At 30.9% G+C, this 111,102-nt stretch overlaps 3 protein-coding genes and 2 long non-coding RNA genes across 9 annotated transcripts; 3 read left to right on the plus strand and 2 right to left on the minus strand.

Moving 5' to 3' along the window:
* The first annotated feature begins 487 nt into the window (after window positions 1-487).
* LOC145321649 (uncharacterized) lies at window positions 488-6,912 on the plus strand. Of its 5 annotated transcripts, none has more exons than XR_013880360.1 (10): window positions 488-615; window positions 2,547-2,608; window positions 3,366-3,495; window positions 3,991-4,040; window positions 4,679-4,778; window positions 5,086-5,162; window positions 5,478-5,522; window positions 6,023-6,225; window positions 6,382-6,443; window positions 6,553-6,912. XR_013880360.1 is itself a non-coding variant. In XM_080163139.1 (8 exons), the coding sequence occupies exons 1-8, from the start codon at window positions 525-527 to the stop codon at window positions 6,170-6,172; spliced, it is 699 nt and encodes a 232-aa protein (XP_080019265.1). In that variant the 5' UTR covers window positions 488-524; the 3' UTR covers window positions 6,173-6,241. The 5 variants fall into 5 exon arrangements, 1 of the variants encoding a protein (XP_080019265.1); XR_013880359.1 differs by having other exon boundaries at window positions 6,382-6,438; XR_013880358.1 differs by having other exon boundaries at window positions 6,023-6,443.
* Window positions 6,913-20,441: 13,529 nt separating this feature from the next.
* On the plus strand, window positions 20,442-99,011 carry LOC145321651 (potassium voltage-gated channel protein eag-like). Its single transcript, XM_080163140.1, has 35 exons — window positions 20,442-20,514; window positions 23,801-23,908; window positions 26,511-26,574; window positions 29,096-29,155; window positions 33,767-33,826; window positions 34,266-34,346; window positions 34,976-35,046; window positions 38,588-38,605; window positions 46,059-46,131; window positions 47,146-47,229; window positions 48,746-48,822; window positions 52,075-52,242; window positions 53,225-53,339; window positions 54,178-54,208; window positions 54,868-54,913; window positions 55,349-55,444; window positions 59,580-59,694; window positions 62,916-63,029; window positions 63,531-63,658; window positions 64,023-64,144; window positions 66,463-66,499; window positions 67,425-67,535; window positions 68,997-69,057; window positions 72,113-72,181; window positions 73,209-73,327; window positions 74,047-74,095; window positions 82,608-82,679; window positions 86,918-86,959; window positions 88,986-89,025; window positions 90,154-90,247; window positions 90,559-90,601; window positions 95,025-95,087; window positions 95,758-95,823; window positions 96,499-96,602; window positions 97,000-99,011. Exons 1-35 carry the CDS (start codon window positions 20,453-20,455, stop codon window positions 97,049-97,051), a joined length of 2,715 nt encoding a protein of 904 aa, XP_080019266.1. The 5' UTR covers window positions 20,442-20,452; the 3' UTR covers window positions 97,052-99,011.
* Window positions 79,066-80,256, plus strand: LOC145321646 (uncharacterized). Its single transcript, XR_013880353.1, has 2 exons — window positions 79,066-79,177; window positions 79,736-80,256. It is a non-coding gene; the product is annotated as an uncharacterized LOC145321646 (long non-coding RNA).
* A 2,028-nt stretch (window positions 99,012-101,039) lies between the features above and the next one.
* Window positions 101,040-104,348, minus strand: LOC145323236 (uncharacterized). The gene is made up of 2 exons (XR_013880889.1): window positions 104,242-104,348; window positions 101,040-103,619 (listed from the first exon to the last, which is right to left on the minus strand). It is a non-coding gene; the product is annotated as an uncharacterized LOC145323236 (long non-coding RNA).
* A 1,140-nt stretch (window positions 104,349-105,488) lies between these two features.
* On the minus strand, window positions 105,489-110,387 carry LOC145321647 (uncharacterized). The gene is made up of 4 exons (XM_080163136.1): window positions 110,232-110,387; window positions 106,471-106,613; window positions 105,961-106,018; window positions 105,489-105,638 (listed from the first exon to the last, which is right to left on the minus strand). The coding sequence occupies exons 1-4, from the start codon at window positions 110,250-110,252 to the stop codon at window positions 105,546-105,548; spliced, it is 315 nt and encodes a 104-aa protein (XP_080019262.1). The 5' UTR covers window positions 110,253-110,387; the 3' UTR covers window positions 105,489-105,545.
* Between the last annotated feature and the right edge of the window lie 715 nt (window positions 110,388-111,102).

The following is a 111,102-nucleotide window of genomic DNA, read 5'->3' on the forward strand; positions in this document are numbered from 1 at the left end:
TCTACCTTCATTAAATGACCTTTATCTCCCTGTTTCTTTCAAATGACAGAAAAAAACATAAAAGCAAATTTGTTCGTTGTTAAATTGCCTACAAAAAAGTATAAAATGAAATTTTTGTGGGATGAATTTTAAGGGTACTAAATAATTAAATCCCCTTTTTGATTGATTTGCCCCAATGTGCAATGTAAAAAAACAAACAAGAAAAAAAAGCGCAAAGTGACGAAGAAATAATAATAAGGCGATGTTGCCAATTACGATAAACAAAATTTGCCCCTATTTTATATTATAATTATTATTGCTGAAAAAGTTTGAACACTCCTCAGTTGTATTTTTTACTAAGACTTGACGAATGTTATTAGCCAACGAATTAGAGAGGCTGTTTATATATATCTTTTGAGATTAGAATAATTTATAATCCATTGTATAATCCATCCCTACATGTCTGCTTGCGAACATTTTTCTTAATTCCTTAATCCTTTTTAGACGCCAAAATCGCTTTGACACATTTTTTCAGACAACAAAAAATGGGTCATTGGTTCGAGACTAAGCACGAGAATAGCCAAGTTACAAGAATATCCAACCTGAATGACACTCCTACAAAAACTAAACCCGGAGGTAACTTTTCGTTGTAACACTTACTTTTCAAGAATGTCCTGTCAGTATGTTTGTTCTGCCTTATGGCTTTTAAACCGATAAATATCCACCGGATTAGAACCAGTTCTGAGCTAAAATGAAAAATCATGTACTGTATCGTATTATTAACACTTTTTTACGAATAACAAAAAACAAATCATAAAATTAATACTAGTTTTGTTAGCCTGGACCTTCGGCCCCTAAAGGCCAACAAAATTGGAATTAATCTTAAAACTTTTAATTTTACTATCCGCGTATAGATATAATACGATGCAATACATGTCTCATTATTTATTCACTAATTGAATCATACCAAACATTGATTCAAAACTTAATTTAATTATATTAATGGGACTAATTCTTTGCTTCATTTAATGTGTTTTCATTCTTATCATAAAAAAATTTCAAAATTGCTGAGTTTATTGTGTTACATTGTTGTTAAGTTTCATAATTATATTATTTGACATTTTCTCAATTAAGCTCCTATTATATTTAATGTTAGCAACACATCTACTCTATAACTGAAATATGTTCGTATGTCGGCACGTTTCAGTACTTTGAGTCCCCCTGTTAAGGATCTTTTTCGTCTGCTAGCAAACTGTTTTTTGTAGCGCATTGGCTGTACTAATATTCACGAAGCTTTTTGTTGTTTTTTAAAGACCCAATGGAAAGTCGGCACAGGGTCCTTGGGAAGGGGACATACAGTAATTTAAACCCTTCCCCCTCTATTGTTTTACTCTAATGATTTAATGACAGGGGAAAAATTGTCGCCACTTTAGGTTGCTAACAAGGAACTCATTTATTGGTCTGTTTGTTAATCCAGTAGGAGGGGGGTGTCGTTATTTTAGCTCACTGCTAGTTTCACTTTATTAGAGAACATGAAAATCTGGTGTAACATCCAACTAATAGTATATCTATTCTATATTTATCCAAGAGGACAATTGATTTTCTTCTTTATAACAATCTAATATTTTAATCGATATATTATTACTTGGATGTTGCATCAGATTTGCGTGTACTGTAAAAAGTGATGCTCGCAGAATCTAAAACAGATAGCCCTTCCCCCTCCCCTCATACTGGATTAACGAACTGTCCAATAAATGAGGTCAATGTTAGCAACCTAAATTGACAAAAGTTTTCACCTTTTCAATATATGCACTTAAATTGTATATCAATTACTACTTTTTAATTTAGAATATTAGTTACTAGTTGTTGCTGTGCTACTTTAGAACTTAATTGTCCTTGTTATATAATATAAAAAAAAAGAATTTTGTTAATTAATTTTTGTCAATAATCCCTTTTTGTTAGTTGGAAGTTGTTTGATTAGTTTGCTAGGCTTGTGGCTTACTCTATACGAGCTTCACGAATTTGAGGGATGCAAATTTCTATAAAAGTAAAAAAGATTTGCTGATAATTTCCCTCATAGTGCTTGTCAATCACACAGGAACACCACTCCCCTCTTATTTTGAAATAAATTGAAAATATGGAGGGAAGTAATTTTTGTTTTGTTTATTACTTTAGTCCAGGTTAGTTTAGGTAATACTGGGTACTGTATAGCCCCTCAGGGTTAGGGGTCAGTGACATAGAAAAAACACTTCATACTTATTTTCAAACTATGTTCAAAATAAGGGGGTGGTGTTTCAATGCTCGATAAGAACTTTAAAGGAAAACACCAATTTTTTCTAATAACATAAAAAAAAATTGTTTTAAAAGTTTTTTTTGAATATTAATGTGCACATTTCAAAATTTAAAACCATTAATTTTTGACATTTTCATAGTTTATGGAAATTTTTTGACACAAGGAATCCTTATTTTCCAGTAAGGATGGTAATAATGAAGAGGGAAAAAATATCATATTCTTTTCAAATAACTTTTGCTGCTATTGGATATGATTTTGTCTGTATTTATTTTAGAAAGAACCCCGTCTACAACATTCCAGCGGCTTAACAACCTCACCAACTCTTTCAGAGCTAAGGTAAATACATGAAGGGACATTGGACTGTAAATTACACTGGTACCCAATGTTTGGTTGGCTTTTAGGTACTATTATTTAATCTTGACTGTTTGGTACAGGCTAGAAGGGTTCAAATATTTCCACCGATTATTTTTATCTACACAAGAGGTAATTTTGTCTATAATAATTAAGGTGCAAATTAATTTATTGTTCAGGGATCGTGATATGACACCTAACTTTATATTAACCTACATGAAACTTAATAAATTTTCTCAATACACCAATAATGTGAAATAGTTGGAGTACATACTATAATAGTTAAGATATTTTACACAAAAAGAATTTGTTCAAATATTACAAGGAGAGGTAATATTTCAAGACTTGCATTTTGTTTACAAGTAGCAATAAATGTAATCTTAAAGCTTAGCAACTCTATGACTTACTAGAAACTCGATATAGTTTTTATTAACATGTTGATATTTTAGCTATCTATAATCCTATTATATAAAGTCGCAATTTTTTTTTGCTTGTAGCTTGAGATTTTGATAACTACTGAACCGATTGAGTTTTACATTTTACATGGAAGCTTCAAATATGTCCCGGGATGGTTTTAAACTATTTTATTTTCAGATTAATGGTTTAAGGCTATTTCCATACTAATACAAAGCCCCTAGATGCTAGGGGCGCCTCCGCTAGTATCTTAAAATATTAGTTCAATGAACTGTAAATATGTATATATATTTTTATGAATCAAATAATATATATAATCTATTTATAGCATAATTTGAATGGTGACCATTGTGGTGTCCTTGATCTTGGTAGTGATCCTGTCACAAACAAAATATCTGTACAGCACAACAATGTGAATAATAGTCCTCATAATTCCATGCATACAAGACATGAGTCAGGTTAGGATTCATGGTGCCATCACATAATATGCTTGTTGAGCATTGAGAACCCTCCCACCTCCATAACATTTAAGATAAGGGGAAGGGTAGTTATTTTTACTATGTCTATATATGTCTGCGGTAGCCCTTACCTTATACATGTTGTATTCTAACCCTTCAGGGCTACCCTGTACAAAATATAATCTAACCTAACCTGACCTAAAAACTACCCTCTCATTATCAATTTAAATCACAGTGAATTGCTCAACAAGGTACTTTGAGTGAAAGCGCTGGATACATTTTTACATCTATAATTTCATAGCTGCCCTTTAATTATTTTTTCCCCCTCACTTATTCATCAATTGAATGGAGAAATATCTGCTTCATAGAAGCATATAAAAATCTACTATGTTAAGTGTATTATACAATTCCCAAAAAGTCCTGATTTTCTGAAAAACAAATGTCACCAAAGATTTCAACAATAATTAATTCTGTTATTTATATATCAAAATTAAGATTTAGGACTGGATGTTTTACGGAAATTATCACCATTCAAAACTAAGAAGGTAAAAATTGCAATATTTATTTGAATATTAGTTGGATGTCCCTCTGTCTTTCTTTCTTATGAGTTATCAACCTGCTATTTTATCTTTAGCTTAAGGTTTCGTAAACTACGAAACCAATTGAATTTTTCACTTTGGGGAAGGTTCATGTAGGTAACAGGATGATTTTATGTTATTTCATTTTAAGATTAATCATGGGATGGTTTTAGGCTATTTTCTGCCCTTTTCTACAAATTGGATTATATAGCCCCCAGATGCTAGGGGTACAAATGCTAGTCTGTAATACTAAGTATAGTGGTGTCTGTCCGTCAGTTTGTCCTTTCTGGCCATAGCTAACCGACGAATCAATCAGGTTGTGGTTTACAGGGAATATAACTAATGTTGGGTGGTGGTGGTTTTAAACTATTTCTCTTTTTTGGAGGGGGGGGGGGGGGGCTCCTTTATATAAAAACAATTGCCAACCCCCATTTTAAATCGTTTTTATTGTAAGATGTTTTTTTTCTCAGACAAATTTTTTTTATTCTCTAACCACACACAAAATAGCTACAAACCTATCCTGGACTAGCTTTCTTATAAATTATAAATTGCTAGATTAAATTAAACTGGAATGCTTAAAGTATATAATGATATTCCAATTTTAGAGAAAGTTGTTTGCTGATGAAGAAAAATTGTTTTGTCCAGAGGTGAAAGTGAGAGTTATTGATACCACCGTCTGCCAAGATACAGATCTTTTTCATAAAGGTACTGCTTGGAGTATTATGAAACTGTAGGAATGAAATTTCCCTATACATAAAAGGACTCTAAGCAGAACTTTTAGAGGCGTATTAAATTTATAAGCACAGAAACTTGCATCCCCTTATTTTTTTTAAAATTAGAAGAGGGGTATTTCTTTATTTTTTCATAATTTTGTTCAGTTTGGTTAGGTTATATTGGATACTGGGTAGCCCTTCTGGGTCTCACAACTATCCAGATGTTAAAAAGTTCATCACTTACGTGCGTACGTACCTACATACAGCAGTGCTATCACTTTAATATCTTTGTTTTTTAGTTATGGATGCTACAATGTTAATTGGCTGGGGTCATAACAATTCAAACAGAATCCACAGAAAACAATTGATATATGAGGTAAATAGATATTTTTTAAAATGTTATTTTAGTGTCTAATATTGCACTTTGTATTTTTAGTCAATAAACAAAACAAAATTATTAGTAATACTTTTACATGCGCAGCCACTTAAAAATTTGTGAGTAAAATGAAGTTCTATGTAAAAAAATAATACCATTACCATATTTGTTAAATCAAGGACGTCCAACCTTTTTTATTTGGGAGGGTGGGTAAAAAATTGTTAAAAAAAATTTTATCCCCCCCCCCCTTCTTGGTTGTTCCTGTGTTAAAGTGTTAATTTTTGCTATTTTTGTTGCACTGTTTTTATTTGTCAGGACAAGAAGTGTGAAAAAGTTGATCTCGAATTTGGAGTTGATCTAAGGGAAAATGGTTTATACTATTGCTAGTAGCGAATCTACTTTACAATTCAACTGTGTCTTTTGGTCTTGATCATTCCCCAAAGTTTTATAATGATTTTTTCTTATTCGTTGGCTTAACAGTTTCGTGGACTTTTATTGAAAGTTAATTGTTAGTTCATAAAGCTAATTGTCTACACGTTTCAACCACTTGTTGTAATATACAATTTTGTGTATTTTAGGGATGGTCTTCAATTTATCGGCCATTGTCTTATCCCATTAGATCCCTGATTCCTCTCCCCTTTAAAACTTTTTTAAAATGTTATCATTTTTTTAAGAGTCTTAACAAAAATTGACAGTAAATTAATACTTTTTTTCAATTATTGAAGAAACACTCGATCCTAGCAGAAGTAGAAGGTTCTAACCCTGCGGGGATCTCCTAACCCTAAATTAACATAGCCTAATTTTTTTTTCTGAGTTTGTTTTCTCTTTGTTAGCAAAAGATAAACCATTTGTTTCTCAACAGAGACCTGGAAGAAAGCTGTGAACCGGAATGGATACAAACATCAGTTTTCAGCAGAGATCACGAGGAGTTGTCAACATTTTCAGATGGAGTTACATCCTTCAATAGCTCTTTCACATCTTCATCAAGTTTAGGCAGTCTTGTCCTATAAAAATAAAACCTGAAAAAAAGGGAATAGTAGCTTTCACAATATTGTGTAAAGTTGTGAGTAAGATTCCAGTCAAATGCGCTTATTAGGTCAAACTGTTATCAAATATACGTTGAATTATACCATGCATTTGGTCAACATTAAGAACAGTTAGACTTAATAAGCGTATTTGACTGGAAGCTTCCTCACAATTTTACGCAATATTGCGAAAGCTACTATTCTCTTATATTTAGAACTATATCAAAATAAGATTGTTAAGTTGTAGTAAAGTAAGGTATACTAATGACTGAATTCAACAGAAATATATATTAGAATTCATTTCTTTATATTTTGTGATATATTAAACTTTATCTAACCTTTCCTATTAAAGATATGCCTTATAGCTTTTCAACATAACAATTAAACATAATTGTATTGAAAAAATTTAAATTCAAGCTATTGTACGTTTATTAGATCTTAAATTAAAATGTATTTTTATACATAATCTCAATTACTCGCATGTAAGGGTCCTTGTGCTAAAAAAATAAAATTCGGATTTTAAAATCTAAAAATCAATAGTTATTAATGCATTTTATTGTACATACTCAACTATCTACCAAAGTAATAAAAATGTCCAAGAAGACTTTAAAAAAGATTTTAATCACTATGTACTACCGTATAAAATTAAATTTTGACAAAATGTAAATAATTTTTGTATGTTATTTCAACATGTAATAATAATGTAAATAAAAATTATATTAATATAGATGTTTTCGATCATTTTAACACAAGTTGAAAGTGTTTTTTTTAGTGCTTATATTACTCGATCTATTACATGTGCATAAAGATACTGTTCTCAAAATTTGTTTTAAAATCGATTTTAAACATTGCAAGTCCTTACAAAACATCCTGTATTACACAACAAGTAATCTTCATCTAAAATAATAAAGGCAGATTAAATGTTTGTCAATTACACGTTATATCTTGCCCCACAACGACAGACGAAAATCATGCATAGGTTCCGTGATTTTTTGTCAAATCAATTTCTTTGTTGGTATAAGCTGTATAACACGACTTAATAAAGAAGGAATATAACTTGAAATTCTAGTCAAATTTGGGTATTCTGTTATTCTGTATAAATTATGATTTGGTCTGGAACCAAATAGAAGTTACAAAAAAGGAAGACAACATCTATAAGTAGCGAAGCACAAATATTATGGATGGATATCCGGAAAAAATGAACTTGATTGCAGTTTCATAAAAAAAACGTTAAACTAAAAAATCACGAAACCTTATAAGATTTATAACGTGAAAATCTAGGAATCGATCTAGCACCTCAGCAAATTAGCAAATCTCAATGAAACTTTGTGGGGATATGTAAATTGTGAAATTATTTCATCCTTAAAAGTATCAGCCGTCAATCTCAAATAGGAATAAAAAAATTATGAAAACCTAAAAATCTAGGAATCGAACTACCACCCCCAACCAATAAGCAAATCTCAATAAAACTTGATAAAAGTATGCCAAATATGAAAGTATTTAATCCGTGAAAATTTCAGCCGTCTAGGAGTTGAGAAAATCATGAAAACTTAAAACTGTAGGAATCGATCTAGCTCACCAATCAACGGATCGACGAATCTTAATGTAACTTGGTGAAAATATGAAGACTGTTAACATAATTAATCCCTGAAAATTTCTAGAGGCCTCTAGGGGTACTTGAGAAGAGGAGAGTGGAATTTAATAATTCAATTTCTTATTTTAGATTTTAAAAGAAAAAGTTAAAAAAAAATTTGGGGGGGGGGCGGAAATTTTTTTTTTTTTTTTTGGGGGGGGGTCTCCCCCCTTAATTTTTAATTTTAGTTAAAAAAGTAAAAAAAAAAAATTTTTTTTGGGGGGGGGATTTTTCATTTTTGGGGGGGTTGGGGGTGTCCCACCCTCCAAGAAAATAGTTATAAACCTTCCTAGGACCTATGAGAAGCTACCCTGTTAAGGAGAACCCGATCGGTTCAGTGGTTAGCGAGATCCTTCGGTACAAACACACACACACAAACAACCTGTTACTTTATTATAAGGATAGAAAATCACGTTTCCCTCTTTCTGTCTCAGACGGACGGACAGACATTTCGAATTATAAAGTAGCTTCGCTACTAAAAAAGGAAGAAAATAAGTGTGTCAAAACTTGCATAAGCGCGCGATGGGGCTTTGTTTGGGGGTGTCAACATCCTCCTTAATATTTTAATTTAGTAGGACTGCATCACCCCTTTGTTAACGCTCTCAAGAAAATTAATTCAGGGAAAAATCAAAAAACTTGTACGTGTTAGTCAGCTGTCGTCTGCCCTCCAAATATTATTTATTTCGCTTGTTGGCCATACTCTTTTCCTTGAGGTAATAAGGTACGAATAAATCTTTGAAAAATAGTGTCAAGTAATGCAAACGATAATTTTAAATACACTATTTTTCAGAGAAAATGATAAATATCCGCGTTGCAGGGATCTAGAGGGATAAGACGATGGCCGATAAATTGATGTACAAGTTCAGTATCTCAAAATTAGCCCTTTAGTAAATTACAATTAGTGTTTAAACACTCAACTCAATGAACCAACCAATAGAAATTCAATTAAAGTCCCCAAGCAACGAATAAGACAAAAAACTTTGTGGACTAGTGTAATTAACATCCCTATGCCCCCCCCCCCCCCACCCTGTCAGTGTTGTCAGATAAAAAGATTACTTTCTCTCTTGGATCCGCAACCATGGAGATTCAAAATTGTCTATGCATTGCTTTCTAATATAAAAAAAATCTACTCGGATGTTTATAAAATGTAGTAAATTATTGTACAGTTTTTTTAAAGAAAAATATTATATCTTTAACACGAAAGCGTCTAATAAAAATAGATATATGTAGTTACTGTGACAGGAAAAATTTTGTCGTTAATCTAGGTTGATAATATAGTCCTCATATATTGAAAGGGATGGGGGTAAAGTCAAAAGAGGGGATAGGGGGGTTTCGTTAAATTAGTCAGCTGGGAAAAACATTATATTAGGATATGCGAGAATCTCGCACAGTTTCCAAATGTTCTGTATGAAAATGATTAAAGTCCCTCCATAGATTATGACGTCATACGAAAGAATATCCAATGAGAGGCCAGTATACACTGTAAATAATTGACCAATGGTAAAATTTATGCTGGCCTCTCATTGGTTATTATATCGTGTGACGTCATAATCTGTGGAAGGACTTTAATCTTTTTATATCCATATATATTTTCTTTTAAATTGTAACTTTTAGGCATCAAAAAAATTTTGTAATACTTATAAGAAACTAAAATTTGACTTTGGATTCCTATTATTTATTTACACTTTTTTGAAAAATATGTATGATCCCACACGAAATTATAATGCCTCTTACTCCTACTGCTTCTGTTATTTGTGACCTCTAAATTTGCCTCAAATATAGATTAAGTCATACCCTAACAAAAACGACCATATCATTATCCAAAGCAATTTAAAATTTTTAAATGTCACAGTCCTTGGTTTCAATGGATTTATTATTACTTGGATCTTGCACTAAATTATCATGCTCTTTATTAAAGTGAAACTTGAAGCAGGCTGTTTATTACATTAGTCCCCAAAGTTTTATTCAATGGTTCTACAACTTTGTGGACTTTCATGGAATTTTGATTGGTTGGTTTATAAAGTTGAGTCTTCAAACGTTTCAAACACTAATTTTAATCTACAGAAGTGATAATTTTGTGTATCATCCTTTGGGATATACATTATTTTATCGGCCATTGTCTTATCCTTTAAGATCCATGTTAAAGATGCATCAACTTTATTGTCCTTATTGAAGAATACCTTTTCTTAAAGAAAAATTATTCTCTTGCTAGTCTGAACGAGTAAGTAGTATATTTGTTAGTCTAAACACAAAAAGGTTATATGTAACAAGGATCACAACATCCATAAAGCGAAGCCCTGAAATGTTAGGACAAACGGACATTATCACTTGTATAGTGTCAGAACTGAAAAATCAGAATATAAATGAGTAAGAGTCAAAGCAAAATTGTGAGTAAATTTGTTGAAAAACTGCTTGATACAGGATAATGTTTAAGGACATACTTACATTTTTAGGACTTGATTATAGAGTTGCTTTGCTCATATTATTGTACTTTGGTGTCCTAGGAATCAGTATATCAAAAATCAGAACAATCGGATAATTAGATCACATAAAAATTAGTTGTTAAAAATGTAAAAATAATCATCATGTTCAAAACGGACGTACGGACATTCTGGTAATGATTATAGAGTTGCTACGCTTACTGAATCGTACCTTACTACTACAGGAATCACCATGCAAAGTTTGAAATCAATAGGACAATTCTAACATGCCTAATTTAATGAAAAAAGCTATCTCTTACGGACGGCCGGACGTACGGACGGACGGACGGACCGACCCTAATTATAGAAAAGCTTCGCTTTTAAAAATAATCTCTGGCTAGCCTGAGCGAGTAGGTAGTACAATGGTTAGTCCAAACAGAAAAATTTTATCTATAAAAATTTTGAGACTCTCTACCTTTCTACGATCTTTTTTCTCTCTCTAACTTAACTGACCTTTCCTAACAAGCGTATCTATCGCACGCTCTCTCTCTCTCTCTCTCTCTCTGTTATTGCTCTGACTTGCTCCTCTCGGAGTAGAGGGAGGAGGGGGGGGGGGGGAGGGGTGTCGGATATATTCCACAGTTAAGTGTCAAGTTGTGCTTCTGAACTACATCAAAAAAAATATTGATGCAAAAATTAATTTGGCGGATTTTTCATTTTAGAATAATCCTATTTTTATTATTGTATTGTGTTTTTAAGAATCTATGAAAATACAACTAAAAAATCTAAAGCGTTTACTAATATTGATAGTTTGAAAAACGTTACTATTTTTGTCTGCTTAAAATAATGAATTTTTAAGCGATAAATGTTTTTTTATTATTAACAAAAAAACTATATGATTCCAGAAACATTAAACTATTTAGAGATCTTCAAAAGTAGTATAGATTGATTTTAAAACGATTAGAATGATTTAAATATGTTTGTTTTTTTCAAAAAAAGATTTTAAAAATATTTCATTGTGCCCTTCTCTTCTATTTTTTTCATTGCCTGGGCTATTGACACCCACCTGCAACCCCTCCTGCAAGTGTTGAGCACTAATATATCATATGTTTTGTATAATAGATCATACAACTTTTTCTGAATTAAAGATACTTAGAATACACCAGGAATAAGGTATGGCCTATAAGCGAAATTAATCTAAATATTATTTGAGGGGCATATAAAAAGGTCGCCAATTCTACTAAGTGTTGCCCCCCAACGGCAGCTTAAAATTACGAAACCTAACCGTGTTTTTCAGCTATCGTTGGGGGTCAATACATACAGCAGAATTGGGGTAATGTTTTTTAAAAGCGAAGCTTTTCTATAATTAGGATCGGACCGTCCGTACGTCCGTAACGGATAGCTTTTTTCGTTAGTTTAGGCATGTTAGAATTGTCCTATCGATTTCAAATTTTGCATGGTGATTCCTTTAGTAGTTAGGTACGATTTAGAAAGCGTAGCAACTCTATAATCATTACCAAAATTTCCGTACGTCCATTTTAAACATGTTGATTTTTTACTTTTTTAACAACAAATTTTTATGTGATCTAATCATCCGATTGATCTGATTTTTGGTATATAAATTCCTGGGACAACAAAGTATAATTTTACAAGCGAAGCAACTCTATAATCAAGTCCTAAATATGTAAGTATGTTCATAAACATTATCCTGTATAGAGCAGTTTTTCAACAAATTTACTTTCAATTTTGCTTCGACTCTTATACATTTATATTCTGATTATTCAGTTCTGACACTATATAAGTGTTCTTGTCCGTTTGTCCTACCGTGCTTCGCTTTTATGGATGTTGTCATCCTTGTTTTGTTACAATTTATCTAACTGATTTCTACATTTTGTTGAAGATTTCTATAGGTCCCGTTCAGATTTTCATGTTATTGATTTTAAATCTAAAAAAGATGCTGTTGAAGGCTATTGGCGCAGCTGCTAATAATGTTTAACGTACATCCTTTATAAGTTGATATTGATTAAATAATCCTTACTTGAAATAATGTTGATATCATGAGAGAAAATACTTTTATCCTATTATTAGATAATTAACCAATTACTGCTATGTAAAACAAAACAAATATAAAGCTCAACTTTAAATCTCTCCTCTACAAATCAATGTGGCTGTTTTAAATAGCGCTGATACTTCATATTTTGATTTTATTTTCCAGTATGGCTTCGAAACCGATTAATATCCGCTTGATTAGTACCAGTTCTTAGCTATACGGAAAAATTATGTTAGGCATCGTGTTAGAGACACAAATATTAACCTAAAAATCATAAAATTAATATGTGTTTTGAAAGTCTAATTGTTCGGCCCCTATGGGATACTAAAACTGTAATTAACCATAACATTTTTTTTATTAATATCCGCGGAAATCTGTCTATAATACGAAGCGATTAATAACTATTACCCAACATAAATTTTGTAAAGTCTTCCAATTTGGTAATGTAGTATTACGTTGTGATTCAAATTTGAAAGTTTAAATATATCTTCCTATAAGATAAAGTAGTATGGTTTTTTAACCTGAAGCATAAGATATCAAAAAATACTCGTTCGAATGGAATGTACTCTTAAGGGAAGCTTTAAAAGTGTCTTGTCATTTTTTTGGCTATTTTCCTAACCTCCATCGACTTCCCCAAGCGGTTAGGGGCGAAGTAACTAGTTGTCTAAAAATTACAAAAATGATATTTTTATTCCAATCATCAATGTTGCTATATTTTGGTAAAATTATTTTTATTGCTGCGCTTTTAAATTACAAAATTTACTTTGCAGCCAAACAAAGAGACGTAAAAATAGTCATAGACTAAATTCGCATTGGTCAATCAAATCTTCACTTTTTAGCTGTCAAATTTAATAGACAGACAGCCGAGCGTCTCGATTTATAGAGCATAGAGTTTCGATTTTGAATTTTGATTGGGCTTAGTCGAGGATCATCTTTTATAAACTAATCTAACTGCTAAAATGTATTCGGATGACCTGACGCAGCCAAATTGGAATGAAAATATCACCAAAATTAGAAGAGATACAGTTTAAAACGTTTTATCACATTTAATGTGAGAATGTTGATATTATCATATTCAAAATAAATGCTGTAATAAGCTTTAAAATATTTAAACACTAGTCTCTCATTGGACACAAAATGACGTCCAATAAGAAAAAGGAATAAAAATATTGGAAAGAAAATTATTTTATTTCAAAATTAATTCTTGGCATTTTGGAATACAAAATATAGGGGAAAGAAAATTATCTATTTCAAATTTATTTCTGGTCTTGAAATAATATTCATTATTTTATTTTAATTCGAGTGTCAACCAATAAGAAATAGGCATGCTGTTTTAAAAGTTTGGAATAAAAATTATTATTTTTTGTCAATTCCTTTTTTCAGAGTATAAAATGAGTATAAATTTTCCAACAACATTATTGATTTCTAATTTAACATTTCATACAGTGGGTAATATTTATTTCAACATTTTTTGTCATTCAAAATCAAGTGTCACAAAAATAATAATATTTAACATAAAAAAGAAATTTTTAAAATAATTTTGTTTTCTTTATTTGTTGAAGATTTAAGCCCAAGCTTTTTCTGAGGGGGGAGACCCCCCTCAACCCCCCCTCTCCTGAGGGGGGAAACCCCCCTCAACCCCCCCCTGACGCTCTCTTCTTTAAATCTTTCATTATTTCTGTAATTTATTCTAACTATCTTATAAATTTCAAAACATGAGATAAAAAGGAAATAATTTGCTGTACATTATTAAAAAACTTAAAAATTGTAAAATAAATTCCAACATGATTTTTAATTTTAAATACAAGAATATTTTTTCCTATATGATATGTTAAATTTAAATACAGGAATAATTTTGTACTGTGGAATTGAAGAAATAAATGCTGTACATTAGAGTGGCTTGATTTTCAATGATTTTCTAATTTTAAATGTGCTACATACACTTTCTGTCTGAACATCATATAAGAGACCAAAAAATGAAAAGAAAATATTTTGAATAATGGGGAGGCTCGCTGATGCATGTAAACTTTGAGAAAGACACTTGTGGGGAGAATTTTTTTTTTTTTTTTTGGGGGGGGGCAATTATTTTTCTTTCAAAGTATAGCTTTATGCACCTTCCCAATTTTGTCTTGAAGAGTAGAATAAGAATAAAAAATCTGTTTTTAAAACTATTGATCCTAGCAAGAAAAATCCATAAATAAATTTTAAAACCAAGAGATTTTACATTTAATTTATGATTTTTCATGCTTGGATGAATATTTTTAAAAACCAATTTGATATTCTTATATTAATCAACAAGACAAATTCAAAAAGATGCATAAAGCAATACTTTGAAAGAAAAAAGTTGCACCTCCAGAATAAACTTCTAAAATTTTTAATGCATGGAAACACCTTCCCCCCATTTCCCCTCAAGGACAAAATCAATTTTTTATATTTAGGTTTCTTATATGACGTTTAAACTGTAGATGTTGATTACAAATTCAATGTCCAAAATTGATCCACTCTACTGTACATTGTTATAATTTAATATTTGATGTGGGTATAAACATTAGACATAGATGGTCAATCTGACCCCATTTTTTTCTTAAAAAGAAACCTTTGTTCACTTTTTGTTGTATATGAAATACAGCCCTATAGGCAACATTATTTGCAACTAAATTTTGCAATGATATAATTTTTAGAAAGATAACTTTATTATAAGAAATTAAATCATTTATAACTAACTTATTATATGTTGTGTCATACGCTTCACATTATATGATGGAAGAAATATTTTCTTCAAATATTTCACCCAAGGAAAGCTTTAACCTAACATATTCAACAATTTATAGCTGATACATAATGTAAACAAAATTCCCTTGTGCTGTCTCTAGGTTATCTCTATTGTAGAAATGAACGTACAAAAGAGGAGGAGAGAGAGAAGGAAATAGACAGAAAAGTGAGGGAGGGGGGAGGGGGAAGAAATATAGAGAAAAATAGACAGAGATATTTATTGTTCACCCTTAGATGATGTAAATTTTTTGATAGACTTTTTTGAATTTAAGAAAAAGATTGAGAATGAGACAAAACCAAGTATCGTATTTTATTAATATTGCTTATACAAGAAAGGTCATTCAAAATTATTTCACCAATATTAAGGTCAAGTGACAAAAATTTAAATTTCCACCTACTTCGCCCCCAGAGGGGGCAATAGTAGAAGGAAAATTCAAATTTTGATCACATGACCAAAATTGTTGAAATAATTTTAATATCCTTTCTAGCATTCACAATATTACGAAAATATGATAAATAACTATTTAGTTTTTACACACTAATGCATAAACGCGTACTATAGAGAGTATTTTTGTCTGAAGCATAATATTTCATTAACTACTGAACCAATTGAGTTCTTCATAGATTCAAATAGGTCCCTAGATGGTTTTAGGTTATTTAATTTTTAGATATAAATCTTGGATTGGTTTTAGATTTTTTTCAATCTTTAAATTCAGAGCCCCAAGATGCTAATTCTTAATGCATTGAAAATATTTTAAACCACATATATATTTATTTATTTCATAGAAGATGTTTTTCTGTGCTATAAATAAACATTAAAATTGCATAGATTTATAATTCTCAAAAATACAGATTAAAATTATAAAGTTAAGTGAACGAAAATATATTTAAACTTATGTAATATAATTAATTTTCAATGAAAGTGTCTTTTAATGGCTTCTCTTTCATTCTCACATTTACACACAATCACGTACACAGTTGGGTTAAACTAAATTTAGGTTTTTTTTACATAAACCTAAAATGAATTAATTACCTTTCAAAGTGCAGGAATCTTAAGAGATAATACAATGATGATAGTTGTAATACATTCCCAATAATGTTAAACAAAATTTCCCTTTGTAGATAAAAATAATTGGTTAAGAAGTTTTGACACTATTAGTTCAAAAGTAACCAATCAAACTTTAATTTTTAAAAAAATTTCCAAGTTTTTAAGCCAATGAATAAGATAACGAATTTTTAAACTCTAAGTACAAATGTTATTTACAGTTCATCAATATCTTCTCCCTTCCGGAAAAGTGATAGTATTGGGATATGAAAGATGCTACAGTAAAAATTATGAATGTTTCGTTTTACTTGCAATTAACCTTTAAGTTAAGATTTCTGTTTAAAAAAAAACTAAACTCATGCCTGACAAGCACTGATAATAAGGAATTAAATCAATTTTACCAAAAACATTTATTGAAAAAAAATACATTTTAAATCATTTTTAGGTACTCTGTTAGTAACCTACATATTGTTTAAGCTAACTGTGTAAACACAATCCTACACACAATGAGAAAAAAAATGTTGATTGATATATAAAGGATAATTTCCGAATCTGTTACACAAATACAATTTCCTTTTTGCAATGGTGCAATTCATAAACAGGGCTCGCTTTTAAAAACTAGATACAATGGACTTATATATTAATCACATTTTAGAAATATTAGTAGCCCTAGAATTTATCTTTTTTACTGTATAACACTTAACCTTTGTTGAACGCTTCTTATGAGAAAAAAAAATTTGCTGTTACCAAAGAATAAATTTAAACCCCCACTATCTTTCACAAAATGGTATCCTAGCGGGGCTCTAGAAATTTAGAGGATTCTTACTGAACCTAACCATCATGATTTTCTCAAAAAAGCTAAAACTCCCATTTAACTAACAATGTCTATGAACAACGCGAAAAAATCTCTGTGTTGTAAATTGTAGCTGGAAAAAAAGATTCTTTAATTTCTTAGCCAATCTAAGACAATAATATAATTACAATTTTCTTCTCTTTCACTTACATAACATGATAAACTGTTTTCTAGAAAATATATGAAATCTTTCCTATAATACAAGAGTTAAAAGATTTTCTAGGAAATAAATTTTATAACATAAATTGTGTAAATTACCAAAAAGAAACATATATTCTTAAGGTTTAAACATCATCCCAAATGTTATTTGTTTTCAAACTATACTAAAAATATATTTTAAATAATAATTATAAAGTTGCATCGCACCCTAAATTGTAATATTATTTTTGAAGACGATAGGGCAATTCTAATATGTCCTTAGTTACACTCAGAAGTCAAATAAACAACTGTCTTGTTACATTTCCAAATATTATATTTAAATTGATTTATTATTAATTGGATTTTACATCAGATTAACGTGTACTCTAATAAAGTGAAAATTGTAGCTGGCTAATATAAGGATACCCCTCATCCACACACTTTGTCCCATCCCCTCCCCTCCTACTGGGTGATCGAACTAACCAACAATTGATGTTTATGTTAGTTTACTAAATTGACGACATTTTTCCCCTATATCTATATCTATTTATATTTATCGAATGCCTTTCGAAAGTCAAACTGACTTTAATTAATGTATTAGTAAACTCTATTACCTACTCCAGTTTTCTACAGATAAATTACATATCACTTAAGATCATAAAAAAGTCCATATTGAATTGATCAGCGTAGTAAGAAAGTTTTGTATTGGTTTTGCAATAGTTTTTAGATAAAATAGGCTAAGTAGCTATTTATGAATAGTCGTACTTTAGGTGATCTTAAATGCATTTTATTGAAGATGTAGTGGAATGAAGTTTACTTAACTCTTATTTGATTGAAACATCTGAACTCAATATAACCAACCGAGTTCTTTGAACCTAATGAAATCTAATTGGAACTGGGTAATTCTGTACTTTTGTGTACTTTTATAAAGACTTAAACCTATCTTTTTTACCAATGTTTGCTTTAATTGTCATGTTAAACTAGGTTTTAGTTATTTTATCACCATAAACTTTTCTCATAATTCTATTTTATAAAGTAGTAAGGTTTTGTTGCCTAAAGCTTAAGCTTTCAAGTACTACTAAAATGATCAAATTTTTCTTTTCAAGGAAGGTTTAGGCTTTTCATCTTTAGATTTAAGCCTTAGAAGGGTATTTACTATTGTCATCACAATATGGCATTTATTTAACAATTTTGTTCAGGTTTTATTGAAATTGGACAGTTATGCTTAGATTTAAATCGATTAAAATATTGTAAGATTTGTTTAATTTACTTTTAATTTATTTTTATTTTGACCTACCTAATTAAGATTCGTCTTTTTTATGGAAATTTAATTAACACAATTTCAAAAATTTTATTTAACACAAGCATTACATGACTTGAGACGATTAAAATTGCTGAATATCTGCTTTTTTATGTACAAGATTGTCGGCATGAAATGTGTTAACTATTGATCAAACCATATCGATTTTACGTCAACAAAATTATAGCAAGGACACTTTTGTACCTAAGTTTTATAGCTATAAAATTTATTTTTCTTTATGAAGCTTTTTATTAATCTTTATATAAAAGTAACAGGATGTATGTGAGTGTACAGAAGGATATCGCTAACCGCTGAACCAATATGGTTCTTCTTTACAGGAGAAATCGCTCCTAGAAGAAATACCCCTTTAAAATATTTTTTTTTTATTTTCGCTTTAAAAAACTAGAATTGTAAGTGGGCGACATGTCAGAGAGAGAGGGAACAATGAAATGTTTATAATACATTAGTACCCAAAGTTTTATAATAACGTTTTCAACAACTTTGAAGACTTTATCAAACTTTCATTGGTTGATTCTTTAAGTTTAGTGTTCAAAATTTCAACCACTAATTTCAATCTACAGAAGAGGTAAGTTTGTGTATCATCAATTTATCGGCCATTATCTTATACCTTTAGATCCCTAACGACAAGCCCCTCCGACCCTCCACTTCTTGAAATATATTTTGTGGTATCTATTTGACACTAGATGGCATTTAGACATAAATAGTACAGATGATATAAAATTCATTACTCCATACACAGCTAGGTATCTTATTGAACATTGAAAGTTCACGGGTAAAAAAGCTATTCTGACTTTTACTATTATCCCAGTTTTAGTGGCGAAGCTACTCTATAATTCACTTGTAAGTCTGTCCGTCCAGCTTTCAGCACATCTTTCCGTAATGCTATGAGGTAAATATGATTTCCTGGGCTAATATAAAAGATAGACTACACCAAAGAGCATCTAGTATACAACTTACTTTTCCAATACCTGATGTTTGTGCTTCGCTGCAAATGTTTGTTATCATCCTTGTTTATAGTCCCTTTTAAAACGAACAGCATTATGTTGACAAATATTTTTAAAATATTATACCAATCTAATATCATAAAATTTGTTCTATTGGAATTGCATCAAAGATTCTAACGATGAGGCCTAAACATTGCTGCATGGGGTTAACCTTAACTATCTTTAGAAATCTTAAATAAACCATCGTATTATATTTGTGTTTAACTCTAGGCGAGTGTCTTATAGTTTTAGTGACTTACAGATATACTTTTGTTATTTAATAGCTGCTATTATAAAAATGCTACAAAATTTCATCAAATATTCTTCCTCTTTCAGAACTCCAGTTGTCAGACAAAATGTGATAAATGTGACAACAAAAATAAAAATGCTAAAAATTTCTGTGAAAAAAAAAATCAAATCAAATTTACAAAAATTTGAGCAAAGTTTGTGGAATCTCTGGAATTAAAGTGTAGTAACTACAAGTGTCATAATCTATTAGTGATAAAACATTTATTATTATAATATTATAAAAAAGTGACATCTAAAGATTCAAAACATTCAAAATGATTAATTTCAAGACAGTTTGGGCAAGGAGTACTGATTTTAAAGTATTACTCATAAAGTTGCTACAGTGTTGATTTTGATTAGGCAGAGATAAAAAACCAGGAAAGGACAGACAGTTGGTTTATTAAATCTATTTTAGACAAAATCTATAAGTTTAACCCTATACATGTTGGGGAAGTGGCTCCTGTAAGTTTCTTTTTTGTGTTGTTTAAATTATCCAGCCTTTCGATAACTCATATTGAAACCCCTTAGATTTAAATTTTGCTCTTCAACTCTCCATCAAAATTTCAATAAAGAAAAAGAAATACGAAGATACGGAAAGTGTCATGTGTGTTATAGGGGTTTGGAAAAACTTCTCCTCGCATCCTTCCTTTTAAGATGTATTTTTACGACGTCACACATGACACTTTCCAACAAAAATTTATTAAAAATCAACAAAGCAATTTATTTGGCCGACAATCCTGTCTCTACACATAGGCCTGAACAATGCCGGGAGGAAGGCGGGGCTTGGTTGCCCCCCAGAATACTTTTCTGGATAATGTCATAAAGTAAGTTTTTATTTTTACACAGGGATCGAAAGGGATAAGACGATGGCAGATAAATCAATGTACATCCCCAATGATGATACACAATTTTACCCCTTTCGTAGATTATAATTAATGGTTGAATTAATGGACGCCCTACATAATGAACGAATGAATCAAAATTCAGTAAACGTCCCCAAAGTTATCATTTCAAGGAATAAGAAAACATTATTATAAAACTTTGGGGACTAGTGTAATAAACAGCCCAACATCTTATCCTTCCCTGATTTCCACAGCGCTGGATGAACCAAGGAGGGGAGGGGACAGTGGTCTGTTAATTACACTAGTCCCCAAAGTATTATAATAATATTTTCTTTTCTTTGGCTTAAAACTTTGGAAACTTTTATTTAATTTTGATTGGTTGGTTTTAAGTTGAGTTTCCGAACGCTTCAACCACGTATTATACATTTGGGTAATTTTTTGTATCATCATTGGGGATGAACATCAATGTATTGGGATGGACCTAATTAATTTCTAATCATAAATATTTCCTATCACCACTGAAATTTTCCATTTTCTCATTTCACCAAAAAATCAGGGAGTAAGGGAGGGGACAATGGATCGAATATTCAATTTTTAGGAGTCTCAGACTTTGGGGACTGGCTTAAAGGGAATGTGCAAGAATTTAGCAGTTTCTGACTGAGTTTGGGGACTTGCGCATAGAATGCCGCTACTCGTTATGTATGTTTTGAATATTGCAGACGGGGAGAAGTGATAAGGGAAGTGGGGGGAAGGGAAATAAACACTCGTTGTGTTAGTTTGGAATGTAGCAGACGGGGAGAAGGGAGAAGGGAGGTGGGGGCAAGGGGCAAGGGAAATAAACAGAATAAAAAGGGGCAGTCATATTCTTGCTAGCAGCTGGCCGGGTCCAATAATCTTTTAATATAAAAATCACACCAAAAAACCTCAATATATTTCATCAAAAACAAGTTGTGATTTCACTTTACATGACGCTATGGAAATCTATTATTCAATTAACAATCCCTTTATAACTGGATTTCATGCCCTTTCTTTGATAACTCTTATATTGAATTAATTGCCCATTGTCCCCTCCCTTACTCCCTGCCAAAAAATTCTTTTAAATTATTATATAAAGAGATTTTATTATTTTTTCATCAAAAACATTAATGTTGTGCACTTCTTATTGGCATAATTGTACTTGTTTTTGATATAATTGTCAGGGTGGAAGGGGACATTGAAATGAAAATTACCCTGGTAGCCAAAGTTTAAGTATCTTTATCATTTGCTCAAATTGTTTCAAAACTATTTAGTAGTTACCAAACTTTTAATTTTAATCTAAAGAAGGGGTAATTTTGTTTATCATCCTTGGGAATATATATAAATTTATCCCTTTGTCTTATCCCTTAAGATCAACGATAATTGTATTTTTTGTTTGAAATAATTTATAAAACAATTTTCTCGTATTCATTCGAATCCGGTGGATAGGAACCAGTTCTCATCCATACGAAAAACCTATGTCTAGCATCGTATTATATCCAGCTTTCTACGAATATAAAAATATACAATCATAAGATTAAAACCAGTTTTTATAGCTGGTGCCTTCGGCAATCGGGGCTAAAAAAACTAGTTTTAATCTTATAATTGTACATTCTATATCCGCGGAAAGATGTTTATAATACGATGCGAGAAATAACTATTCTTTTTCATTTACGTAAATAACAAATAAGAAATACGTGTTCATTGTTATATTTAAAATAAACCAAAATCTTTTGTTACGTACAAATATATTTTCCATTAAGACCATTCATGAAAAATGATGACGGATTAAAAAATGTCGTTTCTCAAATTCGGACGCGGTGATACGCAATATTGGAAGGGAGTCGCAAATTTCATGTATCAATTATAGCGGTAAAATATTAATTAACTTACTTATTTTCTAAAATACAAGCGATACATGCAAGATTTTTTAATTCACTAGGACATTAAGATGCATATTTTTCTAACATCGAAAACTAAGATCTGAAATTTGAAGTCATCCTTTCAATATTGCGTATGGCCGCGTGCGACTTTGAGAAACGGTATTTTCTTACCCGTCATCCTTGAAAAGAGTAGAATTATTCACAACGCGAAAAGCAAACAGAAAATCTATAAGAAAATACGATGAGCTCAATTTGAATTTCCGAATGTGTACACAATTTCCTTCGTGTTTTCTTATCTTACCTCAATATTTCCTACTCGCTAAAAAAGCTTCAAACTTCCAAAAAAAATCAAAATTTAAAACAATAAAAATTTTGAATGTATGGTGTATAAATTGTTTATACATTAATTTTTTTTTGAAGTTTGAATTTTTAGTTAGTAGTAAATATTGAGATATGATGAGGAAACACTGAGGAAACTGTGTACACATTCGAAAATTCAAATTCAGCTCATCGAAAATGATCTTAAGGGATGAGACAATGGTCGATTAATGAAACTACCATCCAATCAAAAAATAATCAAAGTTTCTAAAGTTTTTTTAAGACAACAAATAAGAGAATGTGTATTTTAACTTTGGGGATCAGGATAATGATCCCTTCCTCCATGAATAGTACCACATATTTATTCTATTTTTGCTATTTATTAGCGTAGCTACTCTATGCAACTAGATTTTATACGTACGTCCCTTGTTCAAATTAAAAACCTCAACTCTTTTGTTCTGTTTATTCTTTTCTTATCAAAACATTGTTAGATCTTTAAAAAATTTTATACATTTTTGTTTTAAAATATTCGCTTAGCTACGTGATTCTTTGTATCTCTGTCTTTGGGCCTGTACCAAATGATCTTGCTAACCGCTGAACCAGTATGGTTCTCTTTTACAACGTAGCTTCTCATAGGTCCCGGGTAGGTTTGTCGCTTTTGGGAGGAGGGTACCACCAACCTCTAAAAAGAAATCGCCACTATAAAAAAAATCTTTTTCTTTTAAAAGCTAAATTATAACTCTAGATAACTCTAGAGGCGTAACCGCTAGTATTTAAAAACACACGTACTAATTCTTTTTAGTTATTAACTTCAGGGGCGTTTCTTCGTATTTTTACAGTAGCTTTTCTTATATTTCTAGCCCCAGTGGGGGGCTCTAACCCTGCAGGGCCAATTGCCTAACCCTGTGGGGCAATCACCTAACCCAATATAACCTTACCTAAAACAACCTATCAAAAGCCATTTTGAAAATACGACGAATCGCCCCTTAAGGGGCGTTCCCACGAAAGGGACTATACTCAAAGTTTTTATAACATTTTGTTTATTATTGTAGAAGATCTGCCCAGCTGCCCGACACCTCCTTCCTGATAGCCAATGCTCAAATAATTGACTACCCAATTGTTTATGTGTCAGACGAATTCTCCAGGATTTCGGGTTACAGGTAAATTGCTCATAACAACTTGTGTCAGGGATCTAAAGGGATAAGACAATAGACGATAAGATAATGTACATAACAAGAATGATAATAATCAAATGAATTCTTTTGTAAACAAAATTATTAATTACGTTTTAACCAACCAAACATTATTTAGTAATAGTTTAAAAATGAGATATGGTACTTATAAAATTTTGGGTACAAGTATGATTTACAGTCCATTGTGCTCTCCCTCACTAACCACTGCAGAGGTGATGAATTTAAATCTTAGCACAAACCGAAACAAAGACATAAGAAAAATTGTACCAAGTGCTACTAAATGTAAGGGGAATGTCTTAGAGGCAATTTTATAACATATTAGCAGCTTCGCCCCTAGTTTCTAGGTTTTTTTTGTAATTTATAATCTATTATAACTTTTGATAATTTTTTTATATTTTTAAAACCATAGATTTTTTAACTTTTTCATGTTTTTAAAATTTCCTTTCAATTCGCCTCTTTGGGGCTTCGCCTCTACAGGCGAAGCCAGGTTTCACAATCTTTATGATTTTAATAAAAAAAGTTTAAAAGAAGAAAAGAAAATGATAAAAACATGAATATTATTTTTTTTGGGGGGGGGGATAATTTTCATTTTTGGGGAGGTTGGGGGTGTCCCCCCCCCAGGAAAATAGCTTAAAACCATCACAGGGTCAGTAGGTATATTCCTTGAAGAGTAGAGCCCAATCTTCTTGGAAGCTAGCTTTTCTAGTTATATCTGCCGAAATATTTTCCTCGATAACAACTATTGCATTCTGTACAAAAATATACATACAAAAAATGCATCAAATTCAAAGAAAAAAAAACTGGTAGCAGCTCATGACTGTAACGTTCAGATTTGAGGTTTGATGTGAAGCACTTAGCCTCAATTTCATATTTATTCAGCATCCATTGAAAATCGATAAAGATATGTTTTGCCAAAGTGTTACACGGAGAGAGATTGTAGATACAATAAAGATTTTCCATTTCGAATTAGTGCTGTTATTGTGTCAACATAAGGGTTCCACTATCCCCGTGACAATTGCATTTTTGAAATATAGCCAGCTTCATTAGTGGATAAAATAAAGATAAAAAAAAGGATGATAACATCTTCGAGTAGTAAAAAGCATTAAAATCATGGATCAACAAACGGACAAAGTAAATTATAAAGCAAATGTTAAGTTGTCAAAAATATAGAGAAAGAAATAGAAAAGAGAAAGATAAACATAAGATAGAAGAAAAATAGAAAATCATGAAAATTTTTTGCATGACTGACGGACCAACGAACCAAGTAAGTTGTATTCTGGATGCTCTTTAAAAAGAAAAATCAGCAATCTATCTTGAAAAGAAGCCAAGAAAATCACAATTCCCTCATTGGGATAAGTAAAGTAAATTAATGAATAAAACGCTCCCCCATTCATTTTTTTCTATCCTATGGGCGAAGATACAGTTTTGAAAAGTAATTCAATTATATTTTTCCTTGTCAGTGTAAGTGCACCTTTTCCTTTATAAATGGGGTTCCTATCATAACACTAATAAAGCAAACTTTGAAATATCTTTGATTTAATATTAGGATGATGTTTGTTTATTTAATTGTACTTTATGAATAACTACAAAGGTCTTATATTTAATATTTATCCTTAAATAAAAAGAGGCGAAAAGTATATCGTTCGGTCTATGTGATTAAACCAAAATATCTTGCTAACCGCTGTAACTTTATGGCTCTACTTTACAGCGAAGATATTTACAGACCCAAAAAGGTTTTTATTCTACTTAAATCCTCCCAAGAGTGATTGCCCCGAGATAAAATTTCACCTCCTTAAATATTTTAAAATCTTAAACTGACAATGACTATTTCCCAAACGCCTTCAACATTAAAAATTTTTTAAAATCCCCTACTAGAGGCCACTTAATTTAGTCTTTAAGTATTTTTTCTCAACTAAACACAGAATATTTGCAGCTTTATGTTAATACCAGAAAAAGATTTATATCTAAACTTCTTAAGATTTTGTGCAAATGTTAAAAAGAGAAATCTCTACATGTTAAGTGCCTTTACATTTACAATATATTTATCCTATTCAGGTTTGTATTGGCATGTCATTGTATACTATAGCCTTATGTCGACTAAAAGGTCTTGAAGGACAAATTAGTTGTAAGCTGTTGTAAGAGCTAATTAGTGTAAAGAACACTATTTATATCATAAATGGATGTAGAATATACTGGGATATTAAGACAGGAGAATATTTGCAGTCAATTATAGTTGCCTACATTGAAACTAATTTATTGATTAGTTAATTTCTACAGTAGTAGAGAAGGGGACGGGATAAAGGGGGTGGAAGGGGCGAATTAAGCCCGCTATATGTTTCAGTTTATTAGAAATCATGAAAATCTTGTGTAAGATCAAACACGCATACAAACAGATTTTTAAAAAGAGAAATGGCAATCAGAGAAAATTATTTTATTTTTAAAGTAAAGGCGGTGGAACAAAGACAAAGTTTTTCCCTTTAGGTATCATTTAGGTGTTAAAAAAATTATACCAAGAAAAAATTGACAAATAAATGACATGACGAACTAATTTTTCATTTTATTATTGTAGGAAAAACGAGATAATGCAGAAATCAATAAAATGTGAATTTATGATGGGGGCCCTAACTGACCAGGTAAAAATGAAAAAAACAAGGATGACATCATCCATTAAAGCATGCTCTGAAATTGCAGGACAAACGAAAATTAACACTTGTAGAGGGTAAAACTTAATAAGCATAATTTAAATTTTTAAGTCAAAATAAAACTTTGTAACTTTGTATTCCAAAAATTAGATGAAAAGAATAATTATATCACATAAAATAGTTTTGTCAAAAAGTTTTTAAAAACACGCTTTATATGGACGTACGGAAATTCTATTATAGAGTTTCTGCGCTTTTTAAATCTTACCTAACTGATATGACAATTCTAACATGTCTAAATTAACTAAAAGAGCTACCTGTCCCGGTCGGATGGGCCGATCGACTCTAATTATAGAAAAGCTTCGCTTTTAACAAGAACAATTATTCCAATAAAAGTAAAGCTTTATAAATAATTGACATGATTATCAAGATATTATATTTGTACAGTTTTATATTTTTATCTAAAATGCCACATGTAAATCAAAAATCAATCTGTGTCAAAATTGACTTTTTAAAGTGATAAAATTTAGTCAAACCAATAATATAAAAAAGTACTGAAATTATGACATGTAATTCTGTAAAGAACGTGTCCTAACTTTTGTGATTTTTTAAAATTAACTAGTCGGTGTTTTTAGTAAGAAGTAGATGTAAAAAAATTCATAGAATTTAGAAATGCAATCGGTTTTTTGTAGACCTCTTATTTTTTAAGTAATTTAAGTTTTTCAAAAGAAATTAAGTTGGTTTTAAGGTACTAAAACGCAACAAAAAAAAGAAGAAAATTGCCATTATGAACAAAATAGTAAGATCTTTAATTTGACACCTCATTTTTGCAATTCTGTTGAGTAATTATTGAAAAAATCTGTTTTGTTGAAGCCCGGTATCAAAACTTTGAACTTTGGGAGCTCGTCAAGAATGGGTTAAACAAAAATCACAAAAATTAGGACACGTTCTTTGTCAAACTCTTTATATTGCAAACCTGGCGCAGCTAAGTTAAGACGCGTTATTGGACCTATAAGCTTACCGAAAACGGATTCGCTACACGTACCGCCACAGTCGCAAGCTTTGAATATATAGGTATATTATCTATCGACTAAATAAGTTTCTTATATTTGAAAAGCAAACAAAATTTGCTTTATAAAATTATTGGAAATAAGAAAGTGTAAACTATTTTTCTACTCGCCTTCCTTCTTTTTGATAATAAAAAACTTTCTTAAATTCAATATATCTATGGACTGAATTTTATATTTGTCATGGTGAATTTGGCAACCGCGTCCTTAGTCACCATATTCAGAGATTTAAAGAGATAAGACAATGGTCGATAAATTGATGCACATCCATATTGATGATCCATAGAATTTTGTGGATTACAATTACTGGTCAAAACATTTGGACACTTAAATTTATGATGTAACCAATAAATATTTAATAGATGCTCGCAAAGTTGTTTAGCCAGCGAATAGGAAAACATTATTTTAAAACTTTGGTTACTAGGTAATAAACAGACCAATGTCCCCTCCTCCCTCCCTGCACCATACCATTGCAAGAATAGTTATTTCTCGCATCGTATTATAAACGGCTTTCCGCGGATATAGAATGTACAATTATAAGATTAAAACCAGTTTTTTTAGCCCCGAGGTGCCGAAGGCATGGGCTAAAAAACTGGTTTTAATCTTATGATTGTACATTTTTATATTTGTAGAAAGCTGGATATAATACGATGCTAGACATAGTTTTTTCGTATGGATAAGAACCGGTTCCTATCCACCGGATTCGAATCAATACAAGAAAAAAAATACATCTGCCAGTTTACCGTACTCATATGGTGGCTGAAAGCTTAAATTCTTTATTAAGCGGCGGCAAGTTTTATATTTTAGCCGCTAAACCATTTTAAAAATTGGCAGCAGATACCTAATTTACCTGTAAAAAAGGCGGCTGCCAATCCCTGATATATTTCCAGACTATTTGATTACTTTTTATTGGATATTTTAGACACTCTTTTCAACAAAACTTGGCTATGTCAAACATTTAGAAATTGTTTTGAATTTCAGATCATATTAAAGTAGTGTAGCAGCTGTTCATATCTTGTTTTGAAAAACTTTTAAAATAAAATTTTAATTTTTTTCCTCTTAAAAAGAAATGCTGAAATCAAAATTAAGAAAATACCTAGTAAATTGGTATTATAAAATTTTAAATTCCTTCTTTAATGACATATTTGTATTTAATCCTATTATAATTAGTAGCTTCTTCTCTTTTTTTTCTTAATAGTCTTTTTTGTAGTCCTTGTTTTTTATACTCTATAGCCATGAGTAGGAAAAATCCATCACAACGAGATCAAACGTAGATAATGAAATTGTCATGTTTGACGTCATAAAAATGCGTCTAATAAGGAAACCCCTTAAAAAGAGATGGATTTAGACGTATTTATATGACGTCACAAATGGCAATTTCCCTATCTCCAGATCAAACACTAAATATTGTAACTAATTATCGTCGCTTATAAATGTTTTTTTTGCAGGCATCCGTGGATAAACTAATGGCCGCTTTTGATCAACAAGTTTCCTCCAGTTTTGTACAGGTATAGTACACACTGTACAAATATATAATTAGAGGTTTAGCAAATATTTTGTATGTATCACAATGTCATAGGAATTCTGAAGAAAAGTTGTGAAATTGTAAAATATTTTTAATTTTTGTTAAAGGAAAGAATATGTTATTACTTGGATCTTATACAAGATTTTCATGTTCACTAATAAAATAGAACTTGCAGCAGGCTTAAATAACGATACCCTCCTTCAACCCTCTTTACCCCATTCCCCTCCCCTTTTACTGGATGAACGAACTGACCAATTAACGAGTTCCATTTAAGTAAGCTAAATTGACGTTTTTTTTCTGTAATAATATCCAAGTATATTCTACTTTGTCGTAGGAAATAAAAAGACAAGATAAAGGTCGTATAATTAAAGTCATGGTTGCCTGTTATTTATACGCCTTGTATCATTTGTAAGTCTCAGAGATTGTTTTGGTGGTTGGGAAAAATAGTAACTTGCACCGATAAATTGATGAACATCGCCAATAATGATAGACAGAATTACCCCTTCTGTAAATCACAATTAGTGTTTTAAAGGTTTTTGAATTTAACTTAAGGAACAAACCAATCAAAATTCAATAAAAGTCTCCAAAGTTGTTGAGCCAACGAATAAGAAAACATTATCAAAAAAAATTGGGACTAGTGTAATTAACAGTCCAATGTCCATTTTCTATTCAAATTTACCTGCATGAGGGTTAAAATAATTAAGGATTTTTTAGAATTAGAAAATCCTTCAAAGTATTTGTACAAATGAAAGCATTTAGTTCAAATTATAACGGAGAAAAATTTGCATTTTCCTTTCATTTTCCTTATTGTTTCTAACTTTCTTTCTTTGACATGTTTTATGTTATTTTAAATTCTTTTAGATTTTTTGGGGATAGTCCCTTTCGCGACAACGCCTCATAAGGGGCGTTTCGTCGTATTTTCCCTTTAGATTTTCCCCTATTGGACCCTGTTTGGGGCTCTAACTCTGCGTGGCCAATGCCTAACCATGCGGGGCAATCACCTAACCTAACATAACATAACAAATAACCTATCAAAAGATACTGTGAAAATACAGCGAAACCCCCCTTAAGAGGCGTTGTTACGAAAGGGACTATACCTGATTAGTTCATTCTTAAAATTCATTATCGGCAAAACCACTAATCAAAATATAAAAATGTCTTCAAGACGGTTTTCATGAAAGCTTATTGCCCTACATTTTAGGCTACTTATTTCTTAATAGTTTCCCTTACAGATTTTATTTTATTCAAGATAATATTTTTTGGAAAACGTTATTGGATCACATTTGTTTATATATAAAAATATTATTAATCTTTTGTTTATATTTTCGCTTGGTTGAATGTTATATAATCTTGTACTTATCATAGCTTCTCTTTAACTAGTCTATGTTCGTGGATTTTTCTTCTTATTTCTTTCTCGTTCAGTTTTATTTACTAAATCCTTATACTAAAGTAACAGGATGTTTGTTTGTGTGTCTGTGTGTCTGTACCGAAGGATCTCGCTAACCGCTGAACCGATCGGGTTCTCCTTAACAGGGTAAATTCTCATAGGTCCTGGGAAGGTTTATAACTATTTTGGGGGAGGGTACCACCACCAATAAAATCGAAAGAAATTAAATATTCTTGCCGCATAGTGTCGCTAGCGTATGAATGTCTCTACGTAGCATAGTTGCGCTGCGTAGATACATGAATTTAACAGCTGATTGACCATAGACAAATTATTTCTCAAATTAGATATTTAAAATAAAAATAACGTAGCCGCTAGTATGTATATAAATTGCATAATCTATAACTATATAACAGACTACCAGCTACGCCACCTATAGGCCTCTAGGAGCACTTGAGGGTAGGGTAAGGGTGGTCAACCTCTTCCCATTTGCAATTTTAGTTTTAAAAAATAAAAGTAAAGGGAGGGGGTGGCATTTTTTTCCATGGGCGATTTCTTAAAAAAATTCTGGGGATAGAATAGTTATAAACCTTTCCAGGACAATAGACATATAAACACAGACATCCTGTTGCTTTTATAATATAATTACTGTTATTTTTATTACTTGGGTTAGTTAGCTTGTTATTGCCACACTCCTCCTGCAGATACTTGTCCTTGTAAAACTATAAACCATACATGACGAAGGTTAAACTTTCCAAATAAGAGCTTAGCGCTAGTCATGAAACATTATTGATTTTTTTCTCTTACCTACACAGTTCATTTAAAGTAAGTACAGGGTTTTCTTTTTAAGTCACTGGAATTGGATTTAAAGTGTGTTTGTTGATTACTAGCTATAGATTATAGAATATAAAATAGTATCTGAATATCATAAGATGCAATAATAACCCTATCTTTAAGGGGTTAACATAAAAAAAACAAACTATTTTTAAATTATTTTGTTTCAAGCTGAATAAATTTGTCTTTTGCGTGCTATTATGTATGATCATTTGCAGTAAATTAGATTGGTTTTATATTAAATTATGGAATTTATGAAAATAATGTAGTATATTCTAGAAGCATATTTTCTAACAAATTGCTTTAAAAACTCAGTTTGGGCTTTTTTATAGAGCAACAATTGCCATAAAAAAATTAGATTATTTTTTTGCTCACGACACTGTACTTCTAAAAGCTGATAATCTTTATTTATAAATTATAAGATCTCAATTTTTTTAATATTGTACTCTTTGAAAAACAATAATTTGTTCTAGTCATCTGTGACTATGAAGCTAGGTCTCTAGGTTTAAAAATAACAAATATATTGAGACTATTCTTTCTAATATTAAGCATGATATCTTATTTTTCAGTTGGGAAGATGAAAATATATTCTTTCTCTTAACCTATTACTAATTTGTCTATTTCTTTCACATATTAAGGTTTTAGATAATAGATTTATGTTTTTAAAGTGTTCAAAAAGAAATTTTCTTTAATTAACTCATAAATTTAAAAAATTCTCATGTATAACTTTATTTGAATGTGCTTAGACAAAAAAGAGTGTAGTAAACCTATTTCCAGTATGGCATCGAAACTGATTAATATCCGCTGGATTAAAACTGGTTCTCAGCATAATTGATAAATCATATATAGCATCGTATGACATACAATTTTCCATGAATGTTAAAATAAAAATCATGTAATGAATACCAGTTTTTTGGCCGGCCAGAAATTTTCATTTTAATATCCGCAGAAAGCTGTCTATAATACGAGGCAATAAATAACTATATTAAAGGCTATCTTTTTGTTCTTTTAGATTTTAGAAAACTAATCTATTATTGATCCTGTTTTTTTTACACAAAATAATAATCATAAATCTTTTAAGATAGATTAAATATATTTAACCTCCAAGCTGGAAAATGTATAATTGTATAAATTGTGTTATTATATCACCTCGTATTATAGTCAGCTGTCCGCGGATTGTAAAGTAAAAAATAAGTAAATTAATGTCAGTTTTGTTAGCCCCGAGTGGGTGAATGCCCGATGTAACAAAACTGGTATTAACTTTATGTTTCTTTTTATTTTTATATTCGTGAAAATTGTCTCTGAAATTCGATGCTATTCGCGATTTTTCAGTAAGACTAAGAACCGGTTGTAATCCAGCGGATATTAATCGGTTTGGAAGCCATACTGTAAATTGTGTTATTATGTGACCAACAAAGGTTTGATTTATTTGATTATGTTATAATAATAAATCATATAATCAACATCTAGATAGAAAAAAAGACGTCCTATCAAAGCTGACAAAAAAAGTTAGAAATAATTCAATTGCTATTAGCTAAAAAAAACTATAAATAAATATCTATAACCAGACAACTACCTGGATGTTCGTGTTGGGGACCTTTTTCGTCTGCAAGCAGATTACTTTCTACTTTTTTGTAGCGACTAAGCTGAGTAAATATTCCCGACGCAATTGGTTGATTTTCAAAGACCCAATTGAGAGTCGGTACAGGGTTCTCGGGGTGAGGTCATCCAGTTATTTAATCCCTTCCCCTCTAGTGTTTTACTCTGGTTTTAAAAAGACAGAAGTTTGAGACGACAGATACATTAAACACACTACTGAATATTAATATTGATCTAATGGGATAAGACAATAGCTGATAAATTAATGTTTATCCCCAATGATGATACACAAAATTACCCCTTCTGTAGATTACCATGGGTGGTTGGACACTCAACTTAATGAACCAAACAATCAAAATTTAACAAAAGTCCCTAAAGTTGTTAAGCCAATGAAAACGTTACATAAAACTTTGGGTTCTAGTGTAATAAACAGCTTATTGTCCGCTCTATCTCTCTCTCTGATTATAAACATTATATTTGAATTTGATAACAATATTAAAGTTCGCGGTTTAAAATTGACACCCAAGAAATAATTTATAGTAAAAAGAAAAATAAATAAACCAAGAAGAAGTATAATTATACACATATTAATGTGAGAAAAAGTGGAAATTTTTAAAAATCATAAAAAAATTGAAAAGTTAGTTATAAAAATCCTTTTGTCAGTAATAAAAGTTTTAAAAAGGTTAATTGCCATGAGATTGCAGTTATTTATCACCTCGTGGTAATATCCTATTAGAATTTTTTTTCAATTTTGAAAATTTGAGAAATTTTTTTCAGGAGGTATCATGTCATGAAATTTTATACTACAAGAAAAATGCTGTTGGAATTTGGCTAGAGGTAAACTTTTTAGAATTATTGTGAAAGAATTGTTTGATTTAGGTAAACTTTACCCTTTAAGAAAATTACCTTTTTTATCAATTCTTTTACATTTTCTAATTGTCTTACATTATATTTGTACATTTTGTCCTATTATTTTCATTAAACATAATCGGGGATCTAAAGGATAAGACAATGGCTGATAAATTGATGTACATTCCTAATGAATTTACACAAAATTACCCTTGCTGTAGATGACAATTGATGGTTGATGAAATGTTTAACCACTAAACTTTAAGAATCAAAATTCAATAAAAGTCTCCAAAGTTATTAGGTCAACAAATAAGAAAACGTTATTATAAAACTTTGGAAATTTTTGTAATAAACAGCCCACTGTCCCCTCCCTCTCTGGACATAATTGTACAAATAAAACAAAACATGATGGAATTGTCTGATTCAGGTTGAACTTGTACCTGTGAGAAATGAATCCAATATTGTTGTTCTATTCCTCACCACTTATAGAGATATCACCGCGTTTAAGGTAAATATATCAGACGTCCGCTAGTTATTAGGTTCATTAAGTCATAACTAAAGACTGATAATTGAATACCAGGAAATTGCTTTATTGATTATATTCCAGGACCATGAATTTTTCGTAATAAAAAAATTTTATTCCAAAAAAAATCGTCCAATTTTTTTTGTATAAAATCTTCTAAACATTCCCGTCTGAAACAAATTATCTGAATATATGAAAGTATACCTATCAATAAGTATGATTACAAGTCTCTCAGATAGGTTTACCTATCTACAACAAAAGTAAAATATATATTATAATTGATACATTTTACGAGAAGGGGGACAAAGTGTCTCAAAAATCAGCCATTTGACGTCATGCAAATGAGGGATTATCCATCTCTTTTTTAGGGGTTTTCTTTCCCACTTCTCTTCTCATCTCCCTCGTTTTTACGACGTCACATGGCTGATTTTTGAGACACTTTGTCCCCCTTCTGAGACTACCAGTAGAATAAAAACCTAGATTGAATTTGATGCATTTTTAAACAGCAAAATAGGAGTAATAATTATTTTTTTATCTATATTTGTATACTATATAGGCTATGTCGGAAAATGTATTTTTTGAATGACCCTGTAGACTTATTACAAATATATCAGGAACCACTTGCTGAAGCAAATATGTTTGCTGGGCTGTCTAAATTTGCCAAAATAGCTTGGACTCTTACTAGGTAAATATAGTTTGTTATATTTTTTAATTGTTAAAATTCAAATTAATAATTTTAAATTAGAGATAATGGGATAAATATGAAAAAATAAAAAAACGAATTTGGGTCTATTCATAAAGAAATGTATAAGTACAAATGTACAATAGGGTTGGGCCGGATACCTGATACCGGATATCCGGCTGATTTATAATACCGAATATTTGTTATCCGGCTGGATAATTGGCCAACGTTCGATATCCAGCATTAAAAATAAGCCGGATATTTGGTATCCGGACAGATTCTATATCCGGTATCCGGCCGGATATCCGGCCAAACTGGATATATGTCCTAATCCTAATGTATAATGCAGATAACTAAATGGTTCTAGTGGTGGGGACCTTTTTTATCCGCTAGCAAATTGTTTTCTGCTCTTTGTAGCTACTTGGCTGTGTTAATATTTCCGACCCTATTGGCTGATATTCAAAGACCCAATTAAAAGTCTACACAGAGTCCCCACCCCGAGAACTCCTGTCCCCTCTATTATTTTTAATCATTCATATCTATCCCACTATTGCTAATTTTGTTTGAAAAAAAAAAGTTTTAAAAATTGAAAACTTGAAATAAACGGCACCTTTCACCGGGATGTCTGCACTAAAGAAGTAATGATTTCTTTTGCATGAAAATTTGACAGAAAAAACTGAATAAAAAATCAAATATGAAGATAAAAAATATCTAATATCAACTTTTTCTTTAATTATAAAAGTTCAATAATCATGCAATTGGTAAATCATTCTTTTTCTACCTGTAATAAAATATTTTCTGTTTGAAAATGGATTATGGCTTTTTGGTAGCTTTTTTTTGCTTTTAAGTTTTATTGAACAATACTGAAAAGTTTATGAAAATAACATTAGAAAAAAAATAATTTTAAGTTTCTTACTATAACTTAGGAATCATAGATAAGAAATACAATCAAAATAAAAAACATGGCAAGGCTTTCAGGGAAATATGTTTTACCTAAAGAAAAATAAATTTTCTTTAAACTTTTCTCTCAAATAACTTTTTTTCATATTAGTGTAAATTAAAATTTTTATCAACAAAGAAAATGTTATGTTTATTTTTAAACAAATAGAATGAGTTGAAAAGAAAATCATTTTTCTTTGGATAACATTCTTCAATGAAATAATTCTAATAAAAAAAATATATTTGTAGGTATTTACCGCATCGTATTAAAGACAGCTTTCAGCGGATATCAAAATGAAAAGTTATAAGATTAGAACCAGTTTTTTAGTCCTGAATGAGGGGTTACAAAACTGGTTTTAATTTTAAGATTTTATTTTAATATTCTAGGAACATTGTCTTCAAACGATGCTACACATAATTTTTAGTATGGCTGAGAACCGGTTCTTATCTAGCGGATATTAATCGGTTTCTATAATGTTTGTCATTATCCTGGGATCTAGTTGCCCTGTTCTTTCTATATTTACTTTAGCTGTGTCACAGTCATGAAATATTGATTAGGAAACTTTTTATTATTTTACAACAATTTGTCTGATAACTTATTTATGCAATAATTTCAGATTTGCCTTAGTTTTATATTGTTGTCTTACAGCCATTTTCTTTTTTCATGTACAGAAATCCATTATTAGTTGATTTTGAGTGCATTTCTTACATTATTTTTGTATCCAAGAAAATATTTTTTCTCTATTTTCAAGATTTTTGTTATTGTCTTTCTAATAATTGGCTTGTAATTTTTATATTGAGATTTTAAAATGATATTAGAAATGCATTTAAGATTATTTGTCAGTGATTTTAAAACAAACTCTTCATTCACCTATAAATATTGGAATACATAAGTAGCAGAACTTTAAATTTAAATGGATTTAAAAAGTGCAGTTTATTACAATACATTAATTTAAAATGCATAAATTTACTGTAAGGTGTGGATTAGCCAATTTATAACAAATTTTGTGTCTGTTTTTTGTGGGCTTTTAATATGGATAATACGAATAAAGATAAACTGTGAACAGATATCATATTTATAGAGTAGCTTTTTTCCTAAAATGAGACACAGGATGAAGTTTTATTTTGATATCACTGACATAATACATTTTTTTATGAAATTGAACCAACAAAGAATGCTAGCACTTAGCACAACCAAAGCAATTAAAAATTACAGAAAATGTTAGCATTTTTTTACAATATCAAACTAAACCTTTAGGGAAAATAATACACGAAAATTTTTAAAATATTTGAGTTTTTTAAGGTCTTGATTTGTAGAAAATTTTAACACTTTCTGTATTGACAATGAAATCCCAATACCCCTCGTACCATTTAATATATGATGACTTTAATTTTGATCGGATATATTGTAGAAAAATACTCAAATCTAATTATTCTGATAGATTTATAGTATTATTTTCAGTATTCCTACCTGCTGTACAAATTGTTTTGCAAAAATTGCATATAATTGATGCTGCAACTTTATTGATTGATTGATTTGACAAGAACCCTCACTTTCCCCCAGTGTAGAATCACAAATCCTTGCACTTATTAACCTGAGTTCGCCTTAAAAAAATAGAAGTTAATTTTTTTACAGTTACTTCTTATTTCAAGGTTTTTTTATGGACAAAAAATTTAATAAAATAGCTTCACTCCAAACCGGCAATTATTTATTTCTGATGTTTATGGCTTTCATTAAAAGCTGGAATAAATAAATCCAAGTTTTTAATGCTTTTCTTACAATGACATTATGACTGTATGGTCTTTTCATAATGGAATGTAAGGCCTATGGTTGCTACTAGCAATTTAAGAAAAATAATAAATGCACCTTTCAATATTATTTGATGCATAATTAATAATTAATATTTATTCTTGGCCATGTTTCAATAAGATTGAATATTATTCTCACAATTAGATTACTTGCTCTGGGGAATAGTTTAATCACCAAAAACTATTAATACTATAATTTTTTATTAATAAGCAGTCTTTTTAGCAATTACAATCTTTTACATAATTTTAATCAACAAACGCAGGAGTCCCAAACGTCAGAGTGGAGACTTAACCTAACCTAACCTATTTTAAAATATCTTTTTAAATGCCAAACTCCTGCGGGGGGCTTATTTGTATATTCATATCTTAACCTATAAACCTAACCAGTATAGAAATACTTTAACACTCCTGCGTTTATCCACTCCGACGTTCGGGACTCCTGCGTTTGTCCTGGAACCAACAAAATATGTACTACAAGAAAGTACATCTTTAAATCTGGGAAGTATAAAAGGCAAACTTTAAATCAAAGTTAATGTTTGAGGCCAGAATAATAAATTTAAACTAAGAAAAAGTTATAATTAGACACACTATAACTTATTTGAATTATTTTCATATACATTACACATATTTCCTTCAGGAAATATTTCTATTGCTAATTTTACTAAAAATTGTTTTAAAATGCAAAACATTTAAATACTTGATATTAATAGCGAAAAAATTATTGTATGATATTTGCTTTCCATATTGAATATTGCTAAATGTGCCTTTGTTTTTTTTTATTTTCTGTTGTCTGCAGTCAGTTGAGGTACCTCAGGTTAGATATTGTACCCCTGTAACATGCACGCGCACAAATTATCTAAATTAGTCCTACTCCTTACCTAACCTAACTAGATAACTTTGTATTATATAGAATAGAGTGGCATTAATGTAATATTATACCTTATAATAAAGTAACAGGATGTGTGTCTGTTTGTACGGATGGATCTCGCTAACCACTGAACCAATATGGTTCTCCTTTGTAATGTAGCTTCTTTTAGGTCCAGGGAAGGTTTTTAACTATTTTTGTGGAAGGTTCCACCGCCCTTCCAAGAGAAATCGCCCCGAGAAAAAATCTTCAAGAAAAATTTTTTACCTTTTCTTTTTAAAACAAAAATAGAAAGTGGGATGTGTTGGGTCTACTTTCCCTCTCCCCTCAAGGGCCACTAGAAGCCTCTAGGGGCGTAACCGCTAGTTTACTTAAAAAGCAATTACTTTGATATTTAAAAGTAAGTACATTAATGCCACAAACAAATATGCTAGCTTTTATATTCAGATAACTGAGTGAAATCGCGAAATCTGGGAAATTCCTCAATTTTCTTAAAGTTCTAAAAAGAAGGTCTGTTTTATTTTTAGAATCCCGGGCCATATTTCGCGGATTCACCCAACTACAGACATTTATATAACATCAACTAATCCTCAGAGTTAATTGCTGAGAGCTTTTTAATGAGATACATTAGTGGATACTTAGAACAATTTAATGTTATTCTTACAATATGCATTGCTTTTTAGTTGGATTTAGTTGTAGATTTTAGGATAGTGTAAAAACAGCTCTGCTGTTTCGAGTCTTGACCAACTAAAGATGTTATTGCATTTTATAATAGACAGCTTTCCGTGGGTATTAAAATGAAAAAAGTATATGGTTTAAACCGTTTTGTTAGCCCCGAGGGTCCAAAGGAAAGGGCTAACAACAATGGTTTTAATTTTAAGATTTTTATTTTAATATTCGTGGAAAATTGTCTGTAATACGATGCTGAGAACCGGTTCTAATTCAGCGGATATAAATCAGTTCTAAAGCCATACTGTAAAACTGATTGTTATACTATTACTAATATAATAGGCGTGTGAGAAAGTAGTATTAAGAGTACATAGAGAGGCGATACCAATTATCAGTACTTTTTTAGATTTACCAAAGGCTAGTGATGATGTACTCAATGGACTTATATTAGAAGAAAGCTTATGTGCCTAAGATCAAAGTTAACCGACTAGTCATAGCCGTAAATTTACTTTAATTTCACATAGATATGTTATAAACAAAAGTACGTTCAATATTTGAAGTTGGACTGGTAAAATGTTAAGTATAGGTGATGAAGGTACATTCTAAAATTAGTTGATATTCTCGACATTAGCTTGTACTGTTAGTTTGAAATTTGAGTAGAATTATATTGCTCATGTGGTTATTTTTGATAAACCTACAGTATCATGTAAAGATTTTATTTCAAAGTTGTAAAAGGATAGCTTTATTCTTTCATACATGCCAATAAAAGAATCCAATAATTTTTAAAAAGATCTTATTTTAGAAGGTTTTAAACTATCTTAAACAATGATGACAACATTCATACGTTCCGAAGCACAGAAATATGTCAATTAGTAAAATATCAAAGAAATAAACAAAGGATATCCAATTTCAAATGAAAGCCGATACCATCGCATTTTAGACAAACTGACAGACAGTGAGTATTATATGGAGAGTAATAGTTCATTAAACTCTTCATAGCCAACTATCTTTACTATTCACATTCCCACTGTAAAAATAAAATGACTATTACATAACAGTACCGACAGACCCACTGAAAAATATACAAAAACTGTATTCACAATGTCGTAGGAATCTTTACCAAAAGTTTCAGCTTCTTATCCCTAACAAGGGCTGAGAAAATCACTTTGTCACTGTAACATTACGGACAGAAGGACTAAGTTAGTTATTGAGTAACGTCTCTACTAGAAAGTATTGCCTCTCAAGTATGTAATGTGAAATTCAAACACCACACTAAATAAGGTCTAGACAACTTTATATCCCAAAGAAGCCTTTTTAAGATAGGTATAAAATGGGTGTATTGTGTATTGGGAAAGATATTTACTTTTATTTATAGCTTTAAGTTATATACCCTATAAGTTAAAAAAAAATCTAGTGGTGATTTCTTTATGGATGGTAGCGGTCCTCTCCCTAAAATAATAATATACTTTCACAGGACCTATGAGTAGCTCCATTGTAAAGGAAAACCACATCAGTTAAGCAGTTTGCGAGATCTTTTGGTACACAGAGACATTATGTTACTTACCTGTGATAAGACTTATTAAATCATCAAATCAAAATTCATGAAGGTCCCCAAAGTTGCTAAGCTAAGTTGTCTAGTCTATTTTATTCAAGTATCTGACTATTTTTTACTGGGGAAATCCACTGAAATCAGGCAGGTACTAAAACCTGATTTATTTAATCCTCTCCTAGTGTGAGGTGTGAGCCATTATTTCTCGCCATTTATGTGGGTCAAAACAGTTTAACTGTAATTTAGTCTGGTTTTGAAAAGTTAGTTTTATTCTAATTTGAATAAAGTTTTACACTTTTTTGGAACTTTAGAACGCAAATTAGAGTAACAACGCATTTATAATCTGATCTAAAATTCCGTATTGATTTACTCCAGAATTATATAAATAACTACATTTTAAGACTAAATTATTTATTGACTTACTTCGCTAATAACATTTTATCTAATAATTCTAGATATAAATCAAGTGAATGGGATAATTTTATTATAGAAAATATTGCTTTTTGGCAATAACTATAGAGATGCTACGCTTTTTAAAGCATGTTTGAATTAGATAAGATGATTCTAACTAAAATGCCTAAATTAACGGTAGCTATTAAATCAAATAGAGAAAGATAGCAGTTTTTAAATGAAGAAAATATACCAAACTGCCTGACTGAATAAAAGTAAGGTTACTTATTGATATTTAAGCCTAACCTACAAACAAGAATAGAATTTAGCTTTAGCAAGGAGGGAGGGGATATTGGGCTGTTTATTACACTAGTCCCCAAAGTTTTATATTAATATTTTTGTACTTTAGTTAGCTTAACAACATTACGGACTTTTCTTGATTTTTGAATGGTTGATTAATTAATTCATGTCCAAACTTTTCAAGCATAATTTGTAATCTACAGAAGGGAAACTTTTGTGTATCATTATTGGGGATGTAGATCAATTTATCGACATTGTCTTATCCCTTTAGATCACTGTGAATTTAGACTTTGATAAACTTAAAATAGTTGGATAATTGTTGACATTTTATATTTAAGCGTAGAATCACTTTCTTACCCTTTTACAAATCATAAAACGATTTACAAAAAAAAACGTAAAGGTAATGATATTGAATTTATAAGCAATCAATCCTTGTCAATGATTTATAAATAGTAATTATACCTAGTTTTCAACAACGAGGCCATTTCCCGCGTTCCTTGTATTTTAGAATTTTATATATTTTTTTTCATTTTTCATATCTCATTAAACACCTTCTAATATTTATGATTTGTTAATATAATCTTTTCTAGAAAATTTTAAATAAATTGAAAAGAAGGGGAGTGGGGGTTAACTTTTCGTTATTTGGGTTGTTAATTTTATACAGGTTGTTTTAGGATATAGTAGAATACTGGGTATCCCCGGGGGGTTAGGGTCCATCTTAGGCATTAGCCATATTTTTTTATAATTAAATAAAGAGAAAGTATTTTTGGCTGTAGGGCCAATATACCTTTTTTTATAATTGAAAATGAAGGAAACCAATAGTGCAAATGTAAAACATTATTCTCTATGTCTATTGCGTCCTTGATGAAAAGGTTATTTTCTTAATCTAATTTATTTTTTTGCATAACATCTCTACAAGACCATTTCCAGGAATTTTATGCAGGTGTCATATTTAATGTAACTAGCTCATACACCCTAAGTGGTCGTCTAAAATTTTCACTTTAAGCTTGAAAAGAAAAGTTGTAAAAAATGTATACATTGATTTCTCTTGGGAGGATGGTGGTACCCCTTCCCCCCCCCCCCCCAACAAAATATCTGCAACCTTCCCATGAACCACGAAAAGCTATAGATCCTGTCACCTTTATACAGTGTGTTTTTTTATGAGAACTTTTTTGAAAGCAATTTTACCCCACTTATAGTTATCAGAATTTAATGATTAATGGCTTATTTTCTTCGTTTTTTAAGGCAATTAATAGAACAACCAAATAATATTTCATTTTTTATTTAAAAAGTACAGTAAAATCTAAAATTCAAAACTTAGGTGTCAACATCTAAAAATGGTTTTAGCGCATTTTTCTTATGCTCAAATAATCAACCTTTTGCAAGAATGGCTGCTAAACACTTCAAAGTTGAGATATAGAGCTAAAAATGTATACAGATACTATTAGGGACATGTACTAGAACATATCAAAGTTTGAAGGTCATATCTCAACCAGGGAGGGAGTACTGGCCCCCCAAAGTCGACTACAGAAAATCCATTTTTTTAAGAAAAATGCGCTAAAACCATTTTTATATGAAATATTTTTTGTTGTTCTATTAATTGCCATAAAAAAAAACAAAGAAAATAAGCCATTAATCATTAAATTCTGATAACTATAAGTGGGGTAAAATTGCTTTCAAAAAAGTTCTCATAAAAAAAAACTGTATAATTATATAGGTTTACATATTTCTAGTGATTTCATAAAGAAGTCGAAAAGGATCAAAATGAAACTAAAAATATTGAATATTTATAGATATGATAGATATGAAAGCCAAACAAGTAATTGATTACATTACCTTCATAAAATATATTGCTTATTATTAGATCCTATCTTTTTGTTCTTGTTTTGATTCTGGTTATCAGCTTAGGGATAAAGGGATGGTTCCAAATATTAATTCCTCAACAGAAGTATAATATAATTAATTATTGCTTTTGCCTCAATGTATGTGGAAATATATAATCTGCACTCCAATATTGAGATATTCAAATCATGATTAACAAATATAATTTTATAATTTTTAATTTATCATCTACTTGCGTCTATGCCCCTATAGGCCTCTCGAATCATTTCAGTGGGAGGTTGGTGGGGGGGGGGGGGAAGTCGACCTCAATTGGAGTAATTTTTTGGGCGATTTATCTCGGAATGGTTGTGTTACCCTACCAAAAATAGTTATGAACCTTCCAAGGACCTATGAGAATATACACTCAGTTAAGCAGATAGCAAGATCCTTCAGTGCACACAGACAAACATCCTGTTACTTTAGCTAAGAATTGTCATTTATGTGTTTATAGTTCTATCACTTTATCCCTGGTATATGTGCTGTCAAGCCCCAGTCCTTGGTCAACTGAAAATTTATCGCCTATTTCTTCCCTAATTTCCGAAGTTGTACAGCAGATAACCCAAATAATGCAAAACCTATTTTCAGCTACTCCCGTCAAAAGGAAAAGCGATATAATGTATAAACGATTTATACATTATGCATTCTATATTTTAATTTTTTTGGAAGTTTGAAACTTTTTGAGCTAGTAGTAAATATTGAGATAGGCTGAGGAAACTATGTACACAATCGGAAACTGAAATTCAGGTGACACAGTCCTTGGCATTTATTATTAAATTATGTTGATCAATCATACAAAACTATCATTCATCTATTAGGGTCAATATCAAAACTATTTTGCATATCATTTTTGATTATTTTATCTAGAAAACAAAACTATTTTGAACAGATTAGCTAATCTATTGAATATAGATAGAAAAAAATAAATATTTAACAAGTAAAAATGAATGTAGATTTAACATCGATATTATGACAGGATAAAAATTGTCGTCATTTTAGGTTGCTATTTGATCTGTCATTCATTGATCAGTTCGTTTATCAAGTAAGAGTGGAGGGTATGTGGTAAATGGGTGATGGGAGGAGATCTTTAATTCAGCCCGCTGCAAGTCTAACTTTATTATAGAACATGAAAATCTGTTGTAAGATCCAAGTAACAATAAATCCATTTGAATGAAACATCAAAGCAATCTTTGAAATACTAATATTTATTAATGCTTATTACATACTAGCGGCTTCGCCCCTAGCCTCTAGGGGCTTTGCCCCAAGAGGTAATTAAAGAATAAATGTAGTACATGTGATGGATCTTCATCCTCATCATATTATAATTATACATCATCAAAAAATAATAATTATAATAGATCAGGTTTTTAAAAAACTAACAAATAACTCCATGTTTGAATGTCCTATATTTATGTTACTGTATACAACAAAGTATACATCTGTCCCCCCCCTGTTTAGGTATTAAAGGTAAATATTTGATTTTCTGTGTAAATGAAAATATCTAAATGTGTTTAAACTGCATGTGGGTGTGTGTGTGTGTATATTTATGTATAGTGTTAGACAAGATCACTTAATACGCCAGTTGACAACCTATAACCTTCCACTTTTAATAATGGCCGGATATCCGGCCATTTTTAATATCCGGTCGGATACCAGATATTGAAACTATCCGGATACCGGATATCCGGGTGATTTATAAGGCTGGATGTCCTGTAATTTTCCGGATATCTCGCCATTTTCAATATCCGGCCAGATATTGGTATTCGGCCTTAGAAATCAGCCGGATATCTGGTATCCGGCCCAACCCTAACTTTTAATATTTTAAAACTTGTTGGGCTATTTTCTACCTTACCTAACCTAAGGGAACATTATACACATATATTGTTATGTGGATGTTTATGGTTAGTCCACTTGCTATATCAAGAATTTTGCTCAGTAATCTATGTAGTAAATTCACCTCTGTAATTTATACATTATCTAATCCAAGTTTATATTTTTATAGGTCAAATATCTATGTTAAAGTAACAGGATGTCTGTCAGATCGTGTTAACCACTGAACCGGTATGGTTCTCTTTTACATTGTAGCTTTTTATATGTCCTGGGAAAATTATCTATTTTTATGTAGGGTACCACCATCCATCAAAGAAAAAATACCCATATAAAAAATGTGTTTTTTCTTATTTAGACTAAAATTGAAATTGGGATCGAATCCCACTCCCCCATGTGCCCCAAGAGGCTTAGCCGTTTTTCGATAGAAATGTTAACTGCGATATTGCCCTATTAGTCTTATGTGTAAACAATCTGTTTTATTGACACAATAAAACTAAATTTGTATCATACACAAAAAATGGAATGAAATTCATATGGGGGAAATTTGTTAATATTTTTGTCTATTAATGGTTTTGATAAGTAAATTGTCTATGTCTTATATTTTATGTAAAAAGCATGATTTATTATAGTTTATAGAAAAACATTAATTTTTACACGCAATTATTTAAAAATTAACGCTTTCTAATAATGAAACAATTTCATTTACACATGTCTATTCAAGATTTATCAATACTATAAAAATGCATTATAAGAATTTTTAATTTATAAACTTAATTTTTTTATTAGATCTAAAAACGCAGCAAATCGAGTGCTAACGAACGACACAAAAACCCTCCAGCATAGAGAACCTATACAAAGGGTAGGTAACTCTTAGTTTTAAACAACCTTTCAATAATAGGATGTTCGTCTGTAGGAGAATAAACTATCTTATTATTATTGAGTATCTGATTCTGTACCAGGCTACAAGTATGAACTATCTAATTATTTAGAGAATATCTGATTCTGTACCAGGCTACAAGCATAAACTATCTTATTATTTAGAGAATATCTGATTCTGTACCAGGCTACAAGCATGAACTATCTTATTATTTAGGAAATATCTGATTCTGTACCAGCCTACAAGCATGAACTATCTTATTATTAAGGGAATATCTGATTCTGTACCAGCCTACAAGCATGAACTATCTTATTATTTATGGAATATCTGATTCTGTACCAGCCTAAAAGCATGAACTATATTATTATTTAGAGAATATCTGATTCTGTACCAGGCTACAAGCATGAACTATCTTATTATTTAGGGAATATCTGATTCTGTAACAGCCTACAAGCATGAACTATCTTATTATTTATGGATCATCTGATTCTGTACAAGCCTACAAGCATGAACTATCTTATTATTTAGAGAATATCTGATTCTGTACCAGCCTACAAGCATGAACTATCTTATCATTTAGAGAATATCTGATTCTGTACCAGGCTACAAGCATGAACTATCTTATTATTTAGGGAATATCTGATTCTGTACCAGCCTACAAGCATGAACTATCTTATTATTTAGAGAATATCTGATTCTGTACCAGGCTACAAGCATGAACTATCTTATTATTTAGAGAATATCTGATTCTGTACCAGGCTACAAGCATGAACTATCTTATTATTTAGGGAATATCTGATTCTGTAACAGCCTACAAGCATGAACTATCTTATTATTTATGGATTATCTGATTCTGTACCAGCCTACAAGCATGAACTATCTTATTATTTAGAGAATACCTGATTCTGTACCAGGCTACAAGCATGAACTATCTTATTATTTAGGGAATATCTGATTCTGTACCAGGCTACAAGCATGAACTATATTATTATTTAGGGAATATCTGATTCTGTACCAGGCTACAAGCATGAACCTCCCCAAACGCCGCCTCACATTCTACTTCACTATTGTACTTTCAAGGTAAAAAAAGATGAAAGACTGATATAGATTGATATAGAACAGATTGTCTTATATTTTTTTAATAAATAGGTAATATGGGGTGGTGTTAATCATTTGATTTATACTGCAACGGTCCCTAACCCTGCGGGGCTACCCTGTACCCTAACCTAACCTGACCTTACGCAATAAAAACAAATAAAAAACTATCCCATTTTTCAATTTATTTTAATTAATGTTCGGGGGGAGGGGGTATCAAAAGGGTACTTTGTGTGACAGGTGAAAACGTCTACCATAACATAACCAACATATGTACATAAGGACCAAGTTATAGCGTAGCTTTGCTGAAAAAAAATATTGGCTAATTAACCATTTTTATCCTTGAAGAGTAGACAAACAGTTAATTTGGCCAATTAGATCTCTTGACAAAATTTTCTAAAGTTTTTAATTACAACTAATTTATTTGGTAAACCAAATCTTTAAATGTCAATTCCCTAAATAAATTTTATAAAATGTCAAATTTGTTAGTTCCAGTGATTTTCCAGCTATAATTTGGCTTATTTTATCAAATTAGAAATTATAAAATATTTTACCAACAAATTAAAGTACTAGGGTTAGCTCCTGTTCTAATTGGTTAGTCGAATGTTGTCCTATTATATAAAGTAATAAAGTTCTTTTATCTGAAGTTTAAGATTTCTATAACTGCTGAGACGATTAAGTTCTTCATTTTAGGTAAGCTTAACATATATAGGTACTGGGAAAGATCTTATTTTTAGGTTTCAGTCTTGGGATGGTTTTAGGCTATTTTCTGCTTTTTTACAACACCAGAAATATAGAGCCTAGAGGCGCAGCTACTAGAATCAAAAAAGAATTATAACAAATGTTACCAACAAATTAAATTAAGGGGGTAAGCTCCGGTTCTAATAGGTTAGTCGAATGTTATGGCAAGTTCAAACTAACAGTTATTACACTTAAGAAATTTTTGTGTGATGCTGCTCTACAATTCATGCTTGGTTGGTCCACCTCTGATACGACATTTGTTGATTTAGGTGGTTAGGCACGGTCAAATATTGTACAGACAAAGGAACTATATTTTTTACTAGACCATTTCGTTTTATAAAAGAGTAACTATTTTGCCTTCAACTTTTACAATCGTATTTTAAATTTAAGCTGGATCGTTTTAAGTAAATGAATAATTTGATATTAAAAAATAAAGGCCATATCATCTTTATTATATCCATACAAATTTTTTTCTTCAGATGCAATGATCCTTTCCTATATAATAATTTTAGATTTGTTCTAAATCCTAATTCATAAATTAGTAAGGTTTTTTCTCTGCCTTCAGATTTATATAACTACTCAACTGATAGAGATCTCCATTATAGGCAAGATTCATGTTTTTCCCAGGATGGTTTCAGACTTTTTAATTTTTAGATTTAAATCTTGGGATGGTTTTAAGTTATTTTTCTGTCCTATCCCTACGATTTTAGAATATGCCAGTAATTTAATAGTGTGATATTTAATTTTGTTTTCTATTTAGGTGGTCTGGGATTGGATTATTCTGGCTTTAACTTTCTATACTGTCATCATTGTACCTTATAATCTAGCTATTAACAGGTAAGCTTGTGGATTTCACTAAACATTATTTTTAAACCTCAGAGGGGGGCTCTGATGAGACCCTATACTGTCATCATTGTACCTTATAATCTAGCTATTAACAGGTAAGCGGATGCTATCACTCAAAAATATTTTTAAACCTCAGAGGGGGGCTCTAATGAGAATCTATACTGTCATCATTGTACCTTATAATCTAGCTATTAACAGGTAAGCGGATGATTTCATTTAAAAATATCTTTGGACCAACCGATCTCCTTCCTTATAAAATATTTCTACCCTTCCAGGGCCTTGCGGATGCTTGGTATTGTCACTGCGAAAGTCTTATAAGCTTTACTTAACCTAGCCTTGCTCCTTTTAAAAGAATTTAAAAGTACATTGCTGATATTTTAAGGTTGCTGCTTCTTCAGGTTAATTATCTTACTAAAATTTATCCCAGATAAAATTTTTTAAATCTTTAACAAGTTTTTTACCGATAATTCGTTATTTTTTATCATCTAAAAGTGCAGCTACTCTATAATTGATGTATGTTCTGTTCATTGGGACGTATCCGTATGTATTCCTCAATCATTGAAAGATTTTAAAGCCATAAAATTCATAAATTGTACTAAGTTATTTTCAGCAGTAAATTCAAGATATATAAATAATTATTTATATATAACTGAATAAAATCGGTTTTAACTGAATTTATGCATGTAATTAAAGTATTTTCTTATTTTTAATAAGATTCATGGAAATGCATTTTATTAAAAACAAAAAAAAATATAAAAGAAACAAAAAAAAACAATTTTCTGAAGTACGTTCATACGTCCGACAATAACTACGTCAAGAATATGCAAAGATGCTCTTGAAAAAAATATAAAAAAAAACATAATTTACATAAAAGTAGATATGTTAGGCATGGACTTTCAAAAAAATTTCAATTTTAACCCTTCCAAAAAGGACGTCCAGGCCTATATGATATAAAGATTACCCCCCCTCAAAAAAGATTTTGAATTTTTACCCCCCCCCCAAAAAAAAAAAAAACTTAGACGACCTTGAATTTTAGGTACATAAGAAATCATCATTTAGTACTCTCTCGTCATTGCCTACCTAACATAATTGTATTTTTTCTTGTTTTAACAAGAAAGAAATTTTTATTAATGAGTGGCGTTGCAATAATGTAAATTTTGATCAAATAACTAGGTATATTTTATTCTATATTTAAAAATGTCAAATGGGAATTCAAATCCCCATTTTGAAATTATACGTGCGTTTTCGTATTGCTTTTAAATTGATATTCATGTTGCATATAGAATTAGTTTCAAATTCGCGGGAAAATTAATTTATATTCTATAAAAAAAATTAGTAAATGTGTAGTTATGACTGCACATTCAAGTTTCAACGAACACACATTTTCAGCTATTGTTCCAAATATTTTTTTTTATTAGAGAAACCAATAAAAAACAATTCCTCTTTTTTAATTTTAACGGTACGCGTGTTGTTCCGACTAAGAAGCATATTCTTCTTCTTAATATACAATCTTTATTTTGTGCAGTTTTCTTCATATATCATATAGGTCAAAAACTTCTTTTTGAGAACATATTTTTAAGGCTTATTTTAGGTTAGGATAGGTTAAATAGGTGTTGGAAGCATTATGTAGGGCTTAGAAACATTTATTTTCAAAAATTAGATAAAAACACAGTGGGGTATTACTGCTATCTATGAAAGCAACCACTTTTGTGTTATGAAAAGTATTGTTATAATAAATTTACAATAACTAATAGCTGAATATGTTCCTATTCCTGCCAACATTGAAATATGAGACACGTTTGCATCTCATACGGGATACAGTGATATGTCAATGGATATAGAATACGTGGATATTGCGAGAGATTCTCGTATACTCTGGTAGAATATTATCCCAGCTGGCAAATGTAACCTAACATATTTTAAACCATCTGCGGGTGGTTTAATTGTACATTCATATCTTAACTTAACCTAATCTGTATAGAAATACTTAATTTAATTAATATTTTAACTCTCCTGCGTTTGTCCACTCCTGCGTTTGGGACTCCTGCGTTTGTCCTGAAACCGATACCAAACCCCCCCCCCGCCCCCCACCTTATGACTTTACCCAATCTCTTCGTTTGTATTGTATGACGTCATTTTTTAGTAACTTTAAGCTGCTTCACAAATCTCAAATCAAAGTGCAAAAATTCTGTTTCATTTTGGACTTAATGATAATGACTATCTAATTTTGGACGAAAACATATATTTTATCCAATTTACATATCCCCATGACCTTTGACCACACATTTCGTGGAAGATATTGGTTTTTCCAAAAACTAAATTACGTGTTATGATTAAAAGAGAAAATTCTGTTAATATTCCAAGATAGTTATACTCTAACAAGAACGGTCATAATCCTTAAAATAAAGTAACAGGATGTCTGTTTGTGTACTGAAGGATCTCTCTAACCGCTCAACGGATCGGGCTCTCCTTAACAGGGTAGCTTCTCATAGGTCCTGGGAAGGTTTATAACTATTTTGGGGGAGGGTACCACCACACTCCCAAGAGAAATCGCTCCTAGAAAAAATATCCCCCCCCCAAAAAAAAAATTAGAAATGATAAATTGGGTTATCAAATTCGACTATCCTCTCCTCTAGTAAAAAATCTTGTAATAAAAAAAACATTCATTGTTTTGAGCTATGTAGCTATTTTAGCCGGAATTTTATTGTTTGTATAACAAACAGCAACGCCTCTAGAGACCTAGGGCCACTTAAAGACGAGGGGAGTGAATCGATCTCCCACTTTCAGAAGCGATTTCTTTTAGGAGAGTTGAGGTACCTCTCCTCAAAATATTTTTTTCTCCTGAACCTATAAAAAGCTTCTCGGTAAAGGGGACAATATCGGTTCAATAGTTAGCAAGATTATAAGCTACAGACAGACATTCTGTTAATTTGATTGTTGCATCAAAAACATTTATTTAGTGCAGATCACTTTCTCTAATAATTTGATTTTCCAGTATAACTTCGCAACCGATGAATATCTGCAGGATTAGTACCGGTTCTCAGCCACACTGAAAAAAATCATGTATCGTACCGTATTATATCCAGTTTTCTACGAATTTAAAAATGTACAATCATAATATTAAAACCAGTTTTGTTAGCCCGTGCCTTTGTCATCTCTGGACTAACAAAACTGGTTTTATACATATAATTGTACATTTTTATATCCGCGGAAAGCTGTTTATAATACTATTATCTAATTCAGGATGGTTGCCTTGATCAGCAAGATGCCGGCAGCCACAAGTTCTGTCCGCATGGTTGTTCTTGACTCTGTTGTTGATATATTCTTCTTCATTGATATTGTTTTCAACTTTCACACCTCTTTCGTCGGCACCAGTGGCGAGGTTGTCACGGATCAAAATAAAATTAGAAGGTAAATAAAAAATTCACAGCTAATTTTATTATCAGTCAGTTATTCCTCAACCCTTATTGTAACTGGACAAAGTGTCTCAAAAATCAGCCATGTGACGTCATAAAAATAAGTTGGATGATAGAAGAAGTGGGAAAGAAAACTCCTAGGAAATAAATGGATAATCACTCAATTTTATGACGTTACATGGCTGATTTTTGAGTCATTTTGTCCAGTGACACCCTTATTTTTGAAATAGCCACTTGAGATATAATTAATTCTAAACTAACTTCTTTGATAATTTCTAAAACAAAGCTACTCTAAAAAGCAAAATTATAGATTTGTGCCTTTAAAAATTCATGACTACTTTATCACACACAAAAAAAAATCTTTTTTTGCCCAACATTTTTTGTCTGAGTTGTCTCGTGTTATAATTAAAATTTTGTTGACATATGACAGTTTTTCCTTGATCATAGTAAAACATGAATGAGAGAAAGATAGCATTTTTACTATTCTATGCACAGATTTTTTCTTGAATTTTGGGGGAGGAAGAAGTATTTATCTGAAAAAAAAGACTAAATTGTCTGTAATATTTAATTCAAGTTTTGTTGTTTCTATTCTTAATTGATAACAATTACAGTTTAATATTGTGTACCATAATGTAGAAAAGCATTAAGCATTGAAATTTGATTTTAAAGAACAGTAGATTTAGGATCAAATATTTTTTTTCAGGAAAACTATCCCGGTTGCTCTGTTATTAGTTAAATAACAGATCTACAGTAAAGATGTATATACAGACAACTACCTCCCTTCCTATTTTAACGACCCTTTTTGTCTGCTTCTAAATTATTTTCTGTTACTTGGCTGTGTTAATATAAGCAACACCATTGGTTAATTTTCAATGACCCAATAGAAAGGTTGCACACGGTTGTGGCGATGGGGAGATACAGTTATTTAACCCTTTCTCCCTCTAGTGTTTTAGTCTAATAGTTAAATTTTTGTTTAGACACTATTTGCGATCAGGGTTTCTAATAGACGTGATGGCCTGTCTACCTTACGATGTTCTGGATACATTCAGTGAATATGCTACTTCTTATACAGATATATTTAGTATTCTAAAGGTAATTCAATTTCTGGCCATTTCACAAAAAGTACCTTGTTAAGCACTGTAACCCACCTACCCCCCCCCCCCCCCCGTTATTTTTTTCTTTTTTTTAAAGCGAAGTTTTTCTATAATTAGGGTCGGTCCGTCCATCCGTCAGTCCGCCACGGTTACCTCTTTTAGTTAATTTAGGCATGTTAGAATTATTCTATCGATTTCAAACTTTGCATGGTGATTTCTTTAGTAGTTAGGTAATACTTAGAAAGCGTGGCAACTCTATAGTCATTAACAAAATGTCCGTAAGTCCATTTTAAACATGTTGATTTTTTACTTTTTTGACATGTTATTTTTGTATGTTATAATTGTCCGATTCAACTGATTTAATATTTTGTATTTTTTGCAGTTTTGCAACAAATTTACTTACAATTTTGTTTATACTTATGCAATAATAATTGAGGTTATATTGGTTAATGTTTAACTCGAAGGGTTAGCGGACCACAGGTATAACCCCTGCAGGGTTAGGACTTCCAGTAGTGGTTAGGCACAAGAAAAATAACTACCTCCCCAACTTAGTGCTCGACAATCACTTTATATAAAAGTACCAAATATCTACTAACTGTTTACCAAAAATGAAGTAATAATCTAACTCTCTTGAAGTTGATAAAAAATCATTAATATTTAATTTTCTTTAAAAATCTTGTAGTTTTTAAAAATGAGTAAAATAAAATAAAAACTTAATACTCAAATATTTAGTAAAAAAATTATATAAATACACTTCTTGAGAATTCGCTTATTGATTTCTTTTCACACAAAAAATCCTCTAGTTTTTATTGATTTAATTATTTTTTAATATTTAGTTGATGCGGCTGTTCAGACTTGGAAGAGTAGCAAGGAATGTTATTATATCTTTAATAAAAAATTTAATATCAAAATATAATTAAATAGCACAGCAATAACTTGCTTTAATTAACTTTAAGACCATTAACACACTGTATAGGGACCGGCAGCCGCGAAAAAGCCTCAAAGCCCTTTTGAATGTTATATTTTTTTTTTAAAAAAGGAATTGCTATATTTTGGTCAGGTTTAGACTTTCAGCTGATTTTGAAAATTGTACAAAGTTGATTTTTGTGAAGTTTTCAGGCAGCTGACGCGCGGCTGCCGAGCCCTGATATAATCACTTTTAATAAATCAAGGGGGATTTTAAAATCTTGAAACAAAATTAATGATAATATTGACTTTTATCATTACAACATTCTGAATTGATAGTTTTTTCTCAATATATTCAGTTTTTTACAATTTTTTTGTAAAAGTAACAGATCAATAGTATAGATGTATATACAGATAACTACCTGCCCCTCTTTTCCAAGGACCTTTTTAGTCTGCTAGCAAATTGTTTTTTGCTACTTGACTGTTTTAAAATTCTAAACTCTATGGGTTGATTTTTAATGACTTAATTGAGAGTCGGCACTAGGTCCGTCGGATGGGGACATACAGTTATTTAACCCCTTCCCCCTCTAGTGTTTTACTCATCATGGCATAATTACTTACAAGGAATGTCGTTGCCAAGTTTCATCATGCACAAACAACTGCTGCTAGGAATGTTATTATATGTTGCCCATTGATACCTAGATAGATAATAAGATAGATAGGTAGATAGATATGAAGATAGATTGTATGATATGTAATAAGTCTAAGATAAATTTGAAAATAGTTTATGTCTTCTGGATAGGATTAATAAGTTCATTTAAATTCACAAGCATGGCAACAAAAATTAAAGATTATTTTTAAGCCATGAAAATATGAAAAAATGTTATATTTTCTTTTTCCTTCTCCTCAAAACTTTAAATTTTTGTATTTGAATTGTCATTGAGAAGAATTTTACAGAATATTAGTTTTCAAATCTCAATATTTTTTTAAAGAAATACCTGATCACCAATTTTTTTGCTTGGATGTTAACTTGAAAATGAACACACTCTCAACATACATGAATATAATGTTAATATATGTTATAATAGCACTAAAACTATGTAGAGCACTGCACAGATTCTTGGAGTCCAGTTTTGCTCTCCTACTTCTGATGCTATCTTTCTACATGATTGTTGTTCACTGGTTTGCTTGCATTTGGTAAGAACAGTTTTAGAATTGCGTACCTATTTTGTATACTTACTTTATTTGTCCTTTTTGATATAATAATGATGACAACGTCCATAAGAGCAAAGCTCTGAAACGGTAGAACAAACTAACATTGCCACTTGAAGAGTTTAAAACTAAATACTAAGAATATTAATGCATAAAACAAAATTTAAGAAAATTTGTTAGAAAATTTCTTAAATACGGGACACTGTTTCAGGACATACTTACATTTTTAGAACTGGATTATAGAGATGCTTCGCTTATAACATTTTACCTTGTTGCAATCGGTATTCAAAAAATCAGATAAATAGGATAATATTAACATTCAAAAATTTGTTGTCAAAAAAGTAAAAAGTCAGCTTGTGTTTATTCTGGCAACGATTATAGAGTTGCTACCCTTCTAAATCTTACCTAATTGTTAAAGGAATCATCATACAAAGTTTGAAATCGATAGGACAATTCTAACCTGTTTAAATTGACGAAACTAGCTTTTAAAAATTAGTGTATGAAAGCAAAAACTTTTTTTCTTGAAATTTAATTATTACTGTTTGCAATTCATTCGTTACACATGAACACATTTATCCTTGTATATGAAAATTGATTATAATAACAGTAAGCGGTGGAAGGGAATTAGATACAATTTTATAACAATTTTACTAAAATACTTCAACTATACTTATAAGTACTTATATAAGTTTTAATGTATCTATACCAAATATAAATTTTTTTTTAAAATAAAAAATACAAAGTTTAGCAGAAACAATATTCTTTCCTTAAAAATATAGATTTTCATTTAATTTCTATAGAATAAATCAACTTCGACATTGAATTATAAATTGAAGATTAAAATGTAAAGTGCATAGAAATGTAAAATTTATGGAAAGTGCATAAATCATTTAAATTAATATCTGTAAGCTCAATGTGAACTGTCTTTATTTTCCTATTCCAATAGATACCCTTCATTTGTGTGATTTATTCTCAGGTCACTAGGATCTTTACAAAACAATATACTTCCATATGAGTTTTTTTTTTCAGGGATATACATATTTTTTTCTATAATGTAAAATATCTCCTTTTTGTAAATCTACACCCCCCCCCCCCAAGTGCAAAAAAGATTAGAGGTATAAAGTGTTACTTTCAGGAAATTGAATAAAAACAGTTAGAGAGGGGACAATGGGCTGTTTATTACATCAGTCCCCAAAGATTTATAATAACACTTTACTATTTGTTGGCTTAACAACTTTGAGTTAAGTGTTCAAACATTTCAACCACTAATTTTAATCTACAGAACGGGTAATTTTATGTATCATCATAGGGGATGGACATAGATTTATCAGCCAGTGTCTTATCCCTTTAGATCCCTGAATAAAATGAGAAATAGAGTAATAAGCATTCAATGGTACTATGAAGGCAATAAAAAACAACTAAAATAAAGTATGAAAGTTAATCTTATTCATGAATAAAAGTAGAAGGATAAAAAGTATTGGCATATCATTTAGAAACCAAAGTTGCATAAAATTACCAGCAATCTATTTCTTTATTGCAATATGGAGTTACTCAGCATTTTATACATATTTTATCTTATACATCTCTGCAGATAAAGAGGGCTCCTATTGTATAATTTATTCTTTCCGCTTATTTGAAGTAAAGTGCCTGTATAGGTGACTGTGTCAGACTGTCAGTTCAAAACTATTTTTTTTTTCAACCTCTCTTCTACTGTTTCTTTATTGGCCCATCCCATAGATTAAACAATCAAACAACTGTTGAATATGAAACCATCAATTTAGAGATACCTTCCTCATATCTATCAGATTTTATCACCTACTTCCCAGCTTCTTTGCAATCAACTTTCAGAGATCCTGCCCAAGCTGTCCAAATCCCTAGAAAAACAAAACATAAATTGTCAAGTACAGAGTTGGATTTTTAAGCTAAAAAGTTTGTCTGTATTTCAACAGTGTTTTGATATTTTAATTGATAGATTTAAATGCAGACAACCATTTTGTCTCAAAAACCCAACTCAGCAATCTCTATTCTATTCTATTTCTGTTACAATCTATTACTTCAATGAAGTATTTAAAATGGTTCTACTTTAACATATCTACTTCAGTCTAAAGATAACCTTATGTTTAGATTGTACTATTTGAAAAAGTCATTGATATGAGAAGGAATTTTTTTATGTTTTGAAAACAGTCATCAAATCTAAACTATAGTGGATATCATAGGAATTTGGTCATAAAGGAATTTAAAACTCTGCATATTGTACTATGAGTGTGGTTTTATTTTGATAAGTGTGAAAGCAAACCACACCAAATTTAAGTAAACAAGCAAAATTTAACATTTTTTATAACAATTCTGGTGTGTCCTACTATATAAAATAGTAAGTTGTTTTGTCTGAACCTTAAGATTCCAATACTTACTGACCCAATTGAGTTCTCTATTTTGGGAAGGCTACATGCTATTTATTTTCATTTCATCCCTTTCAAATACAGAGCTGCCAGATGCTAGAGGCCAAGCTGCTAATCTTAAACAGCTTTTATCTTATAGTAAGAATTTTTATTGATTAATTCTTTATCAGAAATTATTTTGCTCTGGATTGGTTAACCCTCAGTTTTTTCTATCTCATTTTCTGTGTGAATGATAGAGGGCTATATATAACTGATTAACTTTTCAAATATGGGTATGACAAATAACTGAGAGTTGGAATTTTTTAATATCTTTATTCTGGCAGGCCAAAGGATGCCAGCAAACCTGGCAGGGTCTTCCAGGTATAGAGCAAAATATTTCTTACAAATACTAAAATATCCTCTAGAAGGAAATCCTTATATAAAAAATAGGTGTTCAAGTCAATTTCAGGTTACTGGTTGATCCTGCAGGTCCTGATCATCCAGGTCTTCAGAAATTTTTAAAAGGCTCCTGTGGCCACAATTTTTTACTTAGAGACTTCAAATTTTAAACTTAAGCTTTTCCTACATGTCTACATAACGTTTTATGAATTTTATGAAGATCAAATTTCATAAAAATCGTTTTCCTGCCAACCACTGACTTTGGTGGCTGGCAGCTGCCAAATACAGCCCCTGAAATTTATGTTTCGAGATTTCTAATATAATATTTTGGGGGGTTTCAATATTTCACCCTTCTGGAAAAACCCTTTGCGTTCCACTTTACAAAGGGTTTTTCTTTTCAGCTATCATTACCTGACATATTAAAAAAGCAGCACTATGAAGATTTTTAAATATCTTTTTTTTTAAATTGGGTTATACCAATTTTTCAATCTATTTACTCTTCATCATTCATAAATAAATCATCTTCAGTATTCTGAAAAGGATAAACAGAATTTAACATAAATAAAGCAAAAAAAAACTAGATAAAAAGTATCTTAAATATATTTTGTAACATGCGTTTAAGCTTTTGCTTAAGTCGTGGTCAATGTATTATCTTGTAGTATGATTACCCAATTTAAGAGAGCACAAAGTACAATTCTGTCTGGTATAAAAATAGCCGTGGTCTACTTAGCATTTAGTATATCCTACCTTATTTCATTTTGTCACGCAACTTGCCTCTCTTCTCTATTCTACAAATTAATCATATTATCTATGTCTCTTATTTTTTTATGTCCTACATCTAAAAATAAAAATATTATATCTTTTCCTCCTCTGCGGTTAACAAAAATTTGTGATTGATTAAAGGTACACAAAAAATATGGGAATAGTCCCTTTCTTGGTAACGACACTTAAGGGTCGATTCGTCGTATTTTTTAAATGGTTTTTAATAGGTTATTTTAGGTTAGGTTAGGTTATATTGGGTAGTGTAATTTCCCCGCAGGGGCTAGAAATAGAAGAAAAGCCTCTGTTAAAATACGAAGAATCAAAGGGACTATACCTAAAAATATCTTATTTAAGATCGTTATAAGGACTTTTTCTAATGTTTTTAGAGTTGTTACGCTTTCTAAATGCTTTAAAGGGAATCATCATACTAGGTTAAAAATCAATATATATAAATTTAACATGCCTTAATTAACGATAAAAGCTATGGTCCTTACGTACCGATGGACGTAAAAACAGGCATAAATCAACTTATTATTATTGATTTGAGGAGCGCAGCTACTATATATCTATCATATTTACAGGTATATTATCGGGCATGGGGACCTGAACAACGGGGTCAGATTTGGTTGGCTGTCCTCCCTGGGAAACAAGACCAACCAACCATTCTTTGTAGACGAAATACAAAACAAAACTGTGGTAATTATGAGGGTTGGGCCGGATATCCGGTTTGGCCGGATATCCAACGCTTATCTATATCCGGCTGGATACCGGATATTGAAACTACCCGGATTCCGGATAACCAGCTAATTTTTAATGCCAGATATCCGGTTATTTACCGGATATTTGGCCATTTTCAAAATCCGGATATCCGGCATTTTAAATCAGCCGGATATCCGGTATCCGGCCAAAAAAGTATCCGGCCTAACCCTAGTAAATATTTTAGACAATAACCCTCAAACTTTTTCATTTTTTGTTTGTTACTTTAGGTCAAATAAGGTTAGGTTATTTTGGATTATTGATAGCCCTAGCAAGGGTTAGGTCAAGGAATAAACCTCCTGCCTCCTCTTATTTTATTACTCGTTAGGAAAGTAGCGTGCTTGATTTCTAATAGTTATTTATCGCATCGTATTATAGGCAGCTTATTGCCGATACTAAAATGAGAAATTATAACATTTTAACCAGTTTTATTAAATGTGAGGGGCTGCAGTCACGGGCTAACAAAACTGGTATTAGTTTATAATTTTTATTTTAATATTCGTGGAAAATTGTCTGTAATACAATGCTATACATGATTTTTCAGTATGGCTTAAAACCTGTTATAATCCTGCGGATATTAATCGGTTTTGAAGCCATAATTGAAAATAAGGTAATATTAATTATTGTCATTTTTTAAATGCTATTTTAAAGTTAAAATTAAAATTCTGGATTATAGGTTGTCTAAGTATTGGCCCAATTGAGAATTATGAAAGTAAACATGTCTTTTTTATTTATAGAGTAGGAGCGCGCTTCTAATTATTTGACAATATAATTATTAATCCAATTTAGTAAAATTAACCAAAAATAACTACCTAATAACAAAACACTTGACGTAATTCATTATTTTGTATTATAATTAATTTTTTAGCAGAAATAGGGGGACATGCCAAATAAAGATCTTTTTTCTGTCTATATTTCATACTAGCGGCTACACCCCTATGAGAAGCTACCCTGTAAAGGAGAACCGTACCGGTTCAGCAGTCAGCGAGATACTTCGGTACGAACAAACAAACATCCTGTTACTTTATTATAAGGATGATGAAACATTTTATAAATTAACATTAAATTTGATATTATTAACAATTTCAATATTTTTATTTATTTTCTTGATATCATATTAGCTAAGGCCCTTCGCCCACAACAATTTTTAAATATTAAGTACTATTTAAATTCAAGGATGATAATATTATTAAAAGTATAGCTTAAGAAATAAGACAGTCAGACAAAAGACTTGATTAAAGAGATTGTCGCCCTTGAAAACGCCATGCCAAATATAATTATCAACGAAATGTTATTTTTACAATTGCTAAATTAACATGACTATAGACTGCTTGAATATTCTAAAATGTACCATATTATTACTATGCAAAGTTTGACAGATGTAGGACGATTTTAACATGCCTGAATTTGCTACAACAAATTACATTAAAAGTTTTTTTTACATCTTTCCAACACTTTGATGATGTCAAAAGAAACAAATTAAATGAATATCAAATATCAGTTTACCATGAAAAGTAAAAAAACAAGGATGACAACATCCATAAAAGCGAAGCTCTGAAACGGTAGGACTAACCGACATTAACACTTGTATAGTGTCATAACTGAATAATCAGAATATAAATGAATAACAGTCAAAGCAAAATTGTGAGTAAATTTGTTGAAAAACTTTTTGTACAGGAAAATGTTTACGGACATACTTACATTTTTAGCACTTATAATAGATTATAGAGTTGCTTTACTTATAATATTGTATTTTGTTGTCCCAGGAATCAATACACCAAAAATCAGAACAATCGGATAATTAGATCACTTAAAAATATGTTGTTAAAAAAAGTAAAAACAAGGATGACAACATCCATAAAAGCGAAGCTCTGAAACGGTAGGACAAACGGACATTAACACTTGTATAATGTCAGAACTGAATAATCAGAATGCGAATGTATAAGAGTCAAAGCAAAATTGTAAGTAAATTTGTTGAAAAACTGCTTGATACAGGATAATGATTATGGACATACTTACATTTTTAGGACTTTATAATAGAGTTGCTTCGCTTATAATATTGTACTTTGTTGTCCCAGGAATCAGTATACCAAAAATCAGACCAATCGGATAATTAGGTCACATACAAATTTGTTGTTAAAAATGTTTAAAAAATCAACATTTTTAAAATGGACGTACGGACATTCTGTTAACGATTATAGAGTTGCTACGCTTTCTAACTCGTACGTAACTATTACAGAAATAACCATGCAAAATTTGAAATCGATAGGATAATTATAACATGCCTAAATTAACAAAAAAAGCTATTTAAAAAAGTAAAAAAATCAACATGTTTAAAATGGACGTACGGACATTTTGGTAATGATTATAGAGTTGCTACGCTTTCTAAATCGTACCTAACTACTAAAGGAATCATCATGCAAAATTTGAAATCGATAGGACAATTCTAACATGTCTAAATTACCGAAAAAAGCTATCCGTTACGGACGTACGGACGGACCGACCCTAATTATAAAAAAGCTTCGCTTTTAAAAACAATATGTTAAAAATGAACGTATGGACATTCTGGTAATGATTATAGAGTTGCTACGCTTTCTAAATCGTACCTAACTACCACAGGAATCACCATGCAAAGTTTGAAATCGATGGGACAATTCTAACATGCCTAAATTAACGAAAAAGCTATCCGTCTCAGACGCACGAACGGAAGGACGTACGGACCGACCCTAACTATAGAAAAGCTTTACTTTTAAAAACATTCAAGTTTCCTTTTTCTGATTTCAGTCCAATGTCTTATTCGTAATCAGAATACTGTTATAATAACACTGTACTTTTAATCTTGTTTTTTGTCTTTTTGTACACATAAAGTACAAACAAAGCTGAGTTTTATTGGTGGATTGTATTTGTGTAGCATTTATATTTAGCCTCTTCTTATTTGACTTAATAACTTTGGGGACTTTTTTGAAATCTTATTGGTTGGTTAATCAAAATGAGTGTCCAAACGATTAAACCGCTATTTGTAATCTACAGAAGGGGTAATTTTGTGTATCTTCATATGGGATGTACATCAATTTAGAGGCCATTGCCTTATGCCTTTTATCATTGTATAATATGACCGTATATGTTTTTTTTTCTCCACTATATTGTACTTTTTATCGTAGATATCTGGTGGTCCCCCTGTACACTCGATGTACATAACTGCGCTGTACTTTACAATGACATGTATGACCTCTATTGGCTTTGGCAATGTGGCTGCTGATACGGATAATGAGAAGGTAAATTTATCATCAAACAGACAGACAAACAAGTAAGAAATGTAGATTATCATTATCTAGCTTTTCTCTGTTTGTGTATGATAATTATCTCTAGTTTACTATAAGCCGCCATCTTTGATCATGTGATCATTATTATCTGGGCTATCTGCATAGACGTCCAAGGGGGGGGGGGTAATGGGGCGATTATCCCCCCCCCCCCAAACGATTTTTTTAATTTTACCCCCCCCCCAAAAAAAAAAAAAAAAGCTTGGACGCCCCTGGCTATCTGTCTGTGTATGATTACCATCTCTAATTTTATGTACGCCGCCATCTTTGATCACGTGATTATTATCATCTAACATTTCTGTTTGTGTATGATGATCTTGGTAAGTTTACTGTACGCCGCCATCTTTGATCATGTGACCCTTATTATCTAGGTATTCAGTTTGTGTATGATGATTATATCATGTTTACTGTACGACGCCATTTTTGAAATTGTGACCAACTTTTACTATTTTCTAGGTTTTCTGTCTGTGTATGATGATCATCTCTAGTTTACTGTACGCCGCCATCTTTGGTCACGTGACAACAATTATCCACAACATGACACAGGCCACAGCCAAGTATCATGAAATGCTGGATGCTGTCAGGTAGTAAAACGTTTAGTAGAGAAGTTTCTTTAATCCCCCCCCCCCAAAAAAAAAATAATTAACCATCCCTTCATCTTATTTTTTAAGAGGAGGGCTTATTTTGGGTGTGAAATTAATTACAAAAGTAACTAATTTGTTTAGGGAAGGGGGAGGAGTCTAATCAACCCTCCCTCCTCCAGTAGACGTCCCTATGTTGCATTTATAACTCTGAGAACTCTGATTATTACTCCAGGGAGTTCATGACGTTGAACGAGGTGTCTCAGAACCTGATGGAGATGTCATTCCCCCCCCCCCCCCTCTCCGACTGATCGCCCTTTGCTGCACTAATTGTTTTTGATAATATATATAAGTTTAAATATTCCAGGGAGTTCATGACCTTGAACGAGGTGCCTCAGAACCTGATGGAGAGGGTGACTGACTACATTGTATCCAAGTGGACAAACACAAAGGGGGTGGAACAGGACAAAGTTCTCTCTATATGTCCAAAGGAATAACATTCTAACATTTATTGCAAAAAAAAAACGTCCATAACACGCAAAGATGCAATAAAAAGGAAATATTAAAAAATAAAAACTTAGACTTGAACCGGGCTTAATCGTCATAATCCAAATTTTAAGTCAAATAAATGTTAATCTCATATGTAAATTTTGTGTCATATTTAAAAATATTTAAAATAAACATTTAGACCAGGGAGGGAGGGGACATTGGGCTGTTTATTACACAAGCCCCCAAAGTTTTCTTAATCGTCAAATTGACAACTTTGAGGACTTTCATTGAATTTTAATTGGTTGGTTCATTAAGTAAAAAACGTTTCGGCCACTAATTTCAAATATTTAGAATTGCTACACCTTCAAATTGTTCCTAACTGTAACAAAATCTTCAGGCAAAGTTTAAAATCAATAGGAGGATTTTATCATTAATTTAATTTGGACATATTAAAGCTAACGCTTACCACTGCCTGGCAACGACGTAGAAAAAATTCTCTTTTATCCTATTATATAAAGAAGTACTCTCTCGAAAAAGTAGTACCTAGGTCTTTTTTGTCTGAAGCTTAAGATATCAATAACTTCTGAACTGATTAACTTTTAGGGCTCAGGATGGATCTAGGCTATTTTATTTTTAGATTTTATTCTTTGGATGGTCTTAAGCCATTTTTCTGCCAATTATATACTCCATTGAATACAAATACCCTAGATACTAGGGGAGCAGCCGCTAGTAAATTATAGTTCAATATATCTATTCACATAATTTATTTGTACAAAATTTTTATTTTCATAAGTGAGGAAAATCTTTTAAGATAAACTAAGAGATTTTCAGATTTAGCTGGATTATAATTAAAATATTTTTTAAAAGCTAAGCTTTTCTATATTTAGGTCGGTCCGTCCGCACGAACGTCTAGAACGGATAGCTTTTTTCGTTGATTTAGGCATGTTAGAATTGTCCCATCGATTCTAGTAGTAGTTAGGTACGATTTAGAAAGCGTAGCGACTCTATAATTGTTACCAGAATGTCCGTACGTCCATTTTAAACACGTTGATTTTTTACTTTTTTTAAAACAAATTTGTATATGAATTGATAATCCGATTGATCTGATTTTTGAAATTCTGATTCCGAGGACAACAAAGTACAATGTTATAAGCAAAGCATCTCTATAATCATGTCCTAAAAATGTAAGTATATCCTTAAACAGTATCCTGCATTTAAGCCGTTTTGCAAAAACTGTAATTTATCTTTATTTAGTTCTGACACTATACACAGTGTTAATGTTCGTTTATCATACATTTTCATAGCTTTTCTTTTATGGATGTTGTCATCCTTGTTGTTTTTTTATTTTTTTCGTAATATGTTGTCTTGGTTACGTTTTCCACAGAAATAATTTTGTGTGTTTTGAATGCAAATTTTTAGAAACTAAAAAATCTAGCAAATATCAGATTCTCGTTGGTGATTTCATACAAACTACCTTGTCGATCATTATTAACCCCCCACCCCAATCCCCCCTACCTTTCGTTTCTTTTTTTAATAGTATATGTTAGGTTAGTTTAGGTTATTGAGTAGCAAAGTAAAGTTAGGTTACTACATAGGCACAACACAACAAGCGTGATGTCCCCTGTGGGGATTAGACATAGGAAAGACAAAAAAAAACCTATCCCATAATTTCAATTAATTTGAAAAATAAGTTTGAGGGGGGGTGTAACCAGTGCTCAAAAGACATTATGTACGAAAGCACCGATTCGTTAAATTTAACATAAAAAAAAATATAAAATATTAAAATATAATATGTACATGTATAATATGTACTTTGTTTGAACCACCTACTAAAATAATCTCTCTCTAAAATCTTGTTTGAACCAAATAATAAATATATTATAAAATTGCACTTTTAACATTAGTAAAAGTACGTACGTACAATTATTTTTGTTTAGTTTAATTTGCTATGAAATATGTTTAGTGTTTCTGTTAATTACATAAAAGGCAAATGGTGTACATCCCTCAATTATTTAAAGTTCATAATCTGGCTATTAGTAAGAAACTAATTTTCAAAAAACATAAAATACCTTGCTAATATTCCAATATGGGCATTTTTTTTTCATTTAGATTTAGTGGTAGGATTTTTCGTCTATCTGTTGATATATCACTAACCACTGAACTAAATAAGTTTTACGTTTTAGGAAATGTTTTGTTTTTTTGTAAGTAAAGATTGTAAACTACTTTTTGTCTTATCATAGTAATGAAATCAATAAGCCATATTTTTATATGATTAAGCCAAATTTGAGCTTATAGAATGGTAGAATGTTTAATTTGCTAGGATATGAGGGCAGATATCTGTGTACATCTTAATAGGTAAGTATTATTTATTTTAACCTTTTTTGAAGATGATTAACGTCCCTCCACAGATTATGAAGTATTACGATAGAATAACCAATGAAAGCCAGCATAAATTTTACCATTGGTCAATTACAGTGTATACTGGCCTCTCACTAGCTATTCGATCGTATGATGTCATAATCTGTGGAGATACTTTAATCATCATCCCTGTTTTGGAAGATTTATATTCCAAAAAATGATAAAATTGTAGATATTTATATTATTGTGTTATTTATTTTACTCATATGATCTTTAGTCCAGATATACTACATATATGTTTCTATTGGGTGTAAATGTTGCATGATGCGAGGAATAATTAGCCCATAGACACCTAATCCTTTATTCGAACTATCTTTGTCCAGAGGTCCTTAGAATGATGATAAACAAAATTAACCCTTCTGTAGAATAAATTATTTGTTGAAACATTTGAATGCTCAACTTAAAAATCAACCGATCAAAGTTCACGAAAGCTCCCAAAGTTGTTAAGGCAAGAATAAGAAAACGTTATTATAAAACTTTGAGGACTAGTGAAATAAACAGCCCATTGTTTCCTCTCTTTATTTCCATCTAATCATCCAAAGTTATTAAATTGGATGGACTTGAACTCGTAACCTAATAGACAACAAGATAACTATTGATTATTAAAAACAGTAAGACCCTCAAAAAAGTATTTTTTAAAGGTTACAGCCCTTAATTCTAAATGCATCATTAAAAGTATCATATGTCCTTGTTCTCTATACATTTTTACACAAGAATATATAAAAGTTTAATTTTGCCTAAATTAACAACGGAAATTTCTAGTGCTAACGTAACTTTTTACATGAAAAAACTTTTTTGATGATACTTTAAGAACATTTTTGTGGGTTTTACTGTTTATTTTATTTTATATTCATAATTTTAGGAAAGTTTTCAACGGTCATCCCGCCTTCCGGTTAGCCAGTGATGGTTGTCTGCGCGCACTTGCCACAAACTTTAAGATGACGCATTGTGCTCCCGGGGACTTCATCATAAGGTAGGATTTTTTCTTTCCTGTTTTTTTTAGTGCTCTTTTTTTATACCTACTATTTTACAATAATAAATTTAGTAAAGATTAAGAAAGGTTTTGTAATGTAATGTAGAATTTAATGAAGTAATGAAAAATATAATTCTACGGTTCTTAATTGAGTTAGCACTTAACCTAAACATTTTTTCGTGTCTTTTAAATGACAGACGTACAGACAAACCGTAGTTATACATTAGCTTATCAACTAAAAAAATTGTACATTTGAAACAGATATATATTTTCAAAAAATAAGAGTTGAACTACTTTTATCAAGGACGAAAAATGAGTTTATCTTTTGCAATTTGAAATTTATTTCTCTTATTCATTCGAATCCGGTGGATAAGAACCGGTTCTCATCCATACAAAAAAAACTATGTCTAGCATCGTATTATATCCAGCTTTCTACGAATATAAAAATGTACAATTATAAGATTAAAGCCAGTTTTTTAGCCCGTGCCTTCGGAAAAATTCACTATTTATAGTCCCCAAAGTTGTTAAGCCAGAGATTAAGAAAATGTTATTATTAATGTTTGGGGACTAGTGTAAAAAATATTTCAATGACCCATCGCTCTGCTATATAAACGTCCATATTTATTGAATTGCGTGGACTTGAACCCTATCCAATTAGACAACAAGCTAACTATTGATTATTAAAAACAGTACGACCCTAAAAAAAGTATTTCGGCACCTCGGGGCTAAAAATAAATGGTTTTAATCTTATAATTGTAAATTCTATATCCGCGGAAAGCTGTTTATAATACGATGCGAGAAATAACTATTATAGTATTTTTTATGTTATAGAAAGTAGTTTTTCTTGAGAAGAATTATTCCTTACTAAAATAAGGCTCAAATCCCCATTGAAATATTATATAATTTTTAAAGGAAAATTAACAAAAGAAACTCTATTTTGTAGACTAATAGCTTTTTTACAGACACTTAAATAAGTAGGAAAATGTTCTTTAAAACATTTTCTTTTTTTACAGGGTAACGGGAGAGATCAATGGACGATGAATTAATTTTTCTCCAATTATGTGTGACTCAGATATACGAAAAGTGGACGAAGCCCAATCTGTACCACTTTTGTACCACTTTAGATTCCTGTGACGTCATAAAAAAGAGGGAGATTAGAGGAGAAGTGGGAAAGGAAACCCCTAAAAAAAAGAGATGGATTTAGACTTATTTTTATGACGTCACACATGACACTTTCCGTATCTCCGTGTAACTGTGACATTTTTAGTTTATAATTATTTGGATATTTATTACTTGTGGACTTTTAAAGACATTGAAAATTTAAAATTATTTTTTATCTCTTCTATACTTTACCAGTTTTGATGAAAATATGCTCTAAATTGTCAAAGATATACATTTCAAGTAGAAGAAATGCCTTGGCTCAAAACAGTTACCATTTCAACCTTTATTTCTTTTGTTTAGAAAAGGAGAGTCGATAACAGATCTATGTTTTGTAGTCACTGGTTCTTTAGAAGTTATCCAGGTATGTACACATTTTATGAGGTTGGGTTATTAATATCTCTAAAACGGCTGAACCGAAGGATATATAACAATCCGTTATAATAATTTGGCCTGAAATCATTCATTGTCCGACATTCATTGAAGTCGAATGATTTTGAGCTGTGTTCAATGCTCCCCAAGTGAAGGTAATACAGATTTACAAAGCTCTTTTTTAGTGCCTCTAAAAAAAATGACATCATAAAATACAAATGACCAATGACAGACTAATACTCAGACTAAATTACAAATGGCAGGCCAGTATAAATTTTAATTGGCCAATGGTAGGCCTGACCTGTATGCACTATAAAAAGCTTCCAGATTCACGTTTTACAGAATCAGAGTCGAAAGATATTTTGGTAATTATTTTTTAGAAAGGTTGAATCCAGGTAGATGCGTGTTAAGGTGACTAAGACAGCTTTCAAAAGCTATATTAACCTACAGGGATATGACAATGGCTGACACATTGATATACATCTCCAAAGTTAATACACAAAATTACCCTTTATGTAGTGGTTGAATCGTATGGACACTCAATTTAATAAACCAACCAATCAAAATTCATTAAAAGTGGTTAGGCAAACGAATAAAAAACTTTATTATAAAACTATGGGGACTTTTGTAATAAAAAGCCCAATATCCCCTCTCTCTCTGCGTATTGACGAGGATTCTAGCATAAGTGGTTTTCGATCCAAAGCCAATCTTGGTCGACAAAAGATACTTAATAGCAGTTTGACTTTAGTACAACGTTTGACAATCACAATAGAGTTCAAAACTGCTTGATCCAAAAATGGATTTATTATGACTTAGATCTTACACCAGATTATCATGTACTCTAATGAATTAAAATTTGTAGATCGCTAAAATGACAATCCCCTCCATCCATCCCTTTTACACCATCCTCTTCCCTTCTACTAAATGAACAAAGTTTTCTGAGATTATACGCAGGAACTTTGAAAAAAATACGCAAATACTCTGTGTAATTATACAAAAACACATCAATTATTTTTGCTCCAACTTGAAGATGAGCAATTCCAATATGTTACTAATTAAAGTGGTCTTGGCTGACACAATATCGATATGAAAGCATTCAAATCAACTTCGTATCAATAATAAAAAAGGTGCCTTTGATGACATAACATCGATGTATACTTGATATTCAATGACATTATGACTACTATGCTTATTCTTTGTCAGCTTAAGATCATCAAACTAAGAAAGAATAAGTTTTCTATGAACCTAAATAATATAAAATATTACCGCATATTTTCTTCCTTGTTTTTTCGTATTTTCTTAGCTCTCCTATGTGAGGTGTTGGTTTTCTATCAGTTTCCAACAGTTTCTATATTGCAACTAAAATAATAAACAGCAAAAAGTAATTATTTTCAATGATTTTATTGTTATAGTAGTGCATCTACTATAGAAAATGTCCGTCCTTTTGTCCTACAAAGTTAGCAAAGAAGAATAAATTTACCTTATTAGATTATTTAATTATGTATAATTTCTATAAAAAAAAAATCATATAGCTGCTATGTCAGATGGTTAAAGAAGTGGACCAGACACAGCTCATAACCATATAGGACTTCAAGATAAAGGTCGTGCAATCAAAGATGCTGTTATCTGTAGAGATTCACCAAAATACGACCAAGTTGTGTATCCGTTTTCTAAATATCTTGCAATATTCTATAATTTTCAAGTTCTTAAGCAGCTTATAGTGCCCATAAAAAAAATGACGCCATACAATACAAATGACAAATGATAGGCCAGTGTATATTTTACCATTGGTCAATTACATACATATGTATATTATAATCATTGGCCATTTGTAATGTATGACGTCATTTTTATAGACACTAAAAGCTGTTTCACTCTTCATTTACAAACCTGTAAAAAAGATGGTCAAATTGTATGTTAAAAGTATTTTAAAAGTTCTATTCTCAAAATATTCTAATGCCTTCTTCAGCAAGGCATGCAAATATTCTGTTTTGCAAAAACATTCAGTTTTGATTTGCATTTGAATAAACCCACACAACAGAATTTAACCAGGAAGGGAGGAGACATAAGGCTGTTTATTACACTAGTCCCCAAAGTCTTATAATAACGTTTTCTTATTCGTTGGCTTAACAACATTGGGGACTTTTATTGAATTTTGCTTTGTTGGTTCAAATAGTCGAGTTTTTTAACGATTTAACCACTAATTGTTATCTACAGAAGGGTAATTTTTTGTATCATCATTAAGGATGTACATCAATTTATATGCCATTGTCTTATCCCTTTAAATCCCTGGAATTTAACACAATTTATGAATTTATTCACAGAATAATAGCTCTCAAGTACTGGATACTATTTTTAGAACATTTTATATACAAAGGGAAGGAATATTTCATTCCAGGAAAACCTGTTTTGCCAGTCAAAAAATATAATTCATGGGACAAAATATTTTTACAGCTTACATCTTGTCTTGAATATTTATACAAAGTAAAAAAGTGTTTTAAAAGCTTCGCTTTTATTGGAAATTAAAGTGATTGTTCCATAAACAAAATGACAGCTAAATATTGAACATTTTCTGTTAGAGAATTCAAACTTCTTTTGTATTTTTTTGGGTCTAAGGATACTATCATAGATTGACATGTATTATTGACACACATATTCTCGGTTAAAACAAAATTGTATGGAATTTGGAAAAAAATAGTCTACGAAAACTGAAACATTGGAAATGAAACACAAAATTTCTCTAATGATTATTGTTCATTTTAGAACAGTTTTTCACATACTTCATATTTTACCTGGGGAGGGGGGTTTCCTTGGTTCAAATACATGGGGGTCCTAACCCTGCAGGGCTCATAACTGACAAGCCCTTACATTGCGAGGCTGCAAAGAAACTAATAAAACCTAACCTAGCATAACCTAAATTTTAAAAAAAGAAAAAGTAATTCTCTTTACCTATTTTTAAAAAAAATAATGTTGTCGGGGTTCTTTTGCACGTCGATGCACCTTTAGGGAAACCACCGGCTGCTATAACCATATCTAAAATATTTTAGGATGGTGAGATCTTGGCTTTCCTTGGCAGAAATGACGTCACTGGTGATTCTCACTGGAGAGAAACTAAGGTAACCACAGCTGCTATTCAAGATAGGTGGCTAATTTATTTTGATTTTTTTGTGAAGAATTCCATAGTGTTTATATAATTTATTTGGTTCGTCAGTCTGTCAGTCATGCTTAAAATTGTTAAGATAATTTGACATAAATGAAAGGTTTCGTGAATATAATTGTATTGCCATGCATGATTTTTGTGCCTCTATATCTACTTATGGGTGTTTCCATAAAAAAAGCTTATGTCTAAATCACCAATTACCAATTGCATCAGTTCTGGGGTAAGTAACTTCTACAAACAGAATGTTAACAATTTACAGCTCCAATATTCTTTTAACTATCTATCTTAGTTACCTTTAAACTATGGTGTAAATAAGTAATAAAGCTCAAGTTTAATCTTTTAAAATCCTTTCAAATGCACTTTTAAGTGAACTTGTAACTTTAGCAGTAAGGTGCAAGATACCAATTCTCAATTATGAAATTATATATATCAAATATGTTATAAACGAAATAAGAACAATTTCTTTCAACTTTAAAGACTAATGGCTTCGTCCATATCATATTTTTTTTAAATTTATGTCTCGGTGCTATATTTTCAAGGAGGGGTACCGTAACCCCTAGGTGCCCAATCTTTACAAAATCCCTAAAACTCTCCATGGACAAATTTAAACGCTTTTAGAAGACAGATGTTATGAACTGAGAAAGCTGCTTTAAAAATAAAAAAATGTACTTAAAATTTTTCTGTAAAGAAATATATTTGTTAGGTATAAAACAATGTAACATTAAAAATTTACACATTTTTTCTAAAATTTCAAAGAAAAAGTTTGTCAAAAACAATTTTTTAAGTTATCAATTATCTTGACATTTAAAACCATTAAGATAATCTATTAAATGTATTAAGTATTTACTTAAGTTTCAAAATTCAAATGAATATCTAATTTAGAAGTAGATAGTACATAATCTATAAACCTTAATCTACCATATAAATAACGAATCTCTTGTAAAAAGAAATTTTTTGAAAAAAATTTTGGATCTATTTTTCAGTTGGGTAAATCTGTGGTGCATGTTCGAGCCCTGACCTACTGTGATATACACACAATTAATGTTGAGAAGTTAAAGGAAGTTCTAGAGTTTTACAGACCGTTTGCACACACTTTTTCTAGGTAAGCTAATTTAGAAGATTATTTGCATTAATACATTTTTAGTATGGGATGCATAACCAGACAACTACCTGGATCCCTCTGTTCAGGACCTTTTTCGTCTGCTAGCAAATTGCGTTTTGCTCTTTTGTAGCGACTTAGCTGTGTTCATATTCCAGATGCTATTAATTGATTTTCAAAGACCAAATTAAAAGTCGGCACAGGGTCCTCGGGAATGGGAAATACAGACATTTAAACCCTTCCCCCTCTTATTTTGCATTGAACCTGGAAATCAAAAGGCAAAAAAATAATTTTTAAAAATCCCTGAAAGAGCTAAAATCATTTTTGGGATATTTTTTTCAGAAGAATTTTATCTATTTCTTTTTTATGTAAACCCCTTAAAAACAGCTGAATTAGACGTTTAGTTGAACTTGATCCCTAGATATTTTCTCAAATTTCTATTTGCTAAAAATACATTTATGTTTACAAATGGGTAAACAACAGTAGAAAGAAAACAATTACATGAAATAATAGATTTTAAATTTTTATTCACATTTTAAAAAAATTTTAAGACAATTAGATAAGATAGATATCAATATGTACAAATATTTTATAATTTTTATATTCATCAATTTAATCAACTATTGAGTTGGCACCAATTACTCTCCAAATATTACTCTGACGGACAAACCAAGTTAATGATCTTTTGGTTAAACTCTTTATCAATGTAATATATTTTATAGGAATTTGTCACTGACGTTCGACCTTTCAAAACGTGTTGTTTTCGCTAAGGTAAGCTATTGAATAATAAATGGACAGTGCTACTGTTGTAGTTATTTATAGATTTTACATAGATAATGGACAGTGCTAATATAAACATACTATGTTATACTTAGAAATTATTTATAGATTTTATTTCATATAAAATAATGAACAGTGCTTTTTTTAATTAGATAATTTTAATTTTTTTAATTAGATAATGGACAGTGCTAATATAGACATACTATATTATACATAGTAATTATTTATAGATTTTATTTCATGCAAAATAATGAACAGTGCTACTAGACATACTATGTTATAATTAGTAATTATTTATAGATTTTATTTCATGTAAAATAATGAACAGTGCTACTATAGACATACTATGTTATACTTAGTAAATATTTATAGATTTTATTTCATGTAAAATAATGATCAGTGCTACTAGACATACTATGTTATACTTAGTAATTATTTATAGATTATATTTCATATAAAATAATTAACAGTGCTACTAGACATACTATGTTATAATTAGTATTTATTTATAGATTTTATTTCATGTAAAATAATGAACAGTGCTACTAGACATACTATGTTATACTTAGTAATTATTTATAGATTATATTTCATGTAAAATAATGAACAGTGCTACTAGACATACTATGTTATACTTAGTAATTATTTATAGATTTTATTTCATGTAAAATAATGGACACTAGACATACTATGTTATACTTAGTAATTATTTATAGATTATATTTCATGTGAAATAATGAACAGTGCTACTAGACATACTATGTTATACTTAGTAATTATTTATAGATTATATTTCATGTAAAATAATGAACAGTGCTACTAGACATACTATGTTATACTTAGTAATTATTTATAGATTTTATTTCATGTGAAATAATGAACAGTGCTACTATAGACATACTATGTTATACTTAGTAATTATTATAGATTTTATTTCATGTGAAATAATGAACAGTGCTACTATAGACATACTATATTATACTTAGTAATTATTTATAGATTTTATTTCATGTGAAATAATGGACACTAGACATACTATGTTATACTTAGTAATTATTTATAGATTATATTTCATGTGAAATAATGAACAGTGCTACTAGACATACTATTTTATACTTAGTAATTATTTATAGATTTTATTTTATGTAAAATAATGGACAGTGCTACTAGACATACTATTTTATACTTAGTAATTATTTATAGATTTTATTTTATTAAAATAATGAACAGTGCTACTATAGACATACTATGTTATACTTAGTAATTATTTATAGATTTTATTTCATGTAAAAAAATACATTAGAAACTTTTCAGGGACAAGAGATGGTTCATAAGAAATCATATTATTTGAAAAATTGGGGGTAAAGTTGGGGTAAAATCAAGGATCTAAAGGAAAAAATACAATGACTGATAAATTGATGTACATCCCCAATGATGACACAAAAAATTACCTCTTCTGTAGCGTAAAATTAGTGGCTAAAACGTTTTAACACTCATCTTAATTAGTCAACCAATCAAAATTCACCCAAATCCCCAAAGTTGTGAATCCAACGAATAAAAAACGTTATTATAATCGTTGGGGACTAGTGTGATAAACAGCCCATTGTCCCATCTCTTTCAGGGGTACAATAGTTTTGCCTCAGATGAACTATCGCTTGTCCCTGAAACTTTTAAGTTGCGTCATGATGTAAAAAAAGTTATCTTCATACTTCGAAATTTATGAAAATATTTCACATTTTTGACGGTTAAGAAGAAGAAAATTTAATTTTGAATTCGAAGTTTATTTATTCTAAATCTAGGTAAAATACATTTATATTTTTCTTTGTTATATTGTTGTTATAGAAAAATTGACTAAAAGGCTGGGTAAAAATAACTGTTCTATATTTGAATTTTTCAAATACAATGCAATGTTTTATTTTGATTAATTAAAATATTTGTTTAACAATCTATTCATAAAATTTTTCAACAAAGCACAATTGAAAGTTTTACAAAATATAAAAAAAAACTTTTCTGAGGCAAAAAAGTACATTTTTTGTTTGAACATAATTAGCACTTCTGGTTTACAGGAAAATGTAACCATAATTTTCTTTTAATTTTTAAAAGCCAAGCTTTTCTATAATTAGGGTTGGTCCGTCCGTAACGGATAGCTTTTTTAGTTAATTTATGCAAGTTGTCCTATCTGTTTCAAACATTGGATGGTGATTCCTTTAGGAGTTAGGTACGATTTAAAAAGCATAACAACTCTATATTCATTACCAGAATGTCCTTACGTCCATTTTAAACATGTGGATTTTTTTACTTTTTTAAACAACAAATTTTTATGTGATCTGATTATCCGATTGATCTGATTTTTGATTTACTGATTCCTGAGACAACAAAGTACAATATCATAAGCGAATCAAGTCCTAAAAATGTAAGTATGTCCATGAACATTATCCTGTATCAAGCAGTTTTTCAACAAATATACTTATAATTTTGCTTCGAATCCTATACATTTATATTCTGATTATTCAGTTCTGACACTATATAAGTGTTTATGTCCGTTTGTTCTTCCGTTTCAGAGCTTCGCTTTTATGGATGTTTTATTTTCATATTTTTCATTTATAATCCATCATTTCGATAACAATTACAAATGCTTTAAGGAATTTTAAAAATATACATGATAAATTACTTTGTATTAAAAACATATTAATTGTAGTTACTTTAATTTCTACTAGCGGCTACGCCCCTAGAGGCCTCTAGGGGTTCTTGAGGAGGAGAGAGTCGAATTTAATAATTCAATTTCTTATTTTAGATTTTAAAAGAAAAAGTAAAAAAAATATTTCGGGGGGTGGAAATTTTTTTTTTTTTGGGGGGGGGGTGCCCATCAATTTTATTAAATTTTTTTTTTTGGGGGGGGGTGCATTTTTCATTTTTAGGGGGGTTGGGGGTGTCCCACCCCCAAAGAAAATGGTTATAAACCTTCCCGGGACCTATGAGAAGCTACCCTGTTAAGGAGAACCCGATCGGTTCAGCGGTTAGCGAGATCCTTCGGTACAGACACACAGATACACAGACACACAGATACACAGATACACAGACACACAGATACACAGACACACAGATAAACAAACATCCTATTACTTTAGTATAAGGATATATTGCATCTCGAAAGGAAAATTATGTTTAAAATTGTTAGTTTAAATTTAAAGCAAAGTATTTAAAGTTATATGATACATCGTACAGAAGAGATTTTAAACTAAACTAGCACAAACTTATGTGGTCATACAAAATATAAAATAATATGCATTAGTAGATATTTTCAGGGATAAGACAATAGCCTATAAATTGATGTATATTTTCAATGACGTTATACAAAATAATTTCTACTACAATTTTACGATTTCTATTACAATTTGTGATTGAAACTTTTGAACATTAAACAAATCAAAATTTTCTAAAGTCCCCAATTTTGTTAAGATAACGAATAAGATTTTTTTTTGTCTTTCCACATCAGCCAATGGTAATTTTTTTTTGTTTCATTGGGGGACTCTTCAAGTTTCCATAATTTACCAAACTTAAATATGCACATTATGAACAAATACCAAGGTGTCAAAACAATTCTACTGAAACAATTTTCTGTAAGCTAAAAAAGCAAAGTTCAGCTGTACTATTATATAAGATAGTAAGGTTTTTTTTGTCTAAAACTTAAGATCTCAATAACTTCACAACTAATTGGGTCCTCATTTTTAGATAAGCTTTACATATGTCCCATGATGGTTTTAGGCTATTTCACTTTCAGATTTCAGTCTTTGGAGGGTTTTTGGTTATTTCTCTATCCCAAATCTGCACATTTAAATACAAAATCCCTAGATTTTAAGGGCACTACTGCTAGTAATATAATAAACAAACAAAAAAATATATATCATTTCATGATAAAAACACATATAACCGTGCATTTAGTTTTATTTTTAAGATAATATCCAGTAATTCGATATAGCAAACATTAGAACCCTGGTCATTCACGTCTAACAACACTAAATTAACATGGCTAAGCTGAGGATAATTATCCTCATTATAGATAAACTAAAATATTATTTTCTTTAATATCTTTGTGTGTTCTAAATATTCCAAGATTTTTCTTTGGTAACTTTGTTTGTGAACCAATCAGCATTTTATTTAATACCCTAATTTTTTGTAGAATTATTTAATTAAACCAGGAATCAAACTTATTTTTTCATCAATAAAAGATGTGTCTAACATTTGGCTAAATTCATATTCTGTACAGGGGAAATTTATTATTTCAAGCATAAAAGGGGGAGTAGAGATAATGTAAGTTATATGACCTTTCTTGGTAGGGAACACATTAGTAATTTGAAACTTAGCGAGGGTATTATACATTCATACAAAATAGCTAATAATATAGATTTTATGCCTATAAAAAAAACAATTTGTGTATCTTTGGCATTTTTCAATTTTATAGTTCTTCATTTGTTTTGGCAAAAACGTCACACATTAATTCAAAGATGTTATCTGGGATTTGTATGTCTCTAAATTATTTTTACACCAAAAATTTTAAGAACACAAAATATGTATAACTAATTTTAAAAGTATATGGAAGAATTAAGTAAATAAAAGTTATGTATTAAAGAGCCAAATATTTAAAAATTAAATTTTTTCGACTATAAAAATTTTTTAATCAAATTTTCTAATTGACCTGTGCTAAAATGAATTAACACTTTCTTTAGAGAATATACAATGCATATGTTATCAATCCCTCACTCCTACTTTAGAGTCCCCACCCCCATTAATTTGACCGCTTTGTAAAAAGTCATAAAAACTTTCATGGTTACCATATCATAAACAATAATCAATGTAAAATTTTTGCATTCTAATTTGATTAAAAGCTTTAAACGAAAATGACGCCAGTTAAAAACTAAAAATATGCAGAAATTTGTTATTAAAATATTTTGCATAATTTTGGAATTATCAAAAGTTGGTAACCCTGATATAACCCTAAACATTCAGTCGGGAAATTATCTCATGGCGAACAGACGAAGTAGTTGTAAATATACAATGTCTTCATGATATCAGGTATTTCTATACTTAATTATTGGTTTATGATAAAGGCATTTATTTATTTACTTTAATTTGTATTATGTTCATTTTAGATTGTTCTGCTTAAGAAATATTATTAACGTAACTGAAGTCAATTCTATTAAAATTATTATTACTAGTTGCTTTGCCCCTAGATTTTAGGGAAATGTGAAGGGGTCAGGAAAATAGCCTAAAACCACACAAAAGAGATTTGTAAAGCCTCCCTGAAAAGTACAATTAATTTGGACTTCCAATTTCCTAGATCTTTATCTACAAGTAAAAAAAACTATCCTATTTTTAAAGTAATAAGATTTTTTTGTCTGTAGCTTAAGATTTCGTTAACTACTGAATTGATATAGTTCTCCATTATATGAAAGCTTTTCATAGGTCCCTGGGTGGTTTTAGCTACTTAATTTTATAACTAAGTTTGTTTTTTATGCTATTTTCCCACTTTCTTTACCCTCGTATACAAAGCTCCTATATTCTAGTAGCGCAGCCGCTTGTATTACATAAGTTGTTAATAAATTCAATATTAAATCCATATTTTTTTTACAGATTTCGAATGAAGCTGCAAAACAAAATCCACAACCACACATAGACATCAAGAAAAAGTTGCAGTTGGAACAAACCCCGCAGATTCAAGAAAGGAATCAGTAGGAATCAGCAACACCCTGTCTAACCCACTTTCAACTAGAAAAAAGAAACAGCCGCAGCAATGTGATTAAAGACTTGGCTATTAAGCCAAAGACATAACTATCAAAGTGAAAAAGAATACCAATTAATTGTATTTACAAACCAGAAACAGCCGCAGCAATGTGATAAAATACGTAGCTATACCAAATCAAAGATATAACTATAAAAGTGAAAAAAAGTATACAAATTATTCTTAACTATATCAAACCAGAAACAGCCGCAGCAATGTGATTAAAGATGTAGCTATACCAACCCAAAGACATAACTATAAAAGTGAATAAGAATACAAATTAATTTTGTGAACCAAAAGATATTAAAATTGATTAATATGTAATTTTTAAATGTGCAATTTAAAAAAAATAAAGTTTAAAATCTAAAGTCTATTATGTTGTGTTATGTATTATAGTTAGAAATATATTTTTTGTTTAACCAAATATTATATAGGTTTCTGGTGTATATGTATTATCTATAATGTTTGTCAAGGAAGCTTTATATTAGTCGACGTCATTAAATATGGGAGTACTTTTTGAATAAAAATAATTTTGGGATGGGGGCCATCCCACAGAAGCAAAACCCCTCAGTGCTAGGGACGCCGCAACCGCAGTATTTTCCGTTTTACCTTCTCTTTTCTGTCTATTTTGACTTCTTCCCCACATTAATGTTTCCCTTCTCATAGCTACCCTATTTTTTTTACCCTTCCCTTTTTTCATATACATTGCTATTTTCCTTTACCCATTTTACTGTCAACCTCTTTTTTATACTGCCTCTTTTTAAGGGATAAATTAAAAGATTTTAAAAATATTTTTTAATTTGAAGTGATAAAGCTATTAGAAATTTATCTTTTACAAATCTCATTTTTTAATTACTAAAAAGGTTATATTTAACCCTGTTCTGGGTAATGACAATGTTACTTTGATTAATTATTATTTTAAAATTTGTAACCTAATCTTCATCCAATTTAGATATGGCAAAATCGTATCTTCGCCAGATATGGCTAATTATAACTTGGGGAATATAAATTTTCATGATACGACAAATTTACTTAAACTTATACTAATTTCTGAACCTTTTCCAGACTATAGAAACATCTGGACATATGGAATTCGTATGGCTAATGTCTTATTTTAGTGTGGAGAAGCTTCAGAATTAATTTTCTAAAATACCAGGGAAATTATTCGTTTTGTTAAATAACTAATCACTTTTCTTAGAAATATAGTTTAAAACCTGCAAGATAAATAAAAAGTATATTGGTTCCGTCGTTAAAGAGATCATAATGAACAAGACAAGCAGACATAATATGATATCATAAATTTGTAAACATACAATCTTCAAATCTTCTTCTTAATTCAAGTAATTTAATTGTATAAACAAATTTAACTTCAGAAAAAAACGTCCAAGATAATATTGCTTGATTCACTTCTTTAGGAGATGCGATGGATAATGAGTATTTTTTACTCAACATATTTCGGAATGATAAACTAGACTTTTTCCTTTTCAATTGGGTTTAGAAAGAATTATAAATGAATGTTTTTTTAGAGTATACTTTCCCCTAAATTTTGTAATTTTGAAATTCTTGAGCAAAACATGATTAAATATATTTTTGATAAATGATCAACAGTTCCAATATTATACAACAAGGATGAAAAAGTTACAAGTGAAAAATAATAAATATGAATTGGATATATTCATTATTATTAATTAGATGGGCTTGATAACTATAGAGAGAGAGGACAATGGGCAGTTTATTACACTAGTCCTCAAACTATTATAATAATGTTTTCTTATTTGTTGGCATAACAACTTAGGGGACTTTAGTGAATTTTGATTGGTTGATTTATTGATTTGAGTGTTTAAATGTTTCAACCACTATTTGCTATGGAATTGAGTATATACATCAATTTATCAGCCATTGCCTTATCCCTTTAGATCTCTGATTAATAACAGGGATTTTTAAAAGGGCGGGGGCTATTATGAGGATCAATAAAGAGTTGTGATAGGTTTTCCATAAAAGAAAAGCAAAAAAATCCTCCAAATCATTTGAAAAAAATTCCAAGCTTTATAAAACACACTCTGCGTGTTAAAAATAACATTATATTTCTTTCTCTTACTTTACAATAGAAAATAAGAGAAAACGTTTTGAGGTTGGAAATAAATTAAACAAACAATTGTATGTATTTGTATATGTATTCTACAGTACTGGTACGTAATTGTTTGTAGTGATGTCCAATAAGATCGTGCAAACGGCCGGACGAGTCTTAACTACAGAAAAGTTTAGGAAGTAAACTAGACATAAACCAGAAAAAAAAATATTTTGATTGGTTGGTTTATTAAGTTGAGCATGGAAACGTTTCAACCACTAATTGTAATCTTAAAAAGGGGTGATTTTGTGTATTATCATCTAGAATGTTGATCGGCCATTATCTTATCCCTTTAGATCCCTGAATCCAACCTAAAATTCCTTAAAGAAGCCCAAATGGTTCAAATACGCCATTTCTAAGAAGTTTGCCTAGTAAAAATAAGATGCTCTTTAAAGTGTCTATAAAAGAAGGGACAAATTTTTAAAAAGTTTTGGCAAAAGTGTCCCGAATGACGTTATGTTATAATATTCCATTTTTTTAATATGACGTCATTTGAAATACTTTGGCCAATTTTTTAAAATTTATCCCCTTTTTTAATAGGCACTATAAAGACCTCCTTGAACTGATTTTGACTAAAAATATTTGTATTTTTTTAGATAAGCGAAAGAAGATTAGAGAAGATTTATGACGAGGCACATCAGAATGAGAGACCATTTTCACCCTCCCAGGTAAATATGAAGATTATGACGAGGCACATCAGAATGAGAGACCATTCTCACCATCCCAGGTAGATATGAAGATTATGACGAGGCACATCAGAATGAGAGACCATTTTCACCATCCCAGGTAAATATGAAGATTATGACGAGGCACATCAGAATGAGAGACCATTCTCACCATCCCAGGTAAATATGAATATTATGACGAGGCACATCAGAATGAGAGACCATTTTCACCCTCCCAGGTAAATATGAAGATTATGACGAGGCACATCAGAATGAGAGACCATTTTCACCCTCCCAGGTAAATATGAAGATTATGACGAGGCACATCAGAATGAGAGACCATTCTCACCCTCCCAGGTAGATATGAAGATTATGACGAGGCACATCAGAATGAGAGACCATTTTCACCCTCCCAGGTAAATATGAAGATTATGACGAGGCACATCAGAATGAGAGACCATTTTCACCCTCCCAGGTAAATATGAAGATTATGACGAGGCACATCAGAATGAGAGACCATTTTCACCCTCCCAGGTAAATATGAAGATTATGACGAGGCACATCAGAATGAGAGACCATTTTCACCCTCCCAGGTAAATATGAAGATTATGACGAGGCACATCAGAATGAGAGACCATTCTCACCATCCCAGGTAGATATGAAGATTATGACGAGGCACATCAGAATGAGAGACCATTTTCACCATCCCAGGTAAATATGAAGATTATGACGAGGCACATCAGAATGAGAGACCATTCTCACCATCCCAGGTAAATATGAATATTATGACGAGGCACATCAGAATGAGAGACCATTTTCACCCTCCCAGGTAAATATGAAGATTATGACGAGGCACATCAGAATGAGAGACCATTTTCACCCTCCCAGGTAAATATGAAGATTATGACGAGGCACATCAGAATGAGAGACCATTCTCACCCTCCCAGGTAGATATGAAGATTATGACGAGGCACATCAGAATGAGAGACCATTTTCACCCTCCCAGGTAAATATGAAGATTATGACGAGGCACATCAGAATGAGAGACCATTTTCACCCTCCCAGGTAAATATGAAGATTATGACGAGGCACATCAGAATGAGAGACCATTTTCACCCTCCCAGGTAAATATGAAGATTATGACGAGGCACATCAGAATGAGAGACCATTTTCACCATCCCAGGTAAATATGAAGATTATGACGAGGCACATCAGAATGAGAGACCATTCTCACCATCCCAGGTAAATATGGAGATTTATGAAAGTGTTTTGTGTGACGTCACAAAAAAGGAAGAATGTGGGAAGAAAAGGGAAAGGAAAACCTTAAAAAAGATATGTAATCGGTAATTGTAACAAACCATATCCTATATTATTAAAGAATTGTACAATTATACTTAAAGTTTGAAATATACACAATATAATAGACGTAAGTTTATGCCACTTTCCGCTGTCCCTTTAATGAGGCATATCAGAATGAGAGACCGTTTTCACCTTTCCAGTTAAACATTAACATTTTTCTATAACTAGTGTATGTACGTCGGTATGTACGTAACGGTTAGCTCTTTTCACGAATCTAGGCATGTTTGTCCTGTCGACTTTAAACTTTGGATGATTCTTGTAGCAATTAGGTACGACTCCTAGGGGAACAAAGTAGAATATTTTAATCCAAGCACCTCCATAATCAAGTCTTGCAAATGTAAGTATGTCCTTAAACATGAGAGACCATTCTTACTATCACAGGTAAACATCAACAATTCAGGGAGGTGTCACGTGAAGATAAAAAAAAACAGAAAAGACAGAAAGTTTAAGACAATTAACTTCAAGAATGAATATTAACAATTTTTATTGTAAGTGTTAGAAAATATTAATACAAAATTTATAACATTTTTTGAAGAATAATTTTAATGCTTTTTATCTTTTTGACATAATAATGGTATTTGAAAGTACTATTTATATTCACTAGCGGCTTCGCCCCTAGCCTCTAGGGGCTTTGTCCTAAGTGGTAATTTAGAAAGAAATAGGGGGGTATTTTTTTGTTTTTTGGGGGTTGTGGGTGTCCCACCCTTCAAGAAAATAGACTAAAACCAACACAGGACAATTAGGAATATTCCCTGGAGAATAGAATCAAATTGGATCTTAGGGACGGAACGGACAGACGGATGGACGGAGAGACATCAAGCTTCTTTGTATTATAGATTAATATGCGCAATATTGCTTCTTTTGTGTCAGTTAAATTAAGAGCTGCATATTTCTTTAATCATTTTAGCGACTCCTATTTGTGTATTTTTCATGTAATTTATTAATCTCGAAGTGTTCAATTTTAAAATCACAAAGAAATTAGTTCAAATTTTAGCGGTTACCAGGGACAAGTGGCCAGAATTCTAGCAAACTAATTCAAGTGAAATGTTCCTTTCAACTCATTATTTGATTTATACCCTTCAAACCCATTTCCCGTTGGTTACTCCCCAAATTTAGCCATTTTAACTTGAAATAGAATGCTGATTTTCGGCCCTAGTAAATCTACGATTAGTAATTGAATCTGAGGTGGATTCTTAAAAAACTTTTGCCTCACTAAAAATTCTTTGTCCACTAAAATTAGTAAGCATCGCTAAAAATATAGAGGGGATAATTTTGCCTCACTATGTTAGTGAGGCAGTGAGTCACAACATTTTTTTAAGAATTCACCTCTGATGTTCTTAACAACCTTTTTGGAAGACCCTGTAATTACACATATTTGCAAAAAAATATAAATAGAATTTGTACGTAAATGCAAATATAAATATAAAATCTTTATGATTGTGCAAAAAAGAACTTTTTAAATAATAAAAATAAACCATGAAAGAAAACAGTTTTCATAGCAATTTTATTTTATAAAATATAAAAAAAACATTTAGAAAATTGCATAAAAAGAAAAAAAAAATTAAAATCTTTTAAAAATTTATATAATTCTATAACACTAAATAATTTGACAAAAACAAGTTTGACAACATCCTGAAAAGTGAAGCTTTCAAAACAGACGATAGAACAAACGAATATTTACACTTGTAGAGTGTCGGAGCTTTATTCGCTCAAAATATTGTCCTAGGAATCATTATTCCAAAAATTAGTCGAAAAGGATGATTTAATTTTTTTCTGCTTTTGACATCTTGTAAATATTTAATAGAAGAAAAGGCGGACCATGAAAAGAAAGCGAAGTTTCGTCATTTTTTCACATTAGCTTTTGAAACGTTATTTTAGGTTGGGTTAGGTAAATGTTAATGATTGTCCCGCAGGGTTAGAGCCCCATGCAGGAGCTTGAATTAGGAGAAAAGCTACTGTGAAAATACTACGAAACCTGCTACTTCGTTTTCTTTCCATGATTCGAAAAGGCTATAGATAATTCTTTTCTATGATTACTCTTTAAAAGGTAAATAAAATAAAAAAATTACTTATCACTGTATTTCTGTATTTTGAAAAGCGAAGCTTTTCTATAATTAGGCTAGTTCCGTCAGAATTGTCCTATCGATTTCAAACTTTGTATGCTTATTCCTGTAGTAGTTAGGTAGGATTAAGAAAGCGCAGAAACTCTATAATCGTTATCAGAATGTCAGTACGTCCATTTTAAACATGTTGAATTTTAACATTAAATTTTTATGTGATATAATTATTCGATTTTTTGCATACTAATTCCTTTTTTTCAACAAATTAACTTAAAATTTTGTTACGACTTTTATACATTTATATTCTGATTATTCACTTCTGACACTCTACAAGTGTTAATGTTCGTTTGTCCTACCGTTTCAGAGCTTCGCTTTTATGGATGTTGTCATCCTTGTTTCTAGGATAATGTGGGCTTACCAAGTTTTTGGCATAAATCTCTCTGTCATATAAATATACACAGTGCTCAACAAACAAACAAAAAATGTTTTCATGTATAAAGAGATTGTGAAGAAAAATATAAATTCTTTGGCATAAATAATCTCTAAGCAAATATATATCCATCTATTAATACTAGCATCCGAGGGCTTTGTATTCGAGGGCCATAAAAATATCGTAAACTAAAGACCTAAGATTAAGAAAACAGCCTAAAACCATCTAGAGACATATGTGAAGCTTTCCTGGAAGCGCCAACTCAATCAGTTCAGTAGTCATCAAATCTTAAGCTACAGACAAAAGACCTTACTACTTTTTATTTTTAAAAAACAGACAAACTAACACGTATGGCATATAAAGCGATTTATGATTAAGATTTATTGTTTCAGGTTGTGCTTCTGAAGAAAGTTGTCAGCAAATTTAAAGCAAAGGTAACAAATTAATAAAGCAAGTACTATTATAGTCATGAGTAACGTAGCAATAAAAACTAGTAATATTTTATAATAGAAACTAGCGGCTACGCCCCTGAGAAGCATCTAGGGCAATTTTCAATTTTAGTTTTAATCAGAAAAAGTTTTTAAAAATGGAGGGGGGGGGGGTTAGGAATGATTTCTCTTACCCTCCCCTAAAATATTTATAAACCTTCCCTGGATCTATTAAATGCTTCACTGTAAAAATAAGAACCATTGCGGTTCAACGGTTAGCGAGATACATCGCTACAGACAAAAAAACTACTATTTTATATAATTGGATAATGAGAAACTATTATTTAGATAGAAAATCGTATGGGATATAAATACATTTCTATATCTAGACAGAAAATATTGATACAAAATTTTTCTTAAGATGAAATATTTCTTGATGAACGTAATCATGTTTTGTTGCTACTTCATCAAATATTTATTCTTTCCCTTTAAATCTAAAGAACAGGGGATCTTCACTTTAACAAGATTTAACTTGAAAGTTTTAAGGAAGTTTTAAATAAGTGAAATTACTAAAAAAATATCTTCAGGGTCACATGTGGGATGTGGTAGGGGGGAAGTCGCCCCTCCATTTTTCAATTTTAGTTTTAAATAGAAACGAAATGGTTGGGGGGTTGGCTTTTTTCCTTGTAAGGTTGTTGGTACCACCCCCCCCCCCCCCTTTCATCGAAATAGTTATAAACCTTCCCTGGACACATGAACATCTTCACTGTAAAGGAAAACCATATGGGTATAGAGTGATTAGTAAAATCCCTCACATCTTGCTACTTTTATAAAAGGATTATGCCATACTTTGGTTCGTATTTAAAATTCTATTTAATTGGTTTGTGAGTAAACTTTACTGTTTTTACATCAAAATGGCTGCCCTACTTTTTTGTAAACTTATTCTTGAAATTAAATTATTTGTGTCTTAAGTGTTAACTTTACTTTATACTTTTCTGTTTTTTTATTGAAAAATTTGATAATGATGCGCTACTTTTCGCGATAATTATTCTTGTTAAATTATTTTTGTGTGATTAGGTACGCGGGGCAGAGGATTATTGAGAACTTGGATAGATAGATAATTATAAAGATAGATTGATAGACAGATAGATGGATAGATGTAGATTATATTTTTGTGTGTGTTTAGGTACGCGGGGCAAAGGGTTATTGAGAACTTGGATAGATGGATAATTAGACAGTTGTTAGATAGATAGAAAGATAGATGTATAGACATAAATTTTTTTGTGTGTGTTTAGGTACGCAAGACAGAGGATTATTGAGAACTTGGATAGATAGATAATTATATAGATAGATAGATAGACAGATAGATGGATAGATATAAATTATTTTTGTGTGTGTGTTTAGGTACGCGGGGCAGAGGATTATTAAGAACTTGGATATATGGATAGATAATTATATAGATAGATAGATGGATAGATGTAGATTATATTTGTGTGTGTGTTGTACGCGGGGCAGAGGATTATGAGAAATTGGATAGATATATAGATAGATAGACAAATAGATGGATAGATATAAATTATTTTTTGTGTGTGTTTATTTACGCAAGGCAGAGGATTATAGAGAACTTGGATAGATAGATAGGTAGACAGATAGATGGATAGATGATTATATAGATAGATAGATGAATAGATGATTATATAGATAGATAGATGGATAGATGATTATATAGATAGATAGATGGATAGATGATTATATAGATAAATGGATAGACAGATAGATGGATAGATATAGATTATATTTTTGTGTGTTTAGGTACGCGGGGCAGAGGATTATGAGAACTTGGATAGATAGATAATTAGATAGATAGATAGATAATTATATAGATAGATAGATAGACAGATAGATGGATAGATGCAGATTATATTTTTGTGTGTGTTTAGGTACGCGGGGCAGAGGATTATGAGAACTTGGATAGATAGATAGATAAACAGATAGATGGATAGATGCAGATTATATTTTTGTGTGTGTTTAGGTACGCGGGGCAGAGGATTATGAGAACTTGTCCAACTCAAAGGAAAAACCACCAAAACTTTCATTAAAATCTTTCTTTAAAAACTTTAAATTGAAACAATTTAGGAAAGACTAACCAGAGTCAGGAGGAATTGCTCATTTATTTTGAGAAGAAAGTTGATAATTTTTATATAGTATGTCTAATACTTTGTAAGTAAGCTGGCGGATGCGCCCTCAGTTGGACTCTCTACTCTAAAGGAAAGAGAAGGGCCAAAAATAAATAACATTAAGCTATTCCTTATTTTAATCTAAAAGCCTAAAAATATAACCACCCCGAGACAATAATAAAGCTTCCCTAAATGGAAGAACTCGATTGGTTACGTAGTTATCAAAATTCTAAGCTACCCTTACCACTTTCTTTTATAACTAGTATAGTTACTTCGCCCCTAGCCTCTAAGAAATGGCATGGTAGGTCAATTTCAGAGATCTTTAGCTTCATACAAAAACCTTACTAATAAGAATTTAATTTCCTCTCACTGAAAGCTAAGAAAATTTTGAAATATAAATTCTTTTGTCTTTAACATTGTGTCAAATGCATTGTTAAAGTCAAGCTGTAGTTAATTACATCTATTCAAATTTAGCTGTTCATTGTGTAACTTGTTGTTTAATTTCAACTAGCTGCTGCGCCCCAAGATTTTAGGGCTTTAGATTCGAAATGGAAGCAATGGAAAAAAGCACAAAACCATACTAAGACTCAAATCTTAATGACCAGATATTCTAAAACCACCCCATGACCTATGTGAAGCTTCCCTAAAATGGAGAACTCAATCGGTTATGTAGTTATTAAAATATTAAGTTTCAGACAAAAAAAAACCTTACTACTCTATATAATACTAGCGGCTTCGCCCCTAGCTTCTAGGGGCTATGCCCCAAGAGGTATAATTACATCTTTTATTACCTGAAGATCCCTAACTCCACCACTATTTTAAATATTTTTTTTTTTTTTAATGGGGGAGATTTTTTGTTTTTGGGGGGGTTGGGGGTGTCCCACCCCCCAAGAAAATAGCCTGAAACTACCAAAGGACCAGTAGGTATATTCCCTGAAGAGTAGAATCCGATCGATATTTGTTTCCGTTTAAAAATTTTATGGAAAAATGTTTGAAATTAATTTTGTGGTTTTTGCTCGGTGTAGGTTGAGCAGGTGGGAACGCCCAGATCTCCAACTCACCTGCTAACTATACCTGGATCCAGACCTAGCTCCAGAGTGGCCACTCCTATCTCTCCCAGGAAAAAATCAAAATAAGAAGTCATTGAGAGGATATTTCTCATAAAGAAAACTTATTATTTGTGGTTTGCCCCTAGCATCAAGAAGCTCTGTATTTTAGAGGGAAAGGAATAGCCAAAAACCGACCAAATGTCTTACTTTCACAAATTAAAGGTCTAAAGTAACTTTCGGGATATACGATTATGTGGACTGTCTAAAGTGGAAAACTTAATTGGTTCAGTGGTTCTTAATCAAAAAATTCTAATTACAGTATATTTTACCACAAAAGAACTTAGGTATTTAAATTTTCTTACTTGATATTTTTAACTGACAGGGCTAACAAGTCAACAGGACAACAGTGGAGTAATTTTAACAGGAACTTATTTTATTTGCTTACATTTTTATCTGCTGAGTAACTCTATTTAATAAAACCTGCGACCGTAGCTCAACACGTTGCTCATCCGCTCGTCATCGGAGAGGTTATAGGTCCTAATCTCGGCCCGCCACTGCGTTAAAAATAAAGACGTTAAAAATTGTTCCTACTGCTACTATGTCAGGTGCGCGACATAAATAGTTAGACTAAGGGAAATTAATTTGCCCATAAACAGGCGCGACTCGTTACCATGCACAGTTAGGACTTCTCAAAGGTCGTGCAATCAAAGGGTTGATTGTCTGATGGATGTTACTTATCCTAAAATCCACCAGTTGGAGTATTGCAATCCATTACAAGCTGATGATGCCCTTTGTTTCTCTAGATGATCACTTGAAATCGAATGATAATCCCGCCCCAATTACACCAATTTTTTTTTTTAAAGCGAAGCTTTTCTATAATTAGGGTCGGTCCGTCCGTCCGTAACGGATAGCTTTTTTCGTTAATTTAGGCATGTTAGAATTGTCCTATCGATTTCAAACTTTGCATGGTGATTCCTGTAGTAGTTAGGTACGATTTAGAAAGCGTAGCAACTCTATAATCATTACCAAAATGTCTGTACGTCCATTTTAAACATGTTGATTTTTTTTACTTTTTTAACAACAAATTTTTATATGATCTAATTATCCAATTGATCTGATTTTTTGTATACTGATTCCTGGAACATCAAAGTACAATATTATAAGCGAAGCAACTCTATAATTAAGTCCTAAAAATGTAAGTGTGTTCATAAACATTATTCTGTAGCAAGCAGTTTTTTAACAAATTTACTTACAATTTTGCTTCGACTCTTGTACTTTATATTCAGTTCAGACACTATACAAGTGTTAATGTCCGTTTGTCCTACCGTGTCAGCGCTTATCTTTTATGGATGTTGTCATCCTTGTTTTATTATTCTTTAATTGATTGTTTCTGTCTGTCTGTACATCTGTGATGCTGAACTCTTTTTATTCCTACTATTTATTTCAACTTACCTCTCGCTTTCATTCTCTCTCTCTAGAAATATTTCGACTTACAACAATCAATTTATTCTCTATTTTCTCTTTACAAAGTATTATTTGGGCTTTCAGATGAATTTTTGGAAGCTTAGTAAATATATGATTAGTTATTAAAATCCTGTTTATTGTGTATATGATTAGATGCTAAGTAACTTACTAAAGGTTTCTAAGTAAAAAGTCTGGTACTAAATCCGGAATATTATTTAATTCTTTGTAGTTTTATTATATTCTTTTACATGATATTTTTGAACTAAATTACGAATTATGAAATAGAGTTAACATATTAACATTTGCAACTGTTTCATCAACCACCAGCGGTTTCGTCTTTAGCCTCTAGGGGCTTCAACCCAAGTGGTAATGGAAAGCCCACCTCTTATGTACATTAGTTCTAAAAGCTAGAGATATTTTACCCAAAATTTCTCCTTATAAAATTGTTACTCTTAGGTAAAATTAAACTAAGGATATTCAACTTTCGGAATTCGGAAATGTGTCCCATTCCCCAAGAAAATAGCCTAATAGACAGACATTGTTTTACTTTGTATTATAGATATCACAGCACTATATTATGGCAATACTAGTCTATGATAGAACTCCAATAGTAATAAAAGTAATGATTGTTAAAGTACAAGGTTCAATAAAAAGTTTCTAATCATAGATTTTTTATCGAATAATAAAAACTGTTTTTGCATGAAAAGAATTTATACTGCTTGTAAGAAATCTTTTCAAAGATGTTTTTGTCTAGAATATTTGGTTGGCAATATTACAAAGAGTATAAGATTAATTCTTAAACATAAACAACAAAACAAAATTGTTTTCAACAGTTTCCATTGTTTACTTTTTGGTTGCAAAACTGCTCAATAATTGGGGTTATAAATTTGTATGTAAAGAAGGCGTCTAAGTGAGAAAAATATATTTGTTTGCGCAATTTTGGTCAATTTAGACATAATTGGTCGTCCAAGTTTTTTTTTTTATTTGGGCGGGATAAAAATTGAAAATTATAAATTTATCACCCCCAATTCATTTTAGGGGGGTAATCTTTATAGTATATAATCAAGGGCGTCCAAGGTTTTTTTTGGGGGGGGGAGGGTAAAACTAAACGTCCACCCCCCTAGTTGGACATTCATTTAGACATATACCATGATTATCATGGTTAGTTCTATCCTTGTTGGAAGTGTAAGAACGCAATCTTGCTTGAAGCATAATAAATCTGTTATAGTTTTTTGTTGGTTGAAAAGATATGTACCTTGTAAAAAATACTAAATTACTATCTTTATTGCTTACTAATATTAAATTTTCATTTTGTTTCTACTCTATAATTCTCTTTGTATGTCTGTAACACTATGGGGGAAATGAGATTTACTCAGCTGCTTTTAAAGCTACACCTCTGATTTTTTATTCAACATTTTTATGAAGATGATTAAAGTCCCTCAATAGATTATGGCGTCATAGACTAGCCAATGAGTATACAATTTATGCGGGCCTCTCATTGGCTATTCTATCATATGACGTCATGATCTGTGAAGGGCCTTTTATCATCTTCCACTTTCATCATTATAGGGCATATTTTTGATTTTCTCTGTGTCTAATGAAGATAAATTGCTAATTTTTTTTGGTGAAGGTTCCATTTTAAAAAGACCATCAAGTATACAACTTACTTTTTCTGTCAGTCCATGGGTAATGCAACAAAGACATAAATAAAGGTTTCGTGATTTTTTTATCATTCTATATTTATATGAGCTAAAACTTTTTATATTTTTTACCTTATGAAATATTTTTGACTGATTTTTTATAAAACGGCTTGATTTATTGCTTCAAGATTCATGACAGATCTATATAGGAAATAAACGTCTATAAATGAGCTCGAGTCTTCCAATGATAGAGTGTTTAATACTTATAGTGCTCTAATAATCCTAATTTAACTCTCATTGACCAAAGGCTAGAACCTTTATTCTATTTGTTTATGGAATGAATTAAGTTTTTTACTTCATATTGATATTTGAATTACATTGAAGTTATGACTATTGAACATTTGCGTAATTCACTTTGTCCATTTGTGAATCCATGTGTTTTTTTGTTCTTCGCTACTTATGGATGTTGTCATTATCCTTGTTTTGATATGAAAGGACTTATTGATTATCAATAATTCTGCTTTCGTGTTTGTGTCACAAAATATGTTGCAATTCAGGGAGGGTGGGGACATTGGGCTGTTTATTACACTAGTCCCCAAAGTTTTATAATAACGTTTTCTTATTCATTGGCTTAATTACTTTGAGAATTTGTATTGAATTTGATTGATTGGTTCATTAAGTTGAGTTTACAAATGTTTCAAATAAAATAATCTATAGGAAGGGTAATTTTTTTATCATTATTAGGGATGTCCATCAATTTATCGTCTATTGTCTTATCCCTAGTTGAAACAATTTTATTTTGGATATCTATAAAAGATTTGCCATTAAATTTTCCGTCAGTTAGAATATCTATTAACTTTCTGTAGTATTTAAAAAAGTAAATAAACAAAAAGATTTTGCTTAATTTTTGTTCATTAAAAAAATTAAGGCAAACTATTTTTTTATCACTTTAATATGCATTATACATCATATGATATCTAACCGTATACCTAAAGCAAGTTATTCAAATTATGTTTTGCTTTTCAAGAATTTTTCTATACGTTCTGTAATTTTAAGAAACGTTTCAAGGTAATCTTGGCTATTTTGAAAAAAACTTTACCAATTCTCTAGTTTTTTTTCGCGCATTTTCTTTTCTTTTTTGATGTGATTAAATCCCCAAAAAGAAAATAAGCAAATTGCTTTAATTCCTCGTTATTAATAAATGCTAAAGATATATTTACTTGAAAAATATATTTTAGTACACCTTTCACAAGTTTATAATAAATCATACATTTATCGCTTCAAATCATTAAGAACCATTTGCTATGAAAAATGTTTGCCCAAAGCGAAGCTACTCTATAAATGTTTTTTTTTCTGTTTTCTTCAATTATATAAACATTCAATAATTGTAATATCTCAGGGATCTAAAGGGATAAGACAATGGCCGATAGATTGATGTACAATGTACATCCCATATAATGATAAACAAAATTAACTCTTATGAAGATACAATTAGTTGTTAAAACGTTTGGACACTCAAATTAATAAACCAGTAAATTAAAATTCCCCTACAAATAAGAAACCGTTATTATAAATCTTTGAGGACTATTGTAATAAACAGTCCATTGACCTATCCCTACTTATAGTTTATACTAGTTAACTAGAAAGCCAATAAGCCCCACTGAGAAATATACGAGACATATTTTAAGAGATAGATTTACCTAATTTACCTAATATATGAAGTAAATAAAATTTGTAAAATAGTTCAAGCGGAGGAGCGAGGAAAAATTCAGGAGTTCTTAGCCAACACATTTCAAAAGATCAGGTAACAGTTCGAATCGTTTTATAGACAGCATTTTGCGGATATTAAAATGAAAAATTGTAAGATCAAATAATTTTATGATTTATATTTTAATATTTGTGGAAAATTATCTGTAGTTCGATGCAGTACATGATTTTTTCATTATGGCTGAGTACCGTTTCTAATCCAGTGCATAATAATCGGTTTCGAAGCCATGCTTATAAATATTTTACATATTTCCTCTCATGGATGTTGTTAAACTTGTTTGTACAATTTTGATTTAGCTATAAACTAGAAAATTATGTCTTCTCATAGAAGTAAAAAAAATGTAAGGGGGTATTTTTCCAGGGTTGATAAAGCCCAAATTGTGTTAAAATTGTGTCAAAAATGATCCATATCACGCAATAAAAATAAGGGATTCTTCATCTCTTTTTAGGGGTTTTTTTCCCACTTCTCATCTCATCTCCCTCATTTTATTACGTCACATGGATCATTTTTGACACAATTTGGGCTTTGTCTTGATTTTTCTTGTATGGGTGGAGATACACTCCTCCGAAACTAATTTAAACAATCCAATGATTTCACTGTAAAAGGAGAACCATATCGGTCCAGCGGTCAGCAGGATCCTTCGCTACACTGAGAGAGACATCCTGTTACTTTTATGCAAAGAAAGTTAATTTGATATTTATTTCAGGATGAATTTGTATCAAGTGAGAGTACGGCAAACCTTTGTAATCTTATTTCTGAATACAGAGAGGAGGTAAGAGGGTGGGGACATTGGAATTTAGATTTTACTGGTACTCAAAGTTTTTCCTTCCTTAAAAACTTTGGGTACTTTTATTTAATCTTGTATATACATTGCTTAAACTTTTCCACAAATAGTTTAAAGCTACAGAAAGGTTAATTTTGTGTATCATAAATGGAGAATATGCTCCACAGGCTGATGGTTAATATTACAATATATTTAGGTAAAGAATGAGATAAAAACTATTGAGAGTAGGATGATAAACTTGGAGAATATGCTCCACAGGCTAATAGATAATATTATAATATATTTATTTAGGTAAAGAATGAGATAAAAACTATTGAGAGTAGGATGATAAACTTGGAGAATATGCTCCACAGGCTAATGGATAATATTATAATATATTTATTTAGGTAAAGAATGAGATAAAAACTATTGAGAGTAGGATGATAAACTTGGAGAATATGCTTCACAGGCTGATGGATAATATTATGATATATTTATTTAGGTAAAGAATGAGATAAAAACTATTGAGAGTAGGATGATTAACTTGGAGAATATGCTTCACAGGCTGATGGATAATATTATAATATATTTAGGTAAAGAATGAGATAAAAACTATTGAGAGTAGGATGATTAACTTGGAGAATATGCTTCACAGGCTGATGGATAATATTATAATATATTTAGGTAAAGAATGAGATAAAAACTATTGAGAGTAGGATGATTAACTTGGAGAATATGTTACACAGGCTGATGGATAATATTATGTCTCAACAACAACAGCGCAACAGGCAGAGTTCATATACAGCTTACAACAACAAAATTAATTCGAAATAATCACGAAACCTATATGGGATTTTCAGCTGTCGTTAGGGGCCAACACTTAGTAGAATTGACAACCTTTTAATCTGCCCCCCCCCCCCCTCCAAATATTATTTTAGATTTCTTTCGCTTGTTGGCTATATCTTATTCCTGATTTCTTATAATTGTGTTATAGCTATAGAGTAGTTTTGTTTCCTGACTTATAATTCTATAGATTGCTGGGGGCTTTTTTTAGAAGGGGAGGTTACATGCCCCCGCCCCAAATCTTAAAACATCCCTTGGACTTTACTAAACTTAAATTGTTTAACGATCTATCCACCAGTTTAAGTGATCTTTTGGGACATACACAATATAATTTCTATTTAGGCAACCCGAGCCGGTCAGTGTACTATCTGAAACACAGTCAGCATTTGTTTAAAATTCAGATGCTCAATATGATCAGACAGCCAGCAAAAATAGTCATATTGTTTCTGTACTATCAGAAGAAGAAAGAAACAATATTCAGCCAGTCTAGATGGCAAGACTGGGAGATACAGAAAGTGTCATGTGTGACATCACAGAAATACGTCTAAAAAGGGAGAATATAGTGAAAGTGGGAAAGGAAACCCCTAAAAAAGAAAGCAATTTAGACATATTTTTTTGACGTTACACAATACACATGTCACTTTTTATTTATTATCAGAAACAATGTATTTAAATTTAATTTTTCCAATCTGTAACTTACAAAAAAAACAATGAAAATTTTTATTTAAAAAAAAGATTTAAAAATTATGAATAATTGAGGATAATTTTGTAGACTAATAACCTATTTTACAAATTTTAAGAGAAAAATTACTTTTACGTTCGTTTATAAGGTTAAGTAATGTTTAGAAAAGGCTTGTAGAGCTACTAAAAGTCAGAAGCTTGGAATAGAAGTTGTATATTTACAAAATTAGTAAATTAGGAAAACACTTTGGAGCTTTTAAACTTAATTATTTGTCAATATTCTTTTCTTTTTTAATCTAATGATTATTAAGTTTTAGCAGAGCAAAAGTGGGCATTTAATTTATAATAATTACATTGAAAATAAATTGTTACATAAAAATTCAAAATCTGATAAAGATGTGATCTTTTTTTAATTGTTGTGGAAAGCAAAACTACATATACATACTTTTTTATAGCATTTTATTATATATTTCTAAATGCTATTTTATTGTGATCTAGTGAAGTTTACTGTAAAATGTTCCTGTTAACGATTATCTCCAAAAATCAATCAACTTTAAAGGTTGCTATCGGCCAAACGGCAGAACGCATATATGTGATGCCTGCACACCGTTTATGGCAGCATGACAAGGCTCATAAGTAATCTGAATAGCCAAAAGCCAATGAAGCAAAGTGGTACACCGACAAACGACCTAATGCGACAAACGTCCTAATGCGACAAACCCCCTAAAGGACAAACGTCCTAATGCGACATCTCTTAAGTAAAACCTCATAAAAAAATTAAAGGTCGAATTTTGTAATGCAAAGATGTATCGGGTTTGAAACCATGCCGTTTGATAGCCAACACAAACTTTAGGAAAATTGTCGGACAGATTATTAAAATTCGGCCTATAGATGAAGTTATCAAATAAATAAATTTTAGTTAAAAAATATTCCTCTGTGTTTTATCGCCTTATTGGTTTCCATTGTTCCAATCGTTTTTTTGTCAGTGGATTTTGTTCTCAAATTTTGGAAGATTTTTTTGTTTCATAATTTTTGAAAGTTTGAGGACGTTTTACTTAAGAGATGTCGCATTAGGACGTTTGTTCCTTTAGGAGGTTTGTCGCATTATGAAGTTTAGGACGTTTGTCGCATTAGGTCGTTTGTCGCATTAGGAGGTTTGTCTGTGTACCAAGCAAAGTTCATAGATTTTGGGAGATAATCGTTGCCAGGAACATTTCACCGTGATCTGCACTGGATACTTTATTGAATATTTGATAACAAAAGACATTGAAGTGATAAATTTAAACCTATATTTATTGTGTATAAGCACAAAATTAACAGTTGAATACACGAATGGATTGCTTTATATTAGAATATTATACGAACTAAAACTTTGATAAATCTTAATTAATCCTCATATAAAAGTACTGGAAGTATAACTGTTTTTTTTTGTATTTATCGAAGGATCTCCCTTACCATTTTAGGAAAGATTTGAACTACCATTTAACAGTGATCTATTCGTGCATCTAACTAAATTATTTTAACATACAAATTACTGTAACCCTCGTATGATAATGATATATTATAAAAGTTATTTTACTGCATTTGTATATTGTAAAAGTAATATTTAGATATTTTATTTCGAGGTTTATTTGTATTTATCAAATATATTGTTTAATATACTTTTCAATTTATCATATTGAATAATTTTTTTGTGCGAAGCTAATCTATGGCTTCTTTAAAAGACCGTCCGAACGAGCAAAAGTTACATAAATAGGCGGTTTTACGAGGAATCTAAAGGGATAAGACAATGGCCGATAAGTTGATGTACACCCCAATGATAAAACAAAAATTACAATTAGTGGTTAAAACGTTTGGACACTCAAGTTAATAAACCAACCAATCATAATTCAAAAAAGTCCCCTAGGTTGTTAAGCCAATGAATAAAAAATACTAGTATAATAAACAGCCCAATGTCCCCTCCCTCCTTGCGGTTTTCCTCATACAGCCCACAAATGTATTTCTGGTACTTAATTTAGGTTTATTGAGAGGTTGAAGCGCCCCACAAGGACAGTTCCCCCATATTTAGATCCCCTCACAGAGGCTAGAAACAATTGGGGGGGACAGGGGGTGTTCCATTCATAGTTTTGAGGGAAAGCACCTTTAAATAGTAACGAAGCAGTATCAAATCGTGTTTAACTTGTCCTTGTGCTATTCAGTCATCTAAAGTCTGTACACATTCTTGCAGTCAAACTCGAAAGCTTTCTGTAGAAATTCAATTTTAATAGATTTTTTACTTATAATAAAATTGATCATGGCCTGCATATAATTGATTTGTCGTTATAAGATCGAACTTATATAGTTGTAAAATACCTACTAAAATGTAAATTTTCTCATTTTCTCTGTGTTACCTAAGGAGAAAATTGTTATTGTTTCTTTATAACTAAGAGAATTATTATTTTAGCACGTGGATCTCAAATAATTTATCATCAAGGAAAAAAACCAATAATTTCCATTATTTTAATTTTACTCAATCACATAAATTTCCTGTAAAGTCTCTAAATTACATCTCCTTTACATATTAATTGGTTAGGGGAAATGAGGGTCGAATTTTGCACAGTACATAGTTTGTACCCTTGCTATTTTCTGCAAATATTTTAAAATAGGTTTTTTTATTCGCTTAACTGTACAAAAAAAAGATGAACACAGTAATAGTGTCGGACTGATTATGACGTAACAAAAAAAATTAGCCAATGAGAGGCCGTTATTGACCAATGGTAAAATTTATAGTGGCCTCTCATTGGCTAATTTTTTTTGTTACGTCATAATCAGTCAGACACTATTACTGTGTTCAAAAAGATTTTGAAAATCATGTTTAGATGATGTTTTTATTGTATTATGTAGCCAATTCTCTGGAGTTAAATAGGATTTAGATTTACACGGAGATTGTTATTGAGAATTCTTTGACCCGCAATTCTAAAATATTACATCACCCTGGCCGGGAGTTTTGACAGGTGTTCCATATTAAGCCACCCTTATTAACGGAGTATGGACGAGAGTAAGGATGGTTAAAGTTGCTTGATATGTAGAATCCATAAGGAAAAAGGATAAGAGGATGAATACTCACCCCTTTTTCCTGGTAAAATACTACTTCCCCATCCCTAAATTTAGAAGCAGACGAAAATCAAAAGCCGCCCAGGGCTTTTTGTAAGTCAATCATAAATAATAATGTGAATAAAAAGAAAAGCAATATTTAGCAAACAGCCGTGGGCGGTCAGAATCAGCTGAATGTTCATTATGAAAAAAATTTCCCCCTTTTTAGAAATAGAAGGATTCATCTTTCATGAACAAATTTTTTTAAATAATAATAAAATTCTATGTAATTTTTAATTAAAACATTAAAACGAAAATATCTAATCTAATATTCTTGCCCTAAATATGAAAATAGTAAAAAGTAAAAAAATATTTTTTTAAAATAATTTTTAATCCTCCCATTTGAAAAGTAGTGGAATAGCAATAAATTTTAGCGCGGCAACAGTGCTGAGTAGGCATCTAGGCCCACTGCCTATTTTCGTCTTCTAGTTGCTTCGATTCCTCTCTTTTATTTTTTTCTCTATGGTAGAATCCCAACATTCTACATATCTCCTTGACTGTATGTTACAGACATGGGGAAACAAAGTTATATAGAACACACTTGCATGTAAATCATCAACATTAACCAATTACAAGATTATATGTTTTTATTGAATATTAAACAACCTTTAAAAAATAATAATTACAATAAATTGATAATAAAAAATTAAATAAGTTAAAAGCCAAATCCATAGGCAGGCTTCTATCTAACAAAATATTTGTGAAAAATTGTTTACAAAAAATAAGTGTACATATTATAAAGACTATAAAGAATTTATATAAAATGTTTTATCTTTTAAAACAAAGATAATAAATATATACATATGTACACTATACATGAATATAAAAAAACGGCTCAGTAATTTTTGTCATAAATTAACTTGTCATAAATACACTTGTCATAAATATATTTGTCATAATTACATTTGTCATAAAGGTACGTTTATCATAAAAACACTTGTCATAAAAACATTTGTCATAAAAGGTACGTTTGTCATAAAAACATTTGTGATAAAGGTAAGTTTGTCATAAAGGTACATTTGTCATAAATTTCATTTGCCATTAAGGTACGTTTATCATAAAATACATTTGTCATAAAGGTATGTTTGTCATAAATTACATTTGTCATAAAACTATTTGTCATAAAGGTACATTTGTCATAAATTACATTTGTCATGGGTACCAGTATAAAACTTTGGGTACTAGAATAAAATTTTGGGTACCAGTATAAAACTTTGGGTACTAGTGTAAAATTTTGGTTACCAGTACAAAACCTTGGGTACCAGTATAAAACTTTGGGTACCAGTATAAAATTTTGGGTACCAGTATAAAACTTTGGGTACCAGTAAATTATGACAAACGTACCTTTATGACAAATGTCATTTATGACAAATATACCTTTATGACAAACATATCTTTATGACAAATGTTTTTTTATGACAAACGTACCTTTATGACAAATGTTTTTATGACAAATGTACCTTTTTGACAAATGTTTTTATGACAAATATATTTATGACAAATGTGTTTATGACAAGTGAATTTATGACAAAAATTACTGAGCCAAAAAAACACCATAGTAAATGTCTGTATGAATTTTACTTTACTTTTGTCCATTTATCTTATTTTTTTTTTTTTTGTCGATTATTTCAAAATAAAAAGTTTTTCTGAAACATTTATAGAGCACGACAGTTGCATGAAAGCCACTAATAATCCACCAATTTACTGCCGTTTGGCGTATTTTCAATATAATTAAAACTTTGCTGTTTTAAACTTAGATTTTATGATGCCATTTTGTTGGATTGGTAAAGACTGCCGAGCCCTGCTTTATATACTTTTTGTAACAGTGCAGTGTGGAAATTGGATTGACTACCATTTTGTTGTGCGGTTTATAGGCTTTGTGGCCTTGATTTGATTTATTCTTATACATAAGGTTGCGGAAGGGTCTTGTAAGGGGGCGGGGGAGGTGGTCAAAACATCTTAAAATTAAAAATGGAAAGTACTGACTTCCCCTTTTTTACGCCTCATTACGATATCCCCCTGGAAAAAGCCTGTGCATGTCACTGTTCAGTGTTCGTATATCATTGATATGGGAATTATATGGGAAATACATTTATAACAGTGCAGTGGCTTTATTTTATAAAGGTAATGGGATATAAATCTTATGGATAGCAGAAAGAAAACGAAGTAGCGGGTTTCGTCGTATTTTTACAGTAGCTTTTGGTAGGAAGTTATGTTAATTAAATGTTAATGATTGCCCCACAGGATTAGGAAAGTGGCCCTACAGGTTTAGAGCCCCCCGCAGGGGCTAGATATAGAAGAAAAGCTACTGTGAAAATACGACGAAACCCGCTACTTCTTTTTCTTTCCATGATCCAGTCTTATCATCTACAAGCATTGGTACGGGGTTAGGACAATAAAAAATAAATATGTATACATGAGATTCTTCCTTAAGAGCAAATCAATATTTGTTGAAAAAAAGGGTTGTAGATTAATTTAACTGTCACTGTTTCTTTTTTCCCTGGTAAACAACAAAATAAAACGGTAACAATCGATATATAATTATTTGGATATTGCACCAGAATTTTCATGAACTCTATTAAAGTGATACTCCCAGCTGGCTAAAATAACAATAACAATTAAACCCATTTAACCAATGCCCCCCCCCCTCCTACTTGATGAATCATTGCCAATAAATGAGGACTATTGTGGCAACCTAAATTGAGATAGCCTGATATCTAGTTGCCGAAAGTGTACGCAGTTTCCTGAGTGTTTCCTCATCCTAGCTCAATATTTACTTCTAGCTAAAAAAGCTTCAAACTTCAATAAAAAATCAAAATTTAAAAAATTCAAATTTATAATAAATAAATCGTTTATACATTCAAATTTTGATTTTTTAAAGGGAAGTTTGAAGATTTGTAGCTAGTAGTAAATATTGAGCTAGGATGAGGAAACACCCAGGAAACTGCGTACACTTTCGGCAACTAGATATCAGGCTATCTAAATTGACGACAAATTTTTCCCTGTCAATATATCCACGTATTCTTTATCCATTTCAGCAAGTTAGCCACTAATTCAAATTTTTCACATTTTTTTTATAAAATACAAATTTTGGAATGTTTACTTAAGATTCTTTCAGTTCAGCAAATACATGGAGAGTCAGAAAAATCCTGAAAAAATGAATGTTTAATAATTTATCATGATATCAAGCTAATATGAGATATTGATTTTTGAGAGCAAATATAGATAATTAATTCCTGCAATTTTTTAAAAATAAACCTCAACAAAGGTTAGCTTCAAATAAAAATGACAATATCGATAAGTGAAGCTGCAAGAAACTAATGCTAATTATTGACGGTGATGTCCCAGATAATATCAGAGTCCTATCTCATGTAACAGCCAGGTAAAATTAAACTTTTTCATGTAGAGTTATGGACTGAAGAACAGAAAGTTATTATAGAGTTAATAAGCTTCATTATTGCAGCTTTAGTTTTTGACTAGCGGCTATGCCCCAAGAGGCCTTTCAGGCACCAAAGAGAAGGGAGGGAGGTCGATTAAGTCCCCCCCCCCTCCCTAACATTAATTTTAGTTTTAAATAGTTAAAGATATAAAAATTTGTTTAGGGGAATTTTCTTTTAAAGGTAAATGTACCCTCGACAAAAATATTTATAAATCTTCATGGACCTGGAAGGAGCCCTTATGAAAATAAGAACCATATTGGTTTAGCGGTTAGCAAGATCTTAAACTGCAGACAGACAGACATCCAGTTTATTCAATATACGAAAAGTTTACCTTTTCCTGGTCCTGCTTGATAAACACAGTTTCCACAGTTTCAATATTGTTGACACTGTTGCCACGCGTTGCCATATGATTACAACTTCCAGCCCTGTAGGTTACATACTTAAATATTTTTTTAAAGTCCAATACTTAAAACTATAGCCACAATCGCATTATTTAGACGAGGGCATAGCCAGACCGATACCGCTATTTTGGACAATCTGAAGCTACTGTATGTGATGCTGTGAGTATTGGTGCAAAAAATATGACGTAACAAAAAAAATTAGCCAATGAGAGGCCACTATAAATTTTACCATTGGTCAATAACAACCTCTCATTGGCTAATTTTTTTTTGTTACGTCATATTTTTTGCACCAATACTCACAGCATCCTGTATGTCAGTAGTGAGCTGAAGTCCCTTGGAAATTTAATTTGTTAATAAGAGCTGCCGAATCATTAATATAGTGGCTGATTTTTTGCTGTACATTCCTTAGTCCAGTAAAACAAATTTACCCCTTCCTGTAGAAAACAATTAGTGGTCAAACGTTTGGACACTGAATTTAATGAACCAAAAATTAAATTAAAGGCCTAAACATTGTTTAATGCAACAAATAAGAAAATATTATTATAAAACTATGAGGATTAGTGTAAAAAAAAAAACTTGTTTAATTTTATCCTCCCTCCGTGCTGTAAAGCCCTGCTAGAAACTACACAAGACAACTAAAAAATAATTAAGTATCCATCCCTTGAAGCACATGCACACTTGCACACTTTACTGAGGCGTGCACACGAACTTGGTGAACATCTGCACAGTTCAGTAAATCATCAGTATCTTATTTATTGAAATGTTTTTTTTTAAAATAATCTAGTATTTTAGGAATTAACGTCCGTCTGTCAGGAAAATTTCTTTGTGAAAGATTTTACCAAACACTCAAATGTAGCTGGACAAAATGTCTCAAAAATCAGCCATGTGACGTCATAAAAATAAGGGAAGTGAGAGAAGAAGAGAGAAAGAAAACCCCTAAAAATAGAAGGATAATCCCTCATTATCATGACGTCACAAGGATGATTTTTTAAACACTTAGTCCAGCTATACTCAGATGAGAAGCTGGTAAGAGTGTCTTCTGAAAAAAAGGGGTCAACTTTTGGCCAAGGTATCTTGATTTACGTCTTATTTTATTCTAATATGACTACAATCGGAATAGTTTAGCCAAACGTTGTAACACTTGTCCCCATTTTAGGAGACACTTTTACCAGATTCCTCAAAAGAATAAAATCCCTGCTTTTTATGGACTTTATAATCCTTGTTAAAAAATTATTTAAATGATTTTCCTTGCTGTCCCATTGCTAGAGCTTGGACTTGATCGTCTTATGTCATCTCTACTCCTACCAAACTCCGGATCTCCTTTCAACTAAAATATAATATTAATCATCAACTCGTTTCATAGTAATTTTGCTGCAAGAAAGATAGAAAATGAACACAATTACAACTAAAGTTAAAAAGATATTGTCCCATAGTAGTGTAGCACTGTAATGTGCTACACGATTTCCTGGTGACGGACACACGGTTGTGTAGAGTAAGGACAAGACTGTTATTGAGTGAAAGAATCTTAGTTTTCTCTAACTTAAGTAAATATATTTCTGTTTATTTGTATACCTTACTTTTACAAATGGCTAGGGTAATTATTCTTCAATGTAACACTATTAATTTGAATGTAATATAGATAATTTTACCTGTGATGCTGGCTGAAGTTTATACATCTTTACATTCTCACCAACGTTGTCTGGATTTCTAAAATAACATAATTGTTAAAAAGCTACACATTTTTTAACAACCCATTACATTTATATGACACATTACAAGTATTAACATTCATTTGTCTTGCCGTTTTATTCTAAAGCTTCGCCTTTTTATGTTTTCATCATTGTTATTTTTTTCTTCTTATTTTTTTCATGTGAATGGTACAAATAAGTATATTATTACATGGATGTTGCACCAAATTTTCAAGTCTAATAAAGTGATACTCATAGCTGGCTAAAATTACGATCCGCCCCCCTTTACTCCATCCCCTCCCCTGAATGAACGACTGACCAATAAATGAGCATCCTAAATTGTAGACAAATTCTCCTCTGTCAATAAATCCATATATATATATATTCCATTATTAATAATTATGTTGCATTTGTTTTCTGTTTGAATAAGCATAAAGAACTGAAATAAAAGCCATACTGAAAGAACCTGACCTGATAATTTGAATACACATCTTGATGACCTTCCAGGTGCAAATGAGAGAGATGAGACCGCAGAAGATGCTGACACCAATGACGAACATGCACACAACATGGAAGGACCCGTCTGGCTCGAAACAGTGGCTCCCAGTTTGCACCTGCAAAAATACACCCCATTTAATAAATATAACTATCGGCTAGAGGCCTCTAGTGGCACTTAAAATGTTTTTTTTTGTTCAAGTCTCTACGTTACCTAGCTATGTTGCTTTCAAGTCTCTTTTCAAGTCACTACGATACCTACCAATGTTACGTAGGAGTCTCTATACTTAAAATAAAAATTTCGATTTATTGCGATTTCTCTTGGGAGGTACCCTTCCTTAAAATAGGTATAAACCTTCCCGGAACCTATGAGAAGCTACTCTTTTAAGGAGAACCCGATCGGTTCATCGGTAACCGTGATCATTCGGTACAAACAAACATACAGACACACAGACATACAGACAAACAAACACACATCCTGTTACTTTATTATAAGGATTAACCCACAGCTCGAGTCTAAACCGAACCTTGTCACATAAGAAATGGTAGAAATGGTACATACTGCTGGAATGTTAGGCACGTTATATTTATATTAGTAGAAGTAAAAACTAAACCAGGTTCAACTTATTGACATGCAATTGCACAGCTAGGACTTCCTGATAAAAGTCGGGCAATCAAAGGGATTGGTATCTGTTAGGTGTTACATTATTTAATACTCCAGAAAATGAGACACATTATACTTCTTATTCAAATAATAATGCTCACTGAGGCTTTTTGTTATGATAACAAAAAGCAGGGTTCGGAAGCCGCACCTCAGCCGCGCATTAGTCTCAGTTTTAAACCTGCTTGTGAGCAGAAAAAGAAATTTTTGAAAGAAGGATTGTCTACTAAAGAGACAGTTTTATACATCCAGCTAAATTTTATAGTGATAAAATGACGATTTCACTGAGGCTTACACGCGGCTTCCGATCCCTGACAAAAAGCCATTATCCTTGGTAATATTGGTTGTTTTAATGGTTGATGTACTTTTTAGCAGTTTTTAAAAACTTGAATTTTTGCCATAACTCTGGTTTTCAATAATCTGCTTTGCTTTTAGAGAATTAACCTTATCAACATAATTTTATGTTGATATTACAGATCTATCTAAAAGTCTAAGAGTTCATGTTACAAAGAAATTTAAAAGGGAAAATTGGATATGTGGTTTAGGTCAAGGAGAGATGGGACATAAGGTTGTTACATTAGTCCCCAAAGTTTTGTAATAACGTTTTCTTATTCCTTGACTTGATAACTTTAGGAACTTTTATGGATTTTGATTAGTTGTTTCATTAAGTTCAGTGTTCAAACGTTTCAACTACTAATTGTAAGCAAGAGAAGGGGTAATTTTGTGTATCCTCATTGGGTATGTACATTAAGTTTTTTGGCAATTGTCTTATTCCTTTAGAACCCTGGAATAAAACAATAACATATTTGTTTAACAATTTTGAATTTAAGAATGTAATATTGTCCCAAACTAAATTCTTTCAAATTTGCAAAGAAAAAGAGTAAAAATTAATAAGCAAATTCTCTTCTTAGTTAAGTAAGTTCCATCTTTTGTTTAGAAGAAATGGTAATTTCCCTTGAAATGCCTTGTTGAGAATTAAACCCCCACTTCCCACTTCTATTTAAAATAAATTGAAAATAAGGTGGGAAGGGGGGGCCTATTTTTATTTGTTTTATTTCTCTATGTCAGGTTAGGATAGTTTATATTGGGCACTGGGTAGCTCTGCAGAGTTACGGTGCTTAGGCATGGGCAAAAAATCACACCCCTCCCTTATTTTCAATTTATTTTTAAAATAAAAGTGGGGGGGGGTGTAAATGCACGAAAAGAACTTTGAAGGAAAGCACTGAAGAAACATTAAACTTTAAAGAAAAGGAATAATGAATAAGGATGGCGACATTTTCAAGTAACGAAGCAAAAAAACAAGGACGAACAGATAGATATAATGAGTTTCAATAATACAAAGTAGCTTGATGTCTGTCCGTCCGTCTGCCTGTGGAACTGTTTCTGTGGAAGTTTGAGGCTATTTTTCTGGGGGGGGGGGGGGAGGTTGACATCCACAACCCCCTCAAAAACAAAAAAAATCCTCCCATCTTTTTTTGGCAGTTAATTTAAAATGTGGTGGTCGCAGCACCAGAGGTACTTAATTATTTTTTTTAATTGCTAGGGGCGAAGCCGCTAGTAGACTCATATAGCAGATGCTAAGTCATCATGGAAAGATTCACAGGGAATTTAAAAGTTTTCAGAAAAACAGAAATATTGTTGTAGTTTTTTTTAGTATATTCACCAAAAAAATCTATCTTCTATGAAGGATGAAAAAACATTTAGCAGCGCTACTAAAAATAGGCACCGAGTTTAACATATGTTTTTAATTATAGAGAACTTTTTTGTCGTAAAAATTCTAATCTTGAACTTTAAAAATAAAAAAAACAGGGATCTAAAAGGATAAGACAATAGCCGATAAATTGATGTACATCCCCAATTATAATTGAAAAAAATTTCCCCTTCTGTAGATAAAAATAAGTGGTTGAAAAGTTTGTATACTTTTCTTAATGAACCAACTTATCAAAATCTATTGAAAGTCCCCAAAGTTGATAGGCCAACGAATACGAAAACGTTATTTTAAAACTTTGGGGACTAGTGTAATAAACAGCCCAGTATCCCCCTCCCTCCCTGGACAAAACATGTGTTAAATATTTTCACTTTCATAAACATGTTTAATGCAAGATTTTTTCTTATTGAAAACGAAATTTATATTTTTTTTTGAATTGTTAGATGTAAGCTGGGAGGGAAGGGATATTGGAATATTAATTTTACTGGTACCCAAAGTTTTTTAACCACGTTTTTTTTAATAAAAACTTTGGGTACTTAAATTAAAATTTGGAAGATGATTAAAGTCCCACCACAGATTATGACGTCATGCGATTGAATAGCCAATGAGAGGCCAGTATACACTGTAATTGACCAATGCATGGTATAATTTATACTGGCCTCTCATTAGTTATTCTATCGTATGACGTCATAATCTTTGGAGGGACTTTAATCATCTTTAAAATTTGGTTTAATAAGTTCAGTATCAAAACATTTTAGCCTATATGGTTTGATTCTACGGACAAGTTAATTTTAATGATCATTTTATCATTCATTGTCTTATCCCTTTAGTTTCCTCAATGAAACAGAGACAATAATTATTTCAAACATTTTACTAATGTCAAAAATACAAAAATTAACAAATTCTTTCTTTTTTCCAGGTATAAGGGGACCATGATTCTGACAAACAATTCTAAATGAAAATTTCTCTACAGACCACTTCCCCCCCCCCCCCCTTCTTACCAACTTCCTTTTAGTTGCAGAACAAAACAAGTTTTACGCCAACATTACACCGCAAAAATAAAATTTTTTTTAGCAATTTCAAATGGAATTATTTAACTAAATCACGGATCCTGCTTTTTCAAGCATAACTACGTTGATATTCTATGTGCCATGTTTATATGTCAGACTTCACATCAATAGCTTAAAGATTTACATGAATCACAACTAACAATGAATAAATACAAACCCACAATTACATTAAACAAAATTACCCCATCTGTGGATTTAAATCATTGGTGGAAAAGTTTCGACACTGAAGGTTTTCAGAACTCAAATAATTTAATTAGGCTGTGCTAATTATGAACAAAAATGTCAAAATAAAAATTACCTTTTGCGGCTCGGAAGACATTTTTAGAGAGTTTATAATTCTATCGAAATGTTTCTTAACTCGTTATTATATATTTTTTTCACTATTTGTTTTAAAATATAATGTTTTTGCTACATGAAATTTAATCCTTATCACTTAAAATGAGAAAAGCCCAAATCAGCACTAATCAAATTACTGTTTATTTTTAACAATTGAATTGTGTATTTAAGAATTTATGTGCAAAAAACGCATTTTTAGGAAGAAAGTCAATTTTTAAATGTTTTAAGGTGCGTAGATTTGTTTTAACTGATCGTACATGCTCACACACACACACACACACACACACACTCACACACACACACAAACACATACACACAGTCACACACACACATATAAGATTCAGGGAGGGAGGGGACATTGGGTTGTTTATTAAACTAGTCCTCAAAGTTTTTAAATAACGTTTCCTTAAACGTTGGCTTATCAATTTTGGGAAAATTATTTCAAATTTGATTGGTTAATTCATTGAGTGTCTAAACGTTTCAGCTAATAATTAAATCTACAGAAGGGGTATTTTTGTGTATAATCATTGAGGATGTACATAATTTATCTGCTATCGCCTTATCCCTTTAGATCCCTGCCCAAGATTAGTTTAAGTTTTAAAATTCCTTTATACACATTTTAGACATGTTTCTACAAACTAGAAGTTTTTAAAAGCGAATCTTTTCTATAATTAGGGTCGGTCCGTCCGTACGTCCGTCCGTAACGGATAGCTTTTTTCGTTAATTTGGGCATGTTAGAATTGTCCTATCTATTTCAAATTTTGCATGGTGATTCCTTTAATAGTTAGGTACGATTTAGAAAGCAACTCTATAATCATCACCAAAATGTCCGT

The sequence above is a fragment of the Acartia tonsa genome, chromosome 6, assembly GCF_053477335.1.
Source record: "Acartia tonsa isolate MP-2025a chromosome 6, ASM5347733v1, whole genome shotgun sequence".
Classification (NCBI taxonomy): Eukaryota; Metazoa; Arthropoda; class Copepoda; order Calanoida; family Acartiidae; genus Acartia; species Acartia tonsa.

Bases quoted from the DNA above. Each gene is read 5' to 3' on its own strand.
- LOC145321647 (XM_080163136.1), bottom strand. From the start codon at position 110,252: ATGTCTTCCGAGCCGCAAAAG. The intron at 106,614-110,231 runs GTAATTTTTATT...GTATTTTTGCAG, and splicing joins TGTCTTCCGAGCCGCAAAAG to GTGCAAACTGGGAGCCACTG. The intron at 106,019-106,470 runs GTCAGGTTCTTT...ATGTTATTTTAG, and splicing joins ATGTGTATTCAAATTATCAG to AAATCCAGACAACGTTGGTG.
- LOC145321649 (XM_080163139.1), top strand. From the start codon at position 525: ATGGGTCATTGGTTCGAGACTAAGCACGAGAATAGCCAAGTTACAAGA. The intron at 616-2,546 runs GTAACTTTTCGT...TATTTATTTTAG, and splicing joins TACAAAAACTAAACCCGGAG to AAAGAACCCCGTCTACAACA. The intron at 4,779-5,085 runs GTACTGCTTGGA...TTTGTTTTTTAG, and splicing joins TACAGATCTTTTTCATAAAG to TTATGGATGCTACAATGTTA.
- LOC145321651 (XM_080163140.1), top strand. From the start codon at position 20,453: ATGCCGGGAGGAAGGCGGGGCTTGGTTGCCCCCCAGAATACTTTTCTG. The intron at 23,909-26,510 runs GTAAATTGCTCA...TTATTATTGTAG, and splicing joins TCCAGGATTTCGGGTTACAG to GAAAAACGAGATAATGCAGA. The intron at 34,347-34,975 runs GTAAATATATCA...CAAATATATCAG, and splicing joins GAGATATCACCGCGTTTAAG to GAACCACTTGCTGAAGCAAA.